This window comes from Salarias fasciatus, chromosome 14 (assembly GCF_902148845.1).
Source record: "Salarias fasciatus chromosome 14, fSalaFa1.1, whole genome shotgun sequence".
NCBI classification, from domain to species: Eukaryota; Metazoa; Chordata; class Actinopteri; order Blenniiformes; family Blenniidae; genus Salarias; species Salarias fasciatus.
In genome coordinates, this window is record NC_043758.1 from 37462815 (window position 1) to 37603227 (window position 140413).

At 48.0% G+C, this 140413-nt stretch overlaps 9 protein-coding genes across 10 annotated transcripts; 3 read left to right on the forward strand and 6 right to left on the reverse strand.

The window, feature by feature from the left end:
- The first annotated feature begins 39280 nt into the window (after window positions 1-39280).
- ywhag2 (3-monooxygenase/tryptophan 5-monooxygenase activation protein, gamma polypeptide 2) lies at window positions 39281-44007 on the forward strand. Its single transcript, XM_030107638.1, has 2 exons — window positions 39281-39489; window positions 42049-44007. Exons 1-2 carry the CDS (start codon window positions 39403-39405, stop codon window positions 42703-42705), a joined length of 744 nt encoding a protein of 247 aa, XP_029963498.1. The 5' UTR covers window positions 39281-39402; the 3' UTR covers window positions 42706-44007.
- Window positions 44008-53006: 8999 nt separating this feature from the next.
- camkk1b (calcium/calmodulin-dependent protein kinase kinase 1, alpha b) lies at window positions 53007-58067 on the reverse strand. The gene is made up of 16 exons (XM_030107644.1): window positions 57813-58067; window positions 57689-57736; window positions 57490-57543; window positions 57358-57409; window positions 57148-57290; window positions 56855-56891; window positions 56752-56773; window positions 56567-56655; window positions 56198-56397; window positions 56018-56071; window positions 55858-55931; window positions 55241-55328; window positions 55004-55132; window positions 54718-54821; window positions 53417-53467; window positions 53007-53088 (listed from the first exon to the last, which is right to left on the reverse strand). Exons 1-16 carry the CDS (start codon window positions 58065-58067, stop codon window positions 53007-53009), a joined length of 1482 nt encoding a protein of 493 aa, XP_029963504.1.
- A 13122-nt stretch (window positions 58068-71189) lies between these two features.
- LOC115399961 (mitochondrial uncoupling protein 2-like) lies at window positions 71190-76730 on the reverse strand. Its single transcript, XM_030107626.1, has 6 exons — window positions 76264-76730; window positions 73155-73368; window positions 72434-72634; window positions 72169-72270; window positions 71918-72098; window positions 71190-71598 (listed from the first exon to the last, which is right to left on the reverse strand). Exons 1-6 carry the CDS (start codon window positions 76387-76389, stop codon window positions 71475-71477), a joined length of 948 nt encoding a protein of 315 aa, XP_029963486.1. The 5' UTR covers window positions 76390-76730; the 3' UTR covers window positions 71190-71474.
- Window positions 76731-77729: 999 nt separating this feature from the next.
- Window positions 77730-90619, reverse strand: c2cd3 (C2 domain containing 3 centriole elongation regulator). Of its 2 annotated transcripts, none has more exons than XM_030107605.1 (33): window positions 90407-90619; window positions 89422-89691; window positions 89187-89344; window positions 88822-88973; window positions 88566-88702; window positions 88330-88462; window positions 88124-88252; window positions 87867-88014; window positions 87696-87793; window positions 87399-87587; window positions 87207-87310; window positions 87007-87125; window positions 86684-86815; window positions 86160-86606; window positions 85925-86076; window positions 85051-85294; window positions 84774-84954; window positions 84514-84697; window positions 84079-84251; window positions 83870-84005; window positions 83518-83786; window positions 83315-83395; window positions 82651-83250; window positions 82229-82570; window positions 82013-82151; window positions 81867-81931; window positions 81581-81786; window positions 81314-81444; window positions 81048-81170; window positions 80767-80960; window positions 79208-79799; window positions 78981-79089; window positions 77730-77932 (listed from the first exon to the last, which is right to left on the reverse strand). In XM_030107605.1, exons 1-33 carry the CDS (start codon window positions 90456-90458, stop codon window positions 77795-77797), a joined length of 6327 nt encoding a protein of 2108 aa, XP_029963465.1. In that variant the 5' UTR covers window positions 90459-90619; the 3' UTR covers window positions 77730-77794. The 2 variants fall into 2 exon arrangements, with proteins under 2 accessions (XP_029963465.1, XP_029963464.1); XM_030107604.1 differs by having other exon boundaries at window positions 88324-88462.
- Window positions 90620-93419: 2800 nt separating this feature from the next.
- Window positions 93420-103635, reverse strand: p4ha3 (prolyl 4-hydroxylase, alpha polypeptide III). The gene is made up of 13 exons (XM_030107619.1): window positions 103274-103635; window positions 102072-102226; window positions 101760-101983; window positions 98802-98951; window positions 98672-98723; window positions 98424-98581; window positions 97186-97362; window positions 95123-95187; window positions 94874-95033; window positions 94618-94680; window positions 94128-94196; window positions 93858-93954; window positions 93420-93493 (listed from the first exon to the last, which is right to left on the reverse strand). Exons 1-13 carry the CDS (start codon window positions 103459-103461, stop codon window positions 93420-93422), a joined length of 1632 nt encoding a protein of 543 aa, XP_029963479.1. The 5' UTR covers window positions 103462-103635.
- Window positions 103636-106058: 2423 nt separating this feature from the next.
- Window positions 106059-107024, reverse strand: or95a1 (odorant receptor, family 95, subfamily A, member 1). Its single transcript, XM_030107625.1, has one exon. It carries the CDS (start codon window positions 107022-107024, stop codon window positions 106059-106061), a length of 966 nt encoding a protein of 321 aa, XP_029963485.1.
- A 6072-nt stretch (window positions 107025-113096) lies between these two features.
- Window positions 113097-114393, forward strand: LOC115400071 (diablo homolog, mitochondrial-like). The gene is made up of 6 exons (XM_030107721.1): window positions 113097-113230; window positions 113311-113434; window positions 113535-113660; window positions 113778-113888; window positions 114006-114102; window positions 114191-114393. The coding sequence occupies exons 1-6, from the start codon at window positions 113097-113099 to the stop codon at window positions 114388-114390; spliced, it is 792 nt and encodes a 263-aa protein (XP_029963581.1). The 3' UTR covers window positions 114391-114393.
- Window positions 114394-119097: 4704 nt separating this feature from the next.
- LOC115400072 (diablo homolog, mitochondrial-like) lies at window positions 119098-120348 on the forward strand. The gene is made up of 5 exons (XM_030107722.1): window positions 119098-119219; window positions 119471-119627; window positions 119745-119855; window positions 119964-120060; window positions 120149-120348. The coding sequence occupies exons 1-5, from the start codon at window positions 119098-119100 to the stop codon at window positions 120346-120348; spliced, it is 687 nt and encodes a 228-aa protein (XP_029963582.1).
- A 14810-nt stretch (window positions 120349-135158) lies between these two features.
- LOC115399965 (odorant receptor 131-2-like) lies at window positions 135159-137127 on the reverse strand. The gene is made up of 2 exons (XM_030107631.1): window positions 136239-137127; window positions 135159-135196 (listed from the first exon to the last, which is right to left on the reverse strand). Exons 1-2 carry the CDS (start codon window positions 137125-137127, stop codon window positions 135159-135161), a joined length of 927 nt encoding a protein of 308 aa, XP_029963491.1.
- Between the last annotated feature and the right edge of the window lie 3286 nt (window positions 137128-140413).

The following is a 140413-nucleotide window of genomic DNA, read 5'->3' on the forward strand; positions in this document are numbered from 1 at the left end:
AAAGAAAAGAAGTGTTAGAAAGAAAGAAAAAGACAGATAAGTGGAGTTCAAATCATGATAAAACCTCACAAAGAGAAATCTCGTTTTGATTTGAGCTCCATGGATCACATGTGGCTTTTCCTCAGAGAATAAAAGTGCTGAATTTAAGAGCTTTGGGAGGAGAATCCGTAGTCCCCCATCCTGACTGAACACCATGCAGGAGGGATGGACTGACAGGGCGCAGAGATCCCCAACCCTCTTGGCAGATGCCAGCGCCAACAGAAGGGCAGCTTTAAAGAAGAAAAAGCCGTCCTCCACATGCTCCAAAGGCTCAAAGAGGGGCTCTCAGACCATCCAACACTGTGTGGAGGTCCCACGGGGAAACCACATGTCTGGGGGGAGGCCGCAGCCGACACACCCCGTGCAGAAACTGCTTCACCAGCGGGTGACTGCGCACAGAAAATCAGCCGAGGCCGTCATGGCCCGCCACAATGGCCGATGCAAACACCGCGAGAGTGGATGCAGCGCAACCACTGTCCAGCAGAGCCTGCAGAAACTCCAACACTCCACCGATAGCGCAGGAGACCGGGTCCAACCCCCTCTCTGAGCACCATGACGTGAAGAGATGCCACCGAGACCTGTAGGCCTTGACAGTAGAGGAGGCCCTGGCACTTTGGATGGTGAAAACCACCACTGGGAGGAGATCTAGTTCCACTAGTCTCACCCTCTCAACTTCCAGGCCAAGAGTCTCCTGCCCAGGACGGGGTAAGACTGGAGGGCTCCCCCTGCCTGCAGTAAGCGTCGGGCCCATCGGGGATTGGCCACGGGTCTCCGACTGCCAACTAGACCAGGTCCGGGAACCACCTGGTGCTCGGGGTGTCCGGGGCCACCGCAATCACGTGGAGGCTCTGCACCCTCACCCTGCGCAGCAACGGGGTCAAGAGATGGGCTGGAGGAAACGCTTACAGGAGGTCCGGAGGCCAGACCCTGTGCACGAAGGCGTCAGTCCCGAGAGGGGGTCCGTGTGACGTCCTGAGCAAGAACCAGAGTGGGCACTGTGCATTCTCTGCACTGGCGAAAAGGTCTGCCACCGGGTGGCCGAACCTGCGCCTGAGTCGGGCTGCCACCCACGGAGACAGGCCCCACTTGTCGTGGAGTGGGCCTTCCCGGGACATTCTGTCCGTGACGACGTTGAGAACCCCGGGCACGTGTCGCGCTCTCAGAGAGGACAGGTGCTGGTCCGCCCACAGTAGGATCTCCGCCACCTTGCGATGTCGGGGGGGAGACCATGTCCCCCCCTTGCCTGTTCAGGTACGCCACCACCGTGGTGTTGTCCGACCTGACGAGCAGATGGCTGCCCTGCATCCTGGCTTGGAAATGGAGCAGCACCCGCTGCACCACCATCATTTCCAGCACATTGATGTGAATGGGAGGGAGGTTGAGAGGTACCGGCTAGATATAGTCGGGCTCACCTCCACACATAGCCTGGGCTCTGGAACCCAACCTCTCGAGAAGGGCTGGACTCTCCACTTCTCTGGCGTTGCCCGCGGTGAGAGGCGGCGGGCTGGTGTGGGTTTGCTTATAGCCCGACAGCTCAGCCGTCATGTGTTGGAGTTCACCCCAGTGAACGAGAGGGTTGCATCCCTGCGCCTTCGGGTCGGAGATAGGTGCCTCACTGTTGTCTCGGCTTACGGGCCGAACAGCAGTGCAGAGTACCCAGCCTTCTTGGAGTCCCTGGGAGGGGTGCTGGACAGTGCTCCGACTGGGGACTCCATTGTTCTACTGGGGGACTTCAACACCCACGTGGGCAGCGACAGTGAGACCTGGAAGGGGGTGATTGGATCGCACGGCCTCCCCGATCTGAACCCGAGTGGTGTTCTGTTATTGGACTTCTGTGCTAGTCACAGTTTGTCCATAACGAACTTCATGTTCGAGCACAGGGGTGTCCATGAGTGCACTTGGCACCAGGACACCCTAGGTCGGAGGTCGATGATCGACTATGTTGTCATGTCATCTGACCTCCGGCCGCGTGTTTTGGACACTCGGGTGAAGAGAGGGGCAGAGCTGTCGACTGATCACCACCTGGTGGTGAGTTGGATTCGCTGGCGGAGGAAGAAACCGGACAGACTTGGCAGACCCAAACGTGTTGTGAGGGTCTGCTGGGAACGTCTGGCGGAACCCTCTGTCAGCATGGCTTTCACTCCCATCTAACTCCCATCTCCGGGAGAGCTTCTCTCATGTCCCGAGGGAGGCTGGGGACATTGAGTCCGAGTGGACCATGTTCTCCACCTCCATTGTCGAAGCAGCTGCTCGGAGCTGTGGTCGTAAGGTCTCCGGTGCCTGTCGTGGCGGCAACCCCCGAACCCGGTGGTGGACACCGGAAGTAAGGGCTGCCGTCAAGCTGAAGAAGGAGTCCTATCGAGCCTTGCTGGCTCATGGGACTCCCGAAGCAGCTGACGGGTACCGGCAGGCCAAGCGAACTGCAGCCCGAGTGGTTGTGGAGGCAAAAACTCAGGTCTGGGAGGAGTTCGAGGAGGCCATGGAGGAGGACTATCGGTCGGCCTCGAAGAAATTCTGGCAAACCGTCCGGCGCCTCAGGAGGGGAAAGGGGAAAGCAGGTCTCCGCCAACACTGTTTACAGTGGAGGTGGGGAGCTGCTGACCTCAACTGGGGATATTGTTGGACGGTGGAAGGAATACTTTGAGGACCTCCTCAATCCCGTCGCCACGTCTTCCGTGGAGGAAGCAGAGGCTGAGGTCTCAGAGGTGGACTCGTCCATCACCCAAGCTGAAGTCACTGAGGTGGTTGGCAAGCTCCTCGGTGGCAAGGCACCGGGGGTGGACGAGATTCGGCTGGAGTACCTTAAGTCTCTGGATGTGCAGGGACTGTCTTGGTTGACACGTCTCTGCAACATCGCGTGGCGGTCGGGGACGGTGCCTCTGGATTGTCAGACCGCGGTGGTGGTCCCCCTGTTTAAAAAGGGGGACCGGAGGGTGTGCTCCAACTATAGGGGGATTACACTCCTCAGCCTCCCCGGGAAAGTCTATTCCAGGGTACTGGAGAGGAGGATCCGACCGTGGTCAAACCTCGGATCCATCCACAATGCGGTTTTCGTCCTGGTCGTGGAACAGTGGACCAGCTCTATATCCTCCATAGGGTGCTCGAGGGTTCGTGGGAGTTTGCCCAACCAGTCCACATGTGTTTTGTGGATTTGGAGAAGGCATTCGACCGTGTCCCTCGTGGTGTCTTGTGGGGGGGTGCTCCGGGAATAGGGTGTCCGGGGCCCCTTGTTAAGGGCCGTCCAGTCTTTGTATGAATGGAGTAGGAGTCTGGTCCGCATTGCCGGCAGTAAGTCGGACCTGTTCCCGGTGCATGTTGGATTCCGGCAGGGCTGCCCTTGGTCACCGGTTCTGTTCATAATCTTCATGGACAGAATTTCTAGGTGCAGCCAGGGGCCGGAGGGGGTCCAGTTCGGGAACCACAGGATTTCATCTCTGCTTTTTGCAGATGATGTTGTCCTGTTGGCTTCATCGAACCCGGACCAACAGCATGCACTGGGGTGGGTCGCAGCCGAGTGTGAAGCGGCAGGGATGAGGATCAGCACCTCCAAATCCGAGGCCATGGTCCTCGACCGGAGGAAGGTGGCTTGCCCCCTCCAGGATGGTGGAGAGACCCTAACCCAAGTGGAGGAGTTCAAGTATCTTGGGGTCTTGTTCACGAGTGGGGGACGGATGGAGCGTGAGATTGACAGGCGGATCGGTGCAGCGGCTGCAGTGATGCAGTCGTTGTATCGGTCCGTCGTGGTGAAGAAGGAGCTGAGCCGAAAGGCGAAGCTCTCAATTTACCGGCCAATCTACGTTCCCACCCTCACCTATGGTCATGAGCTTTGGGTCATGACCGAAAGGACAAGATCCCGGATACAAGCGGCCGAAATGAGCTTCCTCCGTAGGGTGGCTGGGCGCTCCCTTAGAGATAGGGTGAGGAGCTCAGTCACCAGGGAGGAGCTCAGAGTAGAGCCACTACTCCTCCACATCGAGAGAAACCAGCTGAGGTGGCTCAGACATCTGTTTAGGATGCCTCCTGGACGCCTCCCTAGGGAGGTGTTCCGGGCATGTCCCACTGGGAGGAGACCCCGGGGAAGACCCAGGACACGCTGGAGAGACTATAGGCTCTAATTTGACGGCGCAACTTGGCGATGATCAGCGGCAGAGGGAGCGCATTCCTATTTTCGACAGGCGCAGAAGAGGGTTTCTGACCAGTCTGCTGCACTTGCGCCGAGATGGGCGTGGCGGCGCACCAGGGGGAGGGCTCGACAGAATCAGCTGTTATTATTATTTAGTTGTACACTGACAGCAGCCTACAGTAATTATCCACAGACCTGGGAACACACACACACACACACACACACACACACACACACACACACACACACACACACACACACACACACACACACACACACACACACACACACACACACACACACACACACACACACACACAGTCAGTCTTTTGTGTTTTCAGAACCCAGTTCTGTGTGCAAACAATTAAAATCCGTCAGAAGTGTAAAAAATGGCAGGATTCAGGGGAAAAGGATAAAAACTCTCCAATATCCAGAGAGGCTTAAAATGCTAAATGGACTTAGGTACATAACTTAGGTACATTAAATAACACACATGCTACAAATGATCCAGCAGACACATTCAGACAGGGAGGACGGCAACGCAGAGCTGTCATACATTACTGGGATAAACCTGAGCTTCAGGACACTCAGGACAGGGTGAGATGGGAAATCAAACCTCCGACTTGCTCCACCATCTGACCCCCCAACACTCGCAGTGTTTAGTACACTGGTGTAATTAAAAAAGGCTTTGTTAAAAGTAAAAATGTTGATTCCACTTCTTCATCGGTACACAAAAACAAAGGTTCCAGGTCCTGTAAACTTCATTAATCCACCTTCCTTCTGAAGGCTTCCTGGATTCTTTCATGTGGTGAAAAACTCTCCATCCATTCAGACCTTCGTCATCCAGCTCAGCGCAGCCTCACACCTGACCGTTTGTTAGCACTGATACACCGGCTCAAGGAGACACAATAGCCTCAACACTCAACACTCAGACAGTCAACACTTCCTGTCTCGAGGTCTGTTGAGGTCAGCTGGTGATTAATGTGAGGAAGAGGAAAGCGCAGCGCTCACCCGAACCAGCACACACACACACACACACACGGCCAGCTGACAGCGTCCACACGATCTGCTACGAAGAACCGTTCTGATGAGAAAGAGAGTAACTTCCACCATGTGGTTTTTAATGTTAGAACTACAGCCATAACTGAAGATACATTTCTACTTTCTGTCCTGATCCCGACGTTAGAGCTCATCTGACATGACCTTTGAGAAATGTGATGAACCACCTGACCCTGAGAAAGTGACACATCATCCTGCAGTTCTGTCTCTTTTAATTCAGTAAAACTATAAAAAACCTAACAGCTGCTATTGGTAAATATGTGAATTCAATACGCACATTTAACTCACTCTGATGAACAACTTATGTGGCTGATCTAACTGTAATGTTTGAGCCACAGCCGTGTTTTATCGTGTCGTGTGGGTTTTTCAGGGTCTGTTTTTTGTCCTTCTGTGTTTGTGCTCATCTGCTGTTTACTGAGGTTCTAACAGGATTAAATGAGGCTGAAATGAGCTCTTCTTTCCTCTCCCACTGACAGCTTTCACCAGGCAGCACAGAAACAGGAGCTCCCGTCCGCCTGTCGCAGTTAGACTTTTCCTCCAGGAGAGGGCGCTGTGGGTGGCTCATCTGATAACCCGCTGTCCGATGTGGAAGCTCCGGGGTCAACATTAAAAATGACACGGTGGCAACATTTAAGATGAAAATTAAGTTCAGGAGCAGCATAAATGTAATGTTTAATTTCCATTTTTATCTCATTCAGACTGATATTAGTGTGAGGAATGCTGACTGGAGCAGAAACAAACATGGATGATACTTTGTCAAATATGAATTATTAACAAAATGGCACAGTGGTAAGGTTTAAAAACATGTGAGTGTATAAACAGTATAAAACAAATGACTGAAAACCACAATGGAAACATCAAAAGAGAAGAAATTTGATTTAGAGATTTATTTAGTTTAACATGAGTTCAACTGATGCATTATAAATGACAGTATGGAATTGAGAAGAGTTCAGTCAGTTAAGCTCATTTCAGAATATTGTGCTTTCTGCAGAAGAAAACTTTTTCGTCAAGTTATTTCAGTAATTTTGAATAAAAACTTGTGGTAAACTTCTGCTGCAAGGTTTCATAATCATTGAAGTTTTTAACCATATACAAAAATTTTAAATAGAATGGAAACACTTCAGTTTAACCTCAGAGAAGTATTGTGTTGTATATATAGAACATTCTGTGATTAGTTTATCATATTCTAATGTCATTTAGTTTCTTCCACACATATATTCCCTGTTCATGAGAAGGTGTGAGACATCTGCAGCCCTGCTCCAGCCCTCTTCTGAACGGCTTCAGTCCATTCTGGGTCAACAGGGTAAGAAGCCACATATTTAAATTTACGGTGATGGTACGATCAGAGAAAGAGACAGAACACTAAATAACATTTAGCATTTCAGTCAAATCTGACAACTAAGATGTGCTGATTAAAATAAAAAAGATTAAAAACAATAGCACGGCCTACCTGCTGCCTTCAAGAGCATAAATATATCTGGAAATAAATAAACAAACAAAAAAGGTCTAAATATAAACTACATCTTTAAACAAGAAGGAAATAAACTTCTTTTAGGATTTTTCCAGTCACACCTTTATTTCCCCCAAAACGTCTGGGAACTTCTCCAGAATGTTCAGGCCTCAGAAACACATTTGTTTTGGATTTCCAACAGGGTCTCTCTGAATCCCTCCTGCTGGGATCTAATAGAAAGGTTTGAAAGGCAGGCAGGGTCTCCATGATTTCAGAAATCTATCAATCAGAAGCTGAAACAGGCCTGATGGAAGAAAGGAGTGTCATTTATCAATCTGAATATTTGTAGAAGGATTTTTCTGACCTAAAAGTGAGTGAACTTTATGTTTATCATTAAGCAGCACGTGTTGCTTTTGATTAAGAAGAAATATGAACTTTATTGAAAGATGTGAAGAGGGATGAATTTTAGATTTTCATATTTGAACTGCAATGAGGAAGAATGCATCAAGATGGTTTAATTCATTAAGGAAACATTATTTTAAGCTCGGTTTAAATGTTTCAGAACATTTTAGTGAACCTCTGTGGTGGTGCAGAACTGATGATTAGATGTCAACATGGCAGGTTGGATTGTAGAGCTTGCTTATCAAGCTCTGGATGCAAATCAAGCAGGAACTGCCGTGAAATTACAAAATATCTGTATTTGTAGCCAGGTTCAGACAATGAGATAAATATGCACTAAACCTTTTAAACAAACAACAACAAAAATTGAAGGAAATAATTAATTTCAACTGAATGTTTTCAGAAGCTCCCATATTCACTGTGGGATTTTGACACTTACTGTGTTACTTGTCATCTTTTTCTCTGTGCAGTATAACCGGCTTTTGTCAGATATCTGGACAGCTTGGTTCGTCTGAGCTGAGTTGACAAATAAGATCAATATGCAAAAACATCAAGAGTCACTTCTTTTAACCAAAGACTGTATCAATTTTTATCAGACTCATTCTAAATCACCTGCGACACCAGAGAGCAGAAGAGGAAGAGGTCATGACTGGATTTCCCACCCATGGCAGAGTTTTGCTCCAATAATTAAAGATAATGAAATATTTCCAGCCTACCAATAAGAAAGGTAAGACAAGAAGGCTTCATGTGGTCTGTTGCTGTTGCTCTGATTCACTGAGTTTTTGTTACAAAGTTGACGGAGTCATCAGACTGATTATTGCGGCGGTATCTGTTGTGGGCTGCCTGACTGCGTTTTGTAATTTTTCCATTTACTCCCTGAGTTGCTTTGTGTTAAAATGTTTGATTTGAACAGAAATGTCAATACAGTCAACACGGTAGCTCAGTAGAGTGGGCCAGCCGCGCATAGCCATGAGCTGCACCCACCGGCCGGACATCAGTTCGATTCCCGCTGAAGACATTGGTGACTACAGCTTTTCAGCTGTTTTTTGGTTTCTATTTTCTGTTTTCGATTCTTTGTCATCTATTCTGAAATGATTTGACACCTGATGGCTATTTTTATGGAGCAGTCGACCACTTTATGAGGAGGTAGTAAACAGTCACATGGGCTTGTTATCATGAGGGACTCTGTAGAACCTCTATTTAGCCACAGTTTAGTGATAATGTTTAATCATTGTGATGCTACCTGATTTTAAGAAGTTGATCATTAAAGCTGTTTGAGGCAGTACAGACTATGTATCTGCTGAATAACTGGAAAATAATGTGAGTTTCAAGTCAATACATATAATGTGTTTATTTACATGAACAAAATCCACACAGTGAACTATTTAAAAGGAAAAAATAGAAAAAGCACGATTGAAATAATTTGCAATCACACTGTACATAATTGGGCAAATATAAGCTTGTGAATTTTGCCTGGAGTGCAGAGTAATACAGAATATCTAACATTATCTACACACAACGGTCAGCACTTTACAGCATGCAAACTCAAAAATACACAAAGATACAGTGCATCCAGAAAGTATTCACAGCGTTTAACTTTTTCCACATTTTGTTATGTTACAGCCTTATTCCAAATCGGATTCAATTATTATTTTCCCTTAAAATTCTACACATAACACCCCATAATGACAAAATGAAAAAAGTTTTTTTGAGAGTCTTGCAAATTTATTAAAAAACAAAAAACAAAGAAATTACATGTACATAAGTATTCACAGCCTTTGCCATGAAGCTCTAAATTGAGCTCATGTGCATCCTGTTTCCACTGATCATCCTTGAGACGCTTCTACTGCTTAATTGGAGTCCACCTGTGGCAAATTCAGTTGATTGGACCTGATTTGGAAAGGCACACACCTGTCTATATAAGGTTCCACAGTTGGCAGTGCATGTCAGAGCGTAAACCAAGCATGAAGTCAAAGGAAATGTCTGTAGACCTCCGAAACAGGATTGTGATGAGGCACAAGTCTGGGGAAGGGTACAGAAAAATTTCTGCTGCTTTGAAGGTCCCAATGAGCACAGTGGCCTCCATCATCCGTAAATGGAAGACATTTGGAACCACCAGGACTCTTCCTAGAGCCGGCCGGCCATCTAAACTGAGCAATCGGGGGAGAAGGGCCTTAGTCAGAGAGGTGACTAAGAACCCCATGGTCACTTTGTCACAGCTCCAGCGTTCCTCTGTGGAGAGAGGAGAACCTTCCAGAAGGACAACCATCTCTGCAGCAATCCACAAATCAGGCCTGTTTGGTAGAGTGGCCAGACGGAAGCCACTTCTTAGTAAAAGGCACATGGCAGCCCGCCTGGAGTTTGCCAAAAGGCACCTGAAGGACTCTCAGACCATCAGCAAAAAAATTCTCTGGTCTGATGAGACAAAGATTGTACTCTTTGGTGTGAATGCTCGGCGTTTTGTTTGGAGGAAACCAGGCACTGCTCATCACCAGGCCAATACCATCCCTACAGTGAAGCATGGTGGCGGTAGCATCACACTGTGGGGATGTTTTTCAGCAGCAGGAACTGGGAAACTAGTCAAGATAGAGGGGAACATGAATGCAGCAATGTACAGAGACATCCTGGATGAAAACCTGCTCCAGAGCGCTCTTGACCTCAAACTGGGGCGGCGGTTCATCTTTCAGCAGGACAACGACCCAAAGCACACAGCCAAGATAGCAAAGAAGTGGCTTCAGGACAACTCTGTGAATCTCCTTGAGTGGCCCAGCCAGAGCCCGGACTTGAATCCAATTGAGCATCGCTGGAGAGATCTGAAAATGGCTGTGCACCGGCGCTCCCCATCCAACTTGATGGAGCTTGAGAGGTGTTGCAAAGAGGAATGGGCAAAACTGCCCAAAGATAGGTGTGCCAAGCTTGTGGCATCATTTTCAAAAAGACTTGAGGCTGTAATTGCTGCCAAAGGTGCATCAACAAAGTATTAAGCAAAGGCTGTGAATACTTATGTACATGTGGTCTCTCAGTTTTTTATTTTTAATAAATTTTCAAGAATCTCAAAAAAACTTTTTTCATGTTGTCATTATGGGGTGTTGTGTGTAGAATTTTTAGGGAAAAAATGAATTGAATCCAATTTGGTATAAGACTGTAATATAACAAAATGTGGAAAAGGTAACGCGCTGTGAATACTTTCCGGATGCACTGTATGTCAAACAACGATATCTACAACAGAAAAATAAAATGAGCATAAACTGAGTTTGTGCACATTTGAAGCTTCCAGAAATGAAAACATCCTAAATAAACTCTTGTATATTTACAGAAATTAAAAATATTTACACAAAAAATAAGTGATAATGGTAATGACAATACTATATACAGTATGTGCAATGACATTTTATTTGGCCCTCTCACTCAGCCATCCGTCTCTCTCAGCCTCAGAGAAGGCAGACCTCTGGAAGTCCGTCCACCACAGTTCTGTGGTCAACCCCTGGTCCCTGCACAGAGAGCAGCTCTGAGGGACAGTAGATGTCCTTCCCAGGAACTCCGGGAAAACCAGTGTGAATGTGAGGGCTGTTTGGACCCTGCTTCAGTGGCCTGTGGCAGAATCTGCAGAGGCGTCCGGCGGGAGTCTTCAGCTCTGCCTTCCTCTTTTCTCTCTCCCTCATCACCCTCTTCCACTCTGCTCCTCTCCCTCCAGCTCCCTCTCAAAGAAAGCTGAGGCAGCAAAATCATCGAACGCCATCTTGGGGTTGGTCAGGCCTTCACCGCAGTACTTGTTGTACACGTTTGTAGAGCAGTAAAAGTACTTAACAGACTCGCTCTGATAAAAAAAGTGAATAGTCGATCCATCCCCGAGGTCACGGGACTCTGGCTGCCCACAGGGCGAGCAGGTCCTGGTCCTGGTCTTCTCCTGGGCCCCCTGTTGTTGCTGCTGCCTCAGCACATCCTGGACGATTCTCTCCACTGTGGCTGGAGTCAGTGTCTCTGGGCCTGGGGGGGGGGCTGAGGACTGGTGGAGGAGCTGTTGTGACGGGAACTGGTGGTCTGGCTGCCTGTGGTCAGACTGTTCCAGAGCTGCTGTGTTGAGACCACCTTCTCTGAGCTGTTCAGGGCAGAGTGGGTGTTTTTCAACTTGGCCTGGTGTTTCACATATCAAGAGATTTGCTGCCATGTTGCGGGATGGAGAAGGCTGTTGGGGTCAGTGCAGGCACTGTGCACCATGGACGCATACTCAGCATCGACCCTCCTCAGCATGTCCTTGGTCCCACGGTGCTTCACCAGCAGACCATCAATGGCATTCTTCATCTCCTGTGTCCACCGGCTGTGGTCCAGCACATGAATCAGGACTCCGGCTTTAACTGGTCCAGTATGGCTGGCCCGAGGAGCTGCGGCTCCAGGCAGGGGGGCCAGTCCTGGCAGGTCTGTGATGGCAATAACACAGTTTATCAGTGTTGCACGTGCATTAAAAAAGCCACATCATTTCCATGTTTGTTCTGTCTTTATCCTCTAAACCAGCATCTTCAGTTTGTTCAAGAACAAAATTAATACCTGTCTCAGTTTTGTGAGGCGACACTGGATTGGCACAAGGGGGATCCTGGGAAGCAGACACTGGCTGACATGTAACAAGTGGCACAGGTCTCTGCTGGATCTCCACCACTGTCTCCTTGAAACACATCATAAAAACAAATAATAAAGTCAATGGTTCATTTTCACTTCTCAATATTGAGTTGTGTGTTTATGTTATAGGAACCTGACTGGATGCAGCCAGAGCAGCATCAGGGTGGTGGACTTCAGGCTGTGGCACAGCTGCAGCAACAACCTCTCCAGTGGCTCCAACCTCCATCTTATCCCAGGTAAAGACAACCGGGCGGCAGCCAGGCTCCACATACTGCAGTCCGAATCTCTCCTGTGTCCTGCTGAGATGTCTTCAGGGCCGGTACTTCTCTTTTCCAGTCACTCGCAGGGAAGAGGCGTTCAGGTCTGCAATGAGCAGAGGGTGGAAAACAGCTGGCAGCTCCACACCTGGTTGTTTCAGGTCCACCAGCCTCTGGTAGTTCCAGCGGACCACTCCAGTCATTGCCTGTGCCTGGAAGAGCTGGTTAGAGACCCGGGTGCCAGTCACCCACTGAGCCTGGTGGGAGTGAAGCCCTCCTGCTGAGAGGTCCCTCTCACTGGGATCCACACCGGCACAGCAGCACCTTCCCCCTTGACATGGCTGAGCTGCACAGAGCCTCCATACCTGTACAGAACACCCTCTCCCACCTCAGGGTCGCTCAGGCAGCCTCTCAAAATGTGGACCCTCTGAATCCGCCACACCTTCAGCATGGAGGGCTTCAACAGGGGCTCACCATTGCAGTCAGTGGAGAGATGAAAGTGCTTCAGGACAGCCTTCCACTCTCTGCAGCAGCTCCTGCGGCTGCGGTACCTTGGTCCTGCAGTGCTCTGGGACGTGCTGCTCGGTGGGATTTGGTGGAGCCATCCCACAGAAAGTGTAGGCCTCTCTCAGCTTCCTGAGGTCATCCTGGTCCACAACAACAAAGGCAGCAGAGAGGAACTGGCAGAAGGAGCTGTAGAGAGGATGGAGCTCCGGCACACACTCCCTGCTGAAACGTCGCAGACAGTGAAACAAGTCCAACTTCACACTGATGCTTTCGTTGAACTTGAGTCGGGATGCAGAGACATTGAGGAGTTCACCAGAAGTGGCCTCTGCTACAACAGCATCTGTGGTTCTCCAGCTGTCCCACAGAAGGTGCTCCTGTCCCGGATCGTGGACTCTGAAAGCTGCACAGCAGTCCCTGTCCTGTGGAAAAAAGAGGAAACTATATGTAGCATTTATTTCAGTGCAAATTAATTAAAACAGATTGTTTGTTGTGCATAGAAACAACTATGATGTCATTTACAATAAATCAGTGGCGGACCGTGCATTTCACACTAAGGCCTTCAGAACAGATCCGCCTGAACCAATCCACCTCTCAATAACTATTTTGTCTCCAAAAAAAATCTTATATGCAGATATGCACATAAAGAGTTGTTGCACAGCAGATAGATACTTGTGCAGCCAGAATAAATGCCTTTGCTGAAGTGCAAAAGTCTCCTACTACATCTGTGCACATACAATGAGCATCAGCAACTTAATAAAACAGCAATATTATTTAGGAAAAGAGGAACATTTTACTCACCAAAATCCCGATTATTTGAAAACAAAATCCATCCTCCTTTCCTTCCTCAAAAAGAGTTCAACTGCTCTGTCATATAGATTATCCGTGTGTTTCAGTTCCATAAAGCCAGGGCTGAAAGTCCAGCTTGCCCTGTGGTATTTCTGGCGTAAGTTTTATTTCTCTTCAGGTCTTCTTCTTCTTCTTCTTTGGAATAATTGAGGTAGGCGACCAACAACTTAGGTGCATACCGCCACCTACTGTATCTCTTGGTGAATGTAAATCAGGGGGCCTGGATATGCTGTTGTTGGAAGCAAGAAGGCGCTGAGTCGCAAACTCTAAATCTGATTGGTTGAAGCAACTGTCTGATTGACGCTTCACTTTACTTCACTGCGCCATCAGGAACGGATAGCGAAGGCCTCGGGCAGATTTCCTTGACCCTAGCAACAGATGATGCCTGAAATCTGATTGGTTAAATTATTTATTATGAAAAAAACATGTCTGGAAGCAGCGCAACCACGGGAAAACTATGAAAGGAACTGGAACATACCGTTTGGAATCATTTATTAATTATTTATGGACAAAATATAATTTACATCAGTCTGTAATTCAGATAATTTTTAGGCCAGCAGAGAAGGCTTTGCAGGCCCTGACGGCCCACCACTGCACTTTTGTAGTGTTAAAATCTCAACACTGACCAGTGTTAATTTTCTAATGCTGGCACTCTGTAGAGTTATATTAATATTCCTCTCTGTTGACCAGTGTTCCTATTTAACTCTATACAGTGTTAATTCTTAGAATGAACACTTTAAAGTGTATATTTTAACACTTACATTTAACACTACAGCAGTGTATATATGAGACCACTCTTAACACTTTCAGAGTTAATTCAACACTGGAAATTTTGCTGTGCACCACCCAGTATGGAGTGAATGAATAATGCAATGTAAAGCGTCTTTGAGTGTCCAGAAAAGCGCTATATAAAACCAATGCATTATTATTATTATTACATGACAATCGCCTACAATGAAATAATTCTAACCCTCTTAAGGTAGCCATACCAAAAGCAAAATAAATTCTAGTCGTCATCTCAAGCACTTCTCAAAAGCAGTGATGAGAGGCAGGTGGAGCACAGCACACACACACACACACACACACACACATTTTGCCTCACCAAGTATTTTCACATATAAATGCTGCTGCTCAAAAGTCACTTTTGCTAGTAAGCTGTCGCCCCACTTTTCAAAATAAAATGATGCCCTTGAACACACAACACAGATTTGAATAAATATGTCTCACACGAAAAAGAGAGAAAGGAAAAAGGGAGGAAAACAATGACTTGGTGTGTTTTATTTTTTTAAAGCTCACATCTATTTGGGAGAGAGCTCCATCTTCTACCTCCCTGCATTCTGATCATTATTATTGGTGAATTTAATCATGAATGAATCAGTGAACTGATTCACTGATTCATTCATCAATTATTGAATCATTTCACACTCACACAAACTTCAGAGGCAGTGCAAACACAAAAGGATGTTGCCATGACAACAGTGGCTGATGACATCAGCACCACCTATGACATCACCAGAGGAACTCCTGGCAGCCTCAGTCATTCAGACAGCAGTTCAAATCCTTGTGACAAGCGAACACTGAGCGAACACTGAGCGAACACTGAGCCAACACTGAGCCAACACTAAGTCAACACTGAGCGAACACTAAACCATAGTTGTAGAAGTTAATCAGAAGCCGAAATGGAAGCGAGTGCCGAGTTGAAGAGACGGAGGCTGGAGGCCTTGGAGAGCCTGCAGCTGAAGACAGAGCGTGAGAGGGTCCAGAAAGAAAAGCTGGTTGAGCTTCTCAGCGATATCTTTGTGAAAAACAGAGTCACAATGATGAAAGAAAGCATGTCAGCGATTTTACGTGACATACACGGCAGACTGCAAACGCAGAGAGAGTTACAATCTGAGTACGAGACGGTGGAGAGAGACCTGAGCAAGCTGAAAAGAACTGCGGACGAGGAGAGCAGGAAACTGGACAGCAGACTGAACGAGCACAAGGAGCAGATGAAACAGCTGCTGAGCATCCTGAGTCCAGACCCATGGACATGTGAAGACGATCCTTCCCATGGACAAGCTGCTCCAGACCAAGGAAACAGTGACTCTTGTTCATATCCAGACCTCAGTGACTGGAAAGTGAAATATTTTAAGGAGAAGCTGCAGCATGAAGAGACAAAGATCAGAATGCTTCAGAAACAGATGGATATGTTTCTAAACATGCTGAAGTTCTTTCCCATTTACGAAGTGTGGGTCATGGTGGACGACAGCCTGACCAAATTACTGGCCTTATTCTCTGAGAATGATGACCTGAAAGAGAGAAACTCCATCCTGCAGCGCAACCTGGAGGAGGAGTTGCGTGAAAATGACGCCAAGGCTGCAGAGGTGGAGCAAAACCAGGCCATATTCAGCAGCTTCAGAGATACCCTGAGGACAAAGATCGGCACGACAGGCTCTCTTATCAAACCAACTCCTCCAAAAGAAAGACCTGCTACGTGCACACTCTTCAGAGAAAAGCCTGTTATATGTACACCCATCATACACACAGGTACTGCGTGCATGTGTTCCACTGCTCAGTCTTCAGAAGACGTCCAGGAAGCACCAGACAAAGTCCCACCATCCAGAAATGTTGCTGCAGAAGATCAGATCCGAGATCAGGACGCTGGTCCGGGCTTTGCACTTGTTTCAGAGGTACCTCCTCCATCGCCTGAGGATCTGATCAGGGAACAGGACGCTGGTCCGGGCTTTGCACATGTTTCAGAGTCACCTCCTCCATCGCCTGAGGATCTGATCAGGGAACAGGACGCTGGTCCGGGCTTTGCACATGTTTCAGAGTCACCTCCTCCATCGCCTGAAGATCTGATCAGGGAACAGGACGCTGGTCCGGGCTTTGCACATGTTTCAGAGCCACCTCCTCCATCGCCTGAAGATCTGATCAGGGAACAGGAGGCTCGTCTGGGCTTTGCACACGTTTCAGAACCACCTCCGTCGCCTGAAGATCCGATCAGGGAACAGGAGGCTGGTCTGGGCTTTGCACATGTTCCAGAGCCACCTCCGTCGCCTGATGATCCGATCAGGGAACAGGAGGCTAGTCTGGGCTTTGCACATGTTCCAGAGCCACCTCCGTCACCTGAAGACCAATGTGACTCGGACTCTGACGTCTACGTGATGGCAGTCGAAGACCTGAGTGAACTTGACTATCAGGACACTGGAAACTCCTCTGACTGGGAAACTGAGTCCGACCTCTACGAACTGGCTGCTTATGGACCGATGCAACCAGCAGCCTCACAATTCAGGACTTCTCTGTGTGATACATATCCATACTTTCCCTGAATGTTGAAAAATATTTAGAAAGAAGCCTCTGTAAATGTAACTGGCCTGGCCAGTCCAACAAAAAGAAAAGAAGTCTTAGAAAGAAAGAAAAGATAAGTGGAGTTCAAATCATGATAAAACCTCACAAAGAGAAATCTCGTTTTGATTTGAGCTCCATGGATCACATGTGGCTTTTCCTCAGAGATTGAATAATATTTAGAAACAAGGCTCTGTAAATGCAACTGGCCTGCCCAGTCCAGCAAAAAGAAAAGAAGTCTTAGAAAGAAAGAAAAAGACAGATAAGTGGAGTTCAAATCATGATAAAACCTCACAAAGAGAAATCTCGTTTTGATTTGAGCTCCATGGATGACATGTGGCTTTTCCTCAGAGAATAAAAGTGCTGAATTTAAGAGCTTTGGGAGGAGAATTAGTAGTTCCTAAACGTAACTCCAGTTCTACGAGTGTGTGCATGCCCACCTACGGGTTTCTCTATTGGTACTCCCCTCTGGCACCAGCCAATCACTGAGACAAATCCGAAACTGACGTGTCAATTCCCTACGCATGCTGGCACACTGCCACACTGCCACGCTCCTCACCAAGGGTATTTAATCCGCCCGCGCCTGCTCCACTTCCTTCTTCTGAAACAGCCAATAGAAAGGAAGCAGGACAGCTGGGCCTGCAGGTAGGTGGGCACGCACTCACTGTAGAACTGGAGTTACGTTTAGTAACTACTAATTCTACTTCGTGTAGTGCTTATTCTAATGTCATTTAGTTTCTTCCACACATATATTCCCTGTTCATGAGAAGGTGTGAGACATCTGCAGCCCTGCTCCAGCCCTCTTCTGAACGGCTTCAGTCCATTCTGGGTCAACAGGGCAAGAAGCCACATATTTAAATTTACGGTAATGGTACGATCAGAGAAAGAGACAGAACACTAAATAACATTTAGCATTTCAGTCAAATCTGACAAACAAGATGTGCTAATTAAAATAAAAAAGATTAAAAACAATAGCATGGCCTACCTGCTGCCTTCAAGAGCATAAATATATCTGGAAATAAATAAACAAACAAAAAAGGTCTAAATATAAACTACGTCTTTAAACAAGAAGGAAATAAACTTCTTTTAGGATTTTTCCAGTCACACCTTTATTTCCCCCAAAACGTCTGGGAACTTCTCCAGAATGTTCAGGCCTCAGAAACACATTTGTTTTGGATTTCCAACATCTGCATCCCTCCTGCTGGGATCCTAATAGAAAGGTTTGAAAGGCAGGCAGAGTCTCCATGATTTCAGAAATCCATCAATCAGAAGCTGAAACAGGTCTGATGGAAGAAAGGAGTGTCGTTTATCAATCTGAATATTTGTAGAAGGATTTTTCTGACCTAAAAGTGAGTGAACTTGATGTTTATCATTAAGCAGCACATGTTGCTTTTGATTAAGAAGAAATATGAACTTTATTGAAAGATGTGAAGAGGGATGAATTTTAGATTTTCAAATTTGAACTGTAATGAGGAAGAATGCATCAAGATGGTTTAATTCATTAAGGAAACATTATTTTAAGCTCGGTTTAAATGTTTCAGAACATTTTAGTGAACCTCTGTGGTGGTGCAGAACTGATGATGAGATGTCAACATGGCAGGTTGGATTGTAGAGCTTGCTTATCAAGCTCTGGATGCAAATCAAGCAGGAACTGCAGTGAAATTACGAAATATCTGTATTTGTAGCCAGGTTCAGACAATGAGATAAATATGCACTAAACCTTTTAAACAAACAACAACAAAAATTGAAGGAAATAATTAATTTCAACTGAATGTTTTCAGAAGCTCCCATATTCACTGTGGGATTTTGACACTTACTGTGTTACTTGTCATCTTTTTCTCTGTGCAGTATAACCAGCTTTTCTCAGATATCTGGACAGCTTGGTTCGTCTGAGCTGAGTTGACAAATAAGATCAATATGCAAAAACATCAAGAGTCACTTCTTTTAACCAAAGACTGTATCAATTTTTATTAGACTCATTCTAAATCACCTGCGACACCAGAGAGCAGAAGAGGAAGAGGTCATGACCAGGATTTCCCACCCATGGCAGAGTTTTGCTCCAATAATTAAAGATAATGAAATATTTCCAGCCTACCAATAAGAAAGGTAAGACAAGAAGGCTTCATGTGGTTTGTTGCTGTTGCTCTGATTCACTGAGTTTTTGTTACAAAGTTGACGGAGTCATCAGACTGATTATTGCGGCGGTATCTGTTGTGGGCTGCCTGACTGTGTTTTGTAATTTTTCCATTTACCCCTTGAGTTGCTTTGTGTTAAAATGTTTGATTTGAACAGAAATGTCGATACAGTCAACACAGTAGCTCAGTAGAGTGGGCCAGCTGCGCATAGCCATGAGCTGCACCCACCGGCCGGACATCAGTTCGATTCCCGCTGAAGACATTGGTGACTACAGCTTTTCAGCTGTTTTTTGGTTTCTATTTTCTGTTTTCGATTCTTTGTCATCTATTCTGAAATGATTTGACACCTGATGGCTATTTTTATGGAGCAGTCGACCACTTTATGAGGAGGTAGTAAACAGTCACATGGGCTTGTTATCATGAGGGACTCTGTAGAACCTCTATTTAGCCACAGTTTAGTGATAATGTTTAATCATTGTGATGCTACCTGATTTTAAGATCTTGATCATTAAAGCTGTTTGAGGCAGTACAGACTATGTATCTGCTGAATAACTGGAAAATAATGTGAGTTTCAAGTCAATACATATAATGTGTTTATTTACATGAACAAAATCCACACAGTGAACTATTTAAAAGGAAAAAATAGAAAAAGCACGATTGAAATAATATGCAATCACACTGTACATAATTGGGCAAATATAAGCTTGTGAATTTTGCCTGGAGTGCAGAGTAATACAGAATATCTAACATTATCTACACTCAACGCTCAGCACTTTACAGCATGCAAACTCAAAAATACACAAAGATATGTCAAACAACGATATTTACAACAGAAAAATAAAATGAGCACAAACTGAGTTTCTGCACATTTGAAGCTTCCAGACATGAAAACATCCTAAATAAACTCTTGTATATTTACAGAAATTAAAAATATTTACACAAAAAATAAGTGATAATGGTAATGACAATACTATGTACAGTATGTGCAATGACATTTTATTTGGCCCTCTCATTCAGCCATCCGTCTCTCTCAGCCTCAGAGAAGGCAGACCTCTGGAAGTCCGTCCACCACAGTTCTGTGGTCAACCCCTGGTCCCTGTACAGAGAGCAGCTCTGAGGGACAGTAGATGTCCTTCCCAGGAACTCCGGGAAAACCAGTGTGAATGTGAGGGCTGTTTGGACCCTGCTTCAGTGGCCTGTGGCAGAATCTGCAGAGGCATCCGGCGGGAGTCTTCAGCTCTGCCTTCCTCTTCTCTCTCTCCCTCATCACCCTCTTCCACTCTGCTCCTCTCCCTCCAGCTCCCTCTCAAAGAAAGCTGAGGCAGCAAAATCATCGAACGCCATCTTGGGGTTGGTCAGGCCTTCACCACAGTACTTGTTGTACACGTTTGTAGAGCAGTAAAAGTACTTAACAGACTCGCTCTGATAAAAAGAAGTGAATAGTCGATCCATCCCCGAGGTCACGGAACTCTGGCTGCCCACAGGCCAAGCAGGTCCTGGTCCTGGTCTTCTCCTGGGCCCCCTGTTGTTGCTGCTGCCTCAGCACATCCTGGACGATTCTCTCCACTGTGGCCGGAGTCACTGTCTCTGGGCCTGAGGGGGGGGCTGAGGACTGGTGGAGGAGCTGTTGTGACGGGAACACTGGTGGTCTGGCTGCCTGTGGTCAGACTGTTCCAGAGCTGCTGTGTTGAGACCACCTTCTCTGAGCTGTTCAGGGCAGAGTGGGTGTTTTTCAACTTGGCCTGGTGTTTCACATATCGAGAGATTTGCTGCCATGTTGTGGGATGGAGAAGGCTGTTGGGGTCAGTGCAGGCACTGTGCACCATGGACGTATACTCAGCATCGACCATCCTCAGCATGTCCTTGGTCCCACGGTGCTTCACCAGCAGACCATCAATGGCATTCTTCATCTCCTGTGTCCACCGGCTGTGGTCCAGCACATGAATCAGGCCTCCGGCTTTAACTGGTCCAGTACGGCTGGCCCGAGGAGCTGCAGCTACAGGCAGGGGGGCCAGTCCTGGCAGGTCTGTGATGGCAAGAATATAATTTATCAGTGTTGCACATGCATTAAAAAAGTCACATAATTTACATGTTTGTTCTGTCTTTATCCTCTAAACCAGCATCTTCAGTTTGTTCAAGAATGTGGTGGAAATTTCTATTGAGTGCATGCTTAACTGTTTTGCAGTGTTTAGATTTATTTGTTATAAATACCCGTAGCTCTCACACACTCAGATGTGTGGGGAACTGCGAATGCTTTGTCTAGAATTTACTTTTCCTGATAATCTTAGCGTAGCAGCTGCGGGCACTCGTGGGAGTCTTCCTGTGTCCAGCCTACGGCTGGGTGCAGTCAAGGCCTCTGGGAGTGAACGTAGCAGATAGTTATTAGAGGCTTGCACGCCCCTGCGAGGGCAGAACTCACTCTGTTACTCTGTTGACTGCGTGACTTCTCCTGCTGTACAGCATAATAAAAGATACCAAAACGATCTCACCGGCGGAAGCCCTTTATTAAATAAAATTGCCATAACAGTTGGCGTCATGAACAGGATCCTACGAGTGGAATCCGGCGGAGGACAGAGACCTGGTGATTGGCCATCCTGCGGACAAATTGCTGCAGCCCCGCCGCCATTGACGGACTCTATGGGGACTGGGTCTGAGCCTACCGTCCGGACCACCGCTAGGATCCACGAACTGGTTTCCCTCCTTTTCGGGGAAACTCCTACAAGCACCCGGTGAGTTCTTTCCATATTGGACTGGTTGGAGGGCGAGTGACTGATGTAGTGCCGGTCACTATAATACACAGCATAAAACTTCAATCCTCCCAGAGTGTTTGGTGTTTGGAGTGGGAGAGAGATTGGAGAGGGGTTTTTTTAGCACTTTTGCACCCTCGGGTCTGGGCTGGGACCGTAGAGGCGAAAAGGCCGTTGGAGACGTCCAATTGAAAATAGATAACAGATCTGTTGACCACTAGGAGACCGGAATGGGGTCATTTGTCCCCTGCCCCGGTGTCGGACGGGAGAGGAGTAATTTTGCCCAGGCTCATCTGTTTGTCAGAGTACGTCTGATAGACAGGTTGGAGGGACCTGGTCTCCTAGTGGAGAGTCCTCCAGACACCCCAATATGTAATGACATGTCAGGAAAGTATGGGCCCGAGTGTGTGGGACGTGTGAGAGAATTGAGTGAATGGTTTGGGTTCCCCAAAGGGGGGAAGTTTGAGCATGAGACGGTGACTGGTTCTGCTAAAATGTTCACTGGGAAACAGGAAAACCGGGGATAAAAAGAAGATTAAGAAGTCACTTTGGATGAGTGAAGCTGGAAGCAGAGATAGAAAGCAGAGGGACATCCGCTTAGGGAGAGAACAGGGAGAGAAAACATCATGAGGGACATGAAAGGGTTTTACTACAGATACATGTGTCTCCGTGCCATCTGCTCTCTTTCGAGGTTGATTCGTACTGGACGTTGGATGTGTGAGGAAAGTGACTGGACTCCTCCTCTTCAAACATCCATCCAACCACCATGGCCTCTGCTCTACTCTACTCCCACCCTCTCTGACGTGTCGAACTCCACCTCTGCATCGGCTTCCTACTGAAGGAGTGGTCTGGTCTGTCAGACACTCCCAACACATCGGCGCTGGAAAGCACCACCTCCTGGATGAATGATGGAAGTGAAAACCGAGTCAACAGCACAACTTCATTCATGGTTCTTCCGAAGCAACTCTCCTCAGGGCTCAAGCTACATGAACCACCCTGACGGGGACGGAGGACGCCGGGGTGAAGCTGGTGGACAGACTGGACACTGGGTCCGTAACTGCCCACATAAGAACTGTGGACATGGACGATGGTGTGGAGAACCAGGCAGAGGAGCACAAGAAGGGGGGACACCGGGTCACGCTGAATTCTCATCCGACTGACGGAGGAAATTCTGACTAAGAAGATGAAATCACCACTGATGGCATGGGTGACGTACGCAAAACAACACACAACCTGCTAACCGCAATGAAGAAGTGCTTTGCACTGATACACAGCTGCACAGGGTCAGGATAGAGTAGCAGAGCTTGAAAAGAATACAAAAAACAACACACTGATTAATTGTATTTCATGCACAATTATTGATGTACATCACGCTCAAGATAACATGGAAACCTGTGGGATTTTTATTTTAGTTTATTTTTATAAACTTGGTTGATTCTGGGACAGTGAATTGGATGTTGGCTCCTGGTAATAGAAGAAAGCTTTCCATGTCCACTGAGATGCGACATGTTCTTATTGTCTAAACTTTGCCCGATGACTCTGATTGACTGACAGTCGATGATCAAACTGGAGATGGTGCTCACATCAACCGCAAATTTATAACTGCAGACAAACCCCAGTGCATATTATATGCACTGTGCATACAGAACGTGATGTTGACTATGAACAATGTTTTTTTTTCCAGGACTTTGACAGTGATTTGACTATATCAACATTTTTTTGACAGGACTCAGTGCGCAGCGTCTGTATGTCTGTCTACTGTCCAGATGTCTTTGTTTAATGTTTCAGGTTCTCACAAATATTTCCAAAGTTCCCTTGCCAAATCCCGCGATGGGCAATGGAATGATTTGGGACGGTTCGTGCGACAACGCGTGATTTCAGTCGACTGCTGATCCAACCCTCCAATATTCGCCATCTCTCTCAGCATATCGTAAGACCTCCGCTGAAGTACATGTTCTGCAATTTGTACTATTGACATGATATGCCAATGAGCATGCTCGAATAACCACGTATGCAATTGTGTTTTCAAGAACAAACGGAACGAAAGTTCACTTTGTTAGGATCAGAATGTAAAACCTTATTAATTTAATCTTGAGAGGGTTTTTTTTTATTTCAGACCCTCCAAAGCGAACTGTAAAACAAACAGTTCATTCAGTAGCTGCATCTTTATCAGCTGAGGAGCTGAGGACAGCTGAACAAGAAACAACTGCAGAGGCCTGAGAAACAGCATCACACACACAGCCTAGTGAGCTGATGATGTGAGGTTGAAGATGCACCGATCAGACAGTTTAGTACAAAATAATATACTAATGTGTTTTTGTTTTGTTTTTTGTCTGGGAAGCATTTGTTTGTTTTGTTAGAAAATTCCTGCAGGTACGCCCATCTCTCCGATCCACAATCCCGATCCTCCATTGCCAGCCGCACCGCACCGACCTGAGGGGAGCAGCTTCACAGCAGCGGGAAGTACAGACACACACACACACAACTAGAGGGACTCAGATTGACACAGATTTAGGGAGAAATTGTTTTTTCTGAGCCTGTGAGGACATGTGGTGATTCTGTTCTTCTCTTTCTGCTGAGACTTTTTTTAATGCAGGAGAGAAGGAGGAACTGTTGTGGCTGTGGAAGCAGTGGACACAATAATGGAGAGAGCTGCTCCAGAGGCTGGAGGCGGGGCGGCTGGCGGTTGAGGAGGTTGTGGAGGCGATGGGGTTTTGATTACGAACGTGGAAACTTCCGACGTGATGACGACATGTTGACTGCTGGCTGATCGCCGAGGTCAGAGCATGAACACACACGCGCACACACACACACACACACACAAGGACACTTACAAAACCACACAGACAGAGAAGAAGAGAAGTAATTGGAATTCCCAAAGTTATTTTATCAACTTTCAAATGGTGATGCATTTATTGTATCTGGTCACTCTCAAGGGAGAAATATTAGTGGGTCAACAGAACTGATCAATCCTGATAAAGGGAGAAAGAAGAGGCAGCAGGCTGCCTCCCTTATGGGTCACTTCTCCCCCCCACAGCGCTGTGGCTCTGACCACAGGCTGTGAGGCTCATCGTCTTAGTGAAATTATTTAAGATGTCAGGCTTTAATATTGTGAACTTTATGTTTATCTGTACGTATTATGGAGAAAATATACCAATGCTAAACACACAAGAGAACTTATTTAAAGGTATAATACACGATTTTGATTTCTGGGTGGATCACCTAAATAATTGGTGGGTCCTTTTGTCAATCATTCTGACGAGCTGCTTTCGTAAGGCGGTTCTACGTGCTTGCGCCCAATCAGCTTCTCCCTTTTGCGCATTCAGAGTGTTTCTGTAGCCGTGAGCTTCTGAGCTAGTCTGACATAATGAAATTGGAACTGTTTCGGAAAAAAAAGCTTTATTTATGAGCAAGGCGGATCGCAGAAACTGTAAACAGAGCCGTGCACGCCGGAGAAGAGGAGATCGCGCTCGTACACTTCCGCGTTTCCTGGGAGAAGCAGGAGAGCCGGGCGGATGGTCTGGAGCATGGCGTTGTTCAAAAAGTGAGTAACAGACTTGGGGCTTCGTCTTTTCGAGAAAATCGTGTATTAGACCTTTAAGTGAAGGTTTGTTTATGATTGGCTACAAGAACCCTCGATCAAATGTCAGTTTCAAGATCCACTGACAGATGGAACTTCCACCTCCATCTGTTTTAGCTGGAATATTTTTGGACTGAACAAAGATTATGTAGCTTAATAAGCTCAGCTAAACCTTGCTGAGTAACACTGAGGCCAAGTGTCACATTAACACGTCCTGGACGATGACAGTGGTTACAGGTATTGGATATGTTATGGCGTGAATAACTGCTGAAGGTCTTTAGTTGAGACGGACGATACACCTGATTTCACACCAAAACCGCTCACCAGGAAGCAGGTTGTCTCTTTCCTGGGAATGTATTCCTGCTGCCGACAGTTTATTCCAAATGATTTTGATTTTATTGCTCCCATTAGGTCTCTGACTGCATGTTTGCAGGTTTCCTGGACTCCAGATGCACTGGAAGCGTCCCAGGCCCTGCAGTCTTTCTTCACTTTTCTGTCTCGACCTGTCATTTCGTTGTTTCTGATATTGAACAAACTGTGATGTTATGGTTCTGATAGTTCTGGTAAAATGATAATGTTCCTTCTCTATTAGCAGCTTGCTTCACGATGCGCTGTTTTGACCGCCAGGCTCAGGTTGTTTGGGATTCACGCCGGGGGAATGGACGGCGTTGAAGGACATGCTGATAACATGCAGCTTGTGTTTGAGGTTGTTTTCATTGAGCTGTCTCTTCAGACTGCTCAGCCCCTCCTTTACACTCTCACCAACTTTCTGGGGAATGAGGACAGTTTTTTTTTTTCTCGCTCGGAGCTTCGATTAACAAACTAACCCATTCTGATGTGATATATTCTTGGTGTACATGGTGGTTCTGAGGGGGGAATGGTACATCAGGCCTTATCATTCCCACCAGGTTACATCATTGTGGTTTTCTGGGAAGTTCTCAGTGGTGGCAGAACAGCACTGTAGAGTGTTTGGTGTGTGCAGCTCACAAGGCAAGGCGAGGAGAACGCTGTGGGGAATGCTGCTCACCCGCCTGTGACCACCTGATGGTGGACTTCGTGGAGCTGCTCTGTTTCAGATCAGACAGACCATCACATGGGGCCCTTCCCCTCCTGAAGGGCCTCTCCACTCTTCGCTGGCTGAACCCAGGTGACTGGGTCCAGGTGAAGGACTTCTGCAGGAAACACTGGAAGGCCAGGCAGTGACCAGGTCCAGGTCCTGCTGGACTCATGCTGCCTTTAAGGTAGCAAAGCGAGCTACCTGGAGCCAGGCGAGTCACTGTAAGCTTTTCCCAGCACCACCCTGACTCCAGCAGCTGATCTCCCAGCCACAGGGCAGAATAATCCCTGAGATCAGCTCCTGTGTGAGGTAGTCCACCCTCCACCAGGCAACGGTGAAGATGTTCCTGCCCCTGAGGGTGCTGCTGCCCAAACCGCAGTGGCCCCCCTGCTTCGTTGCAGACGTATGGTGGACCTCACAGGACTCCAGGACAGCCTGTGGTGGAGAGCTGCCCCTGTGGTAGCTCGAGAGTCACATGATGCCAACTGTACTGTTTGTGCTTTAAGCCTTATGCTGCCTCCGCTAACACTTTACCATTCCTTGTTCCTTGTTCCTGTTCCTCTCCAGGATTCTCTCTACACATTTCTGCATGCAGGCAGGAATAGCACTGGCACAAAGCTGCAACATCCTTGGTTCTCACTCTAACCCTTACCCTTAGCCTTAGCCTTAGTCTTACCCTTTCCCTTTCCCTCTCCTTTTCAGCAGCATTCTAAGGAGGTGTCTTCCCTTAGCATGGCACCATTCATAACCAGCATGAGAGCCTCACTAGTCTTGTTACTGATGGATTTGACCTCCTCATGGAGGAGCAGAAGGCTGTGTGTCCTGGGCCTGCAGAACAGAGTGGCCCTGGACCTCCTTCTTGAAAAGAAAGGGGGGTTTGCCCTCTCATAGGTGATCAGCACTGCTCCTGGGTTCCTGACATCTCAGATAACATGACTAACGTAGAAAACTCAGCTGTTTTCCCTGCTTGTTAAATTGCACTCTCAGGACACGGGCGTCCCCTTGTCCGGATGGGACTTCTGGGATGGCTGGCGAGCTTGGCTTACTGAGATTGCTGGCATGCTCGCTTTTTCCTTATCTGTGTTGTCTTCATTTTCCTGCAGCATTATTCTCATGATTCATTGTTTGATATGGCTCACATGGCTACTTTGGCTCAGTATTCTTCGTTTCCTTCTGTTGAGCCTTCTGATTCCTTTTTCACACACATCTCCACTGATCCTGATGGTTTGATGATTCGAAGTTGAGTGATCAGGTGATCAGGTGAAATTTCCCATAAGGTTGATTAAAACGTGATTGATTTAATCAAAAGGGGGGAATATGTGGTGGAAATTTCTATTGAGGGCAAAGATACCAAAACGAACTCACCGGCGGAAGCCCTTTATTAAATAAAATTGCCATAACATCGTCATCTCAAGCACTTCTCAAAAGCAGTGATGAGAGGCAGGTGGAGCACAGCACACACACACACTTTGCCTCACCAAGTATTTTCACATACAAATGCTGCTGCTCAAAAGTCACTTTTGCTAGTAAGCTGTCGCCCCACTTTTCAAAATAAAATGACGCACAACACAGATTTGAATAAATGTGTCTCACATGAAAAAGAGAGAAAGGAAAAAAGGAGGAAAACAATGACTTGGTGTGTTTTATTTTTTTAAAGCTCACATCTATTTGGGAGAGAGCTCCATCTTCTACCTCCCTGCATTCTGATCATTATTACTGGTGAATTTAATCATGAATGAATCAGTGAACTGATTCACTGATTCATTCATCAATTATTGAATCATTTCACACTCACACAAACTTCAGAGGCAGTGCAAACACAAAAGGATGTTGCCATGACAACAGTGGCTGATGACATCAGCACCACCTATGACATCACCAGAGGAACTCCTGGCAGCCTCAGTCATTCAGACAGCAGTTCAAATCCTTGTGACAAGCGAACACTGAGCGAACACTGAGCCAACACTGAGCCAACACTAAGTCAACACTGAGCGAACACTAAACCATAGTTGTAGAAGTTAATCAGAAGCCGAAATGGAAGCGAGTGCCGAGTTGAACAGACGGAGGCTGGAGGCCTTGGAGAGCCTGCAGCTGAAGACAGAGCGTGAGAGGGTCCAGAAAGAAAAGCTGGTTGAGCTTCTCAGCGATATCTTTGTGAAAAACAGAGTCACAATGATGAAAGAAAGCATGTCAGCGATTTTACGTGACATACACGGCAGACTGCAAACGCAGAGAGAGTTACAATCTGAGTACGAGACGGTGGAGAGAGACCTGAGCAAGCTGAAAAGAACTGCGGACGAGGAGAGCAGGAAACTGGACAGCAGACTGAACGAGCACAAGGAGCAGATGAAACAGCTGCTGAGCATCCTGAGTCCAGACCCATGGACATGTGAAGACGATCCTTCCCATGGACAAGCTGCTCCAGACCAAGGAAACAGTGACTCTTGTTCATATCCAGACCTCAGTGACTGGAAAGTGAAATATTTTAAGGAGAAGCTGCAGCATGAAGAGACAAAGATCAGAATGCTTCAGAAACAGATGGATATGTTTCTAAACATGCTGAAGTTCTTTCCCATTTACGAAGTGTGGGTCATGGTGGACGACAGCCTGACCAAATTACTGGCCTTATTCTCTGAGAATGATGACCTGAAAGAGAGAAACTCCATCCTGCAGCGCAACCTGGAGGAGAAGTTGCGTGAAAATGACGCCAAGGCTGCAGAGGTGGAGCAAAACCAGGCCATATTCAGCAGCTTCAGAGATACCCTGAGGACAAAGATCGGCACGACAGGCTCTCTTATCAAACCAACTCCTCCAACAGAAAGACCTGCTACGTGCACACTCTTCAGAGAAAAGCCTGTTATATGCACACCCATCATACACACAGGTACTGCGTGCATGTGTTCACCTGCTCAGTCTTCAGAAGACGTCCAGGAAGCACCAGACAAAGTCCCACCATCCAGAAATTTTGCTGAGAAGATCAGATCCGAGATCAGGACGCTGGTCCGGGCTTTGCACATGTTTCAGAGGTACCTCCTCCATCGCCTGAGGATCTGATCAGGGAACAGGACGCTGGTCCGGGCTTTGCACATGTTTCAGAGCCACCTCCTCCATCGCCTGAAGATCTGATCAGGGAACAGGACGCTGGTCCGGGCTTTGCACATGTTTCAGAGCCACCTCCTCCATCGCCTGAAGATCTGATCAGGGAACAGGACGCTGGTCCGGACTTTGCACATGTTTCAGAACCACCTCCATCGCCTGAAGATCCGATCAGGGAACAGGAGGCTCGTCTGGGCTTTGCACACATTTCAGAACCACCTCCGTCGCCTGAAGATCCGATCAGGGAACAGGAGGCTAGTCTGGGCTTTGCACATGTTCCAGAGCCACCTCCGTCACCTGAAGACCAATGTGACTCGGACTCTGACGTCTACGTGATGGCAGTCGAAGACCTGAGTGAACTTGACTATCAGGACACTGGAAACTCCTCTGACTGGGAAACTGAGTCCGACCTCTACGAACTGGCTGCTTATGGACCGATGCAACCAGCAGCCTCAAAATTCAGGACTTCTCTGTGTGATACATATCCATACTTTCCCTGAATGTTGAAAAATATTTAGAAAGAAGCCTCTGTAAATGTAACTGGCCTGGCCAGTCCAACAAAAAGAAAAGAAGTCTTAGAAAGAAAGAAAAAGATAAGTGGAGTTCAAATCATGATAAAACCTCACAAAGAGAAATCTCGTTTTGATTTGAGCTCCATGGATCACATGTGGCTTTTCCTCAGAGATTGAATAATATTTAGAAACAAGGCTCTGTAAATGCAACTGGCCTGCCCAGTCCAGCAAAAAGAAAAGAAGTCTTAGAAAGAAAGAAAAGACAGATAAGTGGAGTTCAAATCATGATAAAACCTCACAAAGAGAAATCTCGTTTTGATTTGAGCTCCATGGATGACATGTGGCTTTTCCTCAGAGAATAAAAGTGCTGAATTTAAGAGCTTTGGGAGGAGAATTAGTAGTTCCTAAACGTAACTCCAGTTCTACGAGTGTGTGCATGCCCACCTACGGGTTTCTCTATTGGTACTCCCCTCTGGCACCAGCCAATCACTGAGACAAATCCGAAACTGACGTGTCAATTCCCTACGCATGCTGGCACACTGCCACACTGCCACGCTCCTCACCAAGGGTATTTAATCCGCCCGCGCCTGCTCCACTTCCTTCTTCTGAAACAGCCAATAGAAAGGAAGCAGGACAGCTGGGCCTGCAGGTAGGTGGGCACGCACTCACTGTAGAACTGGAGTTACGTTTAGTAACTACTAATTCTACTTCGTGTAGTGCTTAGCTCACCTACGGGCTTCGCTATTGGTACTCACTAAGGCGGGGGCTGTAGGGATGAATGTACTCCCAGCTGGCGTGCTGACCGAAGTGGCGCGGGAAAAACAGGAAGGTAACAAGCCCAGGACAGCCACATCAACCTCCGAGACATCAGCGACAGGCAGCCTCGCGCTTAGGCGCCGCCTGCAGACGTGTCCAAGCACTGTAACAACGGCACACACACGCCGGCCGAGACACAAGTCATAATGGCGGGCGGTAAACCACGCCCGGTCTGGATCCCCCCCGGAGAAGCAGAAGCCGGACTGGACGAGAGCCAACACAGTTAAGAAGAGAAGAGAACTCCTGTTCTTGCTGAAAACTGACATGGCCACAGCATCTGTGCGCATATCTATCAGATATGAACGCACAAAGGTGGACGCGAACGCCCAAGAGGCAACCTGGCAGATGTCACCCACCATGACACCTCTGCACAGGGCTGCAGAGGCAGTCATGCTCCGTGTGGAATGAGCGCGAATCACCGCCGGCGGCGGGCGATTCAGCGCCTCGTAGGTGGCTGCAATAGCGCCCTAGATCCAGTGGGCGATTCGCTGGGAGGACAGCTGGGTTCCACGCCCCCGGGCCCCGAACCTCACAGCTGGTCCGTAGTGCGAAAGCCCGCTGTGCGCTCAACATAGCAATGTAGAGCCCTGACCGGACACAGCAACCTCAGCCGAGGGTCATCCCCTGACGAGCCAGGCAGGGAGCCAAGAAAAAGCCATCCTCCACATGCTCCAAAGGCTCAAAGAGGGGCTCCCTCAGACCATCCAACACTGTGTGGAGGTCCCACGGGGAAACCACATGCCTGGGGGGAGGCCACAGCTGACACGCCCCGTGCAGAAACTGCTTCATCAGCGGGTGACTGCGCACAGAAAATCAGCTGAAGCCGTCATGGCCCGCCACAATGGCCGATGCAAACACCGCGAGAGTGGATGCAGCGCAACCACTGTCCAGCAGAGCCTGCAGAAACTCCAACACTCCACCGATAGCGCAGGAGACCGGGTCCAAACCTCTCTCTGAGCACCACGACACGAAGAGATGCCACCGAGACCTGTAGGCCTTGACAGTAGAGGAGGCCCTAGCACTTTGGATGGTGGAAACCACCACTGGGAGGAGATCTAGTTCCACTAGTCTCATCCTCTCAACTTCCAGGCCAAGAGTCTCCTGCCCAGGATGGGGCAAGACTGGAGGGCTCCCCCTGCCTACAGTAAGCGTCGGGCCCGTTGGGGATCGGCCACGGGTCTCCGACTGCCAACTGGACCAGGTCCAGGAACCACCTGGCGCTCGGGGTGTCCGGGGCCACCGCAATCACGTGGAGACTCTGCACCCTCACCCTGCGCAGCAACGGGGTCAAGAGATGGGCTGGAGGAAACGCTTACAGGAGGTCCGGAGGCCAGACCCTGTGCACGAAGGCGTCTACCCTGAGAGGGGGTCCGTCTGACGACCTGAGCAAGAACCAGAGTGGGCACTGTGCGTTCTCTGCACTAGCGAAAAGGTCTGCCACCGGGTGGCCGAACCTGCGCCCGAGTGGGGCTGCGACCCACGGGGACAGGCCCCACTCGTCGTTGAGTGGGCCTCCCCGGGACATTCTGTCCACACCGATGTTGAAAACCCCGGGCACGTGTCACGCTCTCAGAGAGGACAGGTGCCGGTCCGCCCACAGTAGGATCTCCGCCGCCTTGCGATGTAGGGGGGGAGACCATGTGCCCCCCTTGCCTGTTCAGGTACGCCACCACCGTGGTGTTGTCCGACCTGACGAGCACATGGCTGCCCTGCATCCTGGCTTGGAAATGGAGCAGCACCTGCTGCACCACCGTCATTTCCAGCACATTGATGTGAATGGGCGTGGAGTCCCAGGCACCGCCCACTGCATGGTGGCTTATGGTGCCTCCCCAACCTGCGAGAGAGGCATCCGTGAACACTTTGACGTGATGCGACACGCAACCCCTGGGGACTCCTTGCATAAGGAGAGCAGGATCCATCCAGAAGAGGAGATCCTGATGCGCCTGCGGCGGGATGAAGACCTTCCTTTGTCTGTCCCGCTTCCCCAAAAGGCGGAGGCGTCTGAACCACCGTTGAAGCCTGCGCATGTGCAGAAGGCTCAATCGAACCACCGGGTGGGCCGCAGCCATCAGTCCCAGGACGGTCCTGATTAGGTGGACCCGAACTACGGGCACCGCTACCAGGGACCTCAGGGTCGGCAGGCGAGAGACTTGCCTCTCTTCAGAGAGGTGGGCTGCCATGGTGAGAGCATCCAGCTCCAATCCCAGATAAGCCATCTGCTGAGCTGGGATGAGCGCACTCTTGTCCCGGTTCACCACAAACCCCAGGAGCTCGATGTGGTGCAGGACCTGGGCCGTATGCTCCACTGCCTCCTGGTAAGAGGGCGCTAGTATCAGCCAGTCGTTGATGTAGGTGAGGACCCTCAGACCACTACGATGGAGGGGCTCCAGTGCGGCCTCAACACACTTACTGTGTCAGAGAGTAGCCGAAGGGGAGCCGGTTGTATTGAAAAGACTGGTCTCCCACGGCGTACCCGAGGAAGCTCCTGTGTCTCCTCAGAATGGGGATGTGAAAGTAGGCATCTGTGAGATCGACTGACGTCATCCAGTCCCCCGGGTGGACGCTCTCCAGGAGGTGTTTGACCGTCAGCATACGGAACCTCCTGGTGGCCACATGACCGTTCAGGACCCACAAGTCCAGAATGGGTCTCATCCCGCCGTTCTTCTTGAGAACCAAGAAGTAGGGGAAGTAAAAGCCTGAATGTGCCTCCTCCGCACTCAGCTCTGTTACTGCACCCCGGCGTAGGAGCGCGGATGCCTGTGCTTTGAGAGCGGCCGCCCCAGCAGGGCATGCGAGCCACATACGAAGGATCCCGTTGAAAGGAGGCGGGCGACATGCAAACTGCAGTGCGCAACTGCATCTCAGCGTGCTGGACAGCCAGGGCGAGAGTGGACCCAGCATCGCACACCATGTCTGGAAGTGGAGCATCAGCGGCTGCACCACGACCATGGCCGAGGGAGGTGGCCCACCCGCCCTCCTGGCCTCGGGAGACGGGGGGCCCCTGGCGAAAGCGCTGCGGACGGGGCGTCTCAAAAAGCGGCATGGGCGGCTGCCTCTGGGCAGTGCACCAGCACTTTGCTGTTGCCGAAGCCAGCGGAGGCGGTGTGATCCAGAGACATTTCGGGCCGCTAGGCTCGCCAATTATGCCGGGGTCCGAGCGCTCGACGGCGGGGACACGAGCCGGCATAATCCCAACGCTCTGAGGCTCTGCTGTGCTCACACAGGGAGATGCAAGCGGGAAACGCAGCCTGGGGCGCTCGCGTGGTGACGGTAAGTCACCGGAGTATCGACGCGCTCCTCTCTTGAGGGAGCGGCGTGCGCATGAGCTGCTTCAGGCGATGGTGGGAGGCTGCCGGCGGAACGAGCGTGGCAGTAGAGACGCCGGCTGCTCGCTAGGGTGCCTGGGCGCCATCGTGAGCGCACCGCTCACCTTGACACTCCACTTTATGAGACAGCGGAGGGAGGGAGGGGGAGAGCTCTGCCGGGCTTGGCGTGCTTCAGTCATGCAAGCGTGGTGATTAAGGAGGGATTGTTGCTCCTTAGAGATGTAACGGGCCTGACGGACTTTAATTGAAACATTTTTCACAACAGCAGAAGCAGGAGGACTAGCAGAAGGGGCGCTCTGCAACTCGGGAACGTGGGACCGTCTCGGCTGGTCTGAGCCCCGGGAGGTAGAGGACCGGCGGGCAGCTGAGCAGGCCTGGCCAGGTGCCGCGGCATTCCAGGGGGCAGACCTCCGTTGCTCTGCAGGGCGTCATCGCTGCAGGTTGGGTGCACGACGGGGCTGAAGGTGGGGGGCGAGCTGCTGAAAGCCTCGGGCCACTGCCTCCAGACATTCCATGATGGCCTGTATGTCAGGGCCGAAGAGAGAAGAGGTGGACAGGGTTCCCCTCAGGTCCGGTTCCACGAGGGAGGAGAGGCCAAGCCACAGGTGCCTCATGGCAAGCTGGGCGCTGGCCATGGCATGGCCTTCGTTGATGGCGGTGGCGCAGCATATGCGCATCAGGACCTCGTCCGTGTTCTGGAACTCCTTGATGTCCTCCGGAGACAGCTCAAACCGCTCATTGCAGATCTTATCGATGGAGCCTAGGAGAATAGTCATGTTGTTAGCTAATGCAAACACTTGATTCCATTAGCATAACCATGATCCAGGAATCCTGCCGTGCACCTGTCTCTCTCAAGACGGCAGCATGGGTTTCCTGCCGGACCACGCAGAGGATGTGGGGAACAGGCAGAGTCTCATTGAGTCCTCCATCATAGGCACTCCGGAGACAGGCGGCCAGCCGTCCACGCAGCAGTACTCACGGTAGCCTTTCACCGCCCCCTTGGCGGTGAGGGGCGCACACAAGTCACGCTACACGTTAGCCTGGAATGATGACACGGCGGGACACAGCACCGGAGTCCGAGACCGAGTCCGTGACTAGGTTGCTAGCCCAAGTGCGAAGTCGCGCTGTGCAGGCTCCTGAGGCTGCGGTGGGAGCGCCAGGCCGGTGCATTCGGCGGCGGAAATGAAGATCCCCCAGAGGTGTTCCACAGGCTCGCGGGGGCCGCTCTGATGGCTGGCTCTGGAGAAGGCGGAGAAAGAATCATCGTGCTGCATAGATTTCTCCAACACAGAAGAGCTGTGGCTGCTGCAGAGATCCCCGCCCGCCTTGGCCCAGTCGGTGAAGAAGGCGAGAACGGCGATGAAGTCTTCGCCGGTGTCACCCGGGGTGGAAGTTGGTGAAATGGCGCCCATGAATGCCGCTCGCCAATTGGTTTCCTCGAACGGCAGGGCAAGGCAGGCAGGGCAGGATGCCCGCTGGCGCTGATGCTGCCAGCCCAGGCAGGTGAAGCAGCACTCGTGGTGATCTTGCTCCAGGAGCACAGTGCCGCAGCCGCGGCTGGAGAACGGCCCGACGCCAGATGGCGACTCTTCTCAGGCCGGCTTGTCCATCTTGAAGTCTTGTTCTTGAAAATCTTGAAGTGGCTTCGAATGTCTCAAGGGCTGAGAAAGAAGAAGGAAGTGGAGCAGGCGCGCTCTGATTATATCCTCTTGGTGAGGGGCGTGGCAGTGTGCCAGCGCGAGCAGGGGATTGGCACGTCGGTTTTGGATTTGTCTCAGTGACTGGCTGGCGCCAGAGGAGCGTACCAATAGCGAAGCCCGTAGGTGGGCTAAGCACCACACAAAGTAGAACTGATGGACTGACAGGCTGCCAGTGATGTCAGGAGAGCAGTTTTAAGGTTCTTCTTTTAAGAAAAGAAGTGTTTTTGAGAAAGATCCAATAAAAAGAGAGAAAACGGCAATGGGCTGCTTCCGTTCTGTACAGGAGGACTCACGAAGAAAAAAAGAGTCATTACCGGAGGAATAAAAAAAGTGAGATCACTTTAGTTAATGTTTCTGTTCCACCTGAGTGCGACAGGAGTCACTTGTTGACTCAATAAAGTCAGAAGGTGATGGGAGGTTAAATCCATGTGGAGTTAGCCATAACTCTAAGCAGGGATGGTTAAATCATTTCTCCAGTACGGATCAGTAATGCAGCTCCTTTGTCCTGTTCATATTAACATTAACCTGCCTCCACAGAGCTGGAAAAGTATTTTCAGCTCTAAATAAACACCAGCTTACCTTGATGACAACTGGCCTTGTGTTTATTTCATCTGTTACCTCTTATATCCGTTAGTTTCGAGGGACCAAATGTCCTCTTTGGCCTCTACTTACCCCATCCTGTCCTGGTCACTGGACCACTATTTAAATCCATGAACAAGTCCACTTTTCATTGTTTTCTGAGGCATTATGAACCATTTGTTTCAATCATCTCAAAACTGGGCCATGTTTCCTTTCTCCTGCAAATATAGTCTAAAGAGCTAAAAGCTTCTGGAGTGCCTGCAGGAAACCCACACACAAATGGAGAGAAGATGCAAACTCCACAGAGAGAGGTCCAGTCAGTACTTGAACTATGACCTTCTCTGTGCAGCTGGAGCCTTGCTAATTTAAAGGAATACTCCACCCAAAAAACGATTTGGCCTCATTTTCTACTCACCCTCATGCTGAGAAACACTCTGGAGCACTTTTTTGATGTTTCAAATGCAGTTGGAGATGTTTGGGGACTTTCGTAGTCAACAAACAGGGACCGACAGAGCCCGACAGAAAAAAAGGTCCATAAAATCCACAAAACGTGTCCATTTTCCTTCATACTGCTCGTCCGCTGTAATCCAAGTGTCCTGAGCGGGTAACGTCCACAATTAATTCTTAACGAGGTAATTTAGTATATTTTAAGAGCGTAAACAGTGCGCTCTCGTACAGCTCAGGTGCATGTCTGCGCGCTCACCCTGAACTACGGAAGCCGCGGCAGACCAAGCAACACGCTTGTGCCCTTTCAGCAGGACACCGAATTCAAAGCTTTAAAACAGTAGCCAATCACTTTTGTGATTTTCCACAGCTCGGTCACTCACAGCAGAATATAAACAGCGGAACTTCTTCTTCTACGCTTGCTATTTAGAAAAGTAGTCGCTGAAAGCGCGCAAGCGAGTTGCTTGGTCTGCCGCGGCTTCCGTAGTTCAGGGTGCGCGCGCAGACATGCAATGGAGCAGTATGAAAGCGCACTGTTTACGCTCTTAAAATATACTAAATTACCTCGTTAAGAATTAATTATGGACGTTACCCGCTCAGGACACTTGGATTACAGCGGACGAGCAGTATGAAGGAAAATGGGAACGTTTTGTGGATTTTATGGACCTTTTTTTCTGTTGGGCGCTGTCGGTCCCTGTTTGTTGACTACGAAAGTCCCTAAACATCTCCAACTGCATTTGAAACGTCAAAAAAGTGCTCCAGAGTGTTTCTCAGCATGAGGGTGAGTAGAAAATGAGGCCAAATCGTTTTTTGGGTGGAGTATCCCTTTAAGTAACTGGTGAAAATCATGCTTGGAGCTGCGCAGGTGACGGTTTGCACAGATAAAGTGGGAACTCCCAGCCTGACGATGGTTTTATGCACATTTTTCAAGATTTCTTTAAAAAGTTTTCTGCCTAGTCAAAAATGTGTCAGTTTTTTGGATCTCAAGGCCTTGATTGTATTTTGTGGTTGACATTTGCTCATTTATGGCACATTTACACTTCTGCTTCCACTTTGCTGACTCCCAAAGCAAAGGGAATTAAACAGCATGGCTGGTTTACATGTCTGCTGTTGTAGTTTGTCACTTCTACTGAACAAGTCCGTTAGACCTCTGCCATCCAAGCGCTTTTAATTTGAAAAGCTTAGCAAAAAAACTACAATTAATGCAGCTGATGATGAGTGCAGCGTTTGCATGTAACCTTCCGGTGTTGTTACGGTGAAGCTCAGATAAGACTGAGGCGGTATGAGGGGGGTGCCATATCAAAGTGTGCACCTGGCCCCTCAGAGGCTCCGACCGCCACTGGTTAGATGTCATTTTCCTGACATTAAATGTCAGCAAAAGAAGATGACTGTGGACTTCAGGAGACAGCGGACAGACCAGCATCGCCCCATCTATATCAACAACGCTGAGGAGGAGCAGGTCAGCAGCTTCAAATTCCTCGGCGTTCATATCAGGAGGACCGGTCCTGGACACGACACACAGACACTGTGGTAAAGAAAGCCTGACAGGCGATACACGAGCCTACCAGCATGGACTAAAAGACTGAAAGACCGCTGCTCCCCCCAAGCTGTCAGATTACTAAACTCCCAACAATACTCCAATAAACCAGGTTCACCACAACACCGCACCAAACCACCCGGCATTATATGCTTACTGTTGCACTATCTGAATGTATAATGTATGAACTACCTCGTTGTCAATGCTATTTATAACCTGTGCATTAACCTGTGCATTAAAAATCAAAATGGAATGTTCCTGAGGATGACAAAGGTAAAAACAACAACACTGTGGCAGCTGAAACTGAAGTCACGTCAGCTAGCAGCTTAGCACAGCCCGTCTCCTCAGAAGACAACAGCGGGAGCCATTTCTGCCCGCTGGGAAGAACAGGGTCCTCGGTGGCGGAGATATTGAGGAGCCCTTTGAACCAAACATAAAATTTCCTGGAAGAAGATTTGACTCGGAAAGTTTTGAGTGATCATTGTGTTGTTTTTTTTTATTTACATCTTCTGCACCAAGAACAGTGCTTAAAATGGCAGTGATTTACTGCTGTGAAAGTGTTTTTGTTCTCGTCTGTTCTTGTCGTATGGTGAATTGCTGCCGACCTCCTTATTATGGAGAAAAAATGTAAGAAAATGTGAATTTGTGAGAACTTCTTAATGTTTCTTTGTGTGTATCATATGGCTTCCAGCCAGTCGTCTGAGTGGCATCGCCACTGCAATGGCGTCACTCGTTAATTCGGTCAGTTTCCAGCCCGCTCTACTTAAAACACCTTCTCGCGCGCCTGCATTGCACTGTCGACCCTGTGTTGAACCACATATGACACATAAGTCTTGAATTCCCCCACTTCCCATTGGTTGATGAAGACATGGCTCTCACTCAGTGGGCCTCCTGCTCCAGCCATCTCCTGCTCCAGGACTCAGATTCCCATGAGGCCTTTGGTTCAGGCCCCCCTGCCTCCATATATGGAGTGTTACATCATCGTTTCAGATCCCACCTTTCTGAGTGATGACGCAGCCCTGGGAGGGGGGGAGGAAGAGGAGGAGGAGGAGGAAGAGGAGGAGGCAGGGAAGGGAGGGAGCGAGCAGAGAGGGTGTCCCGTCTGCGCGCAGCTCAGACAGACAGCAGGGAACAGCTGCGGCATTAGGTTCGCGCAGGATCTCGCTGCATTGCGATTGAACGCCTCGAATCGTTTCTCCACCGAAACCCGGAGTCGAGCCGCTCGAAGCAGCCCAGCATCACCTCCAACATGGTCGACCGCGAGCAGCTGGTGCAGAAAGCCAGGCTGGCTGAGCAGGCGGAGAGGTACGACGACATGGCAGCTGCCATGAAATCGGTAAGTCCATTTCAAGATAGACTCCTAATTATGAGCCGTGCGTGCGTGCGTGCGTGCGTGTGTGTGCGTGTGTGTGTGTGTGTGTGTATGTGCGTGTGTGTGTGTGTGTGTGTGTGTGTGTGTGTGTGTGTGTGTGTGTGTGTGTGTGTGTGTGTGTGTGTGTGTGTGTGTGTGTGTGTGTGTGTATGCGCGCACGTTGGTGCGTAAAAGCGCGCCCCGCAGGCTGTGGATCTGTCCTGGATGTCTCTTCCCCACATCCAGCCGCGTCTGTCCTGGACGCGCGGACGCCGCTCGGTGTCCTCGCGGTGCGATCGCCGGCCCGCCGCGCGGCCCGGAGCCGGTTTTTCTCCGGTCCGGCCCGGCCCGGACGGCCGCGCTGCTTTGGGCGGTGCCTCCTCTGTCGGCCGTGCGCTCAGAGAGGAGACGTTACAGTGAGACGCATGCAGGCCCCAGCAGCTCCACATCCCGCTAATGAGGCGCTGGAATTAAAGATGGGCTCAGCTCTGATGCTTTTGCTTCTTCTTCTCTTTTTTCTCTCCCCCCTCAACCCCACTTCCCCTCCCTCAATTATGCTGAATTTGCTGCTGGGAGCCATGTGAGGTTGCTGAGGAGAGAGAGAGAAAAAAGCCCCCCCCCCACCCCCCCACCCTCTTCCTCCTCTCTTTGTCACATAAATTAAAATTATAATCAGGAGCTGTTCATTCTGCCTCTGAGAGGCTGTGGGAGAGAAAAGCTCCACAGCAGGACTGCTCTTTCCTCCAAACAAACGTAGGAGGCAGCAGAATCTCTCTAGAATCTTCTCTGTCATATTGCGGCGAGTCGGTGCGATCAGGTTTGAGGACAGGCGTTGTTTTATCCCCTGCTCTTCGCCCGGATCCGCCCGGGCCCTCTGGCCTGTGCCGGCAGCGTCAGGGTGGCTGGAGCTGCAGTTTAAAGTCATTTTAGGTGAGCGGCCCTGACGAGGCGCTCGGATGAGAGGACGGACGACACCGCCAGCCCATCTCCTCCAAGCCTTCTCGGCTCTTATTGGACAGATCCTTTGTCCTCTCCTCCCTTTTTTTTTTTTTTTTTTCAGCCTTCCCTTCAGTGGAGCAGGAAGGGGTTAAACTGCTGAAACTGCTGTGTCACACAGGCTCAGTGGGACCAGAGCATCCTGGGAGTCCTCTCTCTGAGCCTGCGTACGTCTCAGGCGCCCGGATCAAAATCATTCCTCTCAAAGACGAGGAACATTTTGTCTTCTGTTGCTCGGGAGAGATGTGTGGAGGCTCACCACCCCCCCCCCCCCACCCCTCCTCCTCCCCCCCGGTGGATCGTTTGTCATCAGGGGTTTCTGGTTGCAGGAGGTGGGATGATGTGCGAGCAGGCCGGGATTCCTTTCCCTTTAAACAATCTGCCGTGTCAGTGCGGTCCAAACTGGGCCCTGTTGCAGGGGTGTGCGCACTCTCACTCTCTGATCAAAGGGAATCCCTCGCCAATGCAGCCAGAAGTGACGAGCCAGTGTGTTCCTCCAGAAAAAGACACTAAAAAAAAATAAATAAAATGGAACGTCTCTACATTACTAGAAGCAGTGAGAATGAGTCGATTTCACATATTCAGGAATTGATCCTGAACTGTCCCTGAAAGCAGCTGATTGGTAACTGCTGTCATGTTTTATAAATATCACTTCGAAAGTCCTAAAATTTATCTTGCGCATGTCAGAAGTGCTGCTGCGGTTCAGCAGTAATCCTTATATTTAGAGCCGTGACCTAATTGTTTCCCTCCAAACGCACAGCGGTTGAGTCATTAGATCAGTGGGAATCTGGGTAGTCGGACTGTAAATGTCAGGCGCTGGGAGTGCGCTCGCCGTGCGGGACCGGCGCACCCAAGGCCTCCCGCTCTACGCGGTCGAGCCCGCGCCATCTTTGTGCTCTTCAGAGTGCACTGAGGAGGAAGTCGGACTGAAACGTTTGAGCTGAAGGGTTCTCCAGAGCTCCGGCCCAGCGGTCCGGTCCCGGACAGACCCACCCTAAAGTTGGCGGCGTGGCTGGGAGTGACGTCACGGCGTGGCGTTTCGGACAGGTAAAAAGGTCAGCCTCGGCCGGAGAGAAGGTCACTGGGACACGTGAACCGCCTGTGCAGCGACGGTTTTCACTTACAGTGCAGCTGCCCCCCCCCCACCCCGAGTGCTCGTGGGAACATTTCTGCACCCCCCCCCCCCCACCCCCCCGGAGCCAGCTATCCTGAATATCCTGTCTTCCTCACTGGCGAGCGCCGTCCACGTGGCAGCTGGAGATTACTGCTGCGCTGAGTGAATGGATTGCCATGGAAACTGTGAATTGCACATGACAAGTGAAATGTTGCTCATCTCTGCGCCGATCGTCCGGAGGATTTCATGTGTTTAGTGATAATCAGAGCGGCACTCTTCATTGGCTCAACCCACCGTCTTTTTATGAATTACTACTTTGGATTTAGGTGGTTTAGAAAATGGCTTCAAAGCAAAGAAGCAGAAAATCCGTTTCGTGAAACGATTGAAGTTTTCTTGCGATTTGTGATTGAGCGTGCGTCTTCTCCTGCTTCCAGGTAACGGAGCTGAACGAGGCTCTGTCCAATGAGGAGCGGAACCTCCTGTCCGTGGCCTATAAGAACGTGGTGGGCGCCCGCCGCTCCTCCTGGAGGGTGATCTCCAGCATCGAGCAGAAGACCTCCGCCGACGGCAACGAGAAGAAGATCGAGATGGTGAGGGCCTACCGGGAGAAGATCGAGAAGGAGCTGGAGGCCGTGTGCCAGGACGTGCTCAACCTGCTGGACAACTTCCTGATCAAGAACTGCAGCGAGACGCAGCACGAGAGCAAGGTCTTCTACCTGAAGATGAAGGGCGACTACTACCGGTACCTGGCCGAGGTGGCCACGGGCGAGAAGAGGGCCACGGTGGTGGAGTCGTCGGAGAAGGCCTACAACGAGGCCCATGAGATCAGCAAGGAGCACATGCAGCCCACCCACCCCATCCGCCTGGGCCTGGCCCTCAACTACTCTGTGTTTTACTACGAGATCCAGAACGCGCCGGAGCAGGCCTGCCACCTGGCCAAGACCGCCTTCGACGACGCCATCGCCGAGCTCGACACCCTCAACGAGGACTCCTACAAAGACTCCACGCTCATCATGCAGCTGCTCCGAGACAACTTGACACTGTGGACAAGTGACCAGCAGGACGACGAGGGCGGGGAGGGCAACAATTAAAGAGAAAACCACACCTCGATTTCAAAAAAATACGAAGGGCCGGTGGACTTTGGCAGCCGCTTTTGCCGATGATGCTACCGCAGCAGCAGTTCTTTATTTTTCCATGTGTTAAAAGAAAAGAATCAAAAGAGAGGTGAGAGTGGAGGTTAAATCTTAGTTTAAATATATATAGAAATATATATACCGTTGGAAGGGGCCTCCGTCTTCTTGATTTTCTCTTTGACATTTGCCAAAACCGCTGATCAGTCAGTCAGTCAGCCTGAAGTGGTTGTTGTTGGATTGAAATGGCAGCCTCACACTGGCATCGGAACTGATCTTGTTCTGTCAAGATAAGCTGCTTAGTTAGGTTTTTTGCGTGATAGAGATGCATTTGAGTCACTTGAGAGAGAAAATGCTTGAATGGGAATGCCTCACCAAACTAGTTTGCATTGGTTCCAGTCGTGGTCCGTCTCGGAGCGAAGGGCCCTGAACGCCACTGCTGAGAAACTCACACTAACAAAAGAAGCAAAAACAAGAGCAAAATCACAACTAGTATCCAAAAAACAGAACCCCGTTATTTAGAGTTAAAACAAGGAGTGGAAAACCTAAATTGACCCCCCCTGAAGTGTATTTGGCACCTTGCAGATTAGCCCGTTAGTCCCTGGAACCATCGATTCTTTTGGAGGTGAAGATTATTAAAGGCAGAGACTTAATGATATTAAACAAAAAAAAAATACAATAAAATAAAATAAAAAAAAAGACAAAATAAAATAAAAGCAGCTTCAGAGTTTGTGGTTTACTTCTGTGTTTGTTTTATTAAATGCACTTGCCTACTATACTGTTTCTTCAGTGTAAGATGATGACGACAATAATATCGATTATTCAATATTGTGCATGCTGGTGATGTATTTATATACAGTAGCTTGACTTTATTAACTTATACTGTGGGTGTTAAGTATTCATATGATTGAGAAAAACAGGCTTTGTCTGATGTTGATTTCTAAGTTCTAATTTATTTTTGTTTTGTTATGGTTTTTTGATTTGCTATACCAAAATGGTGATCGTAAAAATTGACCTGTAATGGGCGTTGCTATAGTGACATGCAATATGTGTATTTAATTTGTTAATGAAAGACGTTAAAAAAAAGGAAGATAAAAACCCACCAGTGATCACTTAATCTTATCATCTGGTGTTTGTCACATTGAAGTATGATTCTGATATATTTTGTTCTTTGAACAGTATTTAAGTACTTTTTTCTGTCATGCTATCCAGTTTTAATAATGGTGAAGTTTCCAGGCTCAATGTTTCTGTTATGAATTCACAGACATGGACCATATTTTATTTCTGACAGTATACATTTATTTTCTTTGTTTTTATACCTTCTAGCTGTTTCTGAGTGACAAAATATCTTGAATGTGAGTCATTATGTAGCAGTTGCACAAGAAACCGAAATAATAGCTATGATAATAAAAAAGAATATGACTAAATTATACATGCACCATTTCCGTGGTGGTCTAGTGTATTGTTGTATCGTCACCCATAAGTAAATTTTTGTTTTTTTTTTAAGGAATTCATTTCATTGAAAAGAGGAAAAAACACACGCAGTCATGTTTACGCTGAGTACAGGACGTGCTTTTCTGTTGTGCCTGTTTCATTTCAGTTCTAGTGAACCTTGAGGAGAAGGAAGGTCGATCTGCCAGTATTTTAAGTTCATGCAAGCATGTGTGCTCGTGTGTGTGTCTGCTGTCTGCAACGATCGGTGCACAAAGCTACAGTAAGAGGGAGATTCGCACGTTTTCACCACAGACTTCACACACCGAGAAGCTGCTGAGCGGATTTATCGCCATAACGCTGCTAGTACTATAGACCATTAATATATTCATTCAGATGGCAGTTTATTTTGTTGTTTTTTTTTTGTTTTTTTTTCACTTGATGGCTTTCAGAGAGAAACCAGAAGCCTTAAGGTCAGTCACACAGCCTTGTTCACGTCAGCCTCCATCGGCTCACAGCTGCTTTCTTTTATTTTTATTGTCCTGTAAAGTTGGACGGCTCCAGATGTAGAACCGCTCGCTGCTCACTCAGGATGAGACGCAGTCGGACTGCTGTTCCACGTTCACTCATTGCCAAGGAAACATACGTTGTGTTCCGTTTGAATTATTTGTGGTTTTTTTTTTTTTTCCTTTCTCTGTTGTGGTTTGTGCTTTTTAAGTTTTCATTATTATTATTATCTTTTTTTTTTGAACATTGTTCTTTGTTTCTGTGACATGAAAACATGCAAATACAAGACCTGAGGCGGAGAAAAAAGAGGAATTGAACCACCGATCTGGTTGAGGAGCTGCGACTGGGATTCAAACTGTATGCTCAGGAATTTTTTTGGTTGCCATCTGTTGTCCATTAAAGCTATTTGTTTATCGGTATTTTTCTATATTTTCCTTTCTGTCTGTATCTCCTCGCCAGACACGCCGCCGCTCCCACTCTGGGAGTCAGTGTGACCTCATGTAACCCCTGGTGGGGGAACATAGCTGGAGTGTGTGTGTGTGAGTTGTTTGCATCCATATCTGGGTGTATGGTCCTGCATGTTGAGAGTGTGTGTTTGTGTGTGTGTGTGTGTGAGTGGGATGGAGTGTGGATGAGCTGCAGTGCAGAAGCCTCTGAACAGGCTGGCTGAGCTGATCATTAGGTGAATCAGGCTGCAGAGGCAGCGCTGCAGCAGCACGTCCAGCCTCTGCTGATGGGTAGCGTCTTCTTTAGGTCACGCAGACGCTCCCGCTCGCTGCCATTTCCAGCAAACGTGCATATCTGCGCGCTTGGCGCCGTGACGGGTGAGCTGAGGCGGCGAGCCGCCGGATCGCCCGCCCTCACACTGCAGCCTCCTGCTGCAGCCTGCTGCACTGAACCTTTCATGAGATGAAATTCTGAGCGTTGAAAGGCCGTCTCCGCCAGCCAATGGCGGACAGGCTCGCAGCGCGCAGCCACCAATCCCGCTCCTGTTGCTAGGGCTATAATAAGTATCCCGCTCTCCGCCGGCTGCTCGCTGCACTGCTCACACACCTATTGCATCCTGTGGAAAGAAAAAAAGGGAAAACGTGAACGCTCCAGCACACAGGAGGCATTAGGATTCAGCTCCAACCGATCCTCGTTTTAATGCACCGCTACACTTTCAGAGACACTGGAGTTATGCTCACTGGCGAACGCTGCTCATCTCCTCCATCTGGGAACACACCGGGGCCTCCGGACGCACCTGGCCGTCGGTCTGCCGAGATTCACACATCTGATGTGGAATTACATGTAATTCATACCATTTACATTAAATACAGTTGCATTGTTTCATCAATCCAAGACTCCGTCGTGGAGGTTACATCTGCAGCTGAACTATCCACACAGAAAGATCACAGTCTGTGATCCACTTGATCACTGAAGTTCCAGTGATCCCAGAGGCCGGGATGACATGGCAAGTTGTCGCTGTGCCGACTGGATTCCTCATTAGCGCCACTCTGTAAAAGAAAGACAAGATAAAGGAAGCAAGGTGCAAGTCATCGATTTCAGATTAAAAATAAACTGTTTAAGGCAGGTGTGTGTTGGAGACGACACACACTGGTTATTTTAGTCCTCTCTGAACCGCTCCAGCTCGTTTAGGGACAGGTAGGTGTGTGTGTGTGTGTGTGTGTGTGTGTGTGTGTACCTTTTCTTTAGAGGAGAAACAGATGGAATATCTGATTTCAGTTTCATTTTCACAGTGCTTCATGTGAACGCATTTCTGTTGTAGAGAAAATTCCATCCATCATCCATCATCCATCCATCCATCCATCATCCATCCATCCATCCATCCATCATCCATCCATCCATCATCCATCCATCCATCCATCCATCCATCCATCCATCATCCATCCATCCATCCATCCATCCATCCATCATCCATCCATCCATCTATCCATCCATCCATCCATCCATCCATCCATCCATCCATCCATCATCCATCCATCCATCCATCCATCCATCCATCTTTCCATCCATCCATCCATCCATCCATCTTCCATCCATCCATCCCATCCATCCATCCATCCATCCATCCATCCATCCATCCATCATCCATCCATCCACACGGCCACTGGAGACAGGCTGACATCCATCACACGGCAAACACACACTCACACACACACACGGATGTAATTTCTCTCGACCCTCGGTACGTTTTACACCATGGGATCAGATGCAGCCATCACTAAGTCATAACTCCGCCATCTTTTGATCTGCGTTGTTCTACAGGTTCATCTCTCTCCTTTGTCTTCATTCATCTGCAAAACAAGTGGAAAATGGATTTTATCTCAACTTCATTGTTTGACTCTTCACTAAGGGAGAACATTATAAAGAAAATCAAACAATAAAACTAAACAGTGACATGGCCGATGACCATGTTCTTTGCAGCTTTGGCCGGAATGTCTCTTCATATTCATTCAGATTAGATTGGATGGATGGATGGATGGATGGATGGATGGATGGATGTATGACTGTGAAGCCACTTCAGGGATAAAGCAGCTGATCCATCAGTGCCGTCTCACTAAAACACTGCCATCCCAGTAAATAAATTACAAACTGGAAGTTGTGATGTCAGATTGAACTGTCTGGGACTGTCTTGGCTGCATCAAGCAAAGCAAACGCCACTAAAGCAGCGCCAGTCAATCTGAACCACACCAGCAGCTCACCCTGATCAGCATGTCTGGTTTTCTCTGCGATAGTGAGTTATCTCGACATCTAAGGTGCAGAATGTCGAGTAAGATTCTCTCGAAAGGTGACATTTTTTGTTGTTTTTTTGCAGACACTCTCCAGTCTTTTCATTTCCTGTCATTGCAATAGTATAATATAGTATTGTAGTAAGCACACAGCCAACCAGACTTTTACATTAAAGCAGGCGCCTGCCTCTCTTGTCTTGCACTGCAGCTGGATTTGCTTCAGGTTTTAAAGATGTTTCAGTTCTCAAACATTAGGATTCATTATGAACACACAGGGAATCCCCCTGAGGCGTGTGCTGGATGGCGTCTCGGAGTGTGTCTGCAGATCTTTGTGGAACGTTAGCCAGTGGAGCTAAAAGCCAAAGTCCCGGACCATCTAACCTGGACTCTCTGGATGCTTCAAACGCAGTGAACTCTTCCCACAGCGAACGCTCCTGGAGCGATGTCGCCTTTGATGCTACTCAAAGGGAAAATAAAGCCTTTTTTCTAATGACACGCCTCCATTAGTGTTTCCCTTTAATGTGGAGCCGCTCTCGGGTTTTGTCACATCAGCGGGTCAGGGCCGTCTGTCAGGAGGTCATGTGAAGGTCCATGCAGGCCATTGATTTCCTATAACTCCACAGGGACTGCAGCCCTGCTCTCCCTCTGCACAGCCCGGCTGCCTCACGTTATTCGCCGTCGGGCCAAACCGCCGGGCCGTCCCGGGTCGTTCCGAGTCGTCCCGGGCCATTCCGGGTCGTTCCGGGTCGTTCGGGGTCGTTCCGGGCCAAACGGGGCAGCTCTGAGGAAACGGGCTGGAGTCGACTCAGGAGTAATTAAGACTGGAGAGCAGGCAGCCGAGTCCTGGAATTAATCACCGTTCTCTGGCACCGACCGCAGAACACCATGAGAGCGTGTTTCTGAGCATCACACATACACACACACACACACACACACACACACACACACACACACACGTTGGATTTTGAAAAGTTTATGATCCCACTCAACGTGATTCGCACCTCAAAGATGCAAGAGGAGATAATAGCAGTACAGTTCCAGAAATATCAGCCCATTAGAGGTGGGGAAGGAGGGGGGGACGGGGGACTGAGAACAGAGACAGATCTATAAATAGGCCTCCCTGCAGCCTGTGAGGAGACAGTGAGGAGACCAGAGACATCGATGTGACAGCCTCTCCACTATGGAGGCCATCTGCTCCATATAGATGCTGGGAGTTCACATCTCTCCTTAAAAAAGGCCGATTCATCACTTCTCGCCTCCGCCGGGCTCACACAGCGTCCGATCACACGGACGATGAACACCATCGACCTGCGTATCGACAGGGCTGAGGACGTTTCTTCCACCGTGTTGTCTTCCTGCAGCGTTAAGTTGTGAACGCCGCAGACTCTTTCAGGGCACAAAGACAGCTGTTATGCATGACTGCTGCAAAATGAATTATTCAGGCTAACATTTAGACTTTGTATTATTTATCAGAAAGTGCCACAATGTTCAGCTTAAAGTTTTAAGAGGCTATTTTGGGGCGCCGCTCGTCCCAATCTCGCCGTTCCAGCCGACACTGCGCCCTCTTCATGCAGTTTGATTGCTGTTGTTGTTCGATGAGCTGAGGTGAAACTGCGAGTCCTAGAAGCTCCGCCCCTTAAATCACACCACACACTCTCTTCAGTATGCACAATCTGGACCTGGAGCTTGAAATCTAGACGTCAACAGTCTCCTGGACTGCATGTCGGGGATTTGTAATGAATAAAACAATATTAGTTTTGTTGATGCTATTTTCACATCAGTGGATGATGACAGTGTCGCTGCCCAGGTGTGGTTTTATCCATGTTTCTACGGATATAATTCTTTCAAACTGAGAGCTCAGACTGTCCTGTTTACATGCATATAGAGATCAGATTGTTCATAAGCACCAAGACCATCTTCCCATTCAGGATCAATCCCACAATGCTTTGCACCGTCACCTTGGCTGGTTGTGACATGCACATGCTCTCACATCCAGATGTCCGCTTGTATCAAAGATTGATTTAAAGGTGCTGTAGGCAGGATTCGGCATCTCCGCCAAGATGGCGATTTGACCCATCTAAAATGGTGATTTGAAACCCAGCACAGCCAATCCTGCCTTGTTTTCTCTGACACCACGCCCTTACGCAAGTTAAGCCCCTCCCACAAGAACGTGTGACGAACGCCCCTCGACCAATCAGGGTTAGAGCCTCAGGGGCTCTTCTGATTGGTCAAAGATACCTGGAGCTGTGGAGATTCCTTTTCAGCTCAGAACAGAGACAGATGGAAACGCTGCGCCCTCGCGGTAGTGCAGTTATGCTACACTCCTAAAGGATTATCAATGGATATTCTAACATTTAATCCAAAGAAAACACAGAAAAATTAGCATTGACTAGCAAAATCCTGCCTACAGCACCTTTAACAGCCGGAATATTAAACCTCATTGTTTGATTCCGCTGTTATTCTAAAACGGTAACGCCAAAGAAAAATGTTCTCCTTGCCCGCCACCTTTTACTATCAGCTGTTTGCAACATTACTCAATAGCAATGTGGATTGTTACTGAGCAGGTCATGACCAGATCCTCCTGTGTGGGGTCTGCATGTTCTCCCTGTGCATGCCTGAGTACTTACAGTTCAACATCATGCATTTGTAATGGTTACGCAGCTGTGAATATGATTGTGTGTGTGTGTGTGATTTGTGAACTGATCAGAGCCCATATAAACAGCCGACTGGATAGATGCGGTGACGTTACGTAACACGTGAGCAGGTCTGTTATGTAACGTCACCATGTGATGCTCCATGCACAATTTTAAATAAATAAATAAACAAATAAAAATGGCAGCCTTAAAGCAGGATCGATACAGAAGACTAAAGATGGTCAGGTTCTGAGCAATAATGATGTTTTTCACTGTTTAAATAAAAGACAGGTGAGCGAACACGTCCGATTCTCTCCGCTGGAGACGACGGTCAGGATCAGAGGACGGTGAACCGAACGCTCGTCTGGAGTTTCTTCCTCTGCGTTCTGATCTGAGCTTCATGCTGAGTCTCAGTGGATCCTCTGCAGTCGGCTCGGTGTCAGAGGAGCCGACCCCGCCGACCCGCCAGTGTGACCCCTCTGACAGAGCTCTGACCCGGGGGGGCACACAGCCCTACACCCACCGCCCAACCTCGGGCTGAATTTAGCTTCATCTGTGCCAGACGGTCGTTTTTTTTTCCTCCAGATTTTGTGCACGGCGGCGCTGCTTGTCAATGGACGTTTCTACACCGAGGAAGTGAGAATGAAGTCACCGGTCTGGCGAGTCTGCAACATAATCTGCAGCTTCTATTTTGGACTGTGCTCCTCAGAGGCTGGCTGGCAGAATCAGCTGCTGATCAGGGAAATGCCGGACTCAGACTTCTTGATTTCAGGAGTTTGTGTGGATTTGATGCTTGAATTTTCCATCTTGTTTCAGCCAAACAGACAGTTGCGTTTGGGCTTTATGAATGCATTAACATGACAAAGGCAAATGGAAATTCTGCAAAACTGAAACATTCGCACAGAATCGGTCAGATTAGCAACAAATGCATGGTTCTGGAACATGAATGAAAGCCGCATATGCACAGGGAGAACATGCAAATGCCTCAGAGAAAGGCCTCCAGGCTCGGCCCCGGTGCGTCACCATGGTGCGGGTTTTGAGCTGGTTCTGGTCCCGATGAGCTCCTCAGGTGATGCGTGGCTCGGCTCTGCCGGCGGCCATGCTGACTCACTCGGTTCGTGGGCACTGGGGATTCCCCGCAGCGGACAGGAGGCTGTCTCCAAAAGGAGAAAGACAGAGGGAGGCTGGTCCTCCGTGCGGCCTGCCGGCCGTGGGGCAGCGGCGGGGACGGCTGGAGGCCGGTGTTGAGAGCAGCTGGCTGCAGACCTGGACGTGGGGGGAGCGTGGAGGTGGACGGTGAGGCAGAGTTTCCCCGAAACACCGAGCCCACCAGAAAAGTGGACTTACACAGGAGAGAATCCAGGAGGGCGGGGGACAATAGGAGGTAACGGGGTGGGAGGCGGCGGCGGCGGCGGCGGAGGAAGCGCAGTCGTACAGTGAAGTTACTACGATGGCAGGATTGTGCTGTTGCATGGCAACAGTTTCCACAGAAACCTTTGCTCAGAAACACTCGGCTTCGGTCTTCACATAACTGCAGCCGGCAGAAGAAGAGAAAAAAAAAAAAAAACAGCTGACTGCAGGAATACAAATGAAGCGTCTTCACTTCACTTGCAGGAGATGAAGACGGTCGTCTGTTTTCAGCTAATGCAGAAAATAAAACATGGACTTTATTGCATCCTTCATATGATGCCTGTTGATCTGTGTTGCATAACAGGCTGCAGGCCGCCTGCAAACACAGAGCGTTTACCAGCAGCTTCTACTGAGAGGAGCTGCTCCAGACACACAAACCAGGCAGAGATGGAAGATCAGAGAGCTGCAAAGGTATGGAGGCATCTTCTGTCAGCTCCTCTGCTCGGACTGATGAACCTGGAGGAACAGCTGACCGGCCCTGGATGCTCGGCCGAGGCCGGAGCGCCGGGGCAGCGGCTGGCAGCGGCTCTCAGCTCAGGGATTCCACATTCTGCAGAATCATGCCTCCTCCTCGTGCTCAGCACCGAAACGTCTATTTTTACAGCTCAATCAGAGAGACGGCGAGATGAAACCTGCTCTCTGAAAGCAGGACGAGCGACCAGGAGACATATCGGCTGTTTTTCTTTACGTGAACGCTTCCTTGAACTCATCTATCAGAGTGAAATGTTTTTCTAACTCCACAGTGACCAAACACTCTGCTGCATCTAACACGCTGCTGGAAACATGATTATATTAGTCCAAAACATGAAGCTGTGAGCATTTCAGAAGTTTCAAATCAGTCATTTTCATTTGATTCACAGGTTCTCCCAGGGGCCGCTCAAGCAGAGCGAGGGGCCACATACGGCCCACGAGCCTTATAGTTATTTTCACATGAGAAGTATGATTTTATATCTTTCTGTTTTAATATCTCTGCTACTCCTGTGATCCTCCCTGGAAATGAAGTTGCTTGAGGGCACTTCAGCAGGGCGGCTGCAGCATTGGCGCCTGTACTGCAGGACGATGCCGCCCTCTGCTGGTCTGGAGGCGGAAGTGCACTCATGCCAGAGTTCTTCAGTGAAAATTGGCTGCTCATCACTGATGGAGGGAAAAAACTAAAACACTGAACTCACCACTGAATAAAAGCAGCAGAGGGAGATTTAATGAGACTGTCATTGAGAGTCTGAAAACCAGCACGACTGAACTGCTGTGATTGTAAAAGTTTTATTGACAGAATAAACATTATTCAAAGTCAAATCATTGATCGTCTTCACCAAGTGTAGGAAAATGTAAAAATATCTTCATTCATGAGCATATTTACACTTTTAAAGTGGCGTAAATGTTGACAGAACAGTAAACAAGCACAGTGCAGAGTGTGAAACACAACCTAACGCTCCGGATTTTTAACATTTACTATCACACATAAACTCAAGAGTGTGAATTTACAGCCAGTGTGAAGCGAGACGTGGTCAAGAAAAAAGAAGGAAGCGACGGTACAAAACGGTCTGAATTTTCAATCTGCACTCTCTGGCAGTGGCTCGTCCTCATATAAGTCCTCCAGCTCTCCTTCTCTGCTCCCCTCTCGGCTGATTTTCCTCCTGCAGGCAACAAACGCTCCATCAGGGATGTGGAAGGAGGAGGAGGAGGAGGAGGAGGAGGAGGAGGAGGAGGAGGAAGGGTAACACACGTCCTTCACGGCACCGTCATCATTTTTTATCTCCATAATCCTGGAGAGGACGGCAGAGAGGGGGAAGCCAACAAAAAGCGGCCTGCTGTCGTGCCGGCCTCGTTATTCCGGGCGCAGATCAGCGCCGGCAGCTTTGTGTTGTCTTGTCCCTCTCAAATCCTCTTAACGCCGGACAAACAAGCCGCCAGCTCAGCCGAGCGCGAAGCCGGCAGAAACACTTTTCAGGAGAAATTTACCTCAAGGAAGGATGAAGCAGCAGCGGCGAAGCCAGCAAGCCCCAAGAGTCTCTGCAAGAAGGAGACGTGGCAGAAGAGGCCGGGGTTTACAGCACAGTCACACTCCTCACACACACACACACACACACACACACACACACACACACACACACACACACACACACACACACACACACACACACACCACTGCAGCAGCGTCTGGAGAAACACCTGCTACATCCCTGACTGTCAGACACTCTCTAACCGATTTATGATTTTGTTGCACTGCAGCGTTACTTCAAGTTTCTCCTCACTGTCTGACCAAGAAATGCACAAATCTGATGATGTTATTTTGTGTTAATATTTATCAGAACCCTCCAAACTGCTTCTCCTGATAAGCTCCAGTCTCCAGTTCATTGATCATGACTGGAAATTTGAAAAATATCAGGAAGCATGCTTGCAAAGTGAAAGTTTGAAAGTGAGAAAATGGTACAACAGCGAGCTTCAAACCGCACGAGCAGCACAGCTTCCTGAGAATCACAGTCTGCTTGCTTGCAGTGACATTTTGGAAAGACACAAAGCTTCAGACATGTCGTCTGAAATAAAGCTGCAGTGTCGTCTTATTATGTCTCATCTCATCACAACAGCAAACTGAGAGGCTTTAATTTACAATAAAATGCATTTCAAGATATTTCTGTGTTAAACTTATTTGTTTTGGACCACTTTTAATGGGTTTTGACTGAGTTATGATTGATTTAACCAGCAGATCTTTAATGTTTTTCATGTCTTTAGATGTGTCTGTACAGTTTTTATCTTAATGTTTCAACTTTAAGTTCATCACAAACATGAACAGAGTATTTGTCTGCTTAATGTACATATTTAAAAAGGAAGTGTGTGGTTTATTAAAGCTGCGCCTGTAGTGATGCTTTACAGATGAAGAGAGGAGCATTTAGCTCACGTGAGTTGCTTCATAGTGACTGATTAGATTCCGTGATCATGAATTGATGAGTATTAAAGAAGAGCGATATGAAGCGAAACGCGGCGCCGCGACCCACCATCCCTCCTAGAAGACCCACACAGAGCAGTGTTGAGCTTCAGGCTAAAGAGAGGCGGCGCCGCTGCTGCTGCTGAGCAGCCGGAAGGCCCAAAACACGCCGGGGACCAGCGGGTGCTGGGAGATGAAACGCTGGACGTGAGGTGTCGTGCTGGTCTATTTCGGTCCCGGCGTCTGCCGGGCCGCTGGGTTTCCCTGCAGGCCCTAATCGCAGAGCCGGCGCGTTGGCAGAGCGGAGCAGGCGGGATTTACCCAGCGGGCCACTTACGTAAGAAGACCTCCGGGGGCAGACATGGACCTCTCGGCCCGGCGGCCCTGACACTCGAAGGGATTACTGAACGAGCGCTTCCTCAGCATGGACTTCACCAGGATCTGCAGACGTCAGGCACAGGAAGCAGAAAACACACACTCTTCACATCAGACAGGACGGCTTTTCAGACTGGGACTGTGAAAAGACGTTCTGAGCTGCGGAGTGTGGACATATTGATGCCGTTTCTGTGGTGTGAAGGTGAAGAGAGGCGGAGAGATGAGTCAGCGGGAGGCGAGCCACTCACCACGGCCGACAGGCTGGGGATGAGCTTGACGCTGTTCTGCACCTCCTCCTCAGTGACCTCCAGCGCCGTGCAGTGCTCCTCCTCCAGAGGCAGAGGGTTGGAGCCGTCCTCCGTCACCCACGGATGGAGCTGCAGCGTCTCACACACACACACACACACACACACACACACACACACACTCATGAAGAGCACGTCCACGCTGTGCGCACGCAGCACGCCTCATGCCTCATGCCTCACCTTGATCTGGGGGATGGTGATTCGCCGTTCGGGGGTTTTGTCCAGCATCCTCTGAATGAGCTCCTTCAGCTCGTTACTGACGGACGGCCTGCTCAGAAACACACACACACACAACACACACACACGGATGAAGAATATGGCGTAGAATAAAATGTGAAGCTGATCTAAGGTGGTCGGTGAGGGACAGTTCATCTCTCTGTTGTTTTGGGTTGATGTATTCAGTGAAGGAGGACAGGGAGCTGAGAGGTTAAGATCAGTTAAGGTCTGGCTCTGGTCACTTTGGATTGTATTTCTGCTTATTGTTCCTCCCATTTTGCTTCATATTTGAGTCTTTTTACATCTCCCAGTTGCCATTTTGTCCCTCTGTGAGACTCCTGATTCAGGTGCTTGTAGGTTATTTTTTAAGGTGCGATAACTTGATAAACCCACCGAGTCGACAAGGAATGAAATTATATAATTATACATTCAGAAATAAATTTTAAAATATTCATCCAGATCAGAGCGATCTCTTCCTGTCACTGCTGTCAGTTTCTGAAAGTCTCATGCATCCCGCATAAAAACTAAGAACTCTGATAGATGAAATTGAGCAGTGTAGAGTAGTAGAAGGTTTTTCTCACGTCTCTGGAAACTCCACAGCTTTGTTCTTGATCTTATTGTGAAGGGAAACGATGTATTCATCGTAAAAAGGGCACTGGAGCAGAACAAACAAAGAATAAACCATGAGAAGCTGGAGGCTGGAGGAATGGGCCGGTTCATGCTGAGCCTGTAAACGCTCACCGTCCCAAAGACGAAACAGTAGAGCGTTACTCCCATCGCCCACACGTCTAACGCCTGGAGAACAAACAGCGGTCATCAGCATGTGTCACCAGTGAGGAGCTCTCAGCAGGCGGCCAGCAACAACACTCCTCTCAGCTAATCACAGCTCGACGTGACGAGGGAAACAGAAACCGCACTGACTTTTCCGCTGAAGCTCTGCTCGTGTTCCGTCATGGTCTCCGGCGCCATGAAGGCCGGCGTCCCCGCCGTGCACGACAGCAGCGCGTCCGTCCCCTCGAACTCCTTGCTCACGCCGAAGTCTGCGATCTTGACGTGGCCGTCGTCGCCCAGCAGCAGGTTGGAGGGTTTGATGTCCCTGTGGATGATCTTGTGGTAGTGCACTGCAGAGACAGCAGGCGCCGCTCTTTAGCTTCATGACAGCTTTACAGAAGCTCCAATGTGCAGCTTTCCAGAAGGAATGAGGTGAATCCATATGGATCGGCTTCACCAGGAAGCAATCCGACATGTTGGGGCCCGCACTAAAACGTCTGCCGTGTTCAGTCGACTCACAGTACTCGATTCCCAGGACGACGTCCCTGAAGTAAAAGCGAGCCCTCTCCTCGGTCAGAGGCTGGTCAGTGGGAACCTCCATCACAGGCCTGCCAGCAGGACAGACGGACAAGACAACAGGAGGTGAGGACTCCGGTCGGGACGCGTGGACGACCCTGCAGACCTCCGCCGAGCCCGGAACCTACCCCTTGGTCATCAGCTCGAAGGCTGGAGGACAGACAGAGTCAGGTTTAGTCTTTGTACAGGAAGGAGGGGAAGTTACTCTGAGCTGGAGGAACGGTGTCCTACCCATGTGGAGGCCGTCCTCGTCGGGGTCGTCCAGCACCTGCAGGAACCGGAACACGTCAGAGCAAACTCAGCCTCAGTCACCGCTAAACCTGCTCATCACCGCTAAACCTGCTGATGGACACGTTTCAATCACATCCTGATGAAGGGATGTCATGAGGACTGAAACCTGTTCGCCTCCTATCTAAGAAAGAGTGTAGAAGTTTGAGGACTCTGTCGTGTCCAGCTTTCATGGTTTTCTTCCTCTTCCTCCTTTTTATCTCTGATTCAGTTGACTGAACTCTCTCATCTCTCACCTCCACCAGCTTGACCACATTGTGATGATCCAGCTTCTTCAGGATGGCGATCTCCTTGTAGACTCTCTCCAGAGGCAGCACGGCTTTCGGGAAGGGGTCCTGCTGCTGCTGCCGGGAGTTTGAGCCTGGAGAAGGGATTCGGCCTGAAAGCAGAGGAGCCGGCTCAGCGCCAGACGAGACAGGAGACCTTTCAAACGGCCCTGAACTCACGTAGAAATCCACACTGCCTCATCAGCTTCTTCTTTGAAACGACTTTCATGGCCTTGACAGAGCGGGACAAATGGAATCAGTGAGGACGAGCTGACAGAACACACCGGAGTGTCTGGTGAAGCTTCGGCTTACGTAGTACTGCTCCGAGTCTTCGTCATAGGCCAACTTCACCACTCCGTAGGAGCCCTGCAGCGAGAAACAGCAACTCTAGATAACCGTCATGCTGAAAAGGTTTACAGGTCACTGGATAAATGAGGATCAAACAGTGAGACTGATCAGGACGGAGAGACAGCAGCTCTGCAGCGGTTTGTTCACGTGAGACGTGAGTCACCTTTCCGATCTCCTTCTTCAGCTTGTACTGGTTCAGCTGCACGCAGTCCTGCAAAGACCAAAGGCAGGGTTGGGTCAGCTGTCCTCCGGCGTCTGGAGGCAGGTGTGTGTTCGGCCGTCCTCACGTCAGCGTCGGTGATGGACACCCGCTTGGTCTCGATGGTGGGCTGCCGGGCCATGCGGCTGCCCCGCTCCTGCAGGGACATCTTCCGGTCTGACAGGCCCCCCCTCTGGGCCCCCGCGGGCCTCGGGGCCCCCGGCCGGTAGCCGTTGGGCGGCGTCACACGGTTGACGGCCACGTTCATGGCCGCCACCATGTCGGCCAGCTCGGCGTGGTGGTCCGAGTCCGTCTCGGACAGGAAGACGGAGTCAGTGCTCATGGTGGAGGAGGAGGAGGAGGAGGAGGAGGAGGAGGAGGAGGAGGAGGAAGGGTCAGTGCTGGAGGCGCCGGAGGAGACGGATCAGCGGAGGCTTCAGAGGAGGCATCACTGCACTGGAAGGACTGGAGGAGCAAAGAAGAGAGAACGGACCTTCACACTGACTGCCCTCAATGTTCACTCTGCTGAGCAGCAACCGAGAGAAGAGAAACTCTTCAAACTCTTCTTTTAGTTTCTCTACACAGAATCAGCAGTGCTGTCACAAGAACACATGGATTTTAAGTTTTAAAGCAAACCTGGTCGTCTTTTTCTCTTCATGCATCCATAACACACCAGCTTCAGCCTGCCGAGAGTCACAGTCCACTTTCACTGTTTCACTCTGCAGTGCTACGTCCTGTGAACTGTACTGATGTGACTGAATGAAACCTGACAGACAAGTAAAACCCACAATTCATAAGAGAAGATAAGAGAAGATACACTGAACTGTCAAATCGCACATAAAACCTATAAATCCAGAGAATATGGATTGAAGTATTGGCCGTATGTCACGTACATTACAGAGTCTACACAAACACAAGAGGCTTGTATGCAGATCAAACAGATGATGTATGCACACACACACACACACACACACACACACACACACACATACACACACACACAAGCACACATACATTATTGTGGAGGATTAGCCAGACCAGTTGTAAACATATGAAGGAAGCAGTGAAAATCACTGGACATTCACCATTTCATATTCTTGTATTACTGCAGGAGGACACGGTCAAACAGCCTGAGATCGGAAATGAACAGAAATATAAACAAAAGTACACAAATGGAGAAATCGCAGCCTCCAAGCAAACTGTTCAAAGCGTCCGAAGCGACCGAGGCCTCATGTAAACAGTCCAGCAAATACTGTCCCTGAACAGACTCTCAGAAGGTGCACATATATAAAAACCCTCATTACTGAAACACATCAATCTCTACAACTTCAATAATAAAAAGTTCACATGCAGATAAGAGCCTGTAAAATGAAAACACATTTCCACCTGAGTCCCAACCAATAAATCATGTTAGAACAGAGAAAAGAGAGCGGAGTGGTGTACTCACACAGGCTGTTGTGAGGCTGCTGTCAGTGTCCGGGCTGCGGCAGAGACATGAGCAGCGCTCGTCTTAGGGATTAACCGAGGCCACATATAGCTGAGGCAGAGTTATTCTGAGGCCGGCCGGCCGGCGCTCTGCGGCCCTGCTGACAGGCTGGTCAAGCACAAAGGGACACTTACAGGTCAGAGCCTCACATCAGGGCAGCACTGGAGGGATGGGAACCACACACACACACACACACACACACACACACACACACACACACACACACACACACACGTATTGCTGTGATTATACAGTTATTAGCCTACTAGAGGATTGCATACCATAAATATATAAAGTGAAAGCAATAAATATTAAATAGCTATGAAATGCTATAATTTCTTACATTATTTTTAGGTTGGTTCAAATACTTAGCTTGCTATATTTTCTATGATTTAAAACATGCAGTTATTTTATCTGCAGTAAAATTAAGAAGTTAATAGTAAATACTTTTTTGTGTATTTGGAATCTATACAGTCAGATTTTTTTTTAAAATTAATTTATTGCATTAACATGTCTCTTTTTCCCGTCTATAAGCTCGATTTTGTTGTTGTTTGTTTGCTTCTTCTGTGTCATTTAATAAAATGTGTGACTTTCTGCAGGGTTTTCTGGGATATCAAACTGTCTGACCCAAAACGCTGGAGCTGTGAAAGGCTGGACTCCCACATAGAAACCACGCAAACATGTTAGACTCAGCATTAACCTAAACAGAGACAGAAAGTCTCCCAATCAGCCTCGAACCAATAAAAGAGCTGATCACTGCACCACCATGAACCACCTTCAAGACAAAGATTCATGTGAAATTTGAATTTGGAATGGAACTGGAGTGAAATAGGGAAATTAACACTTAACTATAAGTCAATTATTTCAATTATTTATTCAAAACTGATCGTGAAATCACGCGCCGTTTCCGACAGACCGTGAACGCAACAGGCGGTGAGCGCGCGCACCGCTGCCCAGGTAGATCCCAGGTGAGCTCGCGCCCCGCGGATCGGCTGCAGCTCTGCCGCTGGAGGACCGCGGAGCAGGTGGTGGTCTGCAGGCGGCGGCCCGGGGGCTCCGGGGGCCGGTCAGACCTGTCCGGCTGCAGCCGCTGCAGAGGAACCAGCAGCCGCCGCAGTGAGCCGCTGGCTCCTGTGTCTGTGAACACTTCAGCAATTTTTTTCTGAATAAATGTCTGAATAAAGAAGAAAACATTGATGTTTTTGCTTGGAATAATAAGTGAACATGGCAATAAGCTGTCTGACGCAATTTTCCAAGATGGCGGCCCACAGTCCGCCTTTGCACTCATGGACACGATTTATTTAACAGAAGTTTTAGAAGAATTTCATACAATGAAGCGAGCAGATCGACGGATGCTTAACAACACGGACATTTTTTAAAGCTGGAGCCTCAAAGTTAATGAAGAAAGAAAAACGAGAAAAAAGCAGTTTACTTCCGGGAGACGTCATTACGTCACGGCCGCCCCCTGTCCAATCAGAACACTTCGTCGGAGAGCATTTAACTCTTCATTTTTCCCATGTAAACACCAAGCTCATGAATATAGTTCTGAATTTCTTAATTCAGAATAAACCAATTCCGAATTAAAACACACCATGTAACCACACTCACTGAAGCTGAAGTTTCAGTTTGTTCACTTAATTTTTAGATATTTGGACTGGAACATTTACAGTCATGTTTTCAGAGGTTTTGCAGTTTTAAAATAAGGAAAATGTCTTTTGCTCTTTCTCAATAACAGGATGGAAACACTGTACGAAGAAAGTGCTGTCACTGTTCAAGGTAGTGAAAAAACCTGTTTCCTGTTTAATGTAGTGAAAAAGCTGTTGTTCACCGTGTCCCTGCAGCAGCAGAGTTCCTGTAAAATAAATGTATTGTCTTTCATAACATAATAAGAATAAAGGTAAATGATAAATGATAACTCCCTGCACCAGGACAGGAGCTGGCCATCAAGGCGGAGTGTGTCCACTGGCTTTTATTTGGCCACAGACTTCAGTTACATCTTTGTCAGCAGCGTCTGTGCCATTTTCTCATCAGCTCATGGTTTTGTGCTTTTCACCTCTCTCACATCCTCGTGTAATAACCTGATAAATATCAGTTGTGTGTTTCTCTGTTGTTGTTTTTTAATTATCTGATGTTTATGTATGTTCAGAATCAAATTCATAAATGGTTGTTAAAATGTTTTTTATAATTCATTGTGAGGTTGTGAACTGAATTCAAAAATAGTTAATTGATATTGATTATTTTTTTTTTTTGTATTTGGAGAAAGTTTTTTTTGCGTGTGTGACGACACAGCAGGAGGGACTAGTTTTGTGTCGGCGCGGAGGTTCACGGGGGCCGCGCATGGAGGAACGGGAGAACGAGAAACGTGTGGGGAGGAAACCAGACTTGGAGCCGTACTGGAGAGCGAAATCTGGATTATATCCCAGTCAGGCGGACTTTTCTCGGGTGGACCTCGCTCATCCTGTCGGGTGGAGCGGGTTTTGATGACGGAACCCCGTGCTTACTTGCCGTGCAGCTGGAGCTAACGAGATTAGCTTAGCTTGCTGGAGCGGCCTTGGCACGGCTTGCTTGAGGAACGTCGGACGCCACAGGAACGGGGAGCGCTGTCGGTGGGAGCTGTGGAATCAGCACGGACGCTGCCTGGTGGAGGTCAGTACGTGGTCAGCAGGAGGGACCGAGCCCTGCAGTTGGCTGCTGTTTCTTCGCACAGAGAGAGGACAGTCTGCCGGCAGGGGAACTACAGGTGTGGCAGGGATACCGTCACCTTTGAAACTGGGGGGGAACGCCATTTAAGAGCTCCAACATAAGGCGCGCCAACGAACTATAAACTGAACTTTAAAACAAGAGTGCACTCAGGCTCACAGAATATAGTTTTTTTTCATTTAAATCCCGGGTGATTGTGTTTATATTGATTGATTCATTGTCCATTCAAGGTGTTAATTTGATGTGGTTTTGAAAGAGTTCAATACAGAGTTCACTTCAATCGTTGTGGTTGTATTATTTCTGCGGTGTATTCATACAAAGTGAAGTGAGAATCATACATTACCCTAGACTGTTTTTTTCATTGGAATGTCTCTCTCACCTTAATTTTATTAATCTAAAGGGACTCTTATTTCATCCGTCCATTATACAGTGTTTTATGTAGAGCCGGTGGTGAGAGGGTTACATTTTTGGGGGCTCGTCCGGGATTGTTTTATTTTTTCTGTGGATGTGTGAAACTCGTGGCGAACTAAGTCAGCATCTTGTGTGATTCTGTGTGACTTTCAAAATGGATGCTGCTGAGATTGAAGCATGGTGCAGAAGGAAACAGGTCGCCTGTGAAAATGCTCTTGTGTTGAGTAACATTGCTTCTGATGTTGCAGATGATGTGCTGCTCAGAGCTTTAAGCCAGGTCAAAGTTTTGGGAAAATGTACGATTGTCGATCGCTGTCTTGACACCGCTTCTAAGACGCAGTTTGTGCTAATTCGGACTTCCACTGACCTGACTAAGCAAGACCTGCCAGACTGTGTTGGACTTCCCGGGGAAGTTGGGCCCTGGCCTGTTCATGTGCTTCCTGTTTCTCAAGGGGAGGGAGGGTTTAAAGATAAACTACTGTCCTTTTTGGAGCAGGAAGGGAAGACGGTTGCTGACATCCAAGGGTTTCTTGATCCCTCCCCACTTAATGTAAACACAGCACTGATCAATGCACTTAGCTCCATTGTGGACAAATGTAGCCCAGCCTCTGCTGATACCCATAGCTACCGCAAGCTGCGCATGTTTTCTGGAGTCAAGCCTGTTCCCAGTGGGGAAGAGGAGTACGATGCTTGGGCTGAGCAGACCATGCATTTGCTCGAGGAGTGGCAGTGCAATGATGCTGTGAAAAAACAGAGAGTGGTGGAAAGTTTGAAAGGGCCTGCAGCAGACATTGTCCGATTTCTAAAAACGCAGAACCCTTCTGCTACTTCTTATGACTACATGCAGGCTTTGGAAGTGGCTTTTGGGACCACTGAGAGCACTTCTGACCTTCTTGTGAGATTCAGACACACATTTCAGAATGATGGTGAAAAACTTTCCAGTTACCTGTTCAGGTTGGATAAATTACTGCACTCTGTGTTGCGAAAAGGTGGGATCAAGGTTCCTGAAATGGATCAGCTTCGCGTTGACCAGATTGTGAGGGGTGCGTTACCCAGTGACATGATTGCCTTACGCATCCGCATGACTCATAAGCTGCGAGCACCTCCTTCTTTTAGCGAGTTATTGAAGGAAGTGAGGGAGGAGGAGGATGTGCTTCAGAGCAGACGTGATGTCAAAAGTAAAGTTGTGTCCAACACTGTTTCAGTGCCCTTACCAACTTCTGATGACAAAGAGCACTCTGATGTGGAGCAGCTGAGAAAGGAGATCAGTGTCATGAAGGCAGAGATGGTGAATCTTAGAGCTGCAACCGTAATGACTCCCACAGACACCCGCGAAGCACGGGCCGAAATCCCAAAAGGGAAATTCAGGAAAAGTGATCAGCTACAAAAGTCCCACTATGATGAGGACAAACCAGGGATTTTCTGTTATAAGTGCGGGGAGGATGGACATTTCAAACGTGAGTGTGAGGGTGAGGAGAACCTCAAGAGAGTCAACAATCGCCTGATAAAATTAACCAAGAAAATGGGAAACTACCGAGGGACCCAGTAAAGGAACGGCCTGGGGTCCCGGTGGTAAAAACACGTTCCAACAAGTGCATCAAAAGTGATAAACAAGTGGTAGACACTATACCAGAAGGCTTAGTGGGCCCCAGTTCAGCTGTGTCAGTACAGATTGAGGGCATTTATGCTAAAGCCATCCTTGACACTGGCTCTCAAGTTACTCTGCTGTACAAGTCTTTCTATGAGAAGTACCTGACTCATTTGCCATTGACGCCTATCAGTGCCTTACAAATATGGGGACTTAGCCCTTCTGAGTACCCTTATGATGGTTATTTGTCAGTCAGGTTGGAGTTCATGGAGGCTGATGTCGGAGTGGTTGAGAACATTGATGCTCTTGTGCTGGTCTGTCCTGACCCCGCGGTTAAAGGCGAGGCATCCATTCTCATTGGCACAAACACACCCACTGTGCAGCGGTTGCTGAAAAGCTGTAAAGACAAGAGGGGGGAGGACTTTTTGAGCACAATGCAAATTCACCCTGTGTTCCAAGGTGTGTTTGAAAAGTTAGCTGACACGCCACCCTGTTGTGATGATGACGATGATAAGAGAGGGACTGTGTGGTTCACTCAAACAAAACCTGTAACCTTGCGCCCTGGGGGAGTGGCTAGAGTGACAGGTGTTCCAAAGTTTCAAGGAATTCCCAGTAGTCATGCGATCCTTGTGGATTCTCCCGATGAACAGTCAGATGACTCAAGATTCCCCGATCAGATTCTGGTGCGGTCAGAACTGCAGGCATCATCTGTAGTAATGTCGAAAAGAATCACGGTGCTTGTCAGAAATGTTTCAGCCAAAGCAGTCACGCTGACCAAGGGCACGCCAATTGCTCATCTCTTTCCTGTGGAGGTGCCTCCACATGGAGTGAGCAAAGAGACCAAAGATAAGTCCAAGAATAAAATGACTCCAGCCTCTTTAAATTTTGGAGATTCTCCCGTCTCTAAAGAATGGAAAGAGAGACTGACAAAGAAATTGATGGAGCGCTCCGAAGTTTTCTCCACTCATGAGTTTGACGTGGGATGCAGTCAAAACACATGCCACACCATTAAAACCACCGACGACAGACCCTTCAGGGAGAGGTCTCGTCGACTGCCACCTGCTGATGTTGAGGCATTGAGAGAGCATTTAGGGCAGCTAAAGAAGGCTGGGATCATTACTGAGTCCCGCAGCCCTTATGCTTCGCCTATAGTGGTGGTAAGGAAAAAGAATGGCAAAATACGGATGTGTGTGGATTTCAGGACCTTGAACAGGCGTACTGTCCCAGACCAGTATACTGTGCCGAGGATTGAAGATGCTTTAGCTTGTCTAAATGGCAGCAAATGGTTCAGTGTGCTTGACTTGAGGAGTGGCTACTATCAAGTGCCGATGAGTGAGAGTGACAAAGAAAAGACAGCTTTCATTTGCCCGATTGGTTTCTACCAATTTGAACGGATGCCACAGGGAGTGTCAGGGGCTCCTGCCACATTCCAACGCATTATGGAGAAAACTGTCGGGGACATGAATCTGCTTGAGGTGTTGGTTTATCTTGACGACCTTATTGTGTTTGGTGCCACTCTTGAAGAGCATGAGGCGAGGTTGTTAAAGGTGCTTGATCGACTCAAGGATGAAGGGCTTAAGCTGTCGCTGGACAAATGCCAGTTTTGTCAGCCATCAGTGACATATGTTGGACATGTCATCTCTCAAAATGGTGTGTCTACCGATCCCAAAAAGACCGAGGCTGTAACCACATGGCCCAGACCAACCACAGTAACTGCTTTGAGGTCATTTCTTGGTTTCTGTGGATACTACAGGCGGTTCGTGAAGGATTATTCCAAAATCACTTATCCTTTGAACCAACTACTGTCCGGTTATCCACCTGCTGCAAAGAAGTCGAAGTTGAACAACAACAGGGACTACCTCAACCCAGCTGAGCCTTTTGGGAGTAGATGGGATGGAGAATGTGAAGCAGCCTTTGAAATGCTTAAGCAGAGACTTACACAAGCTCCTGTGTTAGCTTTTGCCGATCCACGGTTACCCTACGTTTTGCACGTGGATGCCAGCCGAGAAGGCTTAGGGGGTGTGCTTTATCAGGATCAGGGCGAAGGCCTGAGACCAGTTGCTTTTGTGAGTCGGAGCTTAACTCCCTCGGAAAAACATTACCCTGCTCATAAACTTGAGTTTCTGGCATTGAAGTGGGCAGTGGTGGATAAGCTACATGACTACCTGTATGGGGTGAAGTTTGAAGTCCGCACGGACAACAATCCACTGACTTATGTGCTGACCTCTGCTAAACTTGATGCCACCGGTCACCGCTGGCTAGCGGCATTGTCGACATATGACTTCAGCCTGAAGTACAGGTCTGGGGTTCAAAACATTGATGCTGATGCGTTGTCGCGTCTCCCACATCTTTCACAGACCTCAGAACAAAAATGGAAAGACATTTCCCCTGCAGGTGTGAGAGCTATGTGTCAGAGTTCTACAGTGACCAAGCAGAGAAATCATTGTCTGACAAGGGCAATTGATCAGTTAGTGCCTTCTGTCCATGCCCTTCCACAGGTTTTCTGTAATTTGTCCACTCTGAACACCCAAGGAATGCCAGTTTTGACTCACAGGGAGTTGTCAGAAGCTCAGCAAGAGGATGTTGCCATTGGAGAAATATGGTCAGCTTTTCAGCAGGGTGATGTGTCGAGAGTTGACAAGACTAAACATGAAACCTGCCCTTCACTTTTGAGAGAATGGGGAAATTTCAAGATGCAACAGGGTGTCCTGTACCGGTTCACAACTCCCCCTGGCAAAGCACAACAATTTCAGCTTGTCTTGCCTGAGAAGTATAGGGAGATGGTGCTGAAGTCACTACATGATGATTCTGGTCATCTCGGGGTGGATAAGACCTATGGATTGATTAAAGACCGGTTTTACTGGCCGAGGATGAAAACTGCGGTCGAGGACTATTGCAAAGCATGTGCACGCTGCATCAGGAGGAAAACTCTACCCCGAAAAGTTGCCCCTTTGTCTCATATGCACAGTGATGGTCCACTGGATTTGGTGTGCATGGATTTTTTATCCATCGAACCAGACTCAAGCAACACTGAAAACGTTCTTGTTGTCACTGATCACTATACACGGTACGCTCAGGCCTTCCCCACAAAAGATCAGAAAGCGGCGACTGTGGCAAAGGTTTTGGTGGAGAAGTACTTTGTTCACTATGGGCTGCCGAAGAGGATGCATAGTGATCAGGGACGGGACTTTGAGAGTTGTCTTATTCGTGAGCTGTTGACTATGCTTGGCATTGACAAATCCAGGACCACCCCCTATCATCCTCAGGGTGATCCTCAGCCCGAGAGATTCAACAGGACATTGTTAGACATGTTGGGGACTTTGGAGCCGAGCAGAAAGAGAAGGTGGAGTCAGTATGTTGCACAGTTGGTCCATGCATATAACTGCACTCCTAATGAGGCCACCGGGTTCTCCCCTTATTATCTCATGTTTGGGCGTGAGGCCAGAATGCCTGTGGATCTTTGTTTTGGAACTTCAAGTGATGGAACTCGACCCAAAAAGTACTTGAAGTATGTTGCTGACCTGAAAAGGGAGTTAAAAGCAGCATATAACTTAGCTGAAGCAGCTGCTGCTAAGCAAAACAAAGACAACAAACAGAGATATGATCAAAAGATTCGTTTTACACAGTTGTTGCCTGGGGACAGGGTTCTGATACGGAACTTGGGGTTATCAGGGAAGCACAAGTTAGCTGATCGTTGGGCTTCTAACCCGTACATTGTTGAGAGTCAAATGTCCGACTTGCCCGTGTTTCGGTTAAGACCGGCTGATGGACAGGGACCAGAAAAAACTCTCCATCGGAATCACCTCCTACCCCTGGGACAAACTGTGACTCAGCAGCCACTTTCTGATCCTGAATGTGCACTTCCTGTCAGAACCAAGCATAGGAGGAGAAAGAGACATTGCAATGGTGTTGACCAATCAGACAGTGAACAGACACCAGTCGAATTGTTGAACAGACTGGAAGATGAAGAAGGGACAGTTACTGCACATAATGTTGAGAGTTCAGACTCAGATGATGAAGAACAGGGTGTATGGTTTGATGATGGAGCTCACAGGAACGGGGATCACACTGGAAGTACTGAACCTTTCAGTCTTGACCTCGACATTCTGTGGCATGACCAGAATGAACAGCCATCAACAGTGGACTCTGTGACTTCACCAGAAGCGAGTGAGAAAGAGGGACGTTCAGAGCCAGCTGAGACAGTCGAAGAGCCTGAACCTCCGTCAACTCATGAAGATGAGACAGACTTTGAAACTGAGCCGGACGTTGCTTTTGAGACTGAGACCAGACGTGCACACAGACTCAGACGAGCTCCTCTCAAGTTAACCTATGACACTCTTGGTAGTCCCAGTATTATTGCCAATCCCACAGTTAGGCATGTTTCCTGTTTTTATAAGTGGATTGGCACTCCACTTGTTGCTTGAATGTTACAAGGTGATTCATTTTTGGGATACTGATATATTTGTGTAATGTACAAAGTCATGAGGGCATGCCTTTAAATTAGTGGGGGGAGAGTGTAATAACCTGATAAATATCAGTTGTGTGTTTCTCTGTTGTTGTTTTTTAATTATCTGATGTTTATGTATGTTCAGAATCAAATTCATAAATGGTTGTTAAAATGTTTTTTATAATTCATTGTGAGGTTGTGAACTGAATTCAAAAATAGTTAATTGATATTGATTATTTTTTTTTTTTGTATTTGGAGAAAGTTTTTTTTTGCGTGTGTGACGACACAGCAGGAGGGACTAGTTTTGTGTCGGCGCGGAGGTTCACAGGGGCCGCGCATGGAGGAACGGGAGAACGAGAAACGTGTGGGGAGGAAACCAGACTTGGAGCCGTACTGGAGAGCGAAATCTGGATTATATCCCAGTCAGGCGGACTTTTCTCGGGTGGACCTCGCTCATCCTGTCGGGTGGAGCGGGTTTTGATGACGGAACCCCGTGCTTACTTGCCGTGCAGCTGGAGCTAACGAGATTAGCTTAGCTTGCTGGAGCGGCCTTGGCACGGCTTGCTTGAGGAACGTCGGACGCCACAGGAACGGGGAGCGCTGTCGGTGGGAGCTGTGGAATCAGCACGGACGCTGCCTGGTGGAGGTCAGTACGTGGTCAGCAGGAGGGACCGAGCCCTGCAGTTGGCCGCTGTTTCTTCGCACAGAGAGAGGACAGTCTGCCGGCAGGGGAACTACAGGTGTGGCAGGGATACCGTCACCTTTGAAACTGGGGGGGAACGCCATTTAAGAGCTCCAACATAAGGCGCGCCAACGAACTATAAACTGAACTTTAAAACAAGAGTGCACTCAGGCTCACAGAATATAGTTTTTTTCATTTAAATCCCGGGTGATTGTGTTTATATTGATTGATTCATTGTCCATTCAAGGTGTTAATTTGATGTGGTTTTGAAAGAGTTCAATACAGAGTTCACTTCAATCGTTGTGGTTGTATTATTTCTGCGGTGTATTCATACAAAGTGAAGTGAGAATCATACATTACCCTAGACTGTTTTTTTCATTGGAATGTCTCTCTCACCTTAATTTTATTAATCTAAAGGGACTCTTATTTCATCCGTCCATTATACAGTGTTTTATGTAGAGCCGGTGGTGAGAGGGTTACACTCGTCTCCCCATTGCTGTGAGGAGAAGCTGATTATTCCTGCACAGAAACGAGCAGAGGCTTCACATACGGTGTAAAGCTTATCGAAACGCAAAGACAAGAGATAGATGGTCTTCTAAGATCTGCCACCGATGTGTTTTTACTTAACTGATGCGAGAAGTGTGTTGGTTGTTGGTTCTTCACAGTCGGGGGTGTTTCACCTCTGAAAGGAAGGCCGTGTGTGAAGAGGGTTAAACAGCAGAGTGTGTGTAACGGCAGGTGTGAAGTGACGCCTGGAGAGCTTCATGCAGCACAGATGTGTGCCAGTGTGGCACAAGTGAGATGAAGTGGGTGTCCTCCTTCTGCTGCATTATCTTTAGCAGCTCTCTTCGTAGAAGGTAGCAGGTAGATTCATGTTTTATTTCAAACATACAGATTTAATCTCAAACTGTCGCTGAAATGACAGGAACCCTGTAGATCATCTGAATGAAGATGTAGTCTGAATTTATTACAGTAAACCTCCCTCCCTATAATATTGATGAAAGCTCTGATTAAACTTTCCCAGCTTGACATTTCCTCAGTGCAACGTATTTTAAGGAAGTGACTGAAAGAAGTGTTTTGAAACGGACGCGTATGTTTAAAGTAACTGTTTCAAATAACAGGAAAATGTTGTAAGGTGTGATAACAGTATTTTGAAACACTCATTAAAAAGGTTCCAGACCCCTGATCTGGATTTAAAGTGGCTCCCTGACACGTCCTACCGTCCACAGCTCGTGCTGCCTGTGTTAATAAACAACAGCTGATCGTGTTTTTTCTTCACAGAGATGAAGAAATCAGCACACAGAGCTTTCCACAGGTTTTCTGACACGATCCACACAGATGGATTCAGCTGGTTGCAATCTGCAGCTTCACCACCAGGTGTCGCTAAAGCCTGGATGCTTCTGTAGGCAGAGCCCAGTGGAGTTTAGGATGTTGACTCACTGCAGGGAGTGTGTGTGTGTGTGTGTGTGTGTGTGTGTGTGTGTGTGTGTGTGTGTGTGTGTGTGTGTGTGTGTGTGTGTGTGTGTGGTGTGTGTGTGTGTGTGTGTGTGTGTGTGTGTGTGTGTGTGTGTGTGTGTGTGTGTGTGTGTGTGTGTGTGTGTGTGTGTGTGTTCTCGTATTTCTATCCTTGTCGGGGCCAAATGTCCCCACAAGGATAGCAAAACGTGGAACGACGTGCCTTGTGGGGACCTTTTTCCGGTCCTAAGTAGGAGAAACAGTGTTTTCTTGACCATGTTGTTGTTACTGAAAAAAGTAAAAGTGCAAAAACATTTCTTTAGGGTTAGGCTTTATTGTGGTGTGGGTTAGGGTTAGGGTAAGGGTCAGGGTTAGGGGCTAGACATGAATGGGAGTCAATGGACGGTCCCCACAAGGATAGAAATACGAGACTGCGTGTGTGTGTGTGTGTGTGTGTGTGTGTGTGTGTGTGTGTGTGTGTGTGTGTGTGTGTGTGTGTGTGTGTGTGTGTGTGTGAGAGAGAGAGAGAGAGAGAGAGAGAGAGAGAGAGAGAGAGAGAGAGAGAGAGAGAGAGAGAGAGAGAGAGAGAGAGAGAGAGAGAGAGAGAGAGAGAGAGAGAGAGAGAGAGAGAGAGAGAGAGAGAGAGAGAGAGAGAGAGAGAGAGAGAGAGAGAGAGAGAGAGAGAGAGAGAGAGAGACCCAGAAACAGAATGTCTTTCATCATGTGAAGGTTTGTGTGTAGAAATAAATGACTTGAAGCGGCGAGCGTCAGCAGCTCTGCGTTCATTTCTCTGAACAGGTTTCTGTCGTGACCGACTGTCTGCTTCATCGCTGGAGGAAGAAACATTTCCATCCCAGAAAGCCACAAGTGTCCAGAGGCGTCCAGCGAAGGAAGACGGGTTAAAAACAGTACAGACATTAGAAAAGCAGCTGGCTGTAGCTTCTTGTCGTTTCCCCTGAGGAGGAGCAGCAGAAGACGCCCTCAGGCCGGGCCGGGCGAGGCCTCACAGGACCGCTGAAGTCTCACCACCAGTCTCTTAATCTGCTCGAAGCTCACAAACATCACGATGTTCCAGGATCCCAGGCGAAGGAACGAGGGCATGAAGCTGGAAGAAGACAGTATTTCTCAGTACAGTCGGTGCGCCCTGCAGTAAGATACACCAAACAAAGCCTGGAAGCTCTAAATGTCTCTGTCAGCTGGGATCAGGTAGAAAATGAACGGATGAACCGCAGCAGAGCTTTGAAATGTAGATATGTGACACATTCTAGATGATTTACCTCCCAAGTGCAGGAATAAAGGATGAACTAAATGTAATCAGTTCCATTATATCTGCTCATAAGACCCATATCTCAGACCATCAGAGCTCAGCATGATGTTTTCAGGAGTGTGTTTCAGCGGGGACGGAGACGCCTGGACCGACTCACCCCTTGTAGAACGCCGTGGGCCCCTCTTTGAACTGCATGGTCAGGGCGCAGTGCACGGCGCTGCTGTACTGCCCGGGCACCGAGTTCATGTAGCGGGTCTTCACCACGTCCACCGGCGACGCCACCACGGTGGTGCAGAAGCCCGCCGCGAAGCCGGCGGTGAAGTGGCACGGCATGTTGTCTGAGGGAAAACGCCGGGGTCAAACGCCCGGACTCGGGGAAACCGGGAGAGTGTGGAGCGGAGCGCTGACCTGTCATCAGGCCGTACTTCAGGATGAGCTCCTTGATAATGTCGTAGGTCACCAGCTCCGAGCAGTTCACGATGGCGTTGCGGGCCACGTTCGGCAGACACCCTGGACAGCGAGCGGAAAACAGGGCTGCTCACCTTTTCATGCCTATTTTTCAGTCTTAAAGGACACTCACTCAGATGTGTCACTTTATGTCATTCCCAGGCTTTCTGTTGTATAAAACACATAAAATAAAACTGAAGTCCACTCAGTTTGCCCATCGCTGCACCTTTCCAGAGTCCTCGGAGGCCCTCGTCCCTGGCGATGGTCCTGTAGGCCTCCAGGGTGCCGCTGTACCTCTTGGCCGAGCTCTCGGGCAGCCGGCTCTGAGCCTGGAAGCGGACCTTCACCACGTCGGTGGGCTGCGCAAACGCCACCGCCATGGCGCCCGTGGTGCAGCCCGCCAGCAGCCGGGGGAGGATTCCTGCGTCTGGAGCACCAACAGCAAGCAGCATGAGGAGCAGAGGCGCAGGACAGAAAGCTGCCAGAGGCAGAGGAGGCTGAGACACGCTGGAACCAACAGGAATGCTTCAATATGTTCCTCAGCATAACTGGAGCTTTTAGCAGACATGAGACTCTCACCAAGCTGCTCATGAACATGTTTCTTCCTGCGTCTCAGTGGAAGCAGAACACGCCTGAAACTTACTGTCTGAGGTCACGATATAATTACTGAGGTAGTAAATCTTAACAGGCCAGCATTCAAACTCGTATAACTAGTTACAGGCGGGATGGAGACAAACAGGCTGCTCTGACGGGATTCTCGTCTTCAGGCTGACGTTAGGAGACGAGCGGCTGACAGCTCCTGACTGCGGGAATGTTCTCAGCCTCTTCCTCTTCTGGTAAAGTTCAGCTGAAAGCTGAATGCTCTATTTCCTGGGATATTTTCTCCTTTCACCGGAGAGGCAGTGTGTGGTGTGAGCAGTAATGAAGGATGTGATGTGAACACGCACGTTGCGTCCCCCCGCTGTAGAGCTCCTTCATGGAGTCGTACAGGCCGATCCGGACCGAGGCGAAGCACGTCTGCCGGTGGAGCCCCGCCACCAGGCCGCTGTACAGGCTGGCCGGCCCCTCCGCCTTCACGAGGGTGTAGATGGTGCCGAACACGCCCCTGTACCTGTGCCCGGCCCGCTGGCCCTTTGGAGAGAGGCCGGATTCCCCCTGGACCTGCCGGGACGGGAGGGTAGGATTACCGCTTCCTTAGTGCTCATGAGCGCGATGATTAGAGGAAACACCGGATTTAAAACCGGGTAAAGAGAAGCTAAAGAAACGTGTTGTTTCTGGGCTTCGTGTCTCTTCATTCACTGTGTTTCGTGCTGGTACAAGACATTTTTAAAATAATCTGACTTCAGATAATATTTATTACGTTATTTAACTGTAGCAAAATTTTGTTAGGTAAAAATAAAAAAATAGAAACTGTCCCATGAGTACATAGTATTCGTACTTTTTTCACTTTTGTCAAAAGATAAAAACAAGTGTTTCTTTCTCAAAGCCAAAATGTATCCAAATGTCCTGATTAACAGTGTTTAAAGTGAATCATTTACACTGCAGGACATAAAATGTCTAAAATGTCTCCATCAGGAAGTTTCCACATAACAGCATGTGGACACACACACACACACACACACACACACACACACACACACACACACACACACACACACACACACACACACACCGTTAATCAGTATGTATATCTGTCTACAGCTCTCAGCTGTGATAAAGAACTTGTGCTGTCTGAACCTGAATGGTCTGCAGCCAGTGACAGGGGACAGATGTGATCCTGGACCAGTGATCTGAGAAATGACAACAGCTGCACAGAGTCCGGACCACCAGTCCGCACCACTCAGATTAACGCAGGTCTGAATGGAGACGGCCGTGAAGGATTCTGAACAAACAGGAAGCAGGAGAGCCTGAAAATAGGCTTCGTTACCTTTAAAGGCTCATCTAACGGAGCAAAACAGCTGGTTCTCCAACGAGGAGCAGCGGAATTCACAGCAGGTGTTTGATCCAGTGGATCAATAAATGTCCTGGTCCAGTCAGAACTGGTATTTGAACAGTCCTCCTCGTCCTGCTGCTTACATTTTCACTTCACGAAGGCAAAACGACTCATGACGGTTGATCAACAGGACCCACCCAGGCTCCACCCAGGCTCATCAGCAGGATGTACAGAGATCCAGACCGGAAGAGTCCAGAAAGACGGAGATCCAGACCGGAAGAGTCCAGAAAGACAGAGATCCAGACCGGAAGAGTTCAGAAAGACGGAGATCCAGACCGGAAGAGTCCAGAAAGACGGAGATCCAGACTGGAAGAGTCCAGAAAGACATAGATCCAGACCGGAAGAGTCCGGAAAGACAGAGATCCAGACCGGAAGAGTCCAGAAAGACATAGATCCAGACCGGAAGAGTCCAGAAAGACGGAGATCCAGACTGGAAGAGTCCAGAAAGACAGAGATCCAGACCGGAAGAGTCCAGAAAGACGGAGATCCAGACCGGAAGAGTCCAGAAAGACAGAGATCCAGACCGGAAGAGTCCAGAAAGACAGAGATCCAGACCGGAAGAGTCCGGAAAGACATAGATCCAGACCGGAAGAGTCCAGAAAGACAGAGATCCAGACCGGAAGAGTCCAGAAAGACATAGATCCAGACCGGAAGAGTCCGGAAAGACAGAGATCCAGACCGGAAGAGTCCAGAAAGACATAGATCCAGACCGGAAGAGTCCGGAAAGACAGAGATCCAGACCGGAAGAGTCCAGAAAGACAGAGATCCAGACCGGAAGAGTCCAGAAAGACGGAGATCCAGACTGGAAGAGTCCAGAAAGACAGAGATCCAGACCGGAAGAGTCCAGAAAGACGGAGATCCAGACCGGAAGAGTCCAGAAAGACAGAGATCCAGACCGGAAGAGTCCAGAAAGACAGAGATCCAGACCGGAAGAGTCCGGAAAGACATAGATCCAGACCGGAAGAGTCCAGAAAGACAGAGATCCAGACCGGAAGAGTCCAGAAAGACATAGATCCAGACCGGAAGAGTCCGGAAAGACAGAGATCCAGACCGGAAGAGTCCAGAAAGACATAGATCCAGACCGGAAGAGTCCGGAAAGACAGAGATCCAGACCGGAAGAGTCCAGAAAGACAGAGATCCAGACCGGAAGAGTCCAGAAAGACATAGATCCAGACCGGAAGAGTCCAGAAAGACATAGATCCAGACCGGAAGAGTCCAGAAAGACAGAGATCCAGACCGGAAGAGTCCGGAAAGACAGAGATCCAGACCGGAAGAGTCCAGAAAGATGGAGATACAGAGACTGGAAGAGCCCAGAAAGACAGAAAAGTGGACTTGGTCCTTGGACCTCTTCCCTCACTGATGAACAGAGTCCTGTGGAACCAGGTGATCTAACAGAACCATCAGAAACCTTTTCCATCTAAGGTCTGCGTGCTGGACCTCCTGAAAGGTCCCTGAACGCACCACCAGGCAGAGACCTCATGGTCTTCATGGGCCAGGGAGCTTTCTTCCTGGACGAGGACCGGTCCCTGATGACGGGCCGTTCGGAGGTGATGTTGGAGACGCTCTGCAGCCGGTGACGGGGGAGTGACAGAGCGGACAAGACCTGCATGACCAACACAGGCCTCACTTCATCTTCAGGGACCGTGAAGACTGGGGGACCTCAACCACAGTCACCTGGACCTTCTCCAGACCTGGATCCACGGAAAGCGTCTGGGATCAGCTGAGTGTGTGGATCATAACTCTGTACCCAGAGCCTCAGAGACTGAGGAAGAATCTGTAAGCGATGCTCAGGGGAACATGAAGTTACTGAGACACTGTTTTGTTGCGTTTCCACTACTGCTGGTTTTGATTCTATAAACGTTAGAAACGAGGACACTGCCTCCTTAAATCCCTACTTCCACAATATATCATCACTGTAGCGAGAACTTTATTTTCCTCAATACGCCAGACTTTAATGTGAGAAGTGCATTTAAATAGTTGGATGTTTATTTTCAGAGGAGCAGAGCCGTGAGCTCGTGCTCTCAGTGTTTCCAGGTGAGCCGGGCTCCAGCATCACGTCTCACCTGCAGGCGCACTTTGGCCGTGTCCAGAGGAAAGGTGACCAGGTCCGCCACGCACCCCGCCGAGCCCGCCGAGAAGATCTTCACTGCCACGGAGGGAGTCCGGTCAGCTGCTGCGCCCCCGGTCATGATCCCACCGGCGGCTGGCTTTAAAAGGAGGAGGAGGAGGAGGAGAAGAGAGCCGCGCGCGTAAAAACGCCCGAGAGCAGAGTCCGCGCGCCTCAGAGCAGCTTTTATGTCCGGGTGAGCTTCCTACACCTGAAATATCTGATCAGCAGGATTTTCAAGGCTTCATGTCCGGAAAGCAGCTCCAGAGCAGCAGCTGCCTCGAGGAGGACGCCTGGTTCCGTCACCGTCCTCCGGCTGCGCCATGGCGCGCAAAGGCGCTCCAGACTATATAGCCAGCGGAGAGGCGAGCACCAGAAAACATCCCTGCGCACAAGTTCACACACACTCACTCACACCTGACAGCTGCTTCACACACATCAGCCGACCTTCCTCTTCCTCCTCCTCCTCAGTCCCGCCTGAAAACCGGACACGCAACATCCAGGACGCAGCACAGCGCCTCAACCTGCAGACCCACAGGATCCTCCACAACAACAATATATAGAGTATTAAAGAAGAACTGAATTTATGAAGCTGGATATTGAGAAATAATTATTTCATGAAGGAATCTATTATGTTTGAATCGTTTTGGGTTGATTTCAGTGGTCTTGAAACTGTATGTTTAATTTTGGGAGAGTAAGTTCATATTTTTGCAGTTTTGCTGTTACTGAAAGTTACCAGTCAGTTACTTCTACACACTTAAACACGAAAACTTTTTAAAAAGTTTAAATTGTTAGAATTCTTGCTTTGAAAAATGCCAAAAACATCTCAGGCCATGACACTATTCTACCTACATTTAGATTTCTAAATGCTAAAAAAAAAAAGTTTGAAACAGCTGTTTTAAAATGAAAAAGTTGTAACACTTCAACAGATTAATTAAATCCAAACGAATAAAGCTTTTGTTTAATGCTGGTGTTTTTGTCAGGGGGGTTTGTTTCTCTCGGTTTCTGGCTGTACTTCAGTGTTTTCATGATGCGAACGTTTCCCTAACAAGACAACACTCGTTCGTCAATCACCTGTATTTGAGTGAAAGCTGATTTTTCAACGAAGCTAAACTGCGTCACTGGAGTAATCATATTGTTTTATCAACTTTGGCCTCGATCCTAAAACACCTGCACAGAAATGTGTGTGTGAGCCGCTGCAGGTCTGAGGGAATCCGACGATCTGGTGAGTAAAGGTCAAACGGAGTCGAAGCAGGGTGGAGATCTGCAGCACGCTTCTCAAACACACAGCAGCTGAACTTAAAGGAAAGCAACCAACATACAGGAGGGTTTAATGTCAGTATGGAGAAGTCTGATCCACGAGCTTTGAACTTGAACATCGTTTTGCTCTGAGGCGCCTCAGGTTCACTCATTCACACTCGGCACGGTGGTGAATCAGGATTTATTTATAAAAATACAAAATATTACAGGAAATGTACAGGAGTGCGTCACAGCGTCCCGTCCGGACCGGCCTGGTCGAAGTGAGCTGCGAATATCTTGGCGATCCTCTGCGTCTCCCTCGTCATGGAGGAGGGCGACATGAGGGGGCGCTGACGGGGGCCTCTGGGAGCGCGGGGGGCCCGGGCCTGGAGGGAGGAGCAGGGAGAGGGCGTGAAACAGCATCAATACAAATCTCTGTCTTTATAGTTTCAGCCATGATGACGTTATGTAACAAATGAACTCTGCAAATACGACTTTCATAAAGGAAACCAGAACTAAAGGAACAGGCGTTACACCAAACAACAGGTCAGGTATGAGGCGTGTGTTGGCTCCTCAGTGACTCAGCCAGGCCCGACACGTGTGTGTGTGTGTGTGTGTGTGTGTGTGTGTGTGTGTGTGTGTGTGTGTGTGTGTGTGTGTGTGTGTGTGACGGGTTCAGACCGGCCTCTCGGTCACGTTGCTCCGTCACTGAGCTGATACTTTAAATGTTGATGCAAACATTATTACACAAAATAACCGAGGGACTGATCAATGTGGAAAAGTTGAAGGTTTCACAGAATTCCACGTGTCTTCAAGTCAGTGTGCTTTCTAAATAACGAGAATCTGAAGACCGAGCACAGAGAAACAGTCTCAGTCATCCTGACTTCCACAGAGGAGGGGAGAAACAGGGAAATCCCTGTGGTGTCGGCTTTAAGCCTCCGGTAATCCGAGTCTGCACCTTCAGCTTCTGCTCAACCTGAAAAACAGCATGTGGAGGAGTCTGCAGTACAAACAACAATGAGGCGCACGTGGATCATTATCAGCCCTTAAAATGAGTCACAGCAGCACAAAACCAGAGCGCTCCAACAACTGCACGGGACTATTAAAGTCAAAAACCAGAGTGACCCGAGGTCTGAAGTGTTCCGATGTCAAAACCCTGAATAGATTTAGGATGTGTGTTTTTAACAAGGGGAGGAAACCTCCAGCCTGACGGGGGAATTACAGAAAACTCCTGTTGCACACACCTCCCTCACAGTGAGGCTGCTAACACACAGCTTTCAGCCCAGTCATCAGCCCGGCGTCTGCAGGGTGCTGAAAACCTTTTTTTAAAGCGAGAGAGGGAGAGAGAGAGAGAAAGAGAGAGAGAGAGACAGAGAGGGAGAGAGAGAGACAGAGAGACAGAGAGAGAGTGTTGATCTGATGGGAACTACTCACTGTGTCGCTGAGCGTCTGAGAGAAGGACGGCGCCAGGCGGATGGCTCTCATGGACGCCTCCAGCTGGTGGGAGGACAGGAAGAAGTTGGGGACGTCTGCTGGGACGGAGCTTAACGGAGGACGTTAAAAGAAACTCGGACAAAGAGCAGGACGTTTCCTCCAAATCACGAGCTCAAACATCATCCGGAACGTGAAGCCAAACAGAAAGACCCGATGGAAAAGGATACTGCTGGAGCTTTGCGTCTTGGCCGTCCGCTGAGCCTGGTGCATTGTGGGTAACCGTGCCGTGCCGTGTGCTGGGCGAGGAGTCGGACTCGGTCTGCAGCGTTCCGTCACCGTCTGGTTCTGCGTCTGAGCCGCTGCAGCTGCGTCTGCCTCCACCACCGCCAGCGTCCCCGTCCTCCTCCTCTTCCTCCCCGTCCTCCTTCTCCTCCTCCTCCTCTTCCTCCTCCTCTTCCTCCTCCTCCTCACTCAGGTCTGGACCCTCGGGGATGTCTGGGCTCTCCAGGGGAGCCAGGTCCGGGTCTGACAGGACGCTGGTCCAGGGGCTGGTTCTGTCCGTCACGGAGGTGACCTCGTTCAGAGGCCTGGGCTTCACCACCTCCTCCTCGTAGTCTTCCTCGCTCTGCTCTCCGTCCTCCTCCCAGCCGGGCCCGTCCTCCGCCCGGTCCTCGGGTACCTCTGGAGGCGGGGAGCAGAACGGAGACTCCGGCTCTGGCTGGCGGTCTGAGATCCTCGCGCCGTCGGGCTGACGGTGGTCTTCCCCCTCGGCGGGGGCAGACCTGGAGGGACTCGCTCCCAGCTGGTTTCCCCGGAGTCCTGCAGGACAGAGGGACAAAAGAAGTGTAAAAAAGTTCTAAAACAGTTGACTCTGGATTTTGTTTTCATGGTTCAGTTATAAATAAAATCCAAACGGGTCCTGGAATATGTTGATACACATGAACACTGAACATCCAAAAGACTCTCAGCCTGAAAAGAATCCTACGTTTCTTTACGTCTTGTTCTCTCATTGTTTCATATTTGGGCGTTTAGAGAAAGTTTCAGTATCTTCACATTGTGTCAATAACCGAACTTTAACAGCTCTCACACCTCAAACGTGGCCAGTCCTCACGCTGCTGGAGTCTGAAGCGGCTGCAGACGTCCCAGCACCTCGGCAGCGTTGATATAAACAGTAGCGGCTGCAGCAGCAGCAGCAGCGAGGACGGCTCTGGCCGAGTCTTTCAGCGGCGCTGCTCTTTCTCTGCCACAGCGTTAAAGCTGCTCTGTGATCAAACATCCACTCCAGCTGCTCCACCGTGGCTTTGTTGGGAGCGTGACACGATGAGCGTGCACGTTGGTTTCTTGTGTATTAGTTTCCACCATAATAAATACTTAACCTGTTAGCTGGATCCTTTTAAAATCTGATTTTGCGCCTCAGATAAAGCGTCTCGGCAACAACAACGCAGCTGAACGCACACGATTTCCCTCTCAGCGTCACGACAGAGGAGAGCTCCTTTCTGAATTATTGACTATTTTAATTTCCAGTAACTTGTGAAGCGACTTCAGAGCGTTTTGGAGGCGATTTTGATTTTACACACAGTCAGTGTACAAATGCTCTGAATCTAAATTAATTTTTTATATTTATATCAAAGATAATTAAAGATTAACTGGATTGAAATCAGTGCGATCAAGCATTATTCTTTGATAACTAATTATCGAAGCGAGTGATGCTTTTTCCTCACAGCACGTGTTTTCAGGGACAGGAAGTTGTAGAAAGTCCAGGTTGGGGTTTCGGGTTGGGGCTCACCGCTGATGATGCTGTTGGCTTCCCCCACTAGCTGTGAGGACCTGAGGAGGAGCTGGCCGGCGTCGGGCGCCGCGCCGCTGGGCTCCTGCAGCGCGCCGCGGCAGTCCTGCTCCGCCGTCGGAGGAAACGGCGACGGGGTGGAAAGCTTCCGGCTGAAGTATCTCTGGATGTTGTCCAGTTCGCTGAGTTTTTTCCTGTCAAAGAAAGAAGCCACGTTAAAGCAGGGATGAACGTGAGAACAGCACGGCGGCGGTGGCGGCGCCGGACGAGCCGAGCGGTACCTGAGAGTGGAGAAGAGCGCCGAGCTGGAGGGAGCGACCTGGAAACCCGACCGCTCCTGGAGACTCTGGTGGTAAAGGCGGACGTTGTCCATGTGCTCCAGGTGGCGGTCGCTCTCACTGGACCTGCCGAAGGTGAGACAGCAACACGTGAAGACAGCGAGAGACGCAGACCTACGCCAACCAACAACCAGAATAAACAGTTCAAAACACTGAAAATGGAAAACTGCTTGTTGTTTCCAGTAACTCCAGCCTGTTTCCTGGCTGACCTTTCGGAGAAGAGCGTGTCGGTGTGGTCGGGCGAGGAGATCTGCTGCTCCGGGTATCTGCTGATGTGAGAGGGGAAGCTGCTGTACGTGGCCGTGGTCTGATAGCCGAGAGGGACGGCCGGGAAAAACGCCTGAGGAGAAACCACGAGGACCCGTCTCAAGCTTCCAGCGTAACATTAACACACTGTGTGAACTGACATGTTTTTTAGTTGCGGTTCAATGCGGGAGACTTCTGAACCTGTACGTTTGATTTGTCTCAGCTCTCACCGAGGGATCCTTTGCTGCGTCCTCGCTGACGGCTCTTCGCTGCCGCCGCAGGTCCTGGACGCCCCTCAGCGGCGTGACGGACACTTTGATCTGGCCGCGGCACTGACCGCTGAAGTCGGTGATGTTGTACCAGCCGCAGACGGCCGGCAGCCCACACAGCAGAGGAGACAGGTCCACCGGCGCAAACCCGATCACCCGCTCCACCTCTGCTCAGGGAAAACAAGTCAGGAGGGAGTCGAACCAGCAAACAGACGGGAGAGCTCAAATCCCGCCGGGACCGCCGTACCTCCTTTGTGCCAGACTTTGAAGACGAGGGCCTGCTGGGGGTCCAGCAGCAGCTGCTCCGACAGCCTGGAAGAGTTAAACCGAGACGTGAGGCTCACACCGGTCGGCAGGTCACGCCGGGGTCAGAGGTCAGCGGGGTCACCGGACCTGCACTCGTGCCGATGGTCCCAGACGGGCGACGCCGTGCCGGCCACCACGGCCGTGGACACCGGCTCGGCAGAGTCGGCGGTGACGTACGAGACGCAGCAGCACGGCGAGCCCTCGCTCCGCTCCGCCAACGGACACCCTGCCAGAGACACACACTCAATACACACACACACACACTGTGCAGATACACGAAGGCAGGAGTGACCACACACTGACCTTTGAGGGTGAGGTGCATGGCCCGGTCCACCATGACGCTCACAGGGAAGGATTCCTGCTCGCCGCTGTCGGAGCGCTGCGCAGGCGGGACGTCTGGCGTCTCTGCCGAGGATTCCTTCATCTCTCTGCTGTGTGAGTCTGACTTCCTGTGCGGACTGGGCGAACGGGCTTCCTCCGCTGCCTCCCCCTCCTCTACCGAGTCTTCCTGACAGTCGGACTGCAGCGCGCCGCCGCCTCCAGCAGCCTCCTCTCCGTGTTCGCAGCCCGCCGTCAGAGAGACGTGAACCCTGAGCGCTGCTCCCTGGAGGTCGGCTGCCGAGCGCCTGAACAGCGGATACACGCCTGGAGGATCACAAACCTCGTTACTGACCCACCGACATGCAGGCAGACAAACACCGGAGCCAGACTGGTCTCAGACTCACCGCTGACGGTCGGCTTCTGCTCGTCCGTCTTCGCCAGAGGAGACAGGTCGACGAACGCCGAGCCGACCAGCCGGTCGGTGTCGCCGGGCCGCCTGCCGCCGTCCTTCCTGAAGGCCACCCACACCTGCACCTCCAGCCTCTCCTCCCGCAGGTACCAGGCCAGAGGCTGGGTGGCCGTCAGCTCCACGGTGCGGCTGCCTTCGAAGCTCGCGGCGGCCCGGCCCTCCTCCGCGCCCTCCTCCACCCGGGGGTGCTTCATCTGGGAGCAGAACGCCTCCTGCTCGTAGAACTGATAGCGGAAGTAGCAGTAGGTGGAGCGCTGCAGCGCGCCGTGGCCGGGCAGCAGCAGGCAGTGGACGGGGATCCACGCCCGAGGCACCCAGAAGGTCAGCCGGAGCTTTCTGCTGCCGTCCTGCCAGAGCTCGTCCCCGTCCCGACGCCAGCTCTCCCAGGCCAGACCCCGAGCCGCTCTCAGGACCCGCTCTCTGTCCGAGTGGTGAGCGAAGCTGACCGACAGCTCCAGGCCCCCCACCAGGACCTGCTGCTGCTCAGAGCAACTCGCTTCCTGGGTTGAATAGATGCCGAACCAGCCAGAAATACCTGGGAAGAGAGACAGAGCTGGTTTTCATTTCCAACAAAGACGTTTTCTCAAAGAACAACCTACCTGTTCTTTTGTGGAGGAGATCAGCCAGTGGCGTTTTCACTGTGCCCAACATCACGTCTCTAGGTCTGGAAACACTCAAAGCTGTAAGAAACACGGAGGAAAAATAAACAATAACACAACGAGAAACAGAAATCCTCGTGGCCTGGAGAAGGCAGACCATGAGTCTGCCTCATGCAGGTGTGATGTTAACGTGGAGAACGAACCTCTGCGGTCGTCTCTGTTCCAGACGGTGAAGACGGCCGCGGCCCGGTCCAGCCGCTCCGCCAGGCTGCAGGTCTCCCCGCCGCTCCGGTGCTCCAGCAGGTCGCAGGCCACCTCGGCCTGGTGGTCGAACTCGGGGCTGAAGGTCCTGGCGGCCATGCGGGTGCGCCTCGCCTCCGCCTCGGGCGTGAAGGACAGCTGGACGGTGACGTAAGGATTCAGCCCCACGCCGGCAAAGTAGGCAAACCGCTCGTCTTTCTCTGCGATCAACCTGAAACGGAGAAGTCCAGCAGAAGAATCAAACGGATGCAAAGATGTCATCCAAGCAAACAGTTTTCCAGAAAAGAGACAAACCTGGCTGCTGCCTTCAGGCCGGAAGCTCGGTGCACCTGGAGCACGAGCGTCACGAGGCGAGAAGCCAATCCTCTCCCGGGCGGCGCCTCGTGTCTCAGAGGTCGGTGTTTGTAGCGGACGCTCACCTCGAGCAGGCCTGAGAACCCAAACACAGCTGTCAGTAAGCAAAAAGCTTCGTGTCCCGCAGACTCTTATCTTCATGTGCGTACCGGAGGGGTGGTGGAGCTGTGAGGAGGGGTGATCCGTCCTGGGGATCAGGGGTAGAGAGAACCTCTGGCCGTCGTCGGGCTGCTGCCGCTGCATGGTGACCATGGCACACAGTCTGGACAGCGGCAGCAGTCCTCTGGCTACGAGCTGGTCTCTGACGTTGGGGTAATAATATCTGCAAAGGGACATTTAAATGAAGCTGGACACGTCCAACAGGAGACACGTACCGACTGAAGAGGACACTGGGCCGCTGCTTCGAGCTGCAACGCTACTTTCATGTTATCCTTGACTGCTGTAACCAAAACAGGAACGCTGGCTTTTCTTCATGCTGCAGCTTCGGCAATAAAGAATCAAAATGAAGAAACTGGCGTCTGCTTGTTAACTCGTGGGGAACCAGTCCTTATCTTCCACGTACAGAATGTCACGATCGCACAAACCTGCACCACACTTCAAACTGGACGCCTCCCCCGCCGCCGAGGCCTTGGCTGGAGAGCGAGCTGAGCAGCAGCGTCTGGACGGGGACGTCTTCGGGAGCCAGCAGCACGTGAGTCTCGGTGTGGCCGAACAGCGGGTCAGGGACGCACAGCGTGGCGGTGCTGCGGAACGGCCTGACGGTGGCGCCTGTCGGGGACGGCAGAGTTCAGAGCGAGACGGACGGAGCGGAAGCCTCGGCGACGCTCAGACGGCACGGCCTTACTGGTCAGCACGTCCCCGTCCCCGTCTCCGTCTCCGTCCCCGTCCTGGCAGGGGAAGCCGTACTGGACGTAGCAGTCGGCCTCGCCCCACACCGTGGACTGCAGCGGCGTCAGCCCGCTGGCCTTCTCCACTCTGACCACAAACACGTGCTCCGTCATGGCTTCCACCCGTCCTGCGTTCCCCTGAACAACCAGAGGAAGACAGGCGAACGGCGCCCGTTCGCACTTATTTCCTCTGAACTCTCGCCGCACGTACGTGCACAGAGGGACGGTTTCTACCTTCTGCTGCGCTCGTCGCTGCTGATCAAGCAGATGAACTGGCCTCACCAGCTGAGGCGGGGAATCGCAGTACTCGTCTCTGGAGCGCTGGAGGGACAGGATCTGCTCGGATTGGCCCATCGCCAGAACAACCCTGAGGCGTCCTCTGCAGCCGCCCGACAGCACGTCCACCACCGGCATGAGGCCGTCCACCGCCACAACGGGGTACTGCGCCCGCAGGAGCAGCTGGGCGATCCGAGGCTCCCTGGACGACACAAACACCGGTGGCTTCAAATTTTAAGACATGAAGAGATGAGGGTGTCGGACGACTTCTTCCAGAACATCCAAATGTAAAAATCAAACTTATTGACAGAATTTTAACTGCCCAGATCCAAATAATGACTCTTCCATGCAGCTTTATCCCACTTCACATTAGCAGAGTCGATTCTTTTTTAACTGCACTCTTCTAAAAATGTATCATTTCATTTTAAGAGGAAATAACGACGTCTTTTAAAATCATGAATCATTCTTGAACCAAAAGGTCCAACTGGAAAGTGAAGTAGAAACTACTTTTTTAGACTTTCCTAAATTAATCTAAAGATAAAAAAATCCCCCAATAACAGAAATTTGCAGCAATCAATTAATCAATAAACGATGTCCAACGAAATTTAATTTTTTTATTAAAAATGTAACTTTGTTGGACCCTCAGTATTTGTCATCAGTATTTTTGTCAATAAGTCATTAATTGACCACAAATCATTTGTAGTAGTGAATATAGTGTCTTTATGTTTGTTTCTCAGAACCAGAACGCCGCCGCTGTCCCACGTACATTAAGCAGGAAGGAAGCTGGAAATAAACCTAATATTCTCAAAGACGAGGCTTTTCCAGGACTTGCCTGAAGGACATGTAGAACTGGTGGAGAGGTAACTTCACGAGGCCCAGAAGCGGGTCCTGCCCTGACGGCCTGCTCTTCTGCCACACTTCGATCACCATCACGTTGTTCTTCATTCGCTGCAGGAGTTTAGAGGTTAACGCCACTGGCGTCACCTGCAACACACAGAACGAGGAACCGTGAATAACCTCTGCGGTCGGTGTGTGCACCGCACCCGGCGTCCCTCCGAGCCGCTGACCTGGACAAAGTTGAAGGTCGGGTTCTTCTGACCCCAGCTGACCACGGACCGGGCCGTCTCGTCACACCAGAACAGTTTACAGTTCAGGTAAACGTTTGGAGCCTGCAGAGGCCCGCCGCTGAAGCTCTTCCCGTCTGGAGCCATCAGCAGAGCGTGGAGCAGGACCTGGGGCTCCTCCTCCTCCTCCTCCTGCTGCCGCCGTGGCGTGAGCGATGTGAAGAGGCCGGGGTGAGGGACGCGGTCTTCTGGCGTCCTGACATTCATCCGGGGCGTCTCAGAGCGACCCTGAGGCTCCTCGCTGCCGGGGTCAGCATGCTGAGGTCCGGCGCCGGCTCCTCTGTCTGGACTGGTTGCAGCTCGTGGTGCTGATGAGTCGCTCTGCGTCGCCTGGGCGTCACTTTTTTCAGAGAGGAAGCGTTTGCAGTCCACTTCAAGTTCCACCGTCACCTGCAGAAGATCCCGACATTCCCTCTGAAAGCCGGCCGCCAGCGAGATCTTCTGTGTGAAAAAGTGAAGAAACGTACCTTGAGAGGCCCGACCTCCCGCCTCCCGCCGTGTTCCTCCAGGCTCTGCACGGCCAGGACGACGGACTGACGGAGCTGTTTGCTCTGCAGCAAACCGCGCAGAGGATGAGCCGCTTTACCGACGAACACGGCCTGTCACAGAATGCAAACCAACCAAAATGTGTTCAGAAATATACGACACAATTTAGAACAAACTAACTGTGTTACAACAAGAAGTCAATAAGAGAATACGCGTTGTTAAAGGGATTTTGATCATTTTCTTGGTATTCTTCTGGGATAAATACACATGCCAACTCTCACACCAGCTTGTTTTAGCTGCTTACTTTCTTTTGGTTGGCCTTCCGTGAGTAAATCTTGAAATTCAGATGCGTCTCCCACCACTGCTGAAGTGCTGCCGTGCTGAGGTGGACAGAAAACACAGACGTCTGCTCGAACTTCACCACTAAAACGGAGAAGAGTACAGTCAGCAATGAATTCAAACACTTTGGTGGGAGTTTTAATCTGTGATGTAACCGAGACAGACCTCCTTTAGAAAGTTTACTGGAGGCCAGGCGGGTCACCTCTCCAGAGCCGCCGTGTCGACTCGAAGTCAAAGTCTCAGGTAACTGATATTCAACAAAATATGTGCTGTAAAAGACGCAAACCAAGAAGCATGACATTTACTCCTACAGGCAATGTGATTTTTAAACCTGAAGGGTTTAAAAGAGCTTCCCACCACTTGTTGGCGATGGCGGGTCGCGGCGGCCTCGCGGTGAGTCTGGCTGTGGGGCTGGCGCTGCCTGCAGGCACCGTCAGAGAGTCGACGGTCACTCTCAGCCGTCTGACTGCGCTCAGCAAAGCCATCTGCTCCTCATCCAGCAGGCGACGAAGAGCCGCAGCAGGGCGCGCTTGATCCAAATGTGGACTGGAAATACATATTAAAAAAAAAGTTTAATGGAAGTCTTAAAGGCTGAGAGCACTGGGGTTGTAAACAGTCATGCACATCTTGACATAATGCTATAGAAGATCTTACTTTTTGATCATCTTGGATCCAGACTGTGGCAGCTGTTGATTTTTAGAGGACGACTCCTGACGATCCTCCGGAGCCTCCTCCGATCGGCTGTCCAAGATCTGAAAGAAAATCCTCAGTGAAGTCACCGCTAGGACGTCCATGAAGGGGTGGAAATGAAATCCAAATACTGACAGGGTTTTTATAGAACAAGTTTTCCAGTAAGCTCTGGTCGTACTGAGGGTCATTGAGCTCACTGTCTCCACACACGCTGCCGTGGCCGGACAGCGACTCCGAGGGGGAGTGCCGTCCATCCCAGAGAGGCGGAGGAGACGAGGCTGAACTGAAATGACACGAGAAACATTAATAACACAAACAAGTAAAACACTTGAAAACAAGTCCAAACTATTCATATTTCAAGTGCAGTAATGATAATAAAAGCACAGGGCTACCTGCCCAGGAGGAGATCCACAGCTCTGTTATCGAGGCTGCAGTCTGAGACCAACACATCAGACTGCTTCACAGGTGAGTCAGTCTGAAGGATATTTTCTAGAAACGTCCCTGGGGGAGGAGGAAAGGTCCTGCAGACAAAAGAAACAAATGAAGTAAAACAGATTTCAGTCTAGATGTGACAGAACTCTGTTTTCCTCACACTGACTGGAGAGGCGGCTGGATGTTGTCCTTCGGGAGTGGCAGAGGGGAATCTTTCAGCGCAGGGTCAGAATCCATCTCACATTTTAAAGCTGATACAACCATAGCGTTTCGAAGCTTGTTTCCACGTTCCAGGATAACTGAAAAGAGGAAATAATAATACGGACAGTTGGAACAGAAAACATAAGAAACTAATGATAAAGGTTGAGCATCTCTGACAGTGAAACAGCGTCTGTAACTAACCTGACAGAATATCACTGGCAGCTTGTCCATGGGAAGTGTCCCGACTTAACGGATTCACCGTTGTTTCACTGTTCATCGGCTTCTGATTCTCCACAGTCTCTTCCCTGTCTTTCTGGAAGTACAGGTGGTCCTTCCCCCTGAAATATTACACACAGAATCACCAATATGCTCCATTTTACACTTCATTGAGGACGTTTTGAGACCATTAAGATGACTGATAATGAAGGGTAGACCCATAACAGCAACAGCATCACACCTTGGTGTGTTTGCACCACTGCTGCCGGCTGATTTTTCCTGCGAGGGGACGGTCAGTGTGTGGACCTGCAGTCCTTCCAGGCTAACGTCTGTCGGCGGACCTGAGCTGCTGCTGTCGTAGGCCTCGGCGAGGGGCTCCAAATTCAGTGAAACCTAAAAGAAAACGTTCAAATGCCAACTGGATTCTTACTGTTTTTATTAAACAAAGTTTTCAAAGTTGTAGCTTTTTGCTTTTTAATGCAATAATTTCAAACAATGACAGTCGAAAAAGAAGGAAACACCATGATGTGAGTTGAGGGTTAGCCTCTCTTCTATATTACTGGCCTCAGTGTGCAGCTAGCATTGTGAATTTCAGTGTCTGCTCACCTGTAACTCTCCCAGTTTGTCAGATGTTGGAGATACCAGAGTGTAAAATCCACTGATTGGGTTTGACAATGACAGACGGGAGATTCCAGCGACCTGAGCACGAGCGATTGGTAAATGATCCGGCTTCGTTAGAACTTCCAGCACCAAAGAGCCCATATCTGTAAATAAATGAGATCATGAGATCAAAAATAGCAGCTTAATGAACTGAAGCATTTTGCGGTCTCCCTAGCATTACCGGTCAGATATGAGGTGAACTGCTTTGGCCCACAGCGGATTGGGAAGCAAGCTGTGGTCTTGATTGTCTTTTGGGACAGCTGTGCTCCGTCTCTGGGAAAGAACTGCGTCCCGTTGGACGACTCTCCCCACCATCGCAGCCTGACGGATGTAGGAGACGGCGGCTTGTGAACCGTCCACAGCACCCGGCTTATCGTCACCCGCAGGAAGCATCGAAGCTGACCCTCGACCAGAGGAGGGAGGCTCGTGGAGGGCGACACATCGCTAGGGACTTGACGACAAAGCGGAGACACAAACAACGCAAAATTATCAGAGGCGATTATGTATGGAGGTAAAAGTAAAGAGAGTGGCAAAGAAAACTGGAGATGACAGCAAGAAAAAGTCTATTATTATTTAATACATAAACAAATTGTTAAAGGTTTTAATTCAGGGATATTAGACAATGAGAAAAATGTTGAATATCTAATGAACAACAGAAAGTAATTTCAAAACAAGAATAATAAAAGTGTGATACCAAAGGGCTTTAAGAATCAAACTCAATCATCAATACAAAGTTGTGGATTAATCTGGCTTGATCTGCTCGCTCGTGCAGACTGCTGATAAACGGGATGTGCAACAGGAGACCAACTGATGTTGAACACACTTTAACTAAAGCTTTCTGAGAGTATTGCTTTATCTGTTTATCCCAGAAAGGATTCAGCTGACAGTAGCAGCATCGGGCTTATCTCCCCAGTTAGCGTTAGCATCTTCAGAAAAGTCTGTGGCTGGAAAATGTTTACGTATAACAGAGTTACAGGCGAATCGACAAGTGCTGACTGACACAGAATTACCGACAGGACAGCAGCGCGATTCAAATCAACAGTGGAAGCTTTTGAACCAACCATAAACACTGCTTTAAATGTCACATACAAGGCTAAAGGTGGGAGTGACAGCTGCTGTTAACAGCCACTTAACTCGTTAGCATTGCTAAGCTAAGCTAACTTTACCTTTCTTCTTGCCTCCTCCAGCTCGAGCGGGCCGCAGCTTCCTGCTCTTCATCCCTCAGACCGCGAACAGCAGCCCGGCCGAGGCTGCGGGGTCTGGGGCGGTAACGGGCGCGTTCATGATGGCCGAGCCGGTGAGCAATAATCCGTTTAACAGAGGTGACAGAGCCACACACCGAGCACTGGGAACACAAATACAAACCGCGGCGCGCAAAACGGTTTCCCAGCAACACCCCCGTCCCGCCTCCGTGAGCGCCGCTGCACAGAGGCATGCTGGGTAATGTGGTCTTTCAGTGTAGTCCCACCAGGAGGGACTTTACTTCAACCTGCCCCTCTTCAGACACGTTAAACTGGATATGTGTGTTATATGTTTATGTATTTTTTTTGCTATAAATTATTTTTACAATGTTTGTTCTTGTGGTTTTTGTGCGTGCGCGCGCGTAATTGATTGCAAATTAATTTGTTTCTGTAGCGTTTGTATCTCGTTTCATACAATGGTTTTGACATATTTGAAAACGAACTATTAACAGGTAAAACCTAGAATAAATATCATTAAACCTATCACTCACGCGCACGCACACAGCATTACTTAATCTATTCAGAATAATAGTGTCTTTAAAATTTAAAATGTCTGCTTTCCTCCATTTCTGTATACGATTTTGTTTTTGTACGTCGACTGTACTGTCTTCTTATCCGTGTGTTAGTCTTGATTGGTTTACTTAATTTATGACAACAGAAAAGTTGAGTCAAATTCTCAATGAGATGAAATCGACTCCTCTGAATTAGTTTTGAATTTTTTTGTATTTCATATTACTTAGTAGGTACACACGTCTCAAAATCTCTAAAAAAACAGCTTAAAAACAAAAAAAAACACCAACAAGTGAAACAGTGACGCATTAGCTTATACATTTGAACAAAACTATTTCATTACACTATTTGTTAAAACATCAATTCAAGCCGTGATGAGGGGCAAACAGTCAAATAACACTTTAGACTTCCAATGAAATCCTGCCTTGCCCATGCAGGTGTGCAGTTCTGAATCACCACCAGCAGAGGGAAGCACTCCTCTTAGCGTTGCTGTTGAAAAGTTGAACACTGGTAGGAATGCCTGCTCACATTATATTTCTTAAAACTGCAAATACAGGAAAACACAAATTCCTGTTTTTCCTTTGTTTCACAGATGGATTCAGTGTTTTCATCAAACAACGAGGACCCAGAAAGAGTTTAAAAATCAGTTTATTTAATGTGCAGAGCTACTGTTCCTCTTGACAATGAGCTGAGGAAGACATATGATCGGGTCATGTGTGTTTAAGGAACTGAAGGAGGCTCCTGCATGGTAACGCCGCTCTCTGCCGCCATGCTTGTTATGGAAACACTCTGGATCACTGTAAGCCTATAGGAAAAATGGGGGATGGCTTACATTCCAGGAAACAAATGTTTAAGGCCAAACATCTGTCTCTATCAGTACAGACAAAGAATGAGAAAATTCCCTCCTCTGCAGTCGTTTTTTTTTTTTGTTTTTTTTTTTAAGGGAATAACTCAAAAATGACTTCAGATTTCTAGTTCTCATGATAAAAGCTGTGAAGAGACAGCAGTTTGTCCTGCCGATCAATCAGTTTCCTGGGAAACTCTTAGCCCTGCACACACAGGAATGTGCAGCAGGCATCCAGTACCTGTACTGTTGATATAGTTTCTGTGGTCTGTGCACGCTGTGCAGAGCAGGAAAGAAATCATGCATCTTCTTGTGCAAGCAAAGGTATTAATCAGGAATCCCTGACAGTCAGGCAGCGGGACGCCGGCCAGCAGTCCCACGCAGAGAGGCCTGCTGCTGATTTACAGACCTGTCCCCTCACATTCTGATTCAGGAGGAGTTACAGCCCGCTCAGAGATCCCAGCGGCTGGCAGGCAGCGGCGGGTGAGTGAGTTCAGACGAGATCCCGGACATTTGTCACACAGACCAACATGATTAAAGAGAAGCAACATCTGCAACCCGGCAGCAGGCCGATGATTCACTGGGTCGTTTATTCCATTTGACGGTCAGTGAGATGAAACCAAATTCAAATAGAAGATGACCACATGTGACAGTCAGCTGGGATTACCGGCACACTCGCACTGACTGGATCCTCTGAGTCATACAGCAGCAGCATGCAGTTCTGAGAGACAATCTGCTGCACATCAGCCCAACAGAGAAACGCGAAACGCTGATTTTCTCCTCTTGAAACATGATACTTGCCTCTTCCCCACAGAGCAAATACTCTCTGTGCCTCAGGACAGAAACTTATTCCACAAGAGGTACTCTTTAATGCCTCTTGATGCATCCAGTTAGGATGCAAAAGCTGCATTTGGTTCAGCTTCGTTACTCAGGTGAAAGTACTAAAGTCCAGAGGAGAGGCAGAACCTCCACAGAGGGATCTAATGAGAGAGCCCGCCATGTCCCCCCGTCATTACCACCAGTCGTAAAAAGGAAATACGTCTCAAATGTGAAAACACCTACAACGGGAAATGTAGGACTGGACTTATGTCCTCACAGTGCACAGACAAAAACCCGTTCCTCCTGTTGTTAGCAACCGTTTCACTGAGGTTGATCTCATTGTTTGACGCAAACAAACCTGCAGACTGCTTCAAAAGCCTGCTCTGAAAACGCCTCAGAAACAACTGATCAAGTAAAGCAGAGACACACAGTGTGTGAAAACCCCTTCTGCAGTACAGTAACAAAGTGAGTGCTGTTGATCTGCGATGACAGAGCCTGAGTGGGCCCACTGTTCAGAAAGCCTCTGCTCCGATGTCCGTTTTCTTAAGCAGGCCGGAGGTAAACAGCAACGCACAGCTGGGTGAATCCAGCGCAGTGTGAGAGGCAGAGCGGCCGGGAGCAGCGTCTATCCTCTGGGGGATGATCGCCAGCGCCCCCCCCCCCCTCCTCCTGCTTGCTTTCTGGCGGCCTCCTCCTTCCTCCTCTCCTCTGTGCAGACTTGTACGGCGAGGGGCCCGGCCGTGGCTCCGCCCCCCCCCCCCCTCCTCACTCGACAGGGCTCAGGCCACAGCGCCGCTCTCCAAACTCCTGTCCAAACTCGTGGATCCATTTGTTTGCCACTGGAAAACACACAAGTCAAAACACTTCACTCATTAATGGGCAAAAAGAAGAATCACGACTGAGGCTTTCTTCCCGTTGCTCACTGTAACTCTGGCCTCGCTGTGTTTGGAGAGCGAAGCCTCGACAGGTGAAAACGGTTGCTCCCTGAAAACAACACCGTCTCTGAATACCTCTGCAGCTGCGGTGTGATGATTAATATCTGGGTCCCCGACTCTCGGTCGGCTGTCCCGGCCAGCAGATGTTTATTCCACGAGACGAGGCTCATCTCCAAATGCTTAATGCAGCGCAGATGTGGCGGAGCGGAACGCTGGACAAGCGAGCTTCACCACACACACTTTTCCGTCTCCAGCTCCTGAATCTTACCCCATTTGTCCCCGATGAGGACAGGGCAGCCGGCGTGCAGCGTGTCCTCGTCTCCTTCGCCGTTTCTGTGGAGGTTCCACCAGAAAATAGCAGCTCTCTGCGACACGCAGAAACAACGTAAACATTAGAAAATCACACGTCTCATGGGCAGCTTTTCCATTTTAACAGCTGCAACTCAGATTGCGAGTGAAGCTGAAGTTCGGAGACCAAAACCAACCAAGACAGAAGTGGGTGTGTTTAACTCATCGGAGGCCATTACGGCGTGTTTACCTCCACAACGGGAACGCTGAAGTTGGCGTAGATGAAGGCCGTGGAGCCGCCTGCCTCCACAGAGCTGAGCTACAGAAACAAGGACATTCCTTCAGAGTTCATCAGCTCACGGTACGAACGTCACTCTGCCTGCTGCACCGCTCTGAAAGTCTCGAAATCTGGATTGAATGCACTGACAGATTAAAGCACTCAATAGATCATCAAATGGGCTGGCGACGGATTATAGACAGAGCAAGCAAACAATAGAAGAGAACAGAAATGAGATAAGTGCTATAATGAAGGCCAGAGTATGACTGAAGCCAGAACATTTACATTTTTATTACAGGAAGTGAGATCACTTCCACTCTTAGCTTCTCAGGCTGGTCTTTCCAAAGTCCTACAAAACTGGAGCTAAATGCACGTTTCTGGTCTTTAATTTCCAGGTGGAGCAGCCAGCAGGGGCGTGACCGGGAGCCACGGCCAGCCAGGCCACGGTTCCAGCTCCACTCACGTAGATCATGAACGTCGCCACGCGGTTTCCAGTCTTCAGCCTGAACACAGGACTTGACGGAGACTGGATTCACAGAGAGAGAGAGAGCAGACATTAGAAATCTGCTGGCGATCATATTCATTATTGATCTGGCTGACTGTCATTTCACCAGTAAAACAAGGACGTGTTTACTTAAACAATCCTCAAATCCACAAGTCTGAGCTGTCAGACAACACAACAAATGAAAACATCTGCACTATGAGATTCTTAAACTTACGGTGGCATGGTCGAAATGAGGCTCGTAATGCCCGCCGATCCCATAATTCACCACCTGGAGGTACTCGCCGTACGGATGCTTCACATTTAGACCAGTGACCAAAGAGATCCGCTGGTCCAGCTTCTCAACAACGGAGTGTGCCGAGTCCTTGAGCCAGGCACTGCAAGGGAGACGGACGAATTCAAGACAAATGGAAACCTGCTGTGAAGAGACACAGAGGCGATCAGAACTGTGAAGAGCAGCCGTCACCTCTTGCTGATACGATAATCTGCGGCTGCTTGCTTCTCTCCAGCGGCGACCACGGACCTCCTCAGCTGGTGAGCAAGAACAAGGAGGAGCTTGAGGTTACGGTGAAAGTGAGTTTGGCCAGTTTGTCCAGGGATGAGGGAGTGATACACACACTCCACTCTGGTCTGATTCATTTCTATCCTCACAGGATGATTATTTCAAGTCAGTCATTCGATTCATTCGTGGTCTTACAGTAGAACTTTGAATGGATCGCAATATGATTCTTACAATGATTACAGTCAGTTAGTTCTAAATCATTGTGTTGAAACATCTTTACCCTTTAACTGTCCTCATCGGTTTGTTTTATTCCAATTTCCAGTGAACAATTAAAAAGAAAAGACCTTAAAACATCTCCTCCTCTGCTTTCACCACATTTCTAAAGGTTTCAGACCCTGAGAGCAGATAAGAGAGATCAGATCCATCACTTGCATTCACATTCATATTATGGTTCAGAAAGTGGAGAGAATGCATCAAAAAACAGGAACATACAGAAGACCGAACAAACAGCCCTGTCGTGAAGCACAAACTGGTGAAAGTGCTCAAGATCCCGATGATTTAGACAGTGAGCCGTATGAAAGCATTTCTGATTCACCTACATTTTAAATAAAGTGTCTTTGCTCATAAAGAACATTGCGACTCTGCCTCTGAGGGATGCAATCACCATTTCATACATCTGTTTTTTAGTAGTTGAATTGTCTGCAGAAAACTGAACATCTCAGATTCACAGTGCTACTTCAACTTTAAAGTGAGAATTATTCTCTTTATAACAAAGTAATGTTTAAAACCGTCGTGAAGAGCTGTCTGTTCGAAGGCTGGAGGAACCATAACATTCGAAGCGTATTCGGTACTCGTGGTTAACAAACTCTGCTCACGCTATAAGCCAATACCGCGGCGGCCTGTTTCCAATCAGCCTGCAGGCGGACGGAATGATGAAATGAGCCGAGGCTGGAAAACTCCGAGGACAAAGCCAAAACCCTCGAACCCTCACAGAAACTATAGGAGCCGCTCAGCCGGCCCAGCAGACCCCCAGCAGAGGCTGGGCCGGCCGGCCGCTCTGAGGACAACGTCCCCGTCTCTTCCACACGGCCACACACTCCACGCTCAACCTATGTGGACAGTTTGGAGAAGCGAGCCAAGTTTTCACAGTAATGTATCCCTCATTCCTTTAAGCCTCGCAGTGTGTTTGGACACAGACCCAGTCTCCCTCCGAAGGGTCTCCCCAGGAGGAGCGCGGCCGGCGAGACCCCAGCAGGGCACTGGATCCCCTCGTACTGGATGTTTACCTTTCTGCAGCTCGCCTGAAACATTTCAGTCCACATTCAGGGGCCAGGAGGACCCTCACAACCCAGCATGTTCAGTTTCAATCTCACAGCTCGCAAAGATTCATCAGAAAAAAACTGGATTTACCCATGAAGCTATGGGGCCGTCTGCAGACAGTGTTGTTTCTGGAGCCGAAAGACATTTCAACACATTTCACACTGAGCAGAAAATTCAAATAAAATGACGAGAAACAGGTACGTATGAGCCTAGAAGCACCGCTTCAGTGTAGCAGAGTGTTAAAACAATCCAATGTTGTTCCAGCTTATTACAATGACGCAGTTCAATAAAAAGTCCTGCAGCCATGAGGAAGATGAGGAAATACTGGGAACCACCCAGAATAACACCGATGATCTGCATCATGAGCAGAACCGGCCCCGACTGGAGGCTGGTTCATGTGACAACACGTTTTATCACATAAACAACATCAGCAGTGGCCTTCGTTTAGTCTGAACTCGTTCTGTCTTCAGTGTGACGGAATGTTAATGAGAGAATAACCGAGTTCTCTCAGCAACAACGCCACCTTTTCCAGAGTTCCTGGAGGAGCCGGGGTTTTGCTGGTCCCGTGAGGCAGAGCTCTGAGGCATTAAAACCACGCGAGGATCTGACTGGATGGAATGAAAACGCAGGCTGATGGTGAAAACACGACTTGTTTTCCTTTCCTCAGGCACTGGAGACTCCTCGCTGTGCCGGGGATGAGCACTCACCCCGGACTGGGCCAGCCCTTTGACGCCTTCGGCCTCGGCGTCCGTCACGAAGTCGTGGAAGAGGACGACCAGCGGCCGCAGGCTCAGCACCTCCCTCCTGACGGGCCGCAGCAGCAGCGCCGGCCGGCCGTTGGTGAAGAAGTCGCAGTAGAGCCTGGGGTTCCTGAAATGCATTGGCTGTTTGGAGAAAATGGAGAATTAATGGCCTCAGAAACTCAAACAGATCCTCTCAGTGTTACCGTCTACCCACAAGCCGAACGGCTATTACCGCGTTAAGCTAATTATAGCTTCTGAAGGCCAAGAACAGTTAAAACTACGACAGGCTTGAATCCTGACGACGAGGCTGCTCAGTTTTGTGTTTTGATTCCTGGCTGTGGGGCTGTCAGATCCAGGAACAGGATTTATCATCATGGTTTTAACGTCTGGTGGCAAGAAATGAACGATCCGCACAGAATGACTGAATATCTCTATGACTGATGATGCTGGGAGAGTTTTGTTTTTGTTATTTTCTTTGGTTTCAGTAGTCCAAGTTTCTGATCGCTCATGATCAAATAAAACTAAAGAGACGGTAGTTTGTCTCTGCTGCTCCTTGTGATCACTTTTGTGATCATCACAACCAAACTACGTTCTGTTCCTCGAGTAGAAACATGAAGTTATTTGGTTTTATGCACCGAATATGTGAAAGAAGGTCCCTGGATGTGTGATCAGCTCCAACTCTTTTAAAACGAGGCTCAAGAAACAAGCTTTCTGCTTGCTTCAATCATTCTACGCTGTCATTATCTTTCTTTAACTCTTGTTTCATGGACTTTTTACTCAGTTATTCTTCTGATCTCTGTTTTTAATATTTGTGTGTTTTTATCTTCACTCGATTGTTTTTAATTGCTGGTCCTGTTGGGTTGGCTGATATTAAAGAGAGCTTTGAATGTGTGTTTCCTAACTGCAACTGTCTCCACTCTGAAGGACTGCGGACTGGAATTGAGCAGGGGGTTTGCAAACCACTACACCACCAAGCAGCTGTCATGTGGATGTGATGGATTTAGAATATGTGTGATAAGGAATGGAAATTTAGGCGAGTGAGCCAGAAGCTGAATAACTTCAACAGAAATCTGAGTTTTTCTACGTTTTCACGGCTTTAACGAACCAAACACGTTCACACTCCTACTCAGCTGCGTGTTTACAGGAAACAGATGGATTTCACTTCCACAATAGCCATTTAAGTGCTCAGTAATGATCAGTACCTGGGAGCCTTGAGTCCGGCAGAGTCTCTCATACGTGCCCCTGGTCCTCAGGTGGGTGGAGCCGGGTCTCCTCAGGCCGCCGCCTCCTGGTGGAGCCGCAGAAGCCAGCAGATTCTCATATTCCTCCACGTTCTTCAGAACTCTCCCATTCGTGGGATCTGAGAAGAAACAGGCGGAGCGGGTCAGGAGCGGCCGAGGCTCCGGGTCAGAGGTCAGACCAGAGGATGGAGACGAGTCTGAGGGTTTACCGTGATGAAGCAGCTCCTGAGACACGCTGAGAGCGGAGGAGACGTTTCCCGTCTGAAACGGAGAAGGAACTACTGAACACCGCATCCTGACGTCTCCCAAAATGCACCTGCGTCGTGTCTGTCCACCTACTTTAAAGTGGGAGAAGGCCAGGTGGTCCAAAGCGTCCTCTAAGGTGCCTTCATTCTCGGGGCTCCAGCGTCGCCCCGCTCCCCTGAAGAGACGCACCGACTCCTCCAGCCACTGCACCGAGTGGTAGTAGTCCTGCTGCTCGTAGGCCACCTGCGCAGCAGGGCACAGGGAGAACATGCAAACTCCTCACACTGCAAAAAATTTAAAATCTGAGCAAGATTTTAAAACTTGTTTTGAGTGAAAAGGTCTCATTTTACTAGATTCAAGATGAATTCACTTAAAAATTATGTTTCAGCAAGATAGAAAGACTCAGTTTAAGAGAATTCTCTGAAATCAAGACAATTTTCACTTGTTCTGGCAATTCACTGGCAATTTTTTTTCTTATTTCAAAGTAAAAGTATCTCAACAATCTGCCAACAGAACAAGTGAAACTTGTCTTGATTTCAGAGAATTCTCTTAAACTGAGTCTTTCTATCTTGCTGAAATATAATTTTTAAGTGAATTTATCTTAGATCAAGTAAACTGAGACATTTTCACTCAAAACAAGTTTCAAAAATTTGCTCTAATCTGGATTTAGGGAAAGGCTTTCGAGTCCAAATTTATCAAAAAGTGACTTATTATGTAAAATATTACAGGCAGACTGTCTTTCATACAAACAGGATGGAAAAAATGGGATTGCTTTAGGTTTAGAATTGCAGAACTAATTAAATATTGAAAAGAAAAAGGAAAAAAGCAGGTATGTTCTCCCGTTTGACCCGCTGTTCTCTGGTTAAACAACCAGTCAAGTCTGGAACTAAAACTATTTAAAACTGCACTAATTCACAGTTTAATGTTCAAACATTAGGGAGTACATAGTGTGTGATATATACATATTTCCTCCTAATCATTATGTAAAGAGTATATACATATGTATATTGCATCGTCTACGTGAATCCTTGTGTTTTTATTCAGAGTTGCGCTCTGGAGAAACCGGCTCTTTCATCTCACTCTTTATTCATACAATGAAAACACTTTTTTAATATTTTCAGTTAAAGAATATTCTCATCTTATGCCTTATAGAATCAGTCACATTTCAGAGATGTGGAGTGTTTTTTCAGAAACTTGGACCTGATTCCACTCATGCGTGTTTTTCTCTCTCCTGTGGGAAACCAGAGAAACGCTCTGAGATGAGGATTTCTGCAGACTTTCAGCGTAGTTCTGACGCTGTCAACATTTCCGTGTGTGGAGATGAAACTCTGTGGTCTCAGTGGAAATGTGCAGCTTTGTTCTATCCGAGTTGCATTATGGGTATTTTAGTTTGTAGGAACTGGTTTTAAAAGGTCGGCACTGCTGGTTATCGAGCAGTGTGTGTTCACACACTCTCTCAGATGAACTGAGCGAGCGGAGGCGAGTTCAGCAGTGAGATGATGTGTTTTCCACACAGCGAGTCTCTCCCACCCGGCCCGGCCCGGCCCTTCCACAAGAAGAGCGGAGGAATTCACTGTGGTGAAGAATCTTTCTTTCTTCTCCCCCCTCCTCTGCTCTGAGCAGTGAAATCAGCCTCACATCAGGAGGATTCCAGCCCCGCGGTGGAGACAACCTCCTTCCACGCAGCAGCGACCTCAGGAATGAGACGCTCATCGGAGAGGAGACGCCGTCCACGTCGCCACAGTCTATTCATTTCAGTCAGCATGTGCAGCTTTTCCCCTCTGAAAGCAGACACTACATGATGACAGACGTGTTTCCACACTCTCTGTTCGGCTTCGTTTGAGAAAAACACAGATGTGAAAAAAAACAAGGTGTGTCAGCGCTTTAACTTCACGGCTGCACGTTTCATTCTTGCTTACGTTCATAGGCCCTGTAATCTCTTCAGACCAGTAGATTCCATATAAATCCACCTGGAGGTGGATCTAATGAAGGGTTTCCAGCGTTAAGATGAGTGTGAGTGTGTTTCTGCAGACACACACGTTGAAACATTGAAGATAACGCACACTGTCCAGTTCAAGATTCAGAAATATGAGCAGTATATGAAATAGGTTACTGTACATGGAGATGATTTAATACATGCATTATTCATGACTGCGTACTCTGAAGAGGAGGAGAAGCTCACATGACTTTATCCCCACATGTTTTAGACGATAGGTGTTTTGGTTTTTTGATTCAGATTTATTTCTACTCTGATATGTTTGAAGCTTCATGTTGGTGGCCTTTGGCTCAGAGCTCCAGCAGATGGTCTCAGTGGAAACACTGTCTGAGGCACTGACACTCCTGTCTGAACCATCTTCCTCATGGAGGGTTTTCTGAGTTGATCACCAGCAAAACGCAGACAAACCGACAGCAGGAGCGATTTGTGTGAGAATGCAATGAAGCACACAGTTGTGTTTGTGGTTTTCTTGCTTTCCGTGGTTTACCAGCATCTTTCCTCCTTCATGGGTTCATTTTATTACACCATAAATAAAGGTCATTTCCCTTGACGACCTGCACCTGTTTCTGATGTTAGAAGACTGTGCCCCGAGGCAGTCTGGGTAGGAGGAGGTCAGCGTCCGCCCACAATAAAAGGCAAATGGTCACGAGGTTAAATGGTCACGAGTGTCTGTCTGTGTGAAGACAGACTTTCAGTAACATCTCGCATGTTCTTCAGAGGTTTTCTGTGAACCGGGGTGAACATTCTTTGCTGCATCTGTCCAATGTGGCAGAAATGTGAAGTGAGTGTCGTGCGATTTGTGAACTCCAGGTGAACTCTGAGCCAGCTTTCACCAGTTTGTGCAGCAGTGAGCGGTTCAGTGTGACTCCAAGACGAACGGATATAATCTGTGTATTTCTTCCCTGAGCATCGGCTGGAGTCAAACTCTCAACCTTTCAGTGCAAATAAAATGAAGAACTATGAAGAAACATAATGAAAATATACTTTGGACAAATGAAATTGAAAACACTTGTTGGTTATTTCTTACTTCATGTACATCGAACATAAATCTTTACCTTTCCAACCAGAAAGCAGTCGTCTCCGGACAGCAGGACAGCCTTGCTGGGCAGGTACACGTCGGTCGGCACGCCGTCGGTGACTCTCCGGAAGCGGCCGCTGGCCAGGCCGGACACCTGGAGCGCGTACACGTCCTGCAGCCTCATCAGGCCCCTGGCGGCGCCCTGGAGGTCCGCCAGGCGAGGCAGCTCGGCCCGCTCCTCCTCGTAGCTGGACCTGAGGGCTGCACGGCAGAGGGTGAGGGTGTGTGTGTGTGTGTGCGTGTGTGTGTGTGTGTGTGTGTGTGATGGAGCGCCGGTCATCAGCCAAACCTTGTGCGTTCTCCAGGGCCTCGTTGCTGAACACCACGTTCAGCCACTCTGAATGAAGGCGCTTGATGAGGGTGAACGCCGCCAGAGGGTTGGCCATGGCGGCCGCGGGGCCCTCGTGAAGCTCCGTGTGCAGCTCGGACACTTTGGCATGAAAACTGTGTGAAAGACGCACGGCTGTTGCAACAAGATGGAACTGATCAAACCTCCCAGAGGAGAAGAAGAGTTCATTCACATCAAACGACAAGAAGAAGAAAACTGCTTCAGAAATTCACTTCAGCTTCTGAACGCAAAGGATCATGGACGGCAGAAAAACCGATGGGAGAGTCTCGATTTTGAGCGTGAATCATGGAAACCTTCATCTCTTCATGCAACCACCAACATGACGTGAGCACATTTTCCAACCAAACCCCAGGAAGAAAAGGAAAAAGAAAAGCAGAGTTAGAGTTACTGCTGGATCAGTCTGGGGAGAAACGCTCATGCAGGAGAGTCAGAGGCTTTTCCATGACTACACTGTTGAATCAGAGGGATGAATCAGTAGAACGTGTCTGGAGAAAAACCCTGAAACCAAGCAGTTATTTCATCTGTTATTGGGCAAGTGACAATGTTAACAATCTATATTTTTATGTTTAGGTCCTAATTAATACTCTAATAAAGGTTAAGAGTGACTGAGGTGAGGTTTTCCTATTATCTCTGACAATATCAAGCATTTGATTGATGCATTTTTTCAAAATATAATCAGGAAAAAGCAAAAAATGTGCCTGAACATGTGCACAGAGAAACTACTGCATGTATTTAAAAAACCCAATAAGTGTCTTTAAACTGCATTTATGTGTAGTTTTTCAAAGTGTTGGATCCATTTGAAGGAGATATGAATGTGCGTCTGCTTTAAAGGCTTATCCTATAATAATAATGTTGAATATTCAACATCTCAGGGTTGAAATCTTCTAAGTTTACATTTCTTTCAGTGAGTACCTGTAAAGGGTTAAAAAGCTGTTTAAAGATCTTGGCATCCCACACGCACACACATCTCCATTCTTGTGAAATAAGTATATTAAAAACAGCTGATTTTTATTTCATTGCAGATGTGGATTTATCAATCCCAGTAAATCTCCTGCAGCAGTGATCCAATCATCCCTTCCAGCTGTAATTCTGCTCAGAAATAGTTTATAATGAGGCCATACAGGAGAAAAGCTGATGCTCACCGCCGGATGTCCTGCAGCCTCTCCAGCTCGTGCTCGATGTAGGTCTTCAGGGAGTCGATCAGTTTCCGCTCCACACTGATCGCCTGCTTCACGCTGAGCAGAGATGTAAACATTTCTCCTCCACATCCAGGAGCCAGAGCGACGCTCAGGAGGACAGAAACCAGGCAAACGTGAGCAGGAGGCTCCATGTCCGACTTATCCCAGCATCCCCGCAGCCCGCCGGGTCTCCGGTGGTCTTCCAGGGGTTTGTGAGTTCCACACCTCCTCCTCCGTGCGATCACACCCTGCAGGAGCTCCAGTGAACCCGGGATCCGTTCCTGAATTCACTGCCTCTTCGGTCTGAGAGAACCTAAATACACCACGCTTTATCTGGATTTATTAATAATCCTAAGAAACAACAACAGAAACAACTTGGTTTTACATTCAAAGTGTGAGAAACCCAGAATGATTCCCCTGCAATGGCAGGCAGCTGCTGCGGTGGAACAGCGACATCTGCAGGCGGGGCGTGGCTCTTACATCCAACTGCAGCTAAAAAAGGAGTCTGAAACCTCTATTTGCGCCACTTTTCCACTAAATAAAATTATTCTGGAGCCGCAAAACATGTCAGTTTTCTGAAATGAAGGAAATAAAACATCTAATAGTCATTTCTATGCATACAACAAGAGAGAGGTTACACTAATGAAGTGTCAGAGACACAGTCGAGATATATTTTATTACATTTTAGCTGTTGTGGTAATTTATAAATGTTTTTTTACTCCATTTTCCCACATTAGTAATTTTTTACATCTTGGCTATTGTAGCCCCAATTAATGCTTTAGTTACTTATAGTCACTCTGTGTTTCCTCATCTTTAAAGCAATTTTCACCATCCTAGACATTTTTCATAGTTTCTTCTTTCTTTCTTTACTATTTTTATTTTTCCTTTTTTTTTTTATTGTTCTCCAGCTTTTGCTTAACTCCTTTTATTTCCTTTTCTTTTTTCTTTCCCTGAAACATTTTTTGGGGCTGTTTTTGCTATTTTACCTTATTTAGCTTTTTTAAAAAAAAATATTTTTGGAAATCAATATGGAGTGTTAATAAAAATGAGAATAAGTGATTATCTCCATCTGAGAGCTTGATGAAGTCACAGCAGAGGAGCTGAAGAGCCACATGCTGCAGGTTCAGACCCCTGAGATGAACCCACTGCACCGTCTGGATTAGCAGTTTGTTAGGATCAGATAATTCTGTGACAAAGCTGGAGCTGGGATTTGCTGTAATAAGCAAAAACAAGTGTTTCTTCAGATCTGATTAGGAGTTGGTGATGAGCACACTCACCTCGGGGACCAATATCTGTAGCGTTTGCATGTTTTCTTCAGTGAATGACATTAAATCAACACATTCTTCTATTTCTTTATAGCCTGTGTTGAAATTAGATTGTGCCATATGAACATAACGTGCAGACTTTCTGAGGCTCCCTTCAGTTTGTCATTTAGATTCTTATCATATTCAATGAAAATGACATACTCTACTTTAAATAAAGTAATCTGCACCAACATGTTATGTATTCAGGGACGACATGCACTGACATCTGAAATCAAACACATTCTTAGATTTGGTGCTTTTACATATCCGCAGAAAAGTGTCATAACAGATTTCCGTCACATCAGACGCACACTCGTCACAGAGTTCATTATAAATCCTGTTTGCTCAGCCAGAGAGGAAGTCCTGAATCTGCAGCCCGGCTTTTTGGTGAACCTTAAATCCTCCCAGAGCAGGATATGGATCTTTATTGACCCTGGAACAGAGCTGCAGCGTCGACCTGGTTTATGTTTGACAAACTTATAAAACTATAGATTCTGCGTCCAAAAGGGGTGTCTGGTCCCCTCACAGCAAAGAGGTTATGACTGATTCCACAGAGCGTAAACATGCTTTACATAAGTCATCTTTATTCAGAGTTTTTGGAATTTAACTTGAAAGCACAAAGTTTCCACACATGTAAGTGTAAGTCTTGAAAAATAAATGTAAATCCTCAGCGTTTGTTTGATCAAACAGACCAGATATGAAAGCATCAGGAAAGAATTGCTCTTCTTGATTAAAATCACATAACATTAAGAAAGAAAGAAGAAAAAAATGCCACAAAAAGCATTACACCAAGCAAATCCACTATAAAGGCACAAAACATACTGACACGCGTCAATAAGTGGGTTTTTTTTTTTCATTTTAAAATGAAGCGAATTCTAAATTTTACAAAAGGTGTAATGCTTTTACTCAGTATAACTAATCTCTGTTCATTAAAACAATATTTCCGATTCCAGCACCAGGCTTTTATAAACTACACACCTGTGGGTCGTATCAGGCTTTATCGGCCTGAACAAGGGGAAATTCCAACAAAGCTACAGAAATTACATCGACATTGATTCTTCCCGTCATATTTTAAATCTGAGCTTTAGAGTTTGAACAATAAAACAAACATATTTCTGTCTGATTTCAGGCTTTTTCACCATTAAGGCAGGAATTTAGAAGTGCGAAGATGCAGCCTGTAACAGAAACACAAGCTGCTGTCTGTGAGTCAGTCTGAACCCAGCAGCAGCTCAGAGGGAGAACAGGAGGAGAGAAGTGAGTCAGATGAGGAGTAACAGCTTCACAACAACCTATAAAGAGACGGTAAACTGAAGTTATTGGACGTTTTTTGGAGACAGCCTGCTTGGCTGCTCCTCTGTGTATATGAATGTTCAGATTTGAGCTCTGCAGGTAACCTTTTAAAACTTCTTGATCTGTACATTTGATTCAGAGTGTAGGCCGGGTCTTCAGGAAGCCGACGGCCCGTCCTGCAGTTTGAGCCGAACGCTCGGCTGGACTCTGCCGGAGCAGCAGAGGAAGGTCTTGCCGACGTAGCCCCGGAGACTCTGGTCCCTGAAGCCGTAGATGAGCGGGCTGAGGAAGCGCGGGATGAGGATGAAGCTGAAGTAGTTGAAGAAGGCGATGTCTTCGGGCTGCCAGTCGGCGTGCAGCACGATGAGGGACTCGGTGATGGGGTGAGTGAAGGCCAGGATGCTGAGCAGCAGCTGGAAGGCGTGCAGCATCACCGTGTGCATGGCCCTGTTCACCGACACCTTGTCCTGCCGCAGCTTCCTGGTCTCCAGCAGGATCCTCACGTAGGTGAAGAGGATGACCGCGGCCACGACGGCGAAGAAGAGCACGCTCACCGCCGCTCTGAACAGCATCTGGACCGGAGACGAGTTCACCGCCACCGTCTTGCAAACCACGGGAGTGGAGAAGACGTCAGCGGCGGGGCGCCGCTGCCCAATGGAGAACTCGGTGACGGTGAACGAGCAGCTGACGAGCCACACGGACAGGATGATGATCCAGATCCGGTCGGAGCGCCAGGCGGCCGGCCGCTGCAGAGGGTACAGGATGGCGACGTAGCGCTCCAGCGACATGGCGGCCAGGATCAGGGGCGTGTTCTGGAAAGTGACGGTGGAGAGCAGCAGCAGGGGGAAGCAAAAGACCATGGCGAACTTCACCCGACCCATGACGAAGAGGAAGAGCAGGACGGACGACAGCACCTGCAGCGCATCGTTGACCAGCATGCAAGCAAACAGGACGTAGCGGGACGTGTCCAGAAACTGCCTGTGGGACGCAAAGACGCGCAGCATGACGGCGATGCAGCACAGGAAGACGCAGAACAGGGGGATGACGATGCACACCTTTATGATCACAGACATGCTCTTCTGGGAGGTGGCGTTGACGTGGAGCTCACTCACGTTCTGCATTGTGCTGCGGTGGACTGGAAGTCACCTGCTGACGAAAACACAGTCATGCATACAGTAAAAACCAAACACACCGCAGGCCGGGAGGCCGATGATCAGCACTGAACTGAGCGCCGCTCTTACCTGAGAGAGAACTCTGCTGTCAGACAGCTTTCTCCTCTTCTTATGATGAAACACGAGCTCGGTGAACATCCGTCGCTCCTTCCTCCCCTCATCTCTTGAGTTTGACCTGCAGAGTGACTGACGCAGGCCTGTTTCCTCCAGAGAGCGTCTCTGCAGCACTCCACGCCTTTCAGACCAAACCACAGCTGACACCCAACTTATTCAGACAAACAACTCAAACTACAATGTACTGCAGAACTTTTTGTTTTAGATAAAGTTCACCAACATGCTAGTGACAAGCTTCATTTAATCCTTGATAGAGCGCTCATTAAAAACCTGAACATTTCACCCTTTGGAGCTTAAAAAGAGTAATTCAAATATTCAACATTAACTCAACATTTATTTGAGGTTTGACCCATTTTGTCTCAGTGGGGTTCGTTTCTGACCGAATCTCTGCAAGAGGTTAAATAAACTTATTGACAAATCTCATCGCAATGTTTCATTTGGAATCAAACCTGAAGCAGCTCGTCTGTTGCGTCTGTTGTTGTTTTGTGGAGACTGAGATTCAGTGACCTCCTGTCAGGTGACCTCCTGCTCCAACTGGGAGAATGAGAGTAACTTTACCTCTGTCTTTAAGATATTTCAGGTTTTTCTTTCATGCTTTTTGTTTTTTCCTAACTACTCACTTTGGAGGAAACCGAAATAAAGAAGAGAACATTATTAAAGGATTGTAGTATAATTTCCTGTGATTTTTTTTTAATAATCTAACTAAACTTTTACTTTCTCCTTAATCAGGTATTTTTAAAATGTGTTTTAAAAACTTAAAATTTGTTTAGAAGAGATGCATTTTGTTCAGGAGCCTGCCTCCCCCAACCCTCACGTTTTACCCACAGCTAACCCTAACAGTGGCTCCAGCTGTGTTTTCAATGCTGTTTGGTAAAACCTGAAAGCAAACAAGAAAATATCTGTACAAAAATTTAAAAAACGTACTATTTACACTGTGACTGAAATGTGAAGTGTGGGGCTGAGAACGGCCAAAAAAAGATGGCCGTACGGCCATCCGGTTCCTACACACACTGCTCACAGACAATGGCTTGTGGAAGTGCTTTTGAGCACATGCAGTGGTTTCCACTGTTTGTTTCTTATGCAGTGCAGCCTGAAGCCTCAGAATTCGATTCCTCCGCCCTTTACATGACTTTATAATCCTACTCGATCAACACTGGTCCAGCCTGGAGGGGGAAACAAGTGTTTATTCTGGCAGAGGACAGAGCAGCGTGGACAGGGAGCACTAGTCCAGGACAGGGAGCACTGTTGACCGACTGATTCCAGCTCTGATTGGCTGCTGAGGCCGTTCAGGTCCTGCTGTGGTTTGCGCCGAGCCGTTTGCACAGTGAGCTCCGGGCCTCGTCTTTAAGTGAGAGTCTCGGCCCTGCTTTAGACGACCCACTGCCCCAGATGTTTCTCGCATCTGATCACGAGCCGTTCGGGACATGCTGGGTATAAATTTAAGCGGGGCAGTAGGTCACTGAGCGCCAGGCCTGAGACACACCTGGAGAGAACACACCGAGCTCATTTTCAGTTTGTCTGCATTTTCCAGGACATCAGCGGAGGAGCTTTTCAATGATTTACAGTAAAAACTGAGACTTTTTATCTTCCAGCCTGCTTTAATCTGTTCAACACTGTATTTTCCGTCTGACACCAGCTGCTCGGTCTCCTGTATTGTTCTCACTGTGTGCTGTTTATATGATGGTTTGCACGGTGTCCCTGAGTGCTGAGAGGAACTCCTTCTTTCTTTATCTTCCTTTTATTATTTAGCTGAAATTAACATGAACACCCGACATGTTAACGTCATAAATTTATTCTCTGAAAAAAATGGTTTAGAGGTCAGAGTCCAGACCACAACACCTCCCTCCGTCCCAGTTTTAATATTATCATTCAAATGTGCTGCGAACCATCATCCTCATCCTCATCCTCATCCTCATCATGGTAAAAATGTGGAGATTGTAAACCACAAAACCTTCATTGTAAAAAGCGGCTGTATTCTCGTTTTGTGTTATTATTACTGAAAGTTGAGTGAAAAGTTTTGTTTTTGTATTTTTGCTGTGGAAGGGGAGGTTTTATTTGTTTGTAACATCATTAAGTCTTTCAGAATTATGCAGATTACTCCCACTGAACACTGAACACATGACATCCATACCCGACTGTTACCTGGCTAAGAAAAGTCATTTTATCACATTACAACCACAAGCATTTGCTGGGATTTAATGTGATTAATTGTGAAGTGGAAGGGTAATGAAGGAATCTCTCCACCGCCCTCTGGGAAGGCCTCAGACGTTCATCAGAGAACGTGGCTGTGTGTGATGGAAAAACCTGAACACTCCATCCGCACTGTGGAACACGGAGGAGGCAGCATCATGCTGCGGGGATGCCTCTCTTCAGGAGACACACGGAGGCTGCTCGGGAACATGAATGGAGACAGAAACAGGGAAACCTGTTGGAGTCTGAAGCCGTGGGAGTCTGGTGGAGTAAATCCAGAAGCAGACATTTCACTGCTTTTGTGAGCCACACTTCAGTTCCTGGGCTTCCGCCTACATTTCCAAAGGAATACATTCAAAGTTGAAGCTGTGCGCCGCTGTGCTGTGAGGCAGCCAGGCTAACAGAGAGGCTACGTATCTATTAGTGCAGGTAACGACTGACTGGACGCACGTGAGGCGTGAGAGGGAAAGTGCTGCGTTCACTTTTAGCAAAGACACAAATCAGCACATTTCAGCATATATCTGAACCTGCGCACGCACTGACTGACACCCAGGTGGTGCTTTGCCACCAACTCTGGGTTTTACAGCCATGAAAATGTGCAAAATGAGGTTATAAAGTTAGAGCGGATATGTTTTACAGCCTCTCACAATCAGACTCATTAAAGCGTTATCGGTGCCAAGTAGCAGGCGTAACATCCGCGCTGTTTGTGAGGAAGATGACGAAACCCGTCCCAGGATGTTTTTCCACGGCCTGAGTGCGTGCGCGGCTCTCGGGCCGGAGCCGGGGTCCCGGGAGCAGGACCCGTCTCCCCGGCTTAGTCATTAACAGACATGTTGATCATTAACGCCGAGCTCCCGGGTCCAAATGTGCAAGCTGGAGCTTTCACCCGACAAACAAGAGAGAGCGGCTCAGAGGGGCTCGCCAGGCGCCGTGCGTCAGCCGCCGCCGCCGCCGCCGCCACCAAAACAAACGCTCCCCGTAAACAACAGGGTGGCAGGAATTCACTCAGCAGGAAAGACTTTCTGAAAGTTCTGTCAACAAGAGATGATCGACTCATTAATCATTTACTGTAAAGTAACTCAAAATTAACTGGTCAAAGTCAGAAATAAGCATCGAAATGGAATAAAATCATCGTAGCATGAGTTCAGAGCATCTAATAAAGTGTTTGATCATTTTTCAATATGTTTGTGAAATCTGTTGATCTGTGAAACAGTTCAGTGTTTTTAATGTGTGGTAAACGTGCAGTGATGTGTTCACAGTCAAATCTGATGGAGTCCAGTACAAACTGGACACACACACACACACACACACACACACACACACACACACACACACACACACACACACACACACAGGAAGAACATGAAAACTCCCCACAGGAAGGATTTCAATGGGGATCGTCTCAGACCTCTTCTCAGGATAAATTCAAGTTCATTTCGTTACATTTTAACAGTTATTTTTGGTATTCTGTTCAAACATCTTTCCTCTTCTTCTTCTTCTTCTTCTTCTTCTTCTCCTGTATTCACAGGTTTCCTGTCTTTTTGCTTGTTTTGTCAATCGTCTCATATTATTATGCTTGAAAGGAGCGAATTTGAAAAGATTGATTGAGTGATTAATCAGGACTGTTTTTTCAACAGCCTGGTGACGGTTTTGACCTTGGTGGTTTTTTTCACGAAATAATTTGTCACGTCAAGAGCCAGAGCTGCAGGCATGATCGCCGACCTTTGATCTGTCTGAGGTTTGCTCGTTCTTTACCTGCTACAACAATGTCACACTGAAGACAAAAAAAAATGCGAGAAAACAAGCAATAAAGGACGATATCTGCAGTTACGACCATCGATAGCGTGTTCTCCAGCCATAAACCTGAGAACGGAAAACATCTGCTGCCAAACACTCAGAGGAATGACTCCACTAAGTGGTTTTGTTTAAAAAAACAGAAGAGTTAGAAGTGTATGGAAACACTGAAATCAACACCTGTAGTCAGGTCTCTCACCTCGTCCTCAGGTCTTTATATTACAGATGAAGAAGAAAATAAGTCTCACATTTTATTGATTTGTTTAAAGTGCAGAGAGCATCATCAAGACCAAGGAACACACCAGGCTGGTCCTAGATACAGCTGTGGAGAAGTTTAAAGCCAGACGTGGACACAAAAAGATTTCTCAAGCTTTAAACATCTCAAGGAGCACTGTGCAAGCAATCATATTGAAAAGGAAGAAGTATCGGACCACTGCAAATCTACCAAGACCCGGCCGTCCCTCTAAACTTTCATCTGGAACGAGGAGAAGACTGATCAGAGATGCAGCCAAGAGGCCCATGATCACTCTGGTGGATGACCGGCAGAGATCTGCAGCTGGGGTAGGAGAGTCTGTCCAGAGGACAACAGTCAGTCGTACACTGCTAAAACCTGGCCCTTATGGAAGAGTGGCAAGAAGAAAGCCATTTCTCAAAGATATCCATAAAAAGTCTCGTTTAAAGTTTGCCACAAGCCACCTGGGAGGTACACCAAACATGTGGAAGAAGCTGCTCTGGTCAGATGAAACCAAAACCCAACTTTTTGGCCACAATGCAAAACGATATGTTTGGCATAAAAGCAACGCAGCTCATCACCCTGAACACACCACCCTCACTGTCAAACACGGTGGTGGCAGCATCATGGTTTGGGCTGCCTTTCTTCAGCAGGGACAGGGAAGATGGTTAAAACTGATGGGAAGCTGGATGGAGCCAAATACAGGAAGGACCATTCTGGAAGAAAACCTGTTGGAGTCCGCAACTGACCTGAGACTGGGACGGAGATTTATCCTCAAACAGGACAATGATCCAAAACATGAAGCCAGATCTACAATGGAATGGTTCACAAATAAATGTATTCAGGTGTCAGAATGGCCAAGTCAAAGTCCAGAATCTGTGGAAATCCAGAATCTGTGGAAAGACTGCTGTTCACAAACGCTCTCCATCCAACCTCACTGAGCTCCAGCTGGTTTGCAAGGAAGAATGGGAAGAATTTCAGTCTCTTGATGTGCAAAACTGATAGAGACATACCCCAAGTGACTTGCAGCTGTAACTGCAGCAAAAGATGGCGCTACAAAGGGGCCGAATAATATTGCACGAAACACTTTTCAGTTTTTTATTTCTTTAAAAAGTTTAAAATACCCAATAAATTTCGTTCCACTTCATGATTCTGTCCCACTTGTTGGTGATTCAAGAATCACCAACAAGTGGGACAAAAAAAACAAAAAAATTTCAATATATATCTTTATGTTTGAAGCCTGAAATGTGGCAAAATTTTGAAAAGTTCAATGGGGCCGAATACGTTCGCAAGGCACTGTAACAGTCAGAGCCCAATTTCATTTAATGATCAGTACCGGTTAAATCCTGATAAGTCTCAAAGCTGCATAAACAACCCACATGTCGAGCTCTGCAGTCGGCACATATCTGCGGAACAGCAGATAAAGCCTCAGACGCACGCAATAGATCAATAACTTTTGCGTAACTGAACGGTCCTGAGGCCCTATAAATACCGGCGGCGTGGAGCGGTCTTCATTCACTCAGCAGACTGAGAGCTTTCTAGCTGCAAACCACAGAACCTTTGTGATTTCCGAGGCACAGCTCCAGGAACAGGACAGCTGAAATCTCCAGATTTTAGTGAACAGCAGAAGAACTGCAGCCAGTTTTAACAATTTTATCAAGAAGTTCCAGCACATCCAGCTAATTTGCAAGATGCAGGCCGTGCGTCAGTGTTCAGCGTGTGCGAGCCGAGCTGCAGGAGGGCTTCTGAGAAATCAGAGCGATTTTCCCGTCCTGCAGAACAACAACAGCGTGTTCAGAGGGGCCGCCTGCATCCGCTTCCTCAGGTAGGTTACAAACCGCTGCTCTGACACTGAAACCTCTGCTGGGAAGGATTTGACTCTAACGGGACTCTGTGCTGACCTCTCTGCAGCGCCACTGAGACCAGGACGCTGGGAGTCCACAAGCTTGGAGAGAAGACCAGCCCTCCGTCCGTGAGCGCCGTGACTTCCAGTGACGCCCGAGGACTGTTTGACATCGCCGTGACTCAGGTGAGCGGAAGCTGATGGAAAAGACACGCTGTGGAGGTTTTGTTCAGAAAGAGAATCTGGAGGATGAAGATGTGAAACATGCTCTCTGGTTGTTCTCCAGCAGGTGGAAAACCTCTCTCAGGACTCTCTGATCAGAAGAGCTGCCTCAGTGGTCACAGACAGTTCCAGCACTTTCCTCTCGCAGACCACCTTGGCTCTCACCGAGGCTCTGGCAAACTACGCAAAGGTCCGACTCCGTCCCACACCGGACGTTTCCTGAATGCAGCGGCTGTGAAACACGGAGAGAGTTTCCTCCAGGCCTCCTGTCCCTGACTGTCTGTCCTCTCTGTCTCTTTGCTCACAGGCTGTGCACTCACGCATTGCTTTCCAGAGACGATACCTAGCCTCCCTGGGAAAACTGACTGCTGCAGAGGAGGACATGCTGCTGCAGGTGGTCCACGGCTGGAGGGCAGAGGTGAGAGTCCGCTGTCCACAGTCAGCATGTGTGTGTGTGTGTGTGTGTTACGTGCAAAAAAATGACTCCATGCAAGAGCAAGAGGAGACACGTTTTGATGAGTGTGTGTTCCTGCAGGCTATTAACAGGCTGGATGACTGTAAACGTTATGAATCGACGTGGATCACTGCTGTCAACCTGTGTAAAAATGCAGCCGAGTCGGCAGAAAACTCAGGTGAGACAAGCGTGTCTGGACTGTGACGACTGGAGAAAGAGTCGGGCTGTTTATCAGCTGAGTGAAATAACAACCTGTGTGTCTGCAGGAGCTCAGCAGGCGTCCCTCTCAATGAGGACCAACATTCAGGTGGCCCAGTCTCAGGTGGAGGAAGCCCGGAAACTCTCAGCCGACGCAGACAAGAAGCTGGCCGAGACCAAAGTGGAGGAGATCCAGAGGAAGGCGGAATATGCAGCTTTTAACAGCGAGGAGTTTGAGATCCACGAGGCTTATCTCCGAGAAGACTGAGACACCCAGACGCTGGAAAACAGTGAAACTTAAAATCAGGCTGATATCTGAGTGATGGGAAGTTTGGAAAATTCTTTGTGTCGAGTCTCGTAGTTTATTGGGGCTGAAAATTTTTCTGTTTGCATTTTACTCAAAGATAATCTCAGTTTGAAAAGAAAATCTGTAAATTATTTATTATTGCATGAATGAATGTGGGAAACTATTTATTTGTGAATGTCAGCAAAATTATGGCATTTCTAACTAGTAATCCTTTTTTGTGGACTTTTCTTTCCTAAAAAAAAAAAAAAATGTTTTCCTGTAATAAAAAAAACTTTTCATAAAATATTTCTGTACATGACTGTTTTTCAACGTGCAGATGTGAATCACACAATAAAACTGTCCTGTGGATTTTCTCAGTATCACTATTGTGACGTCTGCTGCCTTCAGAATGATCAGGTTCCAGTGTCTCACATAAAAGTTCCAAACAGAGGAAAACACAAACGTGAAGCATGCACAGATCCGTAATGTTACTGGTTTCAGAATGTTCTCAACAAAGCACGAGGATTATGGGATTTCTACTTTCACCACACATTTACTCTTGACGTTGTAGTTTATTGATGTAATTCCTGAGAGGACGGACACCTCCAGGACAAGCCACACGGCCTGAAAGTGAAGACCTCTGCTCGCACTTCATTTCAGATCAGGAGGTAATGATACCTGCTCATCCTCACTTCCTGGTTTGCTGTTCAGCACTTTCACCACAGCAGGAGCCCGGGTTCGGCTCGGTGGCCTTTCTGTGAGCACTTTGCATGATTCATCCATGGCCTTTCCTTCATCCATTTGAAATGATCGGTGCTTGTGAACATCCCAAGGTGTGGGTGGTTGTGTTTTTCCTGCTCTGTGCATGCTGGGTCCTCTTCCCCTGACCAAAACTGTTCCTCAGTTCTTCTGAAAGCAGATTTTCCTTTCCCACAACCTCAGAGTCCAGCTAAAGGCTGGAGCAACAGAGTGGGGGGGAGGGGCTAAACAGGCTGGGGCTGGTGGTGGGGCAATGGCTTTCAGAGCTTGAGGGTAGAGGCTGTTTCTGAGTCTGTTTGTGTGGCACTTAATAGTCCGGTATCTTTTTCCTGAGGGGAGGGGGAGAGCAGGAGGTGGCCAGGGTGTGTAGTGTCCCCTGCGATGTTGGAGGCCTTCTTCTGGATGCGGCCAGTAAAGATGTGTAGAAGATGGGGGGGGGGGGGGGGGGGGGGGGGGGTCCCAGCGGTCTTCTCAGCTGCCCTGACGACCCGCTGAAGGTCCCTTCTGTCCTCTGCTGTGCAGCTGCTGGACCATACTGTGCAGCAGGACGACGGGAGGCTCTCCATGGTGGCTCTGTAAAAGTTGATCAGCAGCTGTTGGGGCAGGCGAGCCTGTTTCAGCTTCCTGAGGAAGTAAAGTCTCTGTTGTGCCTTCACCACCTGGCAGGAGGTGTTAACAGCCCAGGTGAGGTCAGCCGTGATGTGCAAACCAGGGAATCTGAAGCTCTACACCCTCTCTACTTCCTCTTCATTGATGCAGAGGGCCGGGTGCTCCGAGCGTTTGGTCCTCCTGAAATCCACAATCAGTTCCTTGGTTTTGCTGGTGTTCAGGTTCAGATTATTACTGTGGCACCACCGTACCAGAAGCTGGATCTCCTCCCTGGAGGCCGTCTCGCCGTTGTCTGCGATGAGTCCCACAACGGTGGCGTCATCGGCGAACTTGACGATGGTGTTGGTGGAGTGGACGGGGATGCTGTCGTGGGTGAAGAGGGAGTACAGGAGGGGGCTGAGGACACATCCCTGTGGTGTCCCCGTGTTCAGGATGAGGGTGGAGGATGTGTGGCCCCCCATCCTGACATGCTGCAGTATCCATGCACACAGTGAACTGCCCAGGCCCAGGTTGCTCAGTTTGTTGACCAGCTTTTGGGGCACAACAGTATTAAAGGCCAAGCTGAGGTGTATAAACAGCATCCTCATAGACGGGTTCCTCTGGTCCAGGTGAGTCAGGACTGTGTGGAGAGTTGTGATCACAGCGTCTTCTGTTGACCAGTTTGCCTGATAAGCAAACTGGTGTTGGTCCAGGTCAACAGGGACGGCGGATCTAATGTGAGAAATGATGCGTTTCTCAAAATGCTTTGTGATGATGGGTGTGAGAGCAACTGGGCGAAAGTCATTCAGACAGATCACTGTGTTCTTCTTTGGTATTGGGACGATGGTGGCTGTTTGGACTGTTGGAGCGAGAGGTTGAAGATGGTGGTGAAAACCTCCGCTAGCTGATCCACACGGTCCTTGAGGATCTTTTCCTGAGATGGCGTCTGGACCGGGGCCTTTTCTCGTATTGACTCTCCACAGGATTGCCTTGACCTGGTTCTGGTGCAGCCGTATGGGGGTGTCCCCCGCCATCACTGCAGGCTGAAGGGTGTCTCCCAGGTCGCTGCTCCACCTGTCAAAGCAAGCAAAGAAGTGGTTCAGGGCGTCTGGATCGGTGCAGTCTGTGGAGGGTGTAGCTCCAGTGCTGTCACTGTAGCCCGTGATGGACTAAATTCCCTGCCACAGGCCTCTGGAGTTGTTGTTCTTGAAGTGCTTCTCAACGCGCTACTGGTACCTGCGCTTGGCCTCTCTGATGCCCCTCCCTCCTCAGGTTGCTTCGTGCACTCATGTAGTCCTGCTGGTCCCCAGATCCAAAAGCTGAGTCGTGTGCTCTGAGCAGGGCAGCCAGCTCCCTGTTAAACCATGGCTTTTGATTTTGCAGCACTTTTGCAGCACAGTCTTTGTCTCAGTCACACACTCAGCACAGAAGTTGATATACTTCAGAAGAGCTGATATGTGTCTTTCTAGGTCTGTCCCCTCAGCAAAACCTCCCAGTCTGTAGTGTTGAAGCAGTCCTGCAGGGCTGAAGTGGTCTCCTCTGTCCACACTCTGACTGCCTTTGAGGTTGGTTTCTCTCTGCTGAGTGGTTTGTATACTGCGCTCAGGACCAGGGACATTTGGTCAGAGAGACCCAGATGAGGCAGTGGTCTGGCTCTGTAGGCCTGTGGGACGTTGCAGTAGACCTGGTCCGGTGTATTTTCCTCTCTTGTGGTGAAGTTTACATATTTGTGGAATTTCAGCAGCACAGACTTCAGGTTGGAGTGATTAAAGTCCCCCGCCACTACGACGCTGTCCGGCTGGGCCACTGGGTGTAGGCTAATGCTAGCATGTAGCTTCTCCATGGCTAGCTTAGCGTTAGCTTGAGGGGGCACGTATACAGCCATTATAGCCACAGATGTAAACATCGGTCCGGTAAGCAGAACCCATTTGTGGCAGTTCTGCGTTTCCGTACACCAGTGAGCTTTTTCATGAACGAACAATTCAGCTGAGATTCACAAATGCATGTCTTAGGTTGTTGATTTGTATTGGAAAGTAACTTCCATTAAATAGATAAGATTTAATCATAAACAGGCATGAACACACATCTGTACACGGATTTGTACACCATTACTTGTGGATCACAGTAACTTCCAATGACACACGTTACATTTACTTCCTGCACACTTTCTCCCAGCCTCAGCCTCAACATACAGCATCACTGCCCCAGAAACAACTTGAAAGAATAGTCAAGATTTGTCTTTAGTCAGGAAACAGGACATTTCAGAATGAGCATCTAATTCTAAATTTGTCCCCCCCCACCACAATAAATGCTGCAGGGTTTCTTTATCAATTCCAGATTGATAAACAGAAAGGGAAAAAAGAAAATGAGGCATTTTTGTATAAAAACTAACAAACTACTTTCTGGTTGTTTTTCATTCCACACTGAGATTTTACACGAACTGTACAGAAAAATGATACCTGGACTTCGAACACACCTAACAGTGAGACTTTTTAACTTTCATACCTACTGAAACACAAGCTTGTCTTTATAAACTGTCTGTGGTGATTTTCTGGTTTCTGGCTTCTCTCCTCCTCTTCTTGTTTGAGGTGAAATGTAAAGTAACTGCAGCTCCCCACTGTGTCCACCTGAACGCTGATATCTTTGTTTTTCTTTCAACAGGCTGAGCTGTTCGGCAGAATGTTATCCGTCTGGTTGCTTCAGCTCGCTCCTGTGTGGAGAAGCTGTTTCATGTCTAAGCTCTTGGTTTGTTTAGCCTCATTTTGTGCTGCCAGTTTGAGGACTCTGCGGCCTCATTCTTTCCTTCTTTGGTCCAGAAACTTGTATTGGAGTTCTCTGTTCTGGTCTGTTTGTTGTGCTTTGAGTCAGTATACAGATGGGACATTGATCTTGTTGTGTCTAATCAGATAAATAGTGCAAATAAAAAAAAAAACAACCTTCATGTGATCATGAACTCTGACTCGACCTGGTGCTGCACACGTACAAACCCAGCTGGAGTCGGAACGTGCTGTACAAACAGTCCACATGTTGAGCTTTGCAATCTGCACACACGTATCTGGGAGGCGTGCAGATAACCCGGCGACGCACGTCCAGTCAATAGATCAATGACTTTTACGTGGAGTGACGCTGCTGAGGCCTTATAAACGCCCACAGGTGAGACACGGGCCATTCACTGAGCAGAACTTCCAGCTGAAAACAAACCTAATCCTTTGATTTTACAGAGCTTCAGTCAAGGACAGCAGACAGATTCTGATTCCAGAACTTTGATAAACTGCATTCAGGAGCGAGTTCAGGTTTTATCCAGTATCTTCTATAAGTGTTGAAGATTGGATTATTGAAAAGATGCAGGCAGTCCGTCAGTGTTCAGTGTGTGTGAGCCGAGCCGGAGGACTTCTAAGAGGTCAGACTGACTTTTCCAACAGCATTGTGTTCAGGACAAGAGCCGCATGCAGCCGCTTCCTCAGGTGAGAGAGAAACAAGATAAAACTCTGCTGTCAACTTAAATACAACTCTTTTCAACAAAAAAACATATTTTTATTGTCTCCAGCTCCACTTATAGCGGGACATTGAGAGAAAACAGACTTGGAGAGAAGACTGAACCTGCTTTGAGTGTCGCTGCGCCGAGTGATGCCCGTGGACTTCTTAACTTCCATTTAACACAGGTGTGTAAAAAAACATTCGACAGATACACTGAAGCAGGAGCTGGAGGATGAAGATGTGAAACATGCTCTCTGGTTGTTCTCCAGCAGGTGGAAAACCTCTCTCAGGACTCTCTGATCAGAAGAGCTGCCTCAGTGGTCACAGACAGTTCCAGCACTTTCCTCTCACAGACCACCTTGGCTCTCACCGAGGCTCTGGCAAACTACGCAAAGGTCCGACTCCGTCCCACACCGGACATTTCCTGAATGCAGCAGCTGTGAAACACGGAGAGAGTTTCCTCCAGGCCTCCTGTCCCTGACTGTCTGTCCTCTCTGTCTCTTTGCTCACAGGCTGTGCACTCACGCATTGCTTTCCAGAGACGATACCTAGCCTCCCTGGGAAAACTGACTGCTGCAGAGGAGGACATGCTGCTGCAGGTGGTCCACGGCTGGAGGGCAGAGGTGAGAGTCCGCTGTCCACAGTCAGCATGTGTGTGTGTTACATGCAAAAAAAATGACTCCATGCAAGAGCAAGAGGAGACACGTTTTGATGAGTGTGTGTTCCTGCAGGCTATTAACAGGCTGGATGACTGTAAACGTTATGAATCGACGTGGATCACTGCTGTCAACCTGTGTAAAAATGCAGCCGAGTCGGCAGAAAACTCAGGTGAGACAAGCATGTGTGGACTGTGACGACTGGAGAAAGAGTCGGGCTGTTTATCAGCTGAGTGAAATAACAACCTGTGTGTCTGCAGGAGCTCAGCAGGCGTCCCTCTCAATGAGGACCAGCATTCAGGTGGCCCAGTCTCAGGTGGAGGAAGCCCGGAAACTCTCAGCCGACGCAGACAAGAAGCTGGCCGAGACCAAAGTGGAGGAGATCCAGAGGAAGGCGGAATATGCAGCTTTTAACAGCGAGGAGTTTGAGATCCACGAGGCTTATCTCCGAGAAGACTGAGACACCCAGACGCTGGAGAACAGCGAAACTTAAAATCATATTTATTTCTGAGTGATGTGAATGTGAAGAGGTTTTCATGACGTTTGTGTGTTTGCTGTTTTGTTCTTGCATTTTATTTATATATTTGTATCGCAGAAAGAAAAACATCTTGATTTCAGAAACAGTTCACATCTTGAACATAACAGTTTTTTGGTGTGTTATTGAATCATTGATCTGTAATATTTTTACATTTCAGATAAAATGAAAAAAAAAAAGAGTATGGTCTAGTTTTCTGTACATTTTCAACAAGAGTTTTCTGTGAATACAGCAGATATATCTATTGACTAAATCACTGCATTCTGGGTTGTTTTAGAGTTTTGTATATTAGTTTCTTGACATTTCACCTACTGAGTAGATTAAGATTGTTATCAACAATAACTAATTACCAACAGTGTTGCAACTTAAAAGCTCACAAAGTAAACAATGAAAAACACCCCAAAGACCAAAAAAGAGGCTGACGAAAGATACTAAAACTTTTCAAGTAAGAGATCAGTATCTTGTGTCCAGAGCAAAAGATACAAACTAAACAAAAGAAACGTTAAAAAAAAAAAAAAAAAAAATCACTTGCAATTAGGAGTGAGTGGGGCGCATTAATTCCAGTTAGAATAGTACAAGTTCATTTTTTAAAAATGCATTTCATTTAGTTTGCATTCTGAACACAGCAGAATGTTTGTCAGCGTCCAGTTTCCTGGCAGCTACACTGGTTACACTGACGTACATGTCACAGCTCAGCTCCCAGCCAGAAGTGATGGAAGGTAAATTTAACTTAAAGTCCGAGTTAACCAAAATCAGCCATTTTCTTTTAAACACCTTAAATAAGTCATAAATGTGTTTCTTTACAACATATAAAAGCCATTCCTCTATTAATGATTTAATTTTGGAGGTAGACTTCACAGACTTTTTTTCACCGCTTCTGTGTTCAGGATTTAATGGGCGTGTCAGACATGAGGGCCGCGTTACGTAACGCGGCCCTCATTGGCATAAACCCGCCCCCCCGGATACTGAGCGATATAAAAACATTTAGCGCATTAGCATCGGTGGTTTCCCCGCTAGCTTTCGAGTCTCGGATAGCATCTCGTACGACAGTTTGCAGCTAGCTAACCAGTCAGCTAACCAGGCATGTCACCTCCACGTCGCTCCTGCATCTTTCCTGGGTGCCACAGTGTGCAGGGTAACGATGCCGTGAGCTAAATACACCCGCGCGGCCCGCCTCGCGGGTTGCCCTCGTCTCCGGGGGGCGTCGGCTCACCCCGGGCCCGCCACCGCGTCGCAAGGCGCGGCCGGGTCAGGGAGACCTTCTCCCCGGGGGTCGCGGGGGTTCCTCCGCGGCGCGGTGTCCGACGCCGCCGCGGAAGGCGTGTCGGTTTCGGAGGGGGTCGGGTCGGCGGTGGCGACTCTGGACGCGCGCCGGGCCCTTCCCGCGGATCTCCCCCGCCGCGGACCCACGGCTCCCCCACCCGGAGCCGCGGGTCGACTCGGCTGGCGCCTAGCAGCTGGCTGAGAACTGGTGCGGACCGGGGGAATCCCACTGTTTAATTAAAACAAATCAATGACCATTCTGATGGACACTGTGAGGAACGAGGCTGAGCACTCTCGGCATCTGACTCAGATTCAGTTTTGGCTCTGATGGCTCAAATTGGTAGGGCTGGGTCCATCTCGGACCCAGCTGGAGGCAGCTCCCCTCCCGCTGTGGGCGTCACTCCAGCGCTTCTAACTGACATGCCCCCAGCGTTTCACAGCAGAGAGAAGTGCTGGTTTTTACATGATTTTGAGACCTTATTTTATCCATCCATCCATCCATCCATCCATTTTCTACCGCTTATCCGGGGCCGGGTCGCGTGGGCAGCAGTCTCAGCAGGGATGCCCAGACTTCCCTGTCCCCAGACACTTACTCTAGCTCCTCTGGGAGGATCCCAAGGCGTTCCCAGGCCAGCCAAGAGACATAGTCTCTCCAGCATGTCCTGGGTCTTCCCCGGGGTCTCCTCCCAGTGGGACATGCCCGGAACACCTCCCTAGGGAGGCGTCCAGGAGGCATCCTAAACAGATGTCCGAGCCACCTCAGCTGGTTCCTCTCGATGTGGAGGAGTAGCGGCTCTACTCCGAGCTCCTCCCTGGTGACTGAGCTCCTCACCGTATCTCTAAGGGAGCGCCCAGCCACCCTACGGAGGAAGCTCATTTCGGCCGCTTGTATCCGGGATCTTGTCCTTTCGGTCATGACCCAAAGCTCATGACCATAGGTGAGGGTGGGAACGTAGATTGACCGGTAAATTGAGAGCTTCGCCTTTCGGCTCAGCTCCTTCTTCACCACGACGGACCGATACAGCGACTGCATCACTGCAGCCGCTGCACCGATCCGCCTGTCAATCTCACGCTCCATCCGTCCCCCACTCGTGAACAAGACCCCAAGATACTTGAACTCCTCCACTTGGGCTAGGGTCTCTCCACCAACCTGGAGAGGGCAAGCCACCTTCCTCCGGTCGAGGACCATGGCCTCGGATTTGGAGGTGCTGATCCTCATCCCTGCCGCTTCACACTCGGCTGCGAACCGCCCCAGTGCATGCTGTAGGTCCGGGTTCGATGAAGCCAACAGGACAACATCATCTGCAAAAAGCAGAGATGAAATCCTGTGGTTCCCGAACCGGACCCCCTCCGGCCCCTGGCTGCACCTAGAAATTCTGTCCATGAAGATTATGAACAGAACCGGTGACAAAGGGCAGCCCTGCCGGAGTCCAACATGCACCGGGAACAGGTCCGACTTACTGCCAGCAATGCGGACCAGACTCCTACTCCGGTCATACAAAGACCGGACGGCCCTTAACAAGGGGCCCCGGACCTTATTTTATATACTTGGCAATTTTTTTAATCATTCAAATTTGGCTCAGTGGTTAATGACACATGTTTATGCAGTGTGACAAACTCATAACACAAATTTATTTCTGCTTAACTCGGACTTTAAAATAAAAACTACCTGATGGGAAACTTGATGAAAGCCTGGTTTTGAGTAAACTTTGCAAAAAAAGTTTGCACGATAATGAAGCACTTGAATCCTAAGGCACCATCTAAATGACCACTGACAGTACAAAGGATAGTTTCAGGCTGACGGTGACGGTGGCGGTGGCGGTGCGGGTGTCCCTGGGTGCTGGTGTCTCCCTCCTGCGTGTTGTGCTGTGGACTACTTGGTTTCAGTGTGTTCGTCTTTATTTTTGAGAGTGAAAGTGTCCACATGTGACTCAGGTGATCCCTCTGAGGCCTTCATCTTCTGAACCCTCTTTGCACCAATGGTAAGCCTCGGCCTCTGATCGGACTCCCTTTTCTCCCCTTCGGGTGTGTGTTTGAGGTTTTTGATATTTAATAAATGATCACTTCTTTTAAACGGGACCATGTCTCCTGGTCCTTCAGCGCCGACCTGGGGGACTTCAATGGTTGCCAGCAGCCTGGTCACTATGCGAATGACTGCGATGGCGTACGTGTTTCTTGCACCTGGCCCTCTTCGCCTGTGCCTCAGCCATCCAGCAGGCAGTCAGCACCCGGACAACTAGCACTCGCTGAATTGTAGAGCCACAGTTCTGGGGGAGTAGCCACTGGCTCAGAGGTTGTTTCAAGTGGGTTGGAAGAAGCACCTAAGCTCATGTCATCCTGTCCACAGATGGAGGTGAGCATGGGGGAAGTTAATGTTCCGGTAACACTTTATAATAAGTGCACACTATAAAGCATTAGTAAATCATTGATAAAGTATTTGTAAGTGATCAACTCACTATTAATTATATTTACAATTAATAAGGCACCGAGGACACCTGGGCGTACGTCATGTGGAAGCGCCTGCTTTATTGTTGAAAGAACGCAGAATTCCGCTAGAGGGCGACCGAAGTTACGCACCATAGCTTTAAAAAAACTAATTTTATATTGTTTTTTTTTTTTTTCAATTTTATTTATGGAACATTTTCAATGAACAAAACAGACAGTATATCGGTTCATGAAAGGCAGGATAAAATAAAAAATGATGTCTGTCAACACCCATCCCCATCCACCCACCCAACCCACAGGCCAAAAATAAATAAATTAAATTAAATAAATAAATAAAAAATAAAATAAATAAATAAAAATAAAATAAATAAACATACCAATATAGTACATAGATAAGAGAGAAACCTTAAGAGTTCAATTTCAGCTTAGCCTAATACCACAGTCCCTCCCCCATCCTCTCATGTTGTTTAATCGATATTCTGAGGAAAATTTAGAGAATCAAAGTACCGCAGAAAAGGGCCCCAAGTGGCATGAAATGTCTTGATTGAGCCTCTGATAGAGAACCTCAGCTTTTCAATTTTAAGATTATAAAGCACCTCACGGATCCATCGGACATGTGAAGGGGAATGGGAAACCTTCCAATTGAGTAAAATTAATCTTCGAGCCAAGAGTGTGGTAAATGATATAGCCCGCTTTAAAGCTTTTGGCAGATCTGAGGAAGGGGAGACACCAAAAATCGCAGAGATAGGGTTGGGCGTAACATAAAACCCATATGCCTCACTCAGTGTATTAAATATTTCTGCCCAATACTGTTGCAAGTTTGGACATGCCCAGAACATGTGCGAATGATCGGCAGGAGAAAGGTGGCAACGGCTGCACTCGTCTTTTACCGAGGGATAGATCTTGGCTAATTTTGAATTAGTATAGTGTACCTTATAAATGACCTTGCATTGAATTAATCTGTGTCGAGCACAAATCGAAGACGCGTAAACAAGTGCCAATGCAGAGTTCCACTGTTTCTCTGTAATTGTTATATTAAGACTCTCCTCCCAACTAGTTTTAAGAATATCGGGGGGTGTTAATATTTCTGACCATATGAGTTTGTAAATAATTGATATACCCCCTTTGATGGTAGGGTCAACCAGAAGAAGAGAGTCTAAAAGGGTTTCTGGAGGACGGTTCGGAAAATGCGGAAACACTTTCTTGACATAGTCCCGGGCTTGGAAAAAACGGAAAAAATTATGACTCGGAAGGTGATATTTATCAGACAGTTGGGCAAAGGAGGAGAATACGCCATCTGTATACAAATCTATAACTGACTTAATGCCCATGTTGTACCAGATTTTAAATCCCCTGTCTAAGGATGGTCCAAACGCGCAGTTTCTAAATACAGATGTAAGAGCTGAGGGGCCGACAAGACCGAAATGCTTCCTAAGTTGACCCCATACTTTCAAAGAAATTGAGGCAACAGGACAACCATGCAGTCGTGGCAGGGGAAGTTGTGAACATAAAATAGACCGAAAAGAAAATGGCGAAGACATTTTCTCTAAATGCACCCAGATCGGAACAGAGTCCTCTTCATCATACATCCAAAATAAAATTTTTTGTACATTCGCAGCCCAATAGTAATGCCTGAAGATCGGGAGGGCAAACCCTCCTCTCTCCTTAGGGGACTGTAAAACTGATTTACGAATTCTGGCCGGTTTTCCCGCCCATAAGAAAGCTGAGATAGTTTTATCTAATTTAACAAAAAAGGACTTATTAAGAAATATTGGGAGATGTTGAAACATGTAGAGAAACTTCGGGAGAACTACCATTTTCACCAAACTTATTCGCCCCGCCAGCGAAACAGGCAGAGTTGACCAGCGAGCAAAATCTGCCACGGTCTTCTCCATCAAAGGGGTTAGATTCATACGGTACAGGTCTGACAAGAATGGTGTAATTTGGATACCTAAATACCGAAAACCATTACATGACCATCGAAATGGAACAATCGTAGTTGGAAGTGATTTGGCAAGTGCATTGACAGGCATGAGTTCACTTTTTTGATAGTTGAGCTTGTAGCCCGATATACGGCTATATTTGTTAAGGACATTTAGAATTGTAGGAAAAGAAGAAACGGGATCTGAGACATAGAGAAGAAGATCGTCAGCATACAATGAGACCTTATGTATAGTATTGTGTCTAGTTATACCTCTAAACGAGGCCTCAGAGCGCAACCAAATGGCTAAGGGCTCGATAGCCAAGACAAACAATAGTGGGGACAGGGGACAGCCCTGTCTGGTACCACGACATAAAGGGAAGGAAGGGGAGAGAGTGTCATTTGTCCGAACAGAAGCGCGGGGTGAAGAATAGAGAAGTCTAACCCAATCCACAAAGGTCTTACCCAGCCCGAATTTGGACAACACCGTGTACAGGAAGCCCCACTCCACCCTGTCGAAGGCCTTTTCTGCGTCGAGGGACACAACAACCTCAGGCACCGCAGTTCCAGGGGTAGTGATAATGTCAAAAAGCCTCCTAGTATTACATGAGGATTGCCTATTGGGCATAAAACCTGTCTGATCTAAGTCTATAATAGGGGATAGAACCCGCTGTAAACGTGAAGCCAAAACCTTCGTCAAAATCTTGAAATCGACATTCAGCAAAGATATCGGTCTATAGCTACTACAAGATAAGGGGTCTTTGTCCTTCTTAAGAAGCAGAGAGATTGTGGCCTCCGACAGGGTACTGGGTAACCGACCAAGAGAAAAGGCCTCATTATACATGTCTCTAAGAAAAGGGCTAAGTATAAGGGAAAAAGTTTTGTAGTATTCCGTAGTAAAGCCGTCGGGCCCTGGCGATTTGGAACTTTGGAGGGAACCTATGGCTTCCTGAACTTCCAGAATAGTGATGGGTAAGCCTAGGGCTTCTGCTGATTCTACTGATATTTGAGGAAAGGTTATTGTATCTAATATGTTATCCGGAAGAGGTGGAGAATCCGATGTGTAAAGAGTGGTATAAAACTCTACAAAGGTTTTATTTATGTCACTAGGATCAGTAAGAGCTACACCAGAGTCAGACCTTATAGCTGAAATTAATCTAGATGATGCCTCTGCTCGAGCTTGATAGGAAAGAAGCTTGCCGGCTTTATCTCCGGACTCATAAAAACGCTGCCTAGATCGAAGTAATGCAGTCCTAACAGCTGTAGTAGAAATCAAATCAAGCTCCGTCTGTAAAGAGAGTCGTTCTTTATAGAGATCAGGAGCAGGATCGATGGCATACCGTTGGTCAACCTCCTTAATTTCCTTCAGAAGTTGTTTAATGCGGGCGGTCTCATTTCTCTTTTTATTGGAAACAAAGGAAATAAGTTGGCCTCTGATATAGGCTTTAGACGCCTCCCATAGACTGCTTCTACTTATGTCCTGTGAATCGTTTAGTTCAAAAAACAGGGAAAGTTGTGAATGTAAAAATTCTCTATAGGTTTCCTCAGCTAACAGCACGGAATTAAATCTCCATTGTTTAATCCGAGCGGATTGAAAGGGCAGTGCTAAATCAATAGAGACTGGGGCATGGTCTGATATTGCAATGGTATGATAATCCGTAGAAACTATTTTGGCCAAAAGCCTGACATCGAACAGAAAGAAATCGATCCGAGAATAAGAATGGTGAACATGGGAAAAAAAGGAGAAAACTTTAGACTGTGAGAATTTATGTCTCCATGGGTCAGTGAGCCCAAACTGCTGGGACAGAGAGAGTAGCGTCTTTGCCGCTTTTGTGAGAGGGGCGGGCTTGTTAGAAGATCTGTCCAATAGAGGGTCTTGTACAAGATTGAAATCGCCCCCCACAACTACATGGTGATCCCGAATGTCTGGGAAGGAGGAGAACAACCTAGATACAAAAAGACTGTCATCCCAATTGGGACCGTATACGCAAACAAAAAGAAAAGGCATTTCCCGAAGTCGCCCAGAAACCATGACATATCTACCATTTGGATCCAAAACTGATTTCTCTAATTTGAAGGGGAGGCCTTTACGAATAAGTATGGCGGCCCCCCTGGCTTTACCATTAAATGTTGAATGAAAAACATCCCCAACCCAGCGCCTTTTAAGTCGTGCAACATACTTATTGAGCATATGAGTTTCCTGAACGAAGTAAATATCACCTTTGAGTTGGTCTAAGTGGGTCATTACACGCTGCAATTTAATAATGTTTCCCATCCCCTTCACATTCCACGAAACAAACCTAAGTGTTGTGCCCGCGGTTGTCATACCTTGTGTCATTTATAGAGATGGGGGAGGGGAGGTACCAAGCGTCTGACGGGAACCTGGAGAAATAAGGTGGGTATGGCAGGTCTCTGAAAAAGTGAAATAAAAGAAAAAGGCAGAAAAGAACAGAAACAGGAAAAAAGGAGTAAAAATAAATAAAATGAAAAAATAAAAATAAAAAAAATAAAAAAAATCCCATTGGCCTTAGAATATCCCATATTAACAAAAAAAATCCAGTGTCCATTGCACAAGGGTGTCCAACACACCTGGGGAACTTCCAACTTGGTTGAAGTATCAAAAGTCCAAGTCCCCAAAATTAAGGCATCCGAATAATGGTCATGGCAGTCCAAAATTGTATATAAAGGATTCTTCAGAATAAGGCAGACCACCTATAACTGTTCAACCAAAAACAAAAAACAAAAACAGACACATGTACATCTGTAATATTCAGCAGAAGTGATAAAATCTGCTTGAAACAAAATAAAAGTGGAAAATCCTTACAAGTAATTGTCATCCTTAGTATACACAGACGAAAAAAAAAAAAAAAAAAAAAAAAAAGAAGAAGCAAAGATTATTCAAGAACACTAGAAATTATGGTCTAAAAATAAATAAATAAATAAAATAATAATTCGGAGGAAAAAAAATAATAAAAATAAAAAATAAATAAATAAATAAAAATAAATAAAAAGAGTAGAGAAGTAAGAAAACAGGAAAATAAAATAAAACAAAAAGTTTGTTTTTAATTTTATATTGTTTAATGATAGAGGAAATAATATAGATATATCAATTAAAATAGATGGGATAGAAATTCAAAGGATACAGGAAACCAGATTTTTAGGTGTTATTTTTGATAAAGACCTTAGCTGGAAGTCACATATAAATTATATTAGAAATAGAATAGCTAAATCCATCGCAGTATTACATAAAGTAAAAGCAGTTTTAAATTGGTCAGCATTACTTAACTTATATAAATCATTAATTATTCCATATGTAACTTAATTTTGTGTAAAAATTTAGGGGACGACCTGTAAAACTCATATACAACCTCGTTCATTTGGCAAAAAAAAGGCTCTGAAAGTGATAAATAATAACAGAAATAGAGACCCATTAAACCCACTATTCATTAAGTATAATTCTTTAAAATTTGATGATATAGTTGACTATAAAATACTTCAGATATTATATAAAGCTAATAGGAACATGTTACTAGGAAAAATTCAAGAAAGATTCGAACAAAGAGAAAGTTGTTATAATCTAAAAGGGACTGACATTTTTAAGAAACCCCGATTCAGAACAAAAATAATGGAAAGCACTGTGACGGTTAAGGGAACCAATCTGTGCAATGCCCTTCAGAAAGAAATAAAAGAAATGCGAACAATCACAGCATTTAAAAGAAATGTAAAAACTACATTACTGGAAAATTATGTTGGACACATGAGATTATGTGTCCAACATTGCATAATTTTATTCTAACAGAATGGAATTGGTTTTGGAATTTTGATTACAGATAATGATTGAAATTGGAGACGGAATAAAAGTGGTTGGATAAAGAAGAGGTAGATACAGAAAAAAAATAATAGGTGTGTGTAATGAGTGTAAAATCAGGTGAAAAAGATGATGGTGTTTGTAAATATTGTGAAAATATGTAAAAATATAAACTGATGAAAGAAGGGGCAGACATAAGTTATTCTTCTTTCTGCTCCTTTTTCATTCAATGTTGTATTACTTTCTTTTATGTATATATTTTTTGTCATCTTGTAAATAAAATGTGATGCCAGTAGCCCAGATATAACATATTAGCTGAGGGAAGATTAAATACAGACAGTGAACGTTTAGTCAAACATTTTATTCAGACTTTGACAACTTGTCATTAATTTTATTCAGTGTATTATTGATTATTGGTCACTACTGCGGCCAATAAATGGCAGATTTCTGTTTATCTTTCCAGGATCTCTGCCATGATGACGGCTGCTCTCGGTCCAGCAGCACCGCTCGGTCCCGTGTCCTGCTCTGCACCGGTTCGGTACTGGGTGTGTGTATTGGGGGGGCGGGGACCTGGCCATGGTGCAGCTGCTGTATGAGACATAAATAAACGAAACAATAAAAATATGAGCTGTGTAAGCCTCCTTATTTGTTATATCAGAGTTACATTAAAGGACCTATAATCTGTTCAAACCTCAGCCGGTGTCTTCGTCCACGGCGATGCTGCTAATTGCAGCTGTGATCTTCCTCCAGACAATGTTTTTCTATCCTCCTTTAATTCCATGTTTTAGTCTTCCACAGAGCTCCTCCTTATTTACCTCCACCTCAGACCTGAGAGGATCGATATCCAGCTCGGAAAAGTTTCTTTTTTGCCAAAATTGCGGGGCTTCTGAACCATTAATATATAGCCATGCCATCAGCTGCTGGTGCAGCTGAATCAAGACCAGCCATCATCACGGCGATGTTTGCTGTGGCTCTGGCGCATGCGTATAGCGGTACACGCAATGCGGTCTCAAAATTTGGGCTGTGCACAGATGTCTGCGAAGGGATCCGCGCGGACAGGAGCGTTACAGATGGGAGCTGAGTTTTACGTGCTCCCTTAAAAGTTTTAAGTGCTCACGTAAACAACTTTATGCGCTCCCTTAAAAGCTTTACATGCTCACGTAAGGAACTTTACGTGCTCACGTAAAGAACTTTACGCGCACGCGTAAAAGTTTTGCGTTTGCACATAAAGTTGCCTCACCGTTTGTTAGGTTAACATCTGCTATTATTAACAGCAACAGTTGTTGAGCATATAATATTTACCATATTGGCCCGACTAAAGGACGATATTTTATTCCAGAAATTGTATTCTCAAAAATGGGGTTGTATAAGAATCGAGGACTTGATTGTCGTTAACACATCCACGGAGCAAGACGGAGCCAAAGTACCGGTAACCAGGAGGAGACTGAAGCGTCACAGTGAAGCTTGTATGTTTGCTAAAAATGTCTTTAGCAGGATCTGACGAAAAGTGGAGTAACGTGACCGTCTGGAACGAAGAGGCTCCAACGCTAGACAAGTGAACAAACAGCAGAGGCGAAGTTTTGATGTCAACTGTAAACTGATGGTTATCAACGCAACACTCAACAAACAACTGCCAAGCAGCCAAGATATATTAGACTGAATTATTTATGTTCATGAAGTTCAATAGGACTTGAATTTGATGGTTATAAAGTTATTCACATCATTAATACAGTTATTGAACCTTTGAGGGTACTTATACATCCATCCATCCATTTTCTACCGCTTATTATTGGCAGCACGGTGGCTGAGTGGTTAGCGCTCTTGCCTCACAGCAAGAAGGTCCCAGGTTCAATCCCTGGACCGTGCGGGCCTTTCTGTGTGGAGTTTGCATGTTCCTCCCCGTGTCTGGATGGGTTTCCTCCGGGATCTCCGGTTTCCCCCCTCAACCGATAACATGCACCATAGGTCAATCCTCCAGTCAGGTGATTCTGACCATTAACCTGACTCCACATCTGGAGATGGGTCCCCGGGCGCTCCCCGCAGCTGCCCACTGCTCCATACGGAATGCTTCAGTGGCATCGATGGATGGGTTAAATGCAGAGAACAAAATTTCGTTGTACATTCACTGTATAATGACCAATAAAGTACCTTACCTTACCTTACCTTATTCGGGACTGGGTCGCGGGGGCAGCAGTATAAGCAGAGATGCCCAGACTTCCATGTCCCCAGACACTTCCCCCAGCTCTTCCGGGAGGGTCCCAAAGTATTCCCAGGCCAGCCGTGAGACTTCGGGTGCTTTCACACCTACAGCATTTGGTCCGCTTGAAGCGGACTAGAGTTCCCAACTCCTGCAGGTTCGGTTCGTTTGCGTTGGTGTGAAAGCGGACCAGTTAGTTTTGGTCTGGGACAAAGAACTGTACCGAGACCTCCTCAAGGAGGCGGTCTCGGTGCGGTTCGCTGCTGGTGTGAACGTTGACCGGCCTCAGTCCTGTCCGCTCTGTTGTGGAGAAGGCTATTTGGTCGGCGGAGGCTTCCGTAGCGAGCCGCGCGGCGCATCACATCACACATGCTGGCCAATCAGGGTTCACCTCCGTCACCCAAAACACACTATTGTGTGAACAGCGCCACCAAGGGGCTGGAGGGTCATAGTGGATAGTTCATCTGCAAAAACAAGTGGTGTGAATGCGAACCAAACTAGTTGACAGCTGCGACATTTATATCCGAACCGAACCACTCCAGCGGACTAGTAGGTGTGAAAGCACCATAGTCTGTCCAGCGTGTCCTGGGTCTTCCCCGGGGTCTCCTCCCGGTGGGACATGCCCAGAACACCTCTTCAAGGAGGCGTCCAGGAGGCATCCTAAACAGATGCCAAGCCACCTCAGCTGGTTCCTCTCGATGTGGAGGAGTAGAGGCTCTACTCCGAGCTCCTCCTTGGTGACTGAGCTCCTCACCCTATCTCTAAGTGAGCGCCCAGCCACCCTTCAGAGGAAGTTCATTTCAGCCGCTTGAATCCACGATCTTGTCCTTTTGGTCATGACCCAAAGCTCATGACCAGAGGTGAGGGTGAGGACGTAGATGGACCGGTAAATCGAGACCTTATGTCTTTTGGCTCAGCTCCTTCTTCACCACGACGGACCGATACAACGACCGCATCACTGCAGACACTGAACTGATCCGACTGTCAATCTCACGTTCCATTCGTCCCTCACTCGTGAACAAGACCCCAAGATACTTAAAACACTCCACTTGGGCCAGAGTCTCTCCACCGACCTGGAGGGGGCATGCCACCTTCGTCCAGTCGAGGACCATGGCCTTGGATTTGGAGGTGCTGATCCTCATCCCTGTCACTTCACACTCTGTTGAAGAGTGTGCAGCCTTATGCACTGGGGCTGCGAACCACCCCAGGTCATGCTGTAGGTCCAGGTTCGATGGAGCCAAAAGGACAACATCATCTGCAAAAAGCAAAGATGAAATCCTGTGGCTACCAAACCAGACCCCCTCCGGCCCCTGGCTGTACCTAGAAATTCTGTCCATAAAGACGGTGAACAGAACCGGTGACAAAGGGCAGCCCTGCCGGAGTCCAACATGCACAGGGAACAGGTTCGACTTACTGAAGGCAATCCGACCAGAATCCTGCTTTGGCCATACAGAGACTGGACAGCCCTTAACAAGGGGCCCCGGACTCCGTATTCCCGGTGCACCCCCCACAAGACACCACATTCTTGGTGGAATGCCTTCTCCAAATCCACAAAACACATGTAAACTGGTTGGGAAAACTCCCACGAGCCCTCGAACACTCTACGGAGGGTATAGATCTGGTCCAGTGTTCTGCGACCAGGACGAAAACCACATTGGTCCTCCTGGATCCGAGGTTCGACTATCAGTCGAATCCTCCTCTCCAGTATCCTGGCATAGACTTTCCCGGGGAGGCTGAGAAGTGTGATCCCCTTATAGTTGGAACACACCCTCCGGTCCCCCTTTTCAAACAGGGGTTACCACCACCCCAGTCTACCAATCCAGAGGCACTGTCCCCAACCGCCATGCGATGTTGCAGAGACGTGTCAACCAAGACAGTCCCTGCACATCCAGAGACTTAAGGTACTCAGGCCGAATCTTGTCCACCTCCGGTGCCTTGCCACCGAGAAGCTTACCAACCAGCTTGGGTGTGGGTGAGTCCACCTCTGAGACCTCAGCCTCTGCTTCCTCCATGGAAGAAGTGGTGACAGGATTGAGGAGGTCCTCGAAGTATTCCCTCCATCGTCCAACAATATCCCCAGCTGAGGTCAGCAGCTCCCCACCTCCACTGTAAACAGTGTTAGTGAAGACCTGCTTTCCCCTCTTGAGGCGCCGGACGGTTTGCCAGAATTTCTTAGAGGCTGACCAGTAGTCCTCCTCCATGGCCTCCCTAAACTCCTCCCAGACCCAAGTTTTTGCCTCCACAACCACTCAGACTGCAGTTCGCTTGGCCTGCCGGTACCTCTCAGCTGCTTCTGGAGTCCCACGAGCAAACAAGACTCGATAGGACTCCTTCTTCAGCTTGACGGCAGCCCCTACTTTCGGTGTCCATCACCGGGCCGGGAGACCTTATGACCACAGCTCTGGGCAGCTGCTTCGACAATGGAGGTGGAGAACATGGTCCACTCGGACTCAATGTATTTACATCATTAATGCAGTTATTGAACCTTTGAGTGTACTTATGTGTTGCTTATTCACTGAGTCATAGCCTCAGATTTTGAGAAAGATAATAGTTTTTTTATTTAATACTGCAGTAGTATTTCTTGATGTTAAATCACAAGAAATGTTTTCTCAGTTTTCATAGAATAATTGTACAATAAAAAGTTGTTTTGTGATTAACCTTATTGTCTTAAACATTTTTATTTTCACAAAATGATATTTTAAAAATAGGGGTCGTCTTATAATCAGAGTCGTCCTATTTTCGGGCCATCAGTTATCCCCCAAAAAATTTAGACATAAAAAAAAAAAAATGAGTATATGGGCAAACATTGTTGAAGCTTGAACTAAAATTGTAATTAACTGAGTACCATGGTCACTTTTATCAGAACTTTTTAAACACCAGAAAATTGCAGATTTCCTCCAGAGACACATAAAATCTGAATTTAAAGCTTAAACAGAAGGTCTGACATCCCTCAGTATACGTAAGGACAACCAGCTATGAATATTGTTCATCTGTTCTATTTACTGATGTCAATACTGATGTCAATAATGTGATGATACATTTCTGTTGCGATTCTCTTTGCTTTATTCTTGTGATATTTGTACATCTAAAGTTAGCGACTTTCACCTCTGATGAAAGTTAATGAAGCTACAGTTGTATAGAGAGCTTATTATCCATGAGTACATTTCATTTAGGTATTTTCCTTGATTTTCATGCAGTTTCACAACATGTTTGATGAGATATATATGAGCATTAAAGCCTGAAGAGGGGGAAAGACCAGAGAGATGGATGTCTGTACTGGAGAGAATATGTTTTCTAGGCATATTTGATGCTTTAAATGACCTTTTCTCTATTTTACTGACATCTCCATCTCTTCTCTTTTGCTTCTGTGTGTTTCTGATTTCAAAGAAAATCCATAAATGTGCAACAGGCATTTAGTTTGGATAGGTGTAGAGGAGTCTCAAACAGAGCAAGGTCAGACATGTTTGCATTGTTTTTTAATTATATGCAAATTGAGGAAATGTATTCAACTCATCAAGTCAAATTGGAAGAAAGTCCAAAAGATAGAGATTTTTAAGCGAATTAAATGGCCATAATGTAAATTGTGATTTTAAAATGATCACAACTGTAAGGGAGGTTTGACTATATATGGCCATCTTTGATGTTGTAGTTTACATTGTTGTGGAGTCAGGCTGAAATATACCGTACACTGTTACAAATAATTTGGCAGTAAAATTGAAAACAGACATATGAAACTCTAAAACATGATGACATCTTGTGAGTCACTTGAGCAGCATTAGTATTGCAACAACACATCATCTGTAGGGTAAAACTACCCCGTCTCACGACAGTCGAAACCAGCTCACACTGCCTTGAGGGTCACTTGACTTGAATATAATGAAAGACTGTCAATACAAACATGACGAAAAACCACCATCGAGCTCATTTCATATTTTCAACATTATTCTCCATAAAAATATATAGAATTTAAAATTTTCGATTTTTAGATGCTAGATGGGTGATTAGAATTTGCATGGATATTTCCTCAAAAGACAAAGAGGCACCAAAAGCCCATTCAGAACATCTGTACACAGAGAGGACCAGAGGCTGTTTTTCTCAACATGTGAGGGAAAGTGCAGAAACCTTTCAAGCAAAGTCGGAATGTCAGTGAAAACATCTTTTCCCTCTAAAACCGAGGAGAGCGTAATGTTTTAGTGCAAGATAAAAGCTCTCATCTCTGAGGCCGTACACCAGAGGACTCAGACATCTGGAAGCAAGATAAAACACAACATAATTAAAGTACCTGATGATTGTATATGCTTTCCTGTTAATTTCAAACACAGCGTTTTCTATGAATGGACACCACAGCTGGATGAGACAGAGCAGCAGCTGGAAAGCATGAAGGGCCACAGTCTTGATGCCTTTCCAAACCGACTTCTTATCCTCCCCTGATGCAGTTTTAGCTACTTTCATTATCTGCACATAACAATATATAACAGTGATGCACATGCTTATAAAGTAGAACTGATTTATCGCTGCCAGGAGTTCATTTTTCCATTTGTGGAAAGTAAAGATTTTTAGAATGCAGACGGTGTTTTGTTGGTAAAAACTCAGCGGGGCCGATGCAAAGACGATAACAAACGTGATGATGGAGGGAAGAGAGCTGAGGCCGTGAATGATGAGGATGCAGTTCAACGTGCTGCGTGGGGAGCACAGCTCTGCGTGTCTCAGAGGCATGCAGATGGCCACGTAGCGCTCCAGGCTCATCGCCGTCAGAGTGAATGGAGTGACCAGCGTGTACAAAATTGACAAAATGGTCAAAAAACAGCACAGTCCCACTGGAATCTTCAAATTGAAGTAGACCTGTAAGAGCATGGCATCTGTCAGAACAAGGATCAGACAGTCAGACATTAATGTGGTGGCAAAAAAAATGTAGCGCATGGTGGTGTAAAAAATTTCCTTCATGAAAAAAGTTGTGAGCAGCACAATGTTGATGGAAAGGAAAACAGCTATCAGAACCTGAACTGCCATAATTTGCTCATCCATGGCTTGGAAGGGTTGACCAACCCCCAGTGAGCCGTTATTAGCCATAACTCTGAGATGCTGTGAAAACTGAAGAACATCAAGCAGAGCAGTAAATACAGCTAAACACAGAGAGTGATCATCCAGAAAGCACAAGTCACTGTAGAAATCATTTCAGTTGATAACCACAAAAGCTTTTCAAAGTAAAAGAATTTAAGAATATACAGCAAAGGCATTCGGCAGAAAAACACACGACTAGTACTCAGTTCAATAGAAACACACTGACAGACACACATGGTGGCTTAATGCTCCTGACGGGAGTGTGCTGTGAAGAAGGCTGTGCATGAACGCTTAAGAAAAAGTGACACTGACGCAACACAGAGTCATGGAAGATTTCTGCAAACTCATTTGTTACTCTGTAGAGACTAAAGTTACACTTCAGGTGTGTTATTTTGATGATCTCAGCCTTGTTTTTTTACACAGCAAGACACACACCAACTTGAAATGCTTTAGCTGAAAAAATGTGTGAAGAACACAGCATTGGTTCTGTCAGACATTAAATACCTCATCTTTTTGGGTGAACTTTATACACTAAATAGAAAAAGAAAGATACAAGGATCAGACAGAGAAAGAGAGCACAAAGCAGACAATCAAAGTGTCAAAGGTCAAGCAAATCCACTCAGTGCAGACTTGAATTTGGCAGGAGGCCCAGATCACAAACTTCCTGCTCCAGTATAGTGTCAATATTAATAGAACTTAAAAGATGTTCCTGATTTGAGAGACATTATACAGGTGAAAGATAGCACTCCTGTAGGCTTGGTTCATGTAGGAAGCTTCAGGCAAAATCAAATCACTTTTGTTTTATCTGAGTTCAGGAGCAGAAAATGAGAAGTCATTAAAGCATCTTGTCTTTGAGACGAGCATTGAAGTTGATCGGAATCATCTGGTTTCATAGATTAATACATTATAATACATACATTAATACATTTGTGCTTCATCTCCATAACAATGGATTTTAATGGAGTTTTTCCGACTAATATCCACTGCAGGAAGTGTGTATGACGTGACCACTCCATGATAATGCATGGCCATCAAGTGAATCAAAGAGACGGGTATTACATTGGTGAGCATGAAGCCTTTCTTCTTCCAACAATCTTCTTTTTTTGTGGCTGGCCATCTTCAGAGGCAGGGTCGGGGTGGGGTTGAAATTCAGCCCGGGAGCTTCATGTGGAGATCAGTTTTATCTGATAATATGAAGAGCGGGGCAGGAAGCGGGGGTGCTTGAACGGACACGCACGCGGGCCGTGTGAGCGGGCGCAGGTGGGGGTGGGGGGCGGGGGCAAGGCCGGATTAACCATTAGGGCAACTGGGCAATTGCCCAGGGGCCCGAGACCTACAGGGGCACACAGCAGTAGCCACATAACCAGAGCAGAGGCGTAACTTACATAGGGTTGGTGGGTTATGAAAACCCACGGGCCCTCTTCTGGTGAAATCCACTGCCGAGGATTTTTGTTTGTTTGTTTGTTTGTTTAAATTCAAGGCGGAGTGAGCAGCAGCTGCTTCTCTCCGGCCAGAGGCGCCGCTATACATAGGGTCCGAGCTGAAGGGGGCCCCGAGGGACGGCTGACATCAGTCAATTTCAATGACAAATTAAAGGCGCTACACTAGACGCTGCAACGACAGCGTGTTGAAAATCCTCCTCATGGGGCCCTTTCCGAGTGCTCAGCGGTTAGTTGCTGGGAGGAGGGCCCCGACAGACGGCGGATATCAGCGACATAGCTTGAAATCCTCGGGTTAATTTACAATGACACGTCTGGAACCTACCTAATGGGGCCCCACGACTACCCGGCTTGAATCAACGTGATGCATTACATGCAGTCAATAAGACGCCATGACTGCATTTGCACTTCATGCCACTAGGTGTGCTGTTTGCATGTTCAACCTTATTTTACACAGACACCACAGAAGAAGAGGGCCCCCTGAAGTGCAGGCTCTCTGCATGTTGTGAGAAAAAACCGGCAGGACGTGGTGATATGTTCAATGATGCGATGCAGCGTTTTTCAGTAAAAGAGAAGAAGTGAACTTGTTCCTCTTGTAACCGGGTTGAACTGATAAAAAGTGGTTGTAAACAATAATGGTCCACATGTCACGGGCTTTATGTTTGCACTTATGAGCGTTTCCCATACATTTGTTAACTCGTGATTAGATTATTATTTTTTTTTTTATGTACTGCAAAATTGCACTTAAGAAACATGGACATGTAAAAATAATTGTTGCTCTTAGAATTCTGAACTAGTCCTTTTTCTTGTGAGAATGACTTTATGTTGTGTAATGAAAATGCTTTGAGCATTTTCAGGCAAACTGCTGATTATTTCAGATTTTTCTTTTTTTTTGTCCATGAACTGTGACTGCAATGAAATAATTAAAGCAAAAATTGTTGAACTGCTTTCAGTGTCACTGTCCCTGTTATTTAGCTTCCTTTATATGTTTACCCAAATTCAAGATTTTTGCAAGTGCGGTATTTGAAGTTTTCACAGTGGCTGCTTTCTTTGAGTCAAAAAGTGGGTTTCTTTCTATGCAACCGGAAGCCTCTTAGATCAGCTGAGACCAGGGTACTTGCTTCTGTTCTAACACTAAATGTGTGTTTTGGGGGGCAATAAGTGCTTTAGGATTTTGTAGGCGTCAGAATTTTAGTTTAGAGGGGGCACTTTGAAAGAACTTGCCCAGGGGCACGTTGGTGTCTTAACTTGGCTCTGGGCGGGGGGGGGGGGGGGGGGGGGGGGGGGGGGGGGGCTTGTGGCCACCGGCCCGGAACACACCAGCCGTTCGGGAAACCTCCCGAACCTCCCGATGGCCACCCCGCCCCTGTTCGGAGGTGTTCGCGGGAGGAACAAGCCGCTTCTGCGGCTTCTGCTTCTGCGATGGTCGCTCCCACTGCATGTCACTTCCCAAACAACGCTCTGCACATGCGCGGCTCGAAACAAGAGCGCGCACAGAGGCGGCGACTCGACATGATATGTCATCACGCAAACGCGGTCCCACATTGATTGGCATTATGACTGCCCAATTACGAGTTGGAACCATACAATTCTGATTGGTTCTAAGGATCCTCCAGTATACCTTTAATAGACCTTTGTAAATGAATTCCGAAACATCAATTTATAATAGCTAAAATCAAGAATAAATAAGTATTAATTTGTTTATAAATGTTCTAAAAACAGCTTGTCTATGATTACTTCCTTATCTAAAGATTGCTTATAAATGTTACATGCATTTAGTTATAAATGGTTTAATAATCATCTACACATGGCTTACTCATTAATAGTTAACTAATTACTAATAGTATAGAAATGAT

Bases quoted from the DNA above. Each gene is read 5' to 3' on its own strand.
- c2cd3 (XM_030107604.1), bottom strand. From the start codon at position 90,458: ATGAAGAGCAGGAAGCTGCGGCCCGCTCGAGCTGGAGGAGGCAAGAAG. The intron at 88,253-88,323 runs GTGAGGAAAACA...TTTTGTCTGCAG, and splicing joins CAGCCGCCTCTCCAGTCAGT to GACCTTTCCTCCTCCCCCAG. The intron at 85,295-85,924 runs GCAAGTCCTGGA...TGTGTCGTCCAG, and splicing joins CAGTTCTACATGTCCTTCAG to GGAGCCTCGGATCGCCCAGC.
- p4ha3 (XM_030107619.1), bottom strand. From the start codon at position 103,461: ATGGAGCCTCCTGCTCACGTTTGCCTGGTTTCTGTCCTCCTGAGCGTC. The intron at 98,724-98,801 runs GTAGGTGGACAG...TCTCCGTTTCAG, and splicing joins TGGCCTTCTCCCACTTTAAA to ACGGGAAACGTCTCCTCCGC. The intron at 94,197-94,617 runs GTGAGTGGAGCT...TTGTTTCTGTAG, and splicing joins TGGCGACGTTCATGATCTAC to CTCAGCTCTGTGGAGGCAGG.
- camkk1b (XM_030107644.1), bottom strand. From the start codon at position 58,067: ATGAGCACTGACTCCGTCTTCCTGTCCGAGACGGACTCGGACCACCAC. The intron at 57,291-57,357 runs GTGAGTTCAGGG...CTCTGCTTTCAG, and splicing joins GAGGCAGTGTGGATTTCTAC to GCCGAATCCCTTCTCCAGGC. The intron at 55,329-55,857 runs GTGAGAAAAACC...GTTTCTGAGCAG, and splicing joins GCTGTGGAGTTTCCAGAGAC to GCCGTCCGTCAGTAACGAGC.
- LOC115400071 (XM_030107721.1), top strand. From the start codon at position 113,097: ATGCAGGCCGTGCGTCAGTGTTCAGCGTGTGCGAGCCGAGCTGCAGGA. The intron at 113,435-113,534 runs GTGAGCGGAAGC...GTTGTTCTCCAG, and splicing joins TTGACATCGCCGTGACTCAG to CAGGTGGAAAACCTCTCTCA. The intron at 114,103-114,190 runs GTGAGACAAGCG...GTGTGTCTGCAG, and splicing joins CGAGTCGGCAGAAAACTCAG to GAGCTCAGCAGGCGTCCCTC.
- LOC115399961 (XM_030107626.1), bottom strand. From the start codon at position 76,389: ATGACCGGGGGCGCAGCAGCTGACCGGACTCCCTCCGTGGCAGTGAAG. The intron at 72,099-72,168 runs GTCAGCGCTCCG...GTTTTCCCTCAG, and splicing joins GAAGTACGGCCTGATGACAG to ACAACATGCCGTGCCACTTC. The intron at 71,599-71,917 runs GTGAGTCGGTCC...GTCTTCTTCCAG, and splicing joins CCCACGGCGTTCTACAAGGG to CTTCATGCCCTCGTTCCTTC.
- ywhag2 (XM_030107638.1), top strand. From the start codon at position 39,403: ATGGTCGACCGCGAGCAGCTGGTGCAGAAAGCCAGGCTGGCTGAGCAG. The intron at 39,490-42,048 runs GTAAGTCCATTT...TCCTGCTTCCAG, and splicing joins TGGCAGCTGCCATGAAATCG to GTAACGGAGCTGAACGAGGC.
- or95a1 (XM_030107625.1), bottom strand. From the start codon at position 107,024: ATGCAGAACGTGAGTGAGCTCCACGTCAACGCCACCTCCCAGAAGAGC.
- LOC115400072 (XM_030107722.1), top strand. From the start codon at position 119,098: ATGCAGGCAGTCCGTCAGTGTTCAGTGTGTGTGAGCCGAGCCGGAGGA. The intron at 119,628-119,744 runs GTCCGACTCCGT...CTTTGCTCACAG, and splicing joins CTCTGGCAAACTACGCAAAG to GCTGTGCACTCACGCATTGC. The intron at 119,856-119,963 runs GTGAGAGTCCGC...GTGTTCCTGCAG, and splicing joins TCCACGGCTGGAGGGCAGAG to GCTATTAACAGGCTGGATGA.
- LOC115399965 (XM_030107631.1), bottom strand. From the start codon at position 137,127: ATGGCTAATAACGGCTCACTGGGGGTTGGTCAACCCTTCCAAGCCATG. The intron at 135,197-136,238 runs CTCTCCTCGGTT...TAATAAGCTCTC, and splicing joins TCTTGCACTAAAACATTACG to TATACAACTGTAGCTTCATT.